The 123,823-nt window shown below is 56.5% G+C and overlaps 7 protein-coding genes across 9 annotated transcripts; 3 read left to right on the top strand and 4 right to left on the bottom strand.

The window, feature by feature from the left end:
• Positions 1–59,434: 59,434 nt before the first annotated feature.
• On the bottom strand, positions 59,435–75,853 carry C2CD2L (C2CD2 like). 2 transcript variants are annotated; one of them, XM_065652142.1, is made up of 14 exons: positions 75,450–75,853; positions 73,494–73,589; positions 72,886–73,005; positions 70,897–71,007; positions 69,908–70,021; positions 69,216–69,333; positions 68,937–69,060; positions 68,511–68,575; positions 67,787–67,914; positions 67,325–67,496; positions 66,465–66,557; positions 66,196–66,329; positions 65,482–65,764; positions 59,435–61,864 (listed from the first exon to the last, which is right to left on the bottom strand). In XM_065652142.1, the coding sequence occupies exons 1-14, from the start codon at positions 75,693–75,695 to the stop codon at positions 61,701–61,703; spliced, it is 1,968 nt and encodes a 655-aa protein (XP_065508214.1). In that variant the 5' UTR covers positions 75,696–75,853; the 3' UTR covers positions 59,435–61,700. The 2 variants fall into 2 exon arrangements, with proteins under 2 accessions (XP_065508214.1, XP_065508212.1); XM_065652140.1 differs by having other exon boundaries at positions 61,772–64,957.
• Positions 75,854–76,033: 180 nt separating this feature from the next.
• On the top strand, positions 76,034–80,732 carry DPAGT1 (dolichyl-phosphate N-acetylglucosaminephosphotransferase 1). The gene is made up of 9 exons (XM_065652143.1): positions 76,034–76,396; positions 76,480–76,600; positions 76,678–76,891; positions 77,074–77,220; positions 77,359–77,443; positions 77,885–78,073; positions 78,704–78,791; positions 79,111–79,266; positions 80,182–80,732. Exons 1-9 carry the CDS (start codon positions 76,242–76,244, stop codon positions 80,245–80,247), a joined length of 1,221 nt encoding a protein of 406 aa, XP_065508215.1. The 5' UTR covers positions 76,034–76,241; the 3' UTR covers positions 80,248–80,732.
• Positions 80,733–81,312: 580 nt separating this feature from the next.
• LOC135998860 (histone H2A) lies at positions 81,313–82,366 on the top strand. The gene has a single exon (XM_065652145.1). The coding sequence runs from the start codon at positions 81,353–81,355 to the stop codon at positions 81,782–81,784; it is 432 nt and encodes a 143-aa protein (XP_065508217.1). The 5' UTR covers positions 81,313–81,352; the 3' UTR covers positions 81,785–82,366.
• On the bottom strand, positions 82,025–90,609 carry HMBS (hydroxymethylbilane synthase). The gene is made up of 13 exons (XM_065652144.1): positions 90,470–90,609; positions 88,830–88,902; positions 88,107–88,156; positions 87,952–88,007; positions 87,189–87,266; positions 86,802–86,879; positions 86,164–86,239; positions 85,350–85,463; positions 84,785–84,823; positions 84,221–84,340; positions 83,927–83,980; positions 83,300–83,386; positions 82,025–83,080 (listed from the first exon to the last, which is right to left on the bottom strand). Exons 1-13 carry the CDS (start codon positions 90,590–90,592, stop codon positions 82,907–82,909), a joined length of 1,122 nt encoding a protein of 373 aa, XP_065508216.1. The 5' UTR covers positions 90,593–90,609; the 3' UTR covers positions 82,025–82,906.
• Positions 90,610–90,828: 219 nt separating this feature from the next.
• VPS11 (VPS11 core subunit of CORVET and HOPS complexes) lies at positions 90,829–99,074 on the bottom strand. Of its 2 annotated transcripts, none has more exons than XM_065651971.1 (16): positions 98,909–99,074; positions 98,485–98,629; positions 98,228–98,300; positions 97,620–97,783; positions 97,271–97,518; positions 96,666–96,867; positions 96,233–96,384; positions 95,074–95,260; positions 94,521–94,664; positions 93,848–94,030; positions 93,384–93,545; positions 92,740–92,879; positions 92,238–92,440; positions 91,584–91,755; positions 91,257–91,479; positions 90,829–91,098 (listed from the first exon to the last, which is right to left on the bottom strand). In XM_065651971.1, the coding sequence occupies exons 1-16, from the start codon at positions 99,064–99,066 to the stop codon at positions 90,934–90,936; spliced, it is 2,721 nt and encodes a 906-aa protein (XP_065508043.1). In that variant the 5' UTR covers positions 99,067–99,074; the 3' UTR covers positions 90,829–90,933. The 2 variants fall into 2 exon arrangements, with proteins under 2 accessions (XP_065508043.1, XP_065508042.1); XM_065651970.1 differs by having other exon boundaries at positions 98,165–98,300.
• A 559-nt stretch (positions 99,075–99,633) lies between these two features.
• DDX6 (DEAD-box helicase 6) lies at positions 99,634–116,337 on the bottom strand. Its single transcript, XM_065652051.1, has 14 exons — positions 116,212–116,337; positions 113,691–114,151; positions 112,050–112,113; positions 111,485–111,589; positions 110,559–110,688; positions 109,945–110,091; positions 109,614–109,712; positions 109,246–109,364; positions 108,635–108,763; positions 108,178–108,294; positions 106,584–106,647; positions 106,168–106,269; positions 105,216–105,395; positions 99,634–103,947 (listed from the first exon to the last, which is right to left on the bottom strand). Exons 2-13 carry the CDS (start codon positions 113,888–113,890, stop codon positions 105,220–105,222), a joined length of 1,452 nt encoding a protein of 483 aa, XP_065508123.1. The 5' UTR covers positions 113,891–114,151; positions 116,212–116,337; the 3' UTR covers positions 99,634–103,947; positions 105,216–105,219.
• Positions 116,338–118,269: 1,932 nt separating this feature from the next.
• Positions 118,270–122,919, top strand: CXCR5 (C-X-C motif chemokine receptor 5). Its single transcript, XM_065652187.1, has 2 exons — positions 118,270–118,446; positions 121,843–122,919. The coding sequence occupies exons 1-2, from the start codon at positions 118,408–118,410 to the stop codon at positions 122,917–122,919; spliced, it is 1,116 nt and encodes a 371-aa protein (XP_065508259.1). The 5' UTR covers positions 118,270–118,407.
• Positions 122,920–123,823: the final 904 nt, after the last annotated feature.

The following is a 123,823-nucleotide window of genomic DNA, read 5'->3' on the forward strand; positions in this document are numbered from 1 at the left end:
TGGGGCCCGACAGGGAACAATGGAGCCCGACAGAGCCCGACAGAGCCCGAAAGAGCCCGACAGAGCCCAGTAGAGCCCGACAGAGCCCGACAGAGCCCGACAGAGCCCGACAGTGCCCGACAGTGCCCGACAGTGCCCGACAGAGCCCGACAGAGCCCGACAGGGCCCGACAGGGCCCGACAGGGCCCGACAGGGCCCGACAGAGCCCAGTAGAGCCCGACAGAGCCCGACAGAGCCCGACAGAGCCCGACAGAGCCCGACAGAGCCCAGTAGAGCTCGACAGAGCCCGACAGAGCCCGACAGAGCCCGACAGGGCCCAGTAGAGCCCGACAGGGCCCAGTAGAGCCCGACAGGGCCCAGTAGAGCCCGACAGGGCCCGACAGGGCCCAGTAGAGCCCGACAGGGCCCGACAGAGCCCGACAGAACCCGACAGAGCCCGACAGAGCCCGACAGAACCCGACAGAGCCCGACAGGGCCCGACAGGGCCCGACAGGGCCCGACAGGGCCCGACAGGGCCCGACAGGGAACAGTAGAGCCCAGTAGAGCCCGACAGAGCCCGACAGAGCCCGACAGAGCCCGACAGAGACCGACAGGGCCCAGTAGAGCCCGACAGAGCCCGACAGAGCCCGACAGAGCCCGACAGGGCCCGACAGGGCCCAGTAGAGCCCGACAGAGCCCGACAGGGCCCAGTAGAGCCCGACAGGGCCCGACAGAGCCCGACAGAGCCCGACAGGGCCCGACAGGGCCCGACAGAGCCCGACAGGGCCCGACAGGGCCCGACAGGGCCCGACAGGGCCCGACAGGGCCCGACAGGGCCCAGTAGAGCCCGACAGAGCCCGACAGAGCCCGACAGAGCCCGACAGGGCCCAGTAGAGCCCGACAGAGCCCGACAGAGCCCGACAGAGCCCAGTAGAGCCCGACAGAGCCCGACAGAGCCCGACAGAGCCCGACAGAGCCCGACAGGGCCCGACAGGGCCCAGTAGAGCCCGACAGGGCCCGACAGAGCCCGACAGGGAACAGTAGAGCCCAGTAGAGCCCGACAGAGCCCAGTAGAGCCCGACAGAGCCCGACAGAGCCCGACAGAGCCCGACAGAGCCCGACAGAGCCCGACAGAGCCCGACAGGGCCCGACAGGGCCCGACAGGGCCCGACAGAGCCCGACAGGGCCCGACAGAGCCCGACAGAGCCCGACAGAGCCCGACAGGGCCCGACAGGGCCCGACAGGGCCCGACAGGGCCCAGTAGAGCCCGACAGAGCCCAGTAGAGCCTGACAGGGCCCGACAGAGCCCGACAGGGCCCGACATAGCCCAGTAGAGCCCGACAGAGCCCGACAGGGCCCGACAGGGCCCGACAGGGCTTGAGAGGGCCCGACAGGGCCCGACAGAGCCCGACAGAGCCCGACAGAGCCCGACAGAGCCCGACAGGGCCCGACAGGGCCCGACAGGGAACAATGGAGCCCAGTAGAGCCCGACAGAGCCCGACAGAGCCCGACAGAGTCCGACAGGGCCCAGTAGAGCCCGACAGGGCCCGACAGAGCCCAGTAGAGCCCGACAGAGCCCGACAGAGCCCGACAGAGCCCGACAGGACCCGACAGGACCCGACAGGGCCCGACAGGGCCCGACAGGGCCCAGTAGAGCCCGACAGAGCCCGACAGAGCCCGACAGGGCCCGACGGGGTCCAGTAGAGCCCGACAGAGCCCGACAGAGCCCGACAGAGCCCGACAGGGCCCGACAGAGCCCGACAGAGCCCGACAGAGCCCGACAGGGCCCGACAGGGCCCGACAGGGCCCGACAGGGCCCAGTAGAGCCCGACAGAGCCCGACAGGGCCCGACAGGGCCCGACAGAGCCCGACAGAGCCCGACAGAGCCCGACAGAGCCCGACAGAGCCCGACAGAGCCCGACAGGGCCCGACAGGGCCCGACAGGGCCCAGTAGAGCCCGACAGAGCCCGACAGATCCCGACAGAGACCGACAGAGCCCGACAGAGCCCGACAGGGCCCAGTAGAGCCCGACAGAGCCCGACAGAGCCCGACAGAGCCCGACAGAGCCCGACAGGGCCCGACAGGGCCCGACAGGGCCCGACAGAGCCCGACAGAGCCCGACAAGGCCCAGTAGAGCCCGACAGAGCCCGACAGGGCCCAGTAGAGCCCGACAGGGCCCGACAGAGCCCGACAGAGCCCGACAGGGCCCGACAGGGCCCGACAGAGCCCAGTAGAGCCCGACAGAGCCCGACAGAACCCGACAGAGCCCAGTAGAGCCCGACAGAGCCCGACAGAGCCCGACAGAGCCCGACAGAGCCCGACAGAGCCCGACAGGGCCCGACAGGGCCCGACAGGGCCCGACAGGGCCCGACAGAGCCCAGTAGAGCCCGACAGAGCCCGACAGAGCCCGACAGGGCCCGACAGGGCCCGACAGGGCCCAGTAGAGCTCGACAGAGCCCGACAGAGCCCGACAGAGCCCGACAGAGCCCAGTAGAGCCCAGTAGAGCCCGACAGAGCCCGACAGAGCCCGACAGAGCCCGACAGAGCCCGACAGAGCCCGACAGAGCCCGACAGGGCCCGACAGGGCCCGACAGGGCCCGACAGAGCCCGACAGAGCCCGACAGGGCCCGACAGGGCCCGACAGGGAACAGTAGAGCCCAGTAGAGCCCGACAGAGCCCAGTAGAGCCCGACAGAGCCCGACAGAGCCCGACAGAGCCCGACAGAGCCCGACAGAGCCCGACAGGGCCCGACAGGGCCCGACAGAGCCCGACAGAGCCCGACAGAGCCCGACAGGGCCCGACAGGGCCCGACAGGGCCCGACAGGGCCCAGTAGAGCCCGACAGAGCCCGACAGGGCCCAGTAGAGCCCGACAGGGCCCGACAGGGCCCGACAGGGCCCAGTAGAGCCCGACAGAGCCCGACAGGGCCCGACAGAGCCCGACAGAGCCCGACAGAGCCCGACAGAGCCCGACAGAGCCCGACAGAGCCCGACAGGGCCCAGTAGAGCCCGACAGAGCCCGACAGAGCCCGACAGAGCCCGACAGAGCCCGACAGGGCCCGACAGGGCCCAGTAGAGCCCGACAGAGCCCGACAGGGCCCAGTAGAGCCCGACAGGGCCCGACAGAGCCCGACAGAGCCCGACAGGGCCCGACAGAGCCCGACAGGGCCCGACAGGGCCCGACAGAGCCCGACAGAGCCCGACAGGGCCCGACAGGGCCCAGTAGAGCCCGACAGAGCCCGACAGAGCCCGACAGAGCCCGACAGAGCCCGACAGAGCCCGACAGGGCCCGACAGGGCCCAGTAGAGCCCGACAGGGAACAGTAGAGCCCAGTAGAGCCCGACAGAGCCCAGTAGAGCCCGACAGAGCCCGACAGAGCCCGACAGAGCCCGACAGGGCCCGACAGGGCCCGACAGGGCCCGACAGGGCCCGACAGAGCCCGACAGAGCCCGACAGAGCCCGACAGAGCCCGACAGGGCCCGACAGGGCCCGACAGGGCCCGACAGGGCCCGACAGGGCCCGACAGGGCCCGACAGGGCCCGACAGGGCCCGACAGAGCACGACAGGGCCCAGTAGAGCCCGACAGGGCCCAGTAGAGCCTGACAGGGCCCGACAGAGCCCAACAGGGCCCGACATAGCCCAGTAGAGCCCGACAGAGCCCGACAGGGCCCGACAGGGCCCGACAGGGCCCGACAGGGCCCGACAGGGCTTGAGAGGGCCCGACAGGGCCCGACAGAGCCCGACAGAGCCCGACAGAGCCCGACAGGGCCCGACAGGGCCCGACAGGGCCCGACAGGGCACAATGGAGCCCAGTAGAGCCCGACAGAGCCCGACAGAGCCCGACAGAGTCCGACAGGGCCCAGTAGAGCCCGACAGGGCCCGACAGAGCCCAGTAGAGCCCGACAGAGCCCGACAGAGCCCGACAGAGCCCGACAGAGCCCGACAGAGCCCGACAGAGCCCGACAGGGCCCGACAGGGCCCAACAGAGCCCGACAGGGCCCAGTAGAGCCCGACAGAGCCCGACAGAGCCCGACAGGGCCCGACGGGGTCCAGTAGAGCCCGACAGAGCCCGACAGAGCCCGACAGGGCCCGACAGGGCCCAGTAGAGCCCGACAGAGCCCGACAGGGCCCGACAGAGCCCGACAGAGCCCAGTAGAGCCCGACAGAGCCCGACAGAGCCCGACAGAGCCCGACAGAGCCTGACAGGGCCCGACAGGGCCCGACAGGGCCCGACAGGGCCCAGTAGAGCCCGACAGAGCCCGACAGATCCCGACAGAGACCGACAGAGCCCGACAGAGCCCGACAGGGCCCAGTAGAGCCCGACAGAGCCCGACAGAGCCCGACAGGGCCCGACAGGGCCCGACAGAGCCCGACAAGGCCCAGTAGAGCCCGACAGAGCCCGACAGGGCCCAGTAGAGCCCGACAGGGCCCGACAGAGCCCGACAGAGCCCGACAGGGCCCGACAGGGCCCGACAGGGCCCAGTAGAGCCCGACAGAGCCCGACAGAGCCCGACAGAGCCCAGTAGAGCCCGACAGAGCCCGACAGGGCCCGACAGGGCCCGACAGGGCCCGACAGAGCCCGACAGGGCCCGACAGAGCCCGACAGAGCCCGACAGAGCCCGACAGAGCCCGACAGAGCCCGACAGAGCCCAGTAGAGCTCGACAGAGCCCGACAGAGCCCGACAGAGCCCAGTAGAGCCCGACAGAGCCCAGTAGAGCCCGACAGAGCCCGACAGAGCCCGACAGAGCCCGACAGAGCCCGACAGAGCCCGACAGAGCCCGACAGGGCCCAGTAGAGCCCGACAGGGCCCGACAGGGCCCGACAGGGCCCAGTAGAGCCCGACAGAGCCCGACAGAGCCCGACAGACCCCGACAGGGCCCGACAGGGCCCGACAGGGCCCGACAGGGAACAGTAGAGCCCAGTAGAGCCCGACAGAGCCCAGTAGAGCCCGACAGAGCCCAGTAGAGCCCGACAGAGCCCAGTAGAGCCCGACAGAGCCCGACAGAGCCCGACAGGGCCCGACAGGGCCCGACAGGGCCCAGTAGAGCCCGACAGGGCCCGACAGGGCCCGACAGAGCCCGACAGAGCCCGACAGAGCCCGACAGAGCCCGACAGGGCCCGACAGGGCCCGACAGGGCCCGACAGGGCCCGACAGGGCCCAGTAGAGCCCGACAGAGACCGACAGGGCCCGACAGAGACCGACAGGGCCCGACAGAGACCGACAGGGCCCGACAGAGACCGACAGAGACCGACAGAGACCGACAGAGACCGACAGAGACCGACAGAGACCGACAGAGACCGACAGAGACCGACAGGGCCCGAGAGGGCCCGACAGGGCCCGACAGGGCCCGACAGGGCTCGACAGGGCCCGACAGGGAACAGTGGAGCCCAGTAGAGCCCGACAGAGCCCGACAGAGCCCGACAGAGCCCGACAGAGCCCGACAGAGCCCGACAGAGCCCGACAGAGCCCAGTAGAGCCCGACACAGCCCGACAGAGCCCGACAGAGCCCGACAGAGCCCGACAGAGCCCGACAGGGCCCGACAGGGCCCGACAGGGCCCAGTAGAGCCCGACAGAGCCCAGTAGAGCCCGACAGGGCCCGACAGAGCCCGATAGGGCCCAGTAGAGCCCAACAGAGCCCGACAGAGCCCGACAGAGCCCGACAGAGCCCGACAGAGCCCGACAGGGCCCCACAGGGCCCCACAGGGCCCGACAGGGCCCGACAGGGCCCGACAGGGCGCAGTAGAGCCCGACAGAGCCCGACAGAACCCGACAGAGCCCGACAGGGCCCGACACGGCCCAACAGAGCCCGACAGGGCGCAGTAGAGCCCGACAGAGCCCGACAGAACCCGACAGAGCCCGACAGGGCCCGACACGGCCCAACAGAGCCCGACAGGGCCCAGTAGAGCCCGACAGGGCCCGACAGAGCCCGACAGAACCCGACAGAGCCCGACAGAGCCCGACAGAGCCCGACAGAGCCCGACAGAGCCCGACAGGGCCCGACAGGGCCCGACAGGGAACAGTAGAGCCCAGTAGAGCCCGACAGAGCCCGACAGAGCCCGACAGAGCCCGACAGAGCCCGACAGAGCCCGACAGGGCCCAGTAGAGCCCGACAGAGCCCGACAGAGCCCGACAGAGCCCGACAGAGCCCGACAGAGCCCGACAGGGCCCGACAGGGCCCGACAGGGCCCAGTAGAGCCCGACAGAGCCCGACAGGGCCCAGTAGAGCCCGACAGAGCCCGACAGGGCCCGACAGGGCCCGACAGGGCCCGACAGAGCCCAGTAGAGCCCGACAGAGCCCGACAGAGCCCGACAGAGCCCGACAGAGCCCGACAGAGCCCGACAGAGCCCGACAGGGCCCGACAGGGCCCAGTAGAGCCCGACAGAGCCCGACAGAGCCCGACAGAGCCCGACAGAGCCCGACAGAGCCCGACAGAGCCCGACAGAGCCCGACAGAGCCCGACAGGGCCCAGTAGAGCCCGACAGGGCCCGACAGGGCCCAGTAGAGCCCGACAGGGCCCGACAGGGCCCGACAGGGCCCGACAGAGCCCGACAGGGAACAGTAGAGCCCAGTAGAGCCCGACAGAGCCCGACAGAGCCCGACAGGGCCCGACAGGGCCCGACAGGGCCCAGTAGAGCCCGACAGAGCCCGACAGAGCCCGACAGAGCCCGACAGAGCCCGACAGAGCCCGACAGGGCCCAGTAGAGCCCGACAGAGCCCGACAGACCCCGACAGAGCCCGACAGAGCCCGACAGAGCCCGACAGGGCCCGACAGGGCCCAGTAGAGCCCGACAGAGCCCGACAGGGCCCAGTAGAGCCCGACAGGGCCCGACAGAGCCCGACAGGGCCCGACAGGGCCCGACAGATCCCGACAGAGCCCGACAGAGCCCGACAGAGCCCGACAGAGCCCGACAGAGCCTAGTAGAGCCCGACAGGGCCCGACAGGGCCCGACAGGGCTTGAGAGGGCCCGACAGGGAACAGTGGAGCCCAGTAGAGCCCGACAGAGCCCGACAGAGCCCGACAGAGCCCGACAGGGCCCGACAGGGCCCAGTAGAGCCCGACAGAGCCCGACAGAGCCCGACAGGGCCCGACAGGGCCCGACAGGGCCCAGTAGAGCCCGACAGAGCCCGACAGAGCCCGACAGGGCCCGACAGGGCCCGACAGGGCCCGACAGGGCCCAGTAGAGCCCGACAGAGCCCGACAGGGCCCGACAGGGCCCGACAGGGCCCGACAGAGCCCGACAGGGCCCGACAGGGCCCGACAGGGCCCGACAGAGCCCGACAGAGCCCGACAGAGCCCGACAGAGCCCGACAGAGCCCGACAGGGTCCGACAGGGTCCGACAGGGCCCGACAGGGCCCGACAGGGCCCAGTAGAGACCGACAGAGCCCGACAGAGCCCGACAGGGCCCGACAGGGCCCAGTAGAGCCCGACAGAGCCCGACAGAGCCCGACAGGGCCCGACAGGGCCCGACAGGGCCCGACAGGGCCCGGCAGGGCCCGGCAGGGCCCGACAGAGCCCGACAGAGCCCGACAGGGCCCGACAGGGCCCAGTAGAGCCCGACAGAGCCCGACAGAGCCCGACAGGTCCCGACAGGGCCCGACAGGGCCCAGTAGAGCCCGACAGAGCTCAGTAGAGCCCGACAGAGCCCGACAGAGCCCGACAGAGCCCGACAGAGCCCGACAGAGCCCGACAGAGCCCGACAGAGCCCGACAGAGCCCGACAGAGCCCGACAGAGCCCGACAGGGCCCGACAGGGCCCGACAGAGCCCGACAGAGCCCGACAGGGCCCGACAGGGCCCGACAGGGCCCAGTAGAGCCCGACAGAGCCCAGTAGAGCCCGACAGAGCCCGACAGAGCCCGACAGAGCCCGACAGAGCCCGACAGAGCCCGACAGAGCCCGACAGAGCCCGACAGAGCCCGACAGAGCCCAGTAGAGCCCGACAGAGCCCGACAGGGCCCGACAGGGCCCAGTAGAGCTCGACAGAGCCCGACAGAGCCCGACAGAGCCCAGTAGAGCCCGACAGAGCCCGACAGAGCCCGACAGAGCCCGACAGAGCCCGACAGAGCCCGACAGGGCCCGACAGGGCCCAGTAGAGCCCGACAGGGCCCGACAGAGCCCGACAGAGCCCGACAGAGCCCGACAGAGCCCGACAGAGCCCGACAGAGCCCGACAGAGCCCAGTAGAGCCCGACAGGGCCCGACAGAGCCCGACAGGGCCCGACAGAGCCCGACAGGGCCCGACAGAGCCCAGTAGAGCCCGACAGAGCCCGACAGAGCCCGACAGAGCCCGACAGGGCCCGACAGGGCCCGACAGGGCCCGACAGGGCCCGACAGGGAACAGTAGAGCCCAGTAGAGCCCGACAGAGCCCAGTAGAGCCCGACAGAGCCCGACAGAGCCCGACAGAGCCCGACAGAGCCCGACAGAGCCCGACAGAGCCCGACAGGGCCCGACAGGGCCCGATCAGAGCCCGATCAGAGCCCGACAGGGCCCGACAGGGCCCAGTAGAGCCCCACAGAGCCCGACAGAGCCCGACAGAGCCCGACAGGGCCCGACAGGGCCCAGTAGAGCCCGACAGGGCCCAGTAGAGCCCGACAGAGCCCGACAGAGCCCGACAGAGCCCAGTAGAGCCCGACAGAGCCCGACAGGGCCCGACAGGGCCCAGTAGAGCCCGACAGAGCCCGACAGAGCCCGACAGAACCTGACAGAGCCCGACAGAGCCCGACAGGGCCCGACAGGGCCCGACAGGGCCCAATAGAGCCCGACAGAGCCCGACAGGGCCCGACCGGGCCCGACAGAGCCCAGTACAACCCGACAGAGCCCGACAGAGCCCGACAGAGCCCGACAGAGCCCGACAGGGCCCGACAGGGAACAGTAGAGCCCAGTAGAGCCCGACAGAGCCCAGTAGAGCCCGACAGAGCCCGACAGAGCCCGACAGAGCCCGACAGAGCCCGACAGAGCCCGACAGGGCCCGACAGAGCCCGACAGGGCCCGACAGAGCCCGACAGAGCCCGACAGGGCCCGACAGGGCCCGACAGGGCCCAGTAGAGCCCGACAGAGCCCGACAGGGCCCAGTAGAGCCCGACAGGGCCCGACAGAGCCCGACAGAGCCCGACAGAGCCCGACAGGGCCCGACAGAGCCCGACAGAGCCCGACAGAGCCCGACAGGGCCCGACAGGGCCCGACAGGGCCCAGTAGAGCCCGACAGAGCCCGACAGGGCCCAGTAGAGCCCGACAGAGCCCGACAGAGCCCGACAGAGCCCAACAGGGCCCGACAGGGCCCGACAGGGCCCGACAGGGCCCGACAGGGCCCGACAGTGCCCGACAGAGCCCGACAGAGCCCGACAGGGCCCGACAGGGCCCGACAGAGCCCGACAGGGCCCGACAGGGCCCGACAGAGCCCGACAGGGCCCGACAGGGCCCAGTAGAGCCCGACAGAGCCCGACAGAGCCCGACGGAGCCCGACGGAGCCCGACGGAGCCCGACGGAGCCCGACGGAGCCCGACGGAGCCCGACGGAGCCCGACGGAGCCCGACAGAGCCCTACAGAGCCCAGTAGAGCCCGACAGAGCCCGACAGAGCCCGACAGAGCCCGACAGAGCCCGACAGAGCCCGACAGAGCCCGACAGAGCCCGACAGGGCCCAGTAGAGCCCGACAGGGCCCGACAGAGCCCGACAGAACCCGACAGAGCCCGACAGAGCCCGACAGAGCCCGACAGAGCCCGACAGGGCCCGACAGGGCCCGACAGGGAACAGTAGAGCCCAGTAGAGCCCGACAGAGCCCAGTAGAGCCCGACAGAGCCCGACAGAGCCCGACAGGGCCCGACAGGGCCCAGTAGAGCCCGACAGAGCCCGACAGAGCCCGACAGAGCCCGACAGGGCCCAGTAGAGCCCGACAGAGCCCGACAGAGCCCGACAGAGCCCGACAGAGCCCGACAGAGCCCGACAGAGCCCGACAGGGCCCGACAGGGCCCGACAGGGCCCGACAGGGCCCGACAGGGCCCAGTAGAGCCCGACAGAGCCCGACAGGGCCCAGTAGAGCCCGACAGGGCCCGACAGAGCCCGACAGGGCCCAACAGGGCCCGACAGATCCCGACAGAGCCCGACAGAGACTAGTAGAGCCCGACAGGGCCCGACAGGGCCCGACAGGGCTTGAGAGGGCCCGACAGGGCCCGACAGGGCCCGACAGGGAACAGTGGAGCCCAGTAGAGCCCGACAGAGCCCGACAGAGCCCGACAGAGCCCGACAGAGCCCGACAGGGCCCGACAGGGCCCGACAGGGCCCAGTAGAGCCCGACAGAGCCCGACAGGGCCCGACAGGGCCCGACAGAGCCCGACAGAGCCCGACAGGGCCCAGTAGAGCCCGACAGAGCCCGACAGGGCCCGACAGGGCCCAGTAGAGCCCGACAGAGCCCGACAGGGCCCGACAGGGCCGGACAGGGCCCAGTAGAGCCCGACAGAGCCCGACAGAGCCCGACAGAGCCCGACAGAGCCCGACAGAGCCCGACAGAGCCCGACAGGGCCCGACAGGGCCCGACAGGGCCCGACAGAGCCCGACAGGGCCCAGTAGAGACCGACAGAGCCCGACAGGGCCCGACAGGGCCCGACAGAGCCCGACAGAGCCCGACAGAGCCCGACAGGGCCCAGTAGAGCCCGACAGAGCCCGACAGAGCCCGACAGAGCCCGACAGAGCCCGACAGGGCCCGACAGGGCCCAGTAGAGCCCGACAGAGCCCGACAGAGCCCGACAGAGCCCGACAGGGCCCGACAGGGCCCAGTAGAGCCCGACAGAGCCCGACAGAGCCCGACAGAGCCCGACAGAGCCCGACAGAGCCCGACAGAGCCCGACAGAGCCCGACAGAGCCCGACAGAGCCCAGTAGAGCCCGACAGAGCCCAGTAGAGCCCGACAGAGCCCGACAGAGCCCGACAGAGCCCGACAGGGCCCGACAGGGCCCGACAGGGCCCGACAGGGCCCGACAGGGCCCGACAGAGCCCGACAGAGCCCGACAGGGCCCGACAGGGCCCGACAGGGCCCAGTAGAGCTCGACAGAGCCCGACAGAGCCCGACAGAGCCCAGTAGAGCCCGACAGAGCCCAGTAGAGCCCGACAGAGCCCAGTAGAGCCCGACAGGGCCCGACAGGGCCCGACAGGGCCCGACAGGGCCCGACAGAGCCCGACAGAGCCCGACAGAGCCCGACAGAGCCCAGTAGAGCCCGACAGAGCCCGACAGAGCCCGACAGAGCCCGACAGAGCCCGACAGAGCCCGACAGAGCCCGACAGGGCCCAGTAGAGCCCGACAGGGCCCGACAGAGCCCGACAGGGCCCGACAGAGCCCAGTAGAGCCCGACAGAGCCCGACAGAGCCCGACAGGGCCCGACAGGGCCCGACAGGGAACAGTAGAGCCCAGTAGAGCCCGACAGAGGCCAGTGGAGCCCGACAGAGCCCGACAGAGCCCGACAGAGCCCGACAGAGCCCGACAGAGCCCGACAGAGCCCGACAGAGCCCGACAGAGCCCGACAGAGCCCGACAGAGCCCGACAGGGCCCGACAGGGCCCGACAGGGCCCGACAGGGCCCAGTAGAGCCCGACAGGGCCCGACAGAGCCCGACAGAGCCCGACAGGGCCCGACAGGGCCCGACAGGGCCCGACAGGGCCCGACAGAGCCCGACAGAGCCCGACAGGGCCCGACAGAGCCCAGTAGAGCCAAGTAGAGCCCGAAAGGGCCCGACAGGGCCCGACAGGGAACAGTGGAGCCCAGTAGAGCCCGACAGAGCCCGACAGAGCCGGACAGAGCCCGACAGAGCCCGACAGAGCCCGACAGAGCCCGACAGAGCCCGACAGAGCCCGACAGGGCCCGACAGGGCCCGACAGAGCCCAGTAGAGCCCGACAGAGCCCGACAGAGCCCGACAGAGCCCGACAGAGCCCGACAGAGCCCGACAGAGCCCGACAGGGCCCGACAGAGCCCGACAGGGCCCGACAGGGCCCAGTAGAGCCCGACAGAGCCCAGTAGAGCCCGACAGAGCCCGACAGAGCCCGACAGAGCCCGACAGAGCCCAGTAGAGCCCGAAAGGGCCCGACAGGGCCCGACAGGGCCCAGTAGAGCCCGACAGAGCCCGACAGAGCCCGACAGGGCCCGACAGAGCCCGACAGGGCCCGACAGGGCCCGACAGGGCCCTACAGGGCCCAGTAGAGCCCGACAGAGCCCGACAGAGCCCGACAGAGCCCGACAGGGCCCGACAGGGCCCGACAGGGCCCGACAGAGCCCAGTACAGCCCGACAGAGCCCGACAGAGCCCGACAGGGCCCGACAGGACCCAGTAGAGCCCGACAGAGCCCGACAGAGCCCGACAGAGCCCGACAGGGCCCGACAGGGCCCGACAGAGCCCGACAGGGCCCGACAGGGCCCGACAGGGCCCAGTACAGCCCGACAGAGCCCGACAGAGCCCGACAGGGCCCGACAGGGCCCAGTAGAGCCCAGTAGAGCCCGACAGAGCCCGACAGAGCCCGACAGAGCCCGACAGAGCCCGACAGGGCCCAGTAGAGCCCGACAGAGCCCGACAGAGCCCGACAGAGCCCGACAGGGCCCGACAGGGCCCGACAGGGCCCGACAGGGCCCAGTAGAGCTCGACAGAGCCCAACAGAGCCCGACAGGGCCCGACAGAGCCCGACAGGGCCCGGCAGGGCCCGACAGAGCCCAACAGGGCCCGACAGGGCCCGACAGGGCCCAGTAGAGCCCGACAGAGCCCGACAGGGCCCGACAGGGCCCGACAGGGCCCGACAGGGCCCGACTGGGCCCAGTAGAGCCCGACAGAGCCCGACAGGGCCCGACAGGGCCCGACAGGGCCCGGCAGGGCCCGGCAGGGCCCGGCAGGGCCCAGTAGAGCCCGACAGAGCCCGACAGAGCCCGACAGAGCCCGACGGGGCCCAGTAGAGCCCGACAAAGCCCGACAGAGCCCGACAGGGCCCGACAGGGCCCAGTAGAGCCCGACAGAGCCCGACAGGGCCCAGTAGAGCCCGACAGGGCCCGACAGGGCCCGACAGAGCCCGACAGGGCCCGACAGGGCCCGACAGGGCCCGACAGGGCCCAGTAGAGCCCGACAGGGCCCGACAGGGCCCGACAGGGCTTGAGAGGGCCCGACAGGGCCCGACAGAGCCCGACAGAGCCCGACAGGGAACAGTGGAGCCCAGTAGAGCCCGACAGAGCCCGACAGGGCCCGACAGGGCCCGACAGGGCCCAGTAGAGCCCGACAGAGCCCGACAGAGCCCGACAGAGCCCGACAGAGCCCGACAGAGCCCGACAGAGCCCGACAGGGCCCGACAGGGCCCAGTAGAGCCCGACAGGGCCCAGTAGAGTCCGACAGAGCCCGACAGAGCCCGACAGGGCCCAGTAGAGCCCGACAGAGCCCGACAGAGCCCGACAGGGCCCAGTAGAGCCCGACAGAGCCCGACAGAGCCCGACAGGGCCCGACAGGGCCCAGTAGAGCCCGACAGGGCCCGACAGAGCCCGACAGAGCCCGACAGAGCCCGACAGGGCCCGGCAGGGCCCGGCAGGGCCCGACAGAGCCCGACAGAGCCCGACAGAGCCCGACAGAGCCCGACGGGGCCCGACGGGGCCCGACGGGGCCCAGTAGAGCCCGACAGAGCCCGACAGGGCCCGACAGGGCCCAGTAGAGCCCGACAGGGCCCAGTAGAGCCCGACAGAGCCCGACAGAGCCCGACAGAGCCCGACAGAGCCCGACAGAGCCCGACAGAGCCCAGTAGAGCTCGACAGAGCCCGACAGAGCCCGACAGAGCCCGACAGAGCCCGACAGAGCCCGACAGAGCCCGACAGGGCCCGACAGGGCCCGACAGGGCCCGACAGGGCCCGACAGGGCCCGACAGAGCCCGACAGGGCCCGACAGGGCCCGACAGGGAACAGTAGAGCCCAGTAGAGCCCGACAGAGCCCAGTAGAGCCCGACAGAGCCCAGTAGAGCCCGACAGAGCCCAGTAGAGCCCGACAGAGCCCGACAGAGCCCGACAGAGCCCGACAGAGCCCGACAGAGCCCGACAGAGCCCGACAGAGCCCGACAGAGCCCGACAGGGCCCGACAGGGCCCGACAGGGCCCGACAGGGCCCAGTAGAGCCCGACAGAGCCCGACAGGACCCAGTAGAGCCCGACAGGGCCCGACAGGGCCCGACAGGGCCCGACAGGGCCCGACAGGGCCCGACAGGGCCCGACAGAGACCGACAGGGCCCGACAGGGCCCGACAGGGCCCGACAGGGCCCGACAGAGCCCGACAGGGCCCGACAGGGCCCGACAGGGAACAGTGGAGCCCAGTAGAGCCCGACAGAGCCCGACAGAGCCCGACAGAGCCCGACAGAGCCCGACAGGGCCCAGTAGAGCCCGACAGAGCCCGACAGGGCCCGACAGAGCCCGACAGAGCCCGACAGAGCCCGACAGGGCCCGACAGGGCCCGACAGGGCCCGACAGGGCCCGACAGGGCCCGACAGAGCCCGACAGAGCCCGACAGGGCCCGACAGGGCCCAGTAGAGCCCGACAGAGCCCGACAGAGCCCGACAGGGCCCGACAGGGCCCGACAGGGCCCGACAGGGCCCAGTAGAGCCCGACAGAACCCGACAGAACCCGACAGGGCCCGACAGGGCCCAACAGGGCCCGACAGGGCCCAGTACATCCCGACAGAGCCCGACAGAGCCCGACAGGGCCCGACAGGGCCCAGTAGAGCCCAGTAGAGCCCGACAGAGCCCGACAGAGCCCGACAGAGCCCGACAGAGCCCGACAGAGCCCGACAGGGCCCGACAGGGCCCGACAGGGCCCGACAGGGCCCGACAGGGCCCAGTAGAGCCCGACAGAGCCCGACAGAGCCCGACAGGGCCCGACAGGGCCCGACAGGGCCCAGTAGAGCTCGACAGAGCCCAACAGAGCCCGACAGAGCCCGACAGAGCCCGACAGGGCCCGACAGGGCCCAGTTGAGCCCGAAAGGGCCCGACAGAGCCCGACAGGGCCCGACAGGGCCCAGTAGAGCCCGACAGAGCCCGACAGAGCCCGACAGGGCCCAACAGGGCCCAGTAGAGCCCGACAGGGCCCTACAGAGCCCGACAGAGCCCGACAGGGCCCGACAGAGCCCGACAGAGCCCGACAGGGCCCAACAGGGCCCAGTAGAGCCCGACAGGGCCCAGTAGAGCCCGACAGGGCCCGATCAGAGCCCGACAGGGCCCGACAGGGCCCAGTAGAGCCCCACAGAGCCCGACAGAGCCCGACAGGGCCCGACAGGGCCCGACAGGGCCCAGTAGAGCCCGACAGAGCCCGACAGAGCCCGACAGGGCCCGACAGGGCCCGACAGGGCCCGACAGGACCCGACAGGACCCGACAGGACCCGACAGGGCCCGACAGGGCCCGACAGGGCCCGACAGGGCCCAGTAGAGCCCGACAGGGCCCGACAGGGCCCGACAGGGCCCAGTAGAGCCCGACAGGGCCCGACAGAGCCCGACAGGGCCCGACAGAGCCCGACAGGGCCCGACAGGGAACAGTGGAGCCCAGTAGAGCCCGACAGAGCCCGACAGAGCCCGACAGGGCCCGACAGGGCCCGACAGGGCCCGACAGGGCCCAGTAGAGCCCGACAGGGCCCGACAGAGCCCGACAGGGCCCAGTAGAGCCCGACAGAGCCCGACAGAGCCCGACAGAGCCCGACAGAGCCCAGTAGAGCCCGACAGGGCCCGACAGGGCCCGACAGGGCCCAGTAGAGCCCGACAGAGCCCGACAGAGCCCGACAGGGCCCGACAGGGCCCGACAGGGCCCAGTTGAGCCCGACAGAGCCCGACAGAGCCCGACAGAGCCCGACAGAGCCCGACAGAGCCCGACAGAGCCCAGAAGAGCCCGACAGGGCCCGACAGGGCCCGACAGAGCCCAGAAGAGCCCGACAGGGCCCGACAGAGCCCGACAGAGCCCGACAGAGCCCGACAGAGCCCGACAGAGCCCGACAGAGCCCGACAGGGCCCGACAGGGCCCGACAGAGCCCGACAGGGCCCAGTAGAGCCCGACGGAGCCCGACAGAGCCCGACAGGGCCCGACAGGGCCCGACAGGGCCCAGTAGAGCCCGACAGAGCCCGATCAGAGCCCGATCAGACCCCAAAAGGGCCCGACAGAGCCCGACAGGGCCCGACAGGGCCCGACAGGGCGCGACAGGGCCCAGTAGAGCCCGACAGAGCCCGACAGAGCCCGACAGAGCCCGACAGGGCCCGACAGGGCCCGACAGGGCCCAGTAGAGCCCGACAGAGCCCGACAGAGCCCGACAGAGCCCAACAGGGCCCGACAGGGCCCAGTAGAGCCCGACAGAGCCCGACAGAGCCCGACAGAGCCCGACAGAGCCCGACAGAGCCCGACAGAGCCCGACAGAGCCCGACAGAGCCCGACCGGGCCCAGTACAGCCCGACAGAGCCCGACAGAGCCCGACAGAGCCCGACAGGGCCCGACAGGGCCCAGTAGAGCCCGACAGAGCCCGACAGAGCCCGACAGGGCCCGACAGGGCCCGACAGGGCCCGACAGGGCCCAGTAGAGCTCGACAGAGCCCGACAGAGCCCGACAGAGCCCGACAGGGCCCGACAGAGCCCGACAGGGCCCGACAGGGCCCGACAGGGCCCGACAGGGCCCGACAGGGCCCAGTAGAGCCCGACAGAGCCCGACAGAGCCCGACAGAGCCCGACAGAGCCCGACAGAGCCCGACAGGGCCCAACAGGGCCCAGTAGAGCCCGACAGGGCCCTACAGAGCCCGACAGAGCCCGACAGGGCCCGACAGAGCCCGACAGGGCCCGACAGAGCCCGACAGAGCCCGACAGAGCCCGACAGAGCCCGACAGAGCCCGACAGAGCCCGACAGGGCCCGACAGGGCCCGACAGAGCCCGACAGAGCCCGACAGGGCCCGACAGGGCCCGACAGGGCCCGACAGGGCCCAGTAGAGCCCGACAGAGCCCAGTAGAGCCCGACAGAGCCCGACAGAGCCCGACAGAGCCCGACAGAGCCCGACAGAGCCCGACAGAGCCCGACAGAGCCCAGTAGAGCCCGACAGAGCCCGACAGGGCCCGACAGGGCCCGACAGGGCCCAGTAGAGCTCGACAGAGCCCGACAGAGCCCGACAGAGCCCAGTAGAGCCCGACAGAGCCCGACAGAGCCCGACAGAGCCCGACAGAGCCCGACAGAGCCCGACAGGGCCCGACAGGGCCCAGTAGAGCCCGACAGGGCCCGACAGAGCCCGACAGAGCCCGACAGAGCCCGACAGAGCCCGACAGAGCCCGACAGAGCCCGACAGAGCCCAGTAGAGCCCGACAGGGCCCGACAGAGCCCGACAGGGCCCGACAGAGCCCGACAGGGCCCGACAGAGCCCAGTAGAGCCCGACAGAGCCCGACAGAGCCCGACAGAGCCCGACAGGGCCCGACAGGGCCCGACAGGGCCCGACAGGGCCCGACAGGGAACAGTAGAGCCCAGTAGAGCCCGACAGAGCCCAGTAGAGCCCGACAGAGCCCGACAGAGCCCGACAGAGCCCGACAGAGCCCGACAGAGCCCGACAGAGCCCGACAGAGCCCGACAGAGCCCGACAGGGCCCGACAGGGCCCGATCAGAGCCCGATCAGAGCCCGACAGGGCCCGACAGGGCCCAGTAGAGCCCCACAGAGCCCGACAGAGCCCGACAGAGCCCGACAGGGCCCGACAGGGCCCAGTAGAGCCCGACAGGGCCCAGTAGAGCCCGACAGAGCCCGACAGAGCCCGACAGAGCCCAGTAGAGCCCGACAGAGCCCGACAGGGCCCGACAGGGCCCAGTAGAGCCCGACAGAGCCCGACAGAGCCCGACAGAACCTGACAGAGCCCGACAGAGCCCGACAGGGCCCGACAGGGCCCGACAGGGCCCAATAGAGCCCGACAGAGCCCGACAGGGCCCGACCGGGCCCGACAGAGCCCAGTACAGCCCGACAGAGCCCGACAGAGCCCGACAGAGCCCGACAGAGCCCGACAGGGCCCGACAGGGAACAGTAGAGCCCAGTAGAGCCCGACAGAGCCCAGTAGAGCCCGACAGAGCCCGACAGAGCCCGACAGAGCCCGACAGAGCCCGACAGAGCCCGACAGGGCCCGACAGGGCCCGACAGAGCCCGACAGGGCCCGACAGAGCCCGACAGAGCCCGACAGGGCCCGACAGGGCCCGACAGGGCCCGACAGGGCCCGACAGGGCCCGACAGGGCCCAGTAGAGCCCGACAGGGCCCGACAGAGCCCGACAGAGCCCGACAGAGCCCGACAGGGCCCGACAGAGCCCGACAGAGCCCGACAGAGCCCGACAGGGCCCGACAGGGCCCGACAGGGCCCAGTAGAGCCCGACAGAGCCCGACAGGGCCCAGTAGAGCCCGACAGAGCCCGACAGAGCCCGACAGAGCCCAACAGGGCCCGACAGGGCCCGACAGGGCCCGACAGGGCCCGACAGGGCCCGACAGTGCCCGACAGAGCCCGACAGAGCCCGACAGGGCCCGACAGGGCCCGACAGAGCCCGACAGGGCCCGACAGGGCCCGACAGAGCCCGACAGGGCCCGACAGGGCCCGACAGAGCCCGACAGGGCCCGACAGGGCCCAGTAGAGCCCGACAGAGCCCGACAGAGCCCGACGGAGCCCGACGGAGCCCGACGGAGCCCGACGGAGCCCGACGGAGCCCGACGGAGCCCGACGGAGCCCGACAGAGCCCTACAGAGCCCAGTAGAGCCCGACAGAGCCCGACAGAGCCCGACAGAGCCCGACAGAGCCCGACAGAGCCCGACAGAGCCCGACAGGGCCCAGTAGAGCCCGACAGGGCCCGACAGAGCCCGACAGAACCCGACAGAGCCCGACAGAGCCCGACAGAGCCCGACAGAGCCCGACAGGGCCCGACAGGGCCCGACAGGGAACAGTAGAGCCCAGTAGAGCCCGACAGAGCCCAGTAGAGCCCGACAGAGCCCGACAGAGCCCGACAGGGCCCGACAGGGCCCAGTAGAGCCCGACAGAGCCCGACAGAGCCCGACAGAGCCCGACAGGGCCCAGTAGAGCCCGACAGAGCCCGACAGAGCCCGACAGAGCCCGACAGAGCCCGACAGAGCCCGACAGAGCCCGACAGGGCCCGACAGGGCCCAGTAGAGCCCGACAGAGCCCGACAGGGCCCAGTAGAGCCCGACAGGGCCCGACAGAGCCCGACAGGGCCCAACAGGGCCCGACAGATCCCGACAGAGCCCGACAGAGACTAGTAGAGCCCGACAGGGCCCGACAGGGCCCGACAGGGCTTGAGAGGGCCCGACAGGGCCCGACAGGGCCCGACAGGGAACAGTGGAGCCCAGTAGAGCCCGACAGAGCCCGACAGAGCCCGACAGAGCCCGACAGAGCCCGACAGGGCCCGACAGGGCCCGAAAGGGCCCAGTAGAGCCCGACAGAGCCCGACAGGGCCCGACAGGGCCCGACAGAGCCCGACAGAGCCCGACAGGGCCCAGTAGAGCCCGACAGAGCCCGACAGGGCCCGACAGGGCCCAGTAGAGCCCGACAGAGCCCGACAGGGCCCGACAGGGCCGGACAGGGCCCAGTAGAGCCCGACAGAGCCCGACAGAGCCCGACAGAGCCCGACAGAGCCCGACAGAGCCCGACAGAGCCCGACAGGGCCCGACAGGGCCCGACAGGGCCCGACAGAGCCCGACAGGGCCCAGTAGAGACCGACAGAGCCCGACAGGGCCCGACAGGGCCCGACAGAGCCCGACAGAGCCCGACAGAGCCCGACAGGGCCCAGTAGAGCCCGACAGAGCCCGACAGAGCCCGACAGAGCCCGACAGAGCCCGACAGGGCCCGACAGGGCCCAGTAGAGCCCGACAGAGCCCGACAGAGCCCGACAGAGCCCGACAGGGCCCGACAGGGCCCAGTAGAGCCCGACAGAGCCCGACAGAGCCCGACAGAGCCCGACAGAGCCCGACAGAGCCCGACAGAGCCCGACAGAGCCCGACAGAGCCCGACAGAGCCCGACAGAGCCCGACAGAGCCCGACAGAGCCCAGTAGAGCCCGACAGAGCCCAGTAGAGCCCGACAGAGCCCGACAGAGCCCGACAGAGCCCGACAGAGCCCGACAGGGCCCGACAGGGCCCGACAGGGCCCGACAGGGCCCGACAGGGCCCGACAGGGCCCGACAGAGCCCGACAGAGCCCGACAGGGCCCGACAGGGCCCGACAGGGCCCAGTAGAGCTCGACAGAGCCCGACAGAGCCCGACAGAGCCCAGTAGAGCCCGACAGAGCCCAGTAGAGCCCGACAGAGCCCAGTAGAGCCCGACAGGGCCCGACAGGGCCCGACAGGGCCCGACAGGGCCCGACAGAGCCCGACAGAGCCCGACAGAGCCCGACAGAGCCCAGTAGAGCCCGACAGAGCCCGACAGAGCCCGACAGAGCCCGACAGAGCCCGACAGAGCCCGACAGAGCCCGACAGGGCCCAGTAGAGCCCGACAGGGCCCGACAGAGCCCGACAGGGCCCGACAGAGCCCAGTAGAGCCCGACAGAGCCCGACAGAGCCCGACAGGGCCCGACAGGGCCCGACAGGGAACAGTAGAGCCCAGTAGAGCCCGACAGAGGCCAGTGGAGCCCGACAGAGCCCGACAGAGCCCGACAGAGCCCGACAGAGCCCGACAGAGCCCGACAGAGCCCGACAGAGCCCGACAGAGCCCGACAGAGCCCGACAGAGCCCGACAGAGCCCGACAGAGCCCGACAGAGCCCGACAGAGCCCGACAGGGCCCGACAGGGCCCGACAGGGCCCAGTAGAGCCCGACAGGGCCCGACAGAGCCCGACAGAGCCCGACAGGGCCCGACAGGGCCCGACAGAGCCCGACAGAGCCCGACAGAGCCCGACAGGGCCCGACAGGGCCCGACAGAGCCCAGTAGAGCCCGAAAGGGCCCGACAGGGCCCGACAGGGAACAGTGGAGCCCAGTAGAGCCCGACAGAGCCCGACAGAGCCGGACAGAGCCCGACAGAGCCCGACAGAGCCCGACAGAGCCCGACAGAGCCCGACAGAGCCCGACAGGGCCCGACAGAGCCCAGTAGAGCCCGACAGAGCCCGACAGAGCCCGACAGAGCCCGACAGAGCCCGACAGAGCCCGACAGAGCCCGACAGAGCCCGACAGGGCCCGACAGAGCCCGACAGGGCCCGACAGGGCCCAGTAGAGCCCGACAGAGCCCAGTAGAGCCCGACAGAGCCCGACAGAGCCCGACAGAGCCCAGTAGAGCCCGAAAGGGCCCGACAGGGCCCGACAGGGCCCAGTAGAGCCCGACAGAGCCCGACAGAGCCCGACAGGGCCCGACAGAGCCCGACAGGGCCCGACAGGGCCCGACAGGGCCCTACAGGGCCCAGTAGAGCCCGACAGAGCCCGACAGAGCCCGACAGGGCCCGACAGGGCCCGACAGGGCCCGACAGAGCCCAGTACAGCCCGACAGAGCCCGACAGAGCCCGACAGGGCCCGACAGGACCCAGTAGAGCCCGACAGAGCCCGACAGAGCCCGACAGAGCCCGACAGGGCCCGACAGGGCCCGACAGAGCCCGACAGGGCCCGACAGGGCCCGACAGGGCCCGACAGGGCCCGACAGGGCCCAGTACAGCCCGACAGAGCCCGACAGAGCCCGACAGGGCCCGACAGGGCCCAGTAGAGCCCAGTAGAGCCCGACAGAGCCCGACAGAGCCCGACAGAGCCCGACAGAGCCCGACAGGGCCCAGTAGAGCCCGACAGAGCCCGACAGAGCCCGACAGAGCCCGACAGGGCCCGACAGGGCCCGACAGGGCCCGACAGGGCCCAGTAGAGCTCGACAGAGCCCAACAGAGCCCGACAGGGCCCGACAGAGCCCGACAGGGCCCGGCAGGGCCCGACAGAGCCCAACAGGGCCCGACAGGGCCCGACAGGGCCCAGTAGAGCCCGACAGAGCCCGACAGGGCCCGACAGGGCCCGACAGGGCCCGACAGGGCCCGACTGGGCCCAGTAGAGCCCGACAGAGCCCGACAGGGCCCGACGGGGCCCAGTAGAGCCCGACAAAGCCCGACAGAGCCCGACAGGGCCCGACAGGGCCCAGTAGAGCCCGACAGAGCCCGACAGGGCCCAGTAGAGCCCGACAGGGCCCGACAGGGCCCGACAGAGCCCGACAGGGCCCGACAGGGCCCGACAGGGCCCGACAGGGCCCGACAGGGCCCGACAGGGCCCAGTAGAGCCCGACAGGGCCCGACAGGGCCCGACAGGGCTTGAGAGGGCCCGACAGGGCCCGACAGAGCCCGACAGAGCCCGACAGGGAACAGTGGAGCCCAGTAGAGCCCGACAGAGCCCGACAGGGCCCGACAGGGCCCGACAGGGCCCAGTAGAGCCCGACAGAGCCCGACAGAGCCCGACAGAGCCCGACAGAGCCCGACAGAGCCCGACAGGGCCCGACAGGGCCCAGTAGAGCCCGACAGGGCCCAGTAGAGTCCGACAGAGCCCGACAGAGCCCGACAGGGCCCAGTAGAGCCCGACAGAGCCCGACAGAGCCCGACAGGGCCCAGTAGAGCCCGACAGAGCCCGACAGAGCCCGACAGGGCCCGACAGGGCCCAGTAGAGCCCGACAGGGCCCGACAGAGCCCGACAGAGCCCGACAGAGCCCGACAGGGCCCGGCAGGGCCCGGCAGGGCCCGACAGAGCCCGACAGAGCCCGACAGAGCCCGACAGAGCCCGACGGGGCCCGACGGGGCCCGACGGGGCCCAGTAGAGCCCGACAGAGCCCGACAGGGCCCGACAGGGCCCAGTAGAGCCCGACAGGGCCCAGTAGAGCCCGACAGAGCCCGACAGAGCCCGACAGAGCCCGACAGAGCCCGACAGAGCCCGACAGAGCCCGACAGAGCCCAGTAGAGCCCGACAGAGCCCGACAGAGCCCGACAGAGCCCGACAGAGCCCGACAGAGCCCGACAGAGCCCGACAGGGCCCGACAGGGCCCGACAGGGCCCGACAGGGCCCGACAGAGCCCGACAGGGCCCGACAGGGCCCGACAGGGAACAGTAGAGCCCAGTAGAGCCCGACAGAGCCCAGTAGAGCCCGACAGAGCCCAGTAGAGCCCGACAGAGCCCAGTAGAGCCCGACAGAGCCCGACAGAGCCCGACAGAGCCCGACAGAGCCCGACAGAGCCCGACAGAGCCCGACAGAGCCCGACAGGGCCCGACAGGGCCCGACAGGGCCCGACAGGGCCCAGTAGAGCCCGACAGAGCCCGACAGGACCCAGTAGAGCCCGACAGGGCCCGACAGGGCCCGACAGGGCCCGACAGGGCCCGACAGAGACCGACAGGGCCCGACAGGGCCCGACAGGGCCCGACAGGGCCCGACAGGGCCCGACAGGGCCCGACAGGGCCCGACAGGGAACAGTGGAGCCCAGTAGAGCCCGACAGAGCCCGACAGAGCCCGACAGAGCCCGACAGAGCCCGACAGGGCCCAGTAGAGCCCGACAGAGCCCGACAGGGCCCGACAGAGCCCGACAGAGCCCGACAGGGCCCGACAGGGCCCGACAGGGCCCGACAGGGCCCGACAGAGCCCGACAGAGCCCGACAGGGCCCGACAGGGCCCAGTAGAGCCCGACAGAGCCCGACAGAGCCCGACAGGGCCCGACAGGGCCCGACAGGGCCCGACAGGGCCCAGTAGAGCCCGACAGAACCCGACAGAACCCGACAGGGCCCGACAGGGCCCAACAGGGCCCGACAGGGCCCAGTACATCCCGACAGAGCCCGACAGAGCCCGACAGGGCCCGACAGGGCCCAGTAGAGCCCAGTAGAGCCCGACAGAGCCCGACAGAGCCCGACAGAGCCCGACAGAGCCCGACAGAGCCCGACAGGGCCCGACAGGGCCCGACAGGGCCCGACAGGGCCCGACAGGGCCCAGTAGAGCCCGACAGAGCCCGACAGAGCCCGACAGGGCCCGACAGGGCCCGACAGGGCCCAGTAGAGCTCGACAGAGCCCAACAGAGCCCGACAGAGCCCGACAGAGCCCGACAGGGCCCGACAGGGCCCAGTTGAGCCCGAAAGGGCCCGACAGAGCCCGACAGGGCCCGACAGGGCCCAGTAGAGCCCGACAGAGCCCGACAGAGCCCGACAGGGCCCAACAGGGCCCAGTAGAGCCCGACAGGGCCCTACAGAGCCCGACAGAGCCCGACAGGGCCCGACAGAGCCCGACAGAGCCCGACAGAGCCCGACAGAGCCCGACAGAGCCCGACAGAGCCCGACAGAGCCCGACAGGGCCCAGTAGAGCCCGACAGGGCCCGATCAGAGCCCGACAGGGCCCGACAGGGCCCAGTAGAGCCCCACAGAGCCCGACAGAGCCCGACAGGGCCCGACAGGGCCCGACAGGGCCCAGTAGAGCCCGACAGAGCCCGACAGAGCCCGACAGGGCCCGACAGGGCCCGACAGGGCCCGACAGGACCCGACAGGACCCGACAGGACCCGACAGGGCCCGACAGGGCCCGACAGGGCCCGACAGGGCCCAGTAGAGCCCGACAGGGCCCGACAGGGCCCGACAGGGCCCGACAGGGCCCGACAGGGCCCAGTAGAGCCCGACAGGGCCCGACAGAGCCCGACAGGGCCCGACAGAGCCCGACAGGGCCCGACAGGGAACAGTGGAGCCCAGTAGAGCCCGACAGAGCCCGACAGAGCCCGACAGGGCCCGACAGGGCCCGACAGGGCCCGACAGGGCCCAGTAGAGCCCGACAGGGCCCGACAGAGCCCGACAGGGCCCAGTAGAGCCCGACAGAGCCCGACAGAGCCCGACAGAGCCCGACAGAGCCCAGTAGAGCCCGACAGGGCCCGACAGGGCCCGACAGGGCCCAGTAGAGCCCGACAGAGCCCGACAGAGCCCGACAGGGCCCGACAGGGCCCGACAGGGCCCAGTTGAGCCCGACAGAGCCCGACAGAGCCCGACAGAGCCCGACAGAGCCCGACAGAGCCCAGAAGAGCCCGACAGGGCCCGACAGGGCCCGACAGAGCCCAGAAGAGCCCGACAGGGCCCGACAGAGCCCGACAGAGCCCGACAGAGCCCGACAGAGCCCGACAGAGCCCGACAGAGCCCGACAGGGCCCGACAGGGCCCGACAGAGCCCGACAGGGCCCAGTAGAGCCCGACAGGGCCCGACAGAGCCCGACAGGGCCCGACAGGGCCCGACAGGGCCCAGTAGAGCCCGACAGAGCCCGATCAGAGCCCGATCAGACCCCAAAAGGGCCCGACAGAGCCCGACAGGGCCCGACAGGGCCCGACAGGGCGCGACAGGGCCCAGTAGAGCCCGACAGAGCCCGACAGAGCCCGACAGAGCCCGACAGGGCCCGACAGGGCCCGACAGGGCCCAGTAGAGCCCGACAGAGCCCGACAGAGCCCGACAGAGCCCAACAGGGCCCGACAGGGCCCAGTAGAGCCCGACAGAGCCCGACAGAGCCCGACAGAGCCCGACAGAGCCCGACAGAGCCCGACAGAGCCCGACAGAGCCCGACCGGGCCCAGTACAGCCCGACAGAGCCCGACAGAGCCCGACAGAGCCCGACAGGGCCCGACAGGGCCCAGTAGAGCCCGACAGAGCCCGACAGAGCCCGACAGGGCCCGACAGGGCCCGACAGGGCCCGACAGGGCCCAGTAGAGCTCGACAGAGCCCGACAGAGCCCGACAGAGCCCGACAGGGCCCGACAGAGCCCGACAGGGCCCGACAGGGCCCGACAGGGCCCGACAGGGCCCGACAGGGCCCAGTAGAGCCCGACAGAGCCCGACAGAGCCCGACAGAGCCCGACAGAGCCCGACAGGGCCCAACAGGGCCCAGTAGAGCCCGACAGGGCCCTACAGAGCCCGACAGAGCCCGACAGGGCCCGACAGAGCCCGACAGGGCCCGACAGGGCCCGACAGGGCCCGACAGGGCCCGACAGGGCCCAGTAGAGCCCGACAGAGCCCGATCAGAGCCCGATCAGAGCCCGACCAGAGCCCGACAGGGCCCGACAGGGCCCAGTAGAGCCCCACAGAGCCCGACAGAGCCCGACAGGGCCCGACAGGGCCCAGTAGAGCCCGACAGAGCCCGACAGAGCCCGACAGAGCCCGACAGAGCCCGACAGAGCCCGACAGAGCCCGACAGAGCCCGACAGAGCCCGACAGAGCCCGACAGAGCCCGACAGGGCCCAGTAGAGCCCGACAGAGCCCGACAGAGCCCGACAGAGCCCGACAGAGCCCGACAGAGCCCGACAGAGCCCGACAGCGCCCGACAGGGCCCGACAGCGCCCGACAGGGCCCAGTAGAGCCCGACAGGGCCCGACAGAGCCCGACAGGGCCCGACAGAGCCCGACAGGGCCCGACAGGGCCCAGTAGAGCCCGACAGGGCCCGACAGAGCCCGACAGGGCCCGACAGAGCCCGACAGGGCCCGACAGGGCCCGACAGGGCCCGACAGGGCCCGACAGGGAACAGTGGAGCCCAGTAGAGCCCGACAGAGCCCGACAGAGCCCGACAGAGCCCGACAGGGCCCGACAGGGCCCGACAGGGCCCAGTAGAGCCCGACAGGGCCCGACAGAGCCCGACAGGGCCCAGTAGAGCCCGACAGAGCCCGACAGAGCCCGACAGAGCCCGACAGAGCGCGACAGAGCCCAGTAGAGCCCGACAGGGCCCGACAGGGCCCAGTAGAGCCCGACAGAGCCCGACAGAGCCCGACAGAGCCCGACAGAGCCCGACAGAGCCCGACAGAGCCCGACAGAGCCCGACAGAGCCCGACAGAGCCCGACAGAGCCCGACAGGGCCCAGTTGAGCCCGACAGAGCCCGACAGAGCCCGACAGAGCCCGACAGAGCCCGACAGAGCCCGACAGAGCCCGACAGAGCCCAGAAGAGCCCGACAGGGCCCGACAGGGCCCGACAGAGCCCGACAGGGCCCGACAGGGCCCGACAGGGCCCGACAGGGCCCGACAGAGCCCGACAAGGCCCGACAGGGCCCGACAGGGCCCGACAGGGCCCGACAGGGCCCAGTAGAGCCCGACAGAGCCCGATCAGAGCCCGATCAGACCCCAAAAGGGCCCGACAGAGCCCGACAGGGCCCGACAGGGCCCGACAGGGCGCGACAGGGCCCAGAAGAGCCCGACAGAGCCCGACAGAGCCCGACAGGGCCCGACAGGGCCCAGTAGAGCCCGACAGAGCCCGACAGAGCCCGACAGGGCCCGACAGGGCCCGACAGGGCCCAGTAGAGCCCGACAGAGCCCGACAGAGCCCGACAGAGCCCGACAGAGCCCGACAGGGCCCGACAGGGCCCGACAGGGCCCGACAGGGCCCGACCGGACCCAGTACAGCCCGACAGAGCCCGACAGAGCCCGACAGAGCCCGACAGGGCCCGACAGGGCCCAGTAGAGCCGAGTAGAGCCCGACAGAGCCCGACAGAGCCCGACAGAGCCCGACAGAGCCCGACAGAGCCCGACAGAGCCCGACAGAGCCCGACAGAGCCCGACAGAGCCCGACAGAGCCCAGTAGAGCCCGACAGAGCCCGACAGAGCCCGACAGGGCCCAGTAGAGCCCGACAGAGCCCGACAGGGCCCAGTAGAGCCCGACAGGGCCCGACAGGGCCCAGTAGAGCCCGACAGGGCCCGACAGGGCCCGACAGGGCCCAGTAGAGCCCGACAGGGCCCGACAGGGCCCGACAGGGCCCAGTAGAGCCCGACAGAGCCCGACAGAGCCCGACAGAGCCCGACAGGGCCCGACAGGGCCCGACAGGGCCCAGTAGAGCCCGACAGAGCCCGACAGAGCCCGACAGGGCCCGACAGGGCCCGACAGGGCCCAGTAGAGCCCGACAGGGCCCGACAGGGCCCGACAGGGCCCAGTAGAGCCCGACAGAGCCCGACAGAGCCCGACAGAGCCCGACAGGGCCCGACAGGGCCCGACAGGGCCCGACAGGGCCCGACAGGGCCCGACAGGGCCCGACAGGGCCCGACAGGGCCCAGTAGGGCCCGACAGGGCCCGACAGGGAACAGTAGAGCCCAGTAGAGCCCGACAGAGCCCAGTAGAGCCCGACAGAGCCCAGTAGAGCCCGACAGAGCCCAGTAGAGCCCGACAGAGCCCAGTAGAGCCCGACAGAGCCCAGTAGAGCCCGACAGAGCCCAGTAGAGCCCGACAGAGCCCAGTAGAGCCCGACAGAGCCCGACAGAGCCCGACAGAGCCCGACAGAGCCCGACAGAGCCCGACAGAGCCCGACAGAGCCCGACAGAGCCCGACAGGGCCCGACAGGGCCCGACAGGGCCCGACAGGGCCCAGTAGAGCTCGACAGAGCCCGACAGAGCCCGACAGAGCCCGACAGAGCCCGACAGAGCCCAGTAGAGCCCGACAGGGCCCGACAGAGCCCGACAGAGCCCGACAGGGCCCGACAGGGCCCGACAGGGCCCAGTAGAGCCCGACAGGGCCCGACAGAGCCCGACAGAGCCCGACAGGGCCCGACAGGGCCCGACAGGGAACAGTAGAGCCCAGTAGAGCCCGACAGAGCCCAGTAGAGCCCGACAGAGCCGAGTAGAGCCCGACAGAGCCGAGTAGAGCCCGACAGAGCCCGACAGAGCCCGACAGAGCCCGACAGAGCCCGACAGAGCCCGACAGAGCCCGACAGAGCCCGACAGAGCCCGACAGAGCCCGACAGAGCCCGACAGAGCCCGACAGAGCCCGACAGAGCCCGACAGAGCCCGACAGAGCCCGACAGAGCCCGACAGAGCCCGACAGGGAACAGTAGAGCCCGACAGAGCCCGACAGAGCCCGACAGAGCCCGACAGAGCCCGACAGAGCCCGACAGAGCCCGACAGAGCCCGACAGAGCCCGACAGGGAACAGTAGAGCCCGACAGAGCCCGACAGAGCCCGACAGAGCCCGACAGAGCCCGACAGAGCCCGACAGGGCCCGACAGGGCCCGACAGGGCCCGACAGGGCCCGACAGAGCCCGACAGGGCCCAGTAGAGCCCGACAGGGCCCGACAGGGCCCAGTAGAGCCCGACAGGGCCCGACAGGGCCCAGTAGAGCCCGACAGGGCCCGACAGGGCCCAGTAGAGCCCGACAGGGCCCGACAGGGCCCAGTAGAGCCCGACAGGGCCCGACAGGGCCCAGTAGAGCCCGACAGGGCCCGACAGGGCCCAGTAGAGCCCGACAGGGCCCGACAGGGCCCAGTAGAGCCCGACAGGGCCCCGTAGAGCCCGACAGGGCCCCGTAGAGCCCGACAGGGCCCGACAGGGCCCAGTAGACCCCGACAGGGCCCGACAGGGCCCAGTAGAGCCCGACCGGGCCCGACCGTGCCCGACCGAGCCCGACAGGGCCCAGTAGGGCCCGACAGGGCCCGACAGGGCCCACTAGAGCCCGACAGAGCCCGACAGAGCCCGACAGAGCCCGACAGAGCCCGACAGAGCCCGACAGAGCCCGACAGAGCCCGACAGAGCCCGACAGAGCCCGACAGAGCCCGACAGAGCCCAGTAGAGACGAATAGGGCCCGACAGGGTCCGACAGGGCCCAGTAGAGCCCGACAGAGCCCGACAGGGCCCGACAGGGCCCAGTAGAGCCTGACAGGGCCCAGTAGAGCCCGACAGGGCCCAGTAGAGCCCAGTAGAGCCCGACAGAGCCCGACAGGGCCCGACAGGGCCCGACAGGGCCCAGTAGAGCCCGACAGGGCCCGACAGGGCCCGACAGGGCCCAGTAGAGCCCGACAGGGCCCGACAGGGCCCGACAGGGCCCAGTAGAGCCCGACAGGGCCCGACAGGGCCCGACAGGGCCCGACAGGGCCCAGTAGAGCCCGACAGAGCCCGACAGAGCCCAGTAGAGCCCGACAGAGCCCGACAGAGCCCGACAGAGCCCGACAGAGCCCGACAGAGCCCGACAGAGCCCGACAGGGCCCGACAGGGCCCGACAGGGCCCGACAGGGCCCGACAGGGCCCGACAGGGAACAGTGGAGCCCAGTAGAGCCCGACAGAGCCCGACAGAGCCCGACAGGACCCGACAGGGCCCGACTGGGCCCAGTAGAGCCCGACAGAGCCCGACAGAACCCGACAGAGCCCGACAGAGCCCGACAGGGCCCAGTACAGCCCGACAGAGCCCAGTAGAGCCCGACAGAGCCCGACAGGGCCCGACAGGGCCCGACAGGGCCCAGTAGAGCCCGACAGAGCCCGACAGGGCCCGACAGGGCCCGACAGGGCCCGACAGGGCCCAGTAGAGCCCGACAGAGCCCGACAGAGCCCGACAGAGCCCGACAGAGCCCGACAGGGCCCGACAGGGCCCGACAGGGCCCGACAGGGCCCAGTAGAGCCCGACAGAGCCCAGTAGAGCCCGACAGGGCTCGACAGGGCCCAGTAGAGCCCGACAGGGCCCAGTAGAGCCCGACAGAGCCCAGTAGAGCCCGACAGAGCCCAGTAGAGCCCGACAGAGCCCGACAGAGCCCGACAGAGCCCGACAGAGCCCGACAGAGCCCGACAGAGCCCGACAGAGCCCGACAGAGCCCGACAGAGCCCGACAGAGCCCGACAGGGCCCGACAGGGCCCGACAGGGCCCGACAGGGCCCAGTAGAGCCCGACCGGGCCCGACCGGGCCCGACAGAGCCCAGCAGGGCCCAGCAGGGCCCAGCAGGGCCCGACCGGGCCCGACCGAGCCCGACCGAGCCCGACCGAGCCCGACCGGGCCCGACCGAGCCCGACCGGGCCCGACAGGGCCCGACAGGGCCCGACAGGGCCCGACAGGGCCCAGTAGAGCCCGACAGGGCCCGACAGGGCCCGACAGGGCCCGACAGGGCCCAGTAGAGCCCGACAGAGACCGACAGGGCCCGACAGGGCCCACTAGAGCCCGACAGGGCCCGACAGGGCCCAGTAGAGCCCGACAGGGCCCGACAGGGCCCAGTAGGGCCCAGTAGGGCCCGACAGGGCCCAGTAGAGCCCGACAGGGCCCGACAGGGCCCAGTAGAGCCCGACAGGGCCCGACAGGGCCCAGTAGAGCCCGACAGGGCCCGACAGGGCCCAGTAGAGCCCGACAGGGCCCGACAGGGCCCAGTAGAGCCCGACAGGGCCCGACAGGGCCCAGTAGAGCCCGACAGGGCCCGACAGGGCCCAGTAGAGCCCGACAGGGCCCGACAGGGCCCAGTAGAGCCCGACAGGGCCCGACAGGGCCCAGTAGAGCCCGACAGGGCCCGACAGGGCCCAGTAGAGCCCGACAGGGCCCGACAGGGCCCCGACAGGGCCCCGACAGGGCCCCGACAGGGCCCCGACAGGGCCCAGTAGAGCCCGACCGAGCCCGACCGGGCCCAGTAGAGCCCAGTAGAGCCCGACCGGGCCCAGTAGAGCCCGACAGGGCCCGACCGGGCCCAGTAGAGCCCGACAGGGCCCGACAGGGCCCAGTAGAGCCCGACAGGGCCCAGTAGAGCCCGACAGGGCCCGACAGGGCCCAGTAGAGCCCGACAGGGCCCGACAGGGCCCAGTAGAGCCCGACAGGGCCCGACAGGGCCCAGTAGAGCCCGACAGGGCCCGACAGGGCCCAGTAGAGCCCGACAGGGCCCGACAGGGCCCAGTAGAGCCCGACAGGGCCCGACAGGGCCCAGTAGAGCCCGACAGGGCCCGACAGGGCCCAGTAGAGCCCGACAGGGCCCGACAGGGCCCCGACAGGGCCCCGACAGGGCCCCGACAGGGCCCAGTAGAGCCCGACCGAGCCCGACCGGGCCCAGTAGAGCCCAGTAGAGCCCGACCGGGCCCAGTAGAGCCCGACAGGGCCCGACCGGGCCCAGTAGAGCCCGACAGGGCCCGACAGGGCCCAGTAGAGCCCGACAGGGCCCAGTAGAGCCCGACAGGGCCCAGTAGAGCCCGACAGGGCCCAGTAGAGCCCGACAGGGCCCAGTAGAGCCCGACAGGGCCCAGTAGAGCCCGACAGGGCCCAGTAGAGCCCGACAGGGCCCAGTAGAGCCCGACAGGGCCCAGTAGAGCCCGACAGGGCCCAGCACGGCCCAGCACGGCCCAGCACGGCCCAGCACGGCCCAGCACGGCCCAGCACGGCCCAGCACGGCCCAGCACGGCCCAGCACGGCCCAGCACGGCCCAGCACGGCCCAGCACGGCCCGACAGAGCCCAGTAGAGCCCGACAGAGCCCAGTAGAGCCCGACAGGGCCCAGTAGAGCCCGACAGGGCCCGGCACGGCCCAGCACAGCGCCCAGCACAGCGCCCAAGAGAGCCCGCCAGAGCCCGAGTGTAGAAATTCCTGGGTATTTATACCCTTACACACTATTTACCCACCCCTCACACCATGATAGCAACAATAGCAACAGTTGTGTCTGGAGTCTTCTTGCTTCTTAGTGGATCCTTTGCACTGACCTCAGACAGGCCTTTGCTTTGTGCAGCTCTAGATACGGTTTACGGTCCATAGGCACTTCATGCCAGCCTTGAATGTAGTGTTTTCTGTGAATGAATCCTATTTGTTCAAAGAAGTGCAATGCGGGCCTGATCTCACAGGTGGCGATCGTAGTCTGTAGCTGCTTTTGTTGCCGTGAAGCAAAGGTCATAATGACAAGTGATATACTCTTAAGAGGCATTTTTCTTTAGCTAAAAAGACTCATATTGACAATGCGGTCACCTACAAAGAAAAAAAATTAGTTAAGACACTGTCTGTGAAATAACAGCACGCTAGTCAACAATGATCTTTGGTATCAACTGTAAAACACAAGTGAAGGGACTGCCCACTCCCCCTGCCCATGGATACTCTAGCCTGGATGATGGTACAAATTTTGCCTACAGACTTGAATGTGTCAATAGATTAACCATGGACGCCTGGGGCTCGGTCCACCCACACCTGACTCCATGCCTCCGGGCAGAGCAGCTCCAAGACAAACACGCACATGTGCAGACTGATGCTGCACAGAACGCTACAAACACCACCACTCCAACAGGACCAAAGTCATTCAACCATGAGAACAACAGAGACGGCACCAAAACAAACTACAGGGAGGCAGTGGTGAGGCGAGGAGCCTCTACTGCTACCCCAAAACAAAAAGGAGCCGAACATCACGGCTCCTTACGAGACGGCGCCACTGGCACAACAAACAAACGGAGACGGCGCCACTGGCACAACAAACAAACGGAGACGGCGCCACTGGCACAACAAACAAACGGAGACGGCGCCACTGGCACAACAAACAAACGGAGACGGCGCCACTGGCACAACAAACAAACGGAGACGGCGCCACTGGCACAACAAACAAACGGAGACGGCGCAAGTGCAAGTAACTCCTGCAAAACCTAAAGACTGGGAAGAACCTACTGCTGGGAAGAAGTGCCAGTCCCTTAGACTGGATGGGTAGGGAGCAGAGCTGCCCACGCAGCCCAGAACTACACTATAAAACACGACTGACCAGAAATGTCCGAGATGCAGGAACCATCCACGCTTTCAGCTGCTGATACAAGAAAACCGGCACCCAACTGGCAACAGGCCAATTGGCACCGGCATTCCAGACCCCGGGATGGCACCTGAGATGCCGGTCGTGCCCCTCGGGCACGACGAGACCCCAGGATCGTCTGAACGGCGCAAGGCAGGCTTCCCGAAGTGCACAACAATGCAGACACAGGCTGGAGCTGCCCTGCCCAAGCTGGCATCGCACTGTGAGGTTCCCTGCGCCCTTTACCCACCCAAAGGGGACTGTTCCTGGACAGTCCTTTCCCCTCTGAGACCTTTAGCCCCCCGCCCCTGCAGTTCCCAGCCCCTCCCCAGCCCCCGTGCCTCCACTTAGCTTTCAGAGGGCCGAGGGACCGAATCCATCCACGGAGGAAAACACCACATGGGCTCACGGGGATCTTCCTGCATTGCCGGGTTCCTCATCAACATCTGCAACAACACAAGTTAACACACACTCACTAAGCAGTGCCAGCACTAAATATCATGTGCATCAACACCGACGACATCCACAGCACCCACCTCCCCCGAAGTTCCCAGGCGTTCCATTCAGCCTCTCGTGCCATGGGCGCAGGCAGAAACCCTCACCACTCGTGGCACCTAAGACAGCAGAAAAAGAGCTCTAGTGCTTGGGACAAGTCCCCAGCCCCACACTCCTCCTCACCCCTACCCCTGCTCACTGCAAACGGTCCTCTGAGTCCAAAGGGGTCCACAAAGCCCCTGCAAAACAAGAAGGAAACGCTGAACCGAGTCACCAGGCAATGCTGTGCTCCTGAACACCAGCCACCTCCTCACCTTCTTGGCTGCTGGTCGGCGTGCGGCTTCGCCCCTCCGAGCTTGCCTGTAGCGCCTGCTAAAACAAAGGCGCATGCTCAGATACTGCCCAAAAGCACAGCCTGCCCGCAGACGGTCCCATGTCCCGCCCCTTTACCTTGGCTGCTCACCCACCTGGCCTCCGTCACCTTCACCTGCCACGCTGTTGACCGCGTTGAGGCCCAGCTACCACCTGTAAAACACAAGCAAAGGATGCTGAGACCTGCACCAGAAACACAACACCTGAAATGAGACGCTGCTTCGGCCCAGCGCTCCTTGCTCACCTCGACCGAGGAGCTGCGGTGCCAATACCCGGCTTTCCTCCTCGCTTCGCACCTATAAAATAGAGAAACAACCAAACTTACATAGAGGCACATGGCACACCTTCCCTCTGCGACCTCACACCGGCCCACCTGCTCACGGCGCTCGGCTTGCCTCTTCCGTCGCTCTTTTAGGCCAAGTTTTCCCTCTGCATCTGAAATCAAGGTATTCAACAGGTCACCCAGATGCTGATCAACAGCTTGACCATTCCACAGGTCTGCTTTCTATTCACAAATAACACCAGAAGCTCTAATCGAGCCCCTAAATTACTGGTGAAGGGACTGCCCACTGCCCCTGCCCACAGCTGCTCCGTCCTAGATGACTGAACAACCTTTGCCCACACTATTACATATATCAAGAGATTAACCATGGACTCCTAGGGCTCAGTCCACCCACCCATGACTCTACATCTCCAGGCAGAGCAGCTCCGAGCCAAACGCGCACATGCGAAGACTGACGCTCCACAGAACGCTACAAACAGCACGACTGCAACAGCACCAAAAACGCTCGACAATGAGAATGACTCCAAGACCAGAGACTGCATCAATCAAAAGAACCTGTGGGGAAGCAGAAGAGAGGCGAGAAGCCTCTACTGCAACCCCAAAACAAAAAGGAGCCGAACGTCACGGCCCCTTACGAGACGGCGGCACTGGCACAAACCAACCAACCGACCGAGACGGCGGCACTGGCACAAACCAACCAACCGACCGAGACGGCGGCACTGGCACAAACCAACCAACCGACCGAGACGGCGGCACTGGCACAAACCAACCAACCGACCGAGACGGCGGCACTGGCACAAACCAACCAACCGACCGAGACGGCGGCACTGGCACAAACCAACCAACCGACCGAGACGGCGGCACTGGCACAAACCAACCAACCGACCGAGACAGCGGCACTGGCAAAACGCTCCCGCAAGACCTAAGAACTTCTTCCCAGCATCCTGAAGTGCCAGTCCCTTAGACTGGATGGGTAGAGAGGAGAGCTGCCCACGCAGCCCTGAACACCACCATAAAACAACTGACCAGAAATGTCCGAGGCGCAAGAACCATCCACGCTTTCGGCTGCTGATACAAGAAAACTGGCACCCAATTGGCGATAGGCCAATCGGCACCCGCATTCCAGACCCCGGGATGGCGCCTGAGATGTCTGTCATGCCCCTCGGGCACGACGAGACCCCAGGATCGTCTGAACGGCGCAAGGCAGGCTTCCCGAAGTGCACAACAACGCAGACACAGGCTGGAGCTGCCCTGCCCAAGCTGGCATCGCACTGTAAGGTTCCCTGCGCCCTTTACCCACCCAAAGGGAACTGGTCCTGGACGGCCCTTTCCCCTCTGAGACCTTTAGCCCCTCGCCCCTGCAGTTCCCAGCCCCTCCCCAGCCCCCGTGCCTCCACTTAGCTTTCAGAGGGCCGAGGGACCGAATCCATCCACGGAGGAAAACACCACATGGGCTCATGGGGATCTTCCTGCAGTTGCCAGTTTCCCCTTCATCCCCTGCAATAAGAAAAGAAAACAGACACACACTATTGAGCACCAGGGTAATATTTACCAGTACTAGTCTAATAGCCACTGCTCACCTTGGCTGAGTTCTGGGAAGGACATTTGAATGATCCATCCACCAGGGGCCACCGCCCGCTGCAAGGGTTCTGGGGACAACACCGTGTTCTGTGGGTGATCAGGGAGGCGATGAGCCACCCCAGAGCCAGAAAGACACTCTGCCTTATGGCCCCGCTGCTTCCTGCAGAAGTGCTAGAACTCCATCTACATATGCAAGACGCTCACTCTAACCCCTGCTAGATAACCTGAGCGTCAGTCCTAGGAGAAAAGATTATACCAGCAGCTTGGTATACAGCAGTAAAAACCAAAGAAACAATGCTCCATTTTCATTGCAGTCAGGGGTTCTGGGAAAATGTGAAGCACCTGAAATTGATTTAGTAAATTACACATAGTTACAAACACACTTTCTGCTACAGCTGCTGTTGAACCTTTGCTGCTCCTGAAGCTCTTACCTCTAGCAGACACCTCCACTTCTCCAAACGCGTCTGTCCATGTAGGTTAAACAGCTCAAAAGCTGCCCACTGCTGAAGGAGCAGCAGAGAACCAGCACCAAAGCAGCCCTGGAGCAGAATGAGCTCCTGCCCAGGGGCTGGGGCTCAAATACCCCGGGCCCCGCCCACCCCCCTCCCACAATCCCCTGGGGAAGGGGCGGGGTCAATCGGCCCAGGCCCCGCCCACCACCCTGACCAAACCACCTGGGGAAGGGGCAGGGTCAATAATTAATATGGTAATAAATAGATTCTACGAGAATCTCTTCTAAAAAGTAACCCAGGGCTTGCTTTGCCTCCCCAGGACTCCAAAGGCCTCCCCCAGGACCCCCCTCATCTTCCAGGGCTCCCCGGACCCTCCCCAGCTATCGCCTCGTCTCCCTGGGGCTCCCCTGAGATCCACCGTCCTCCCCAGGGTTCGCATCGATTCCCCAAGGCTGCCAAGTTCTCCCCAGGGCTCGTCTTGGTTCCTCAGGGCTCCCCAAAACGTGTCTTGGTTCCCCGGGGCTCCACATTCCTCCCCAGAGCTCCCCAAAACATGTCTCGACTCCCCAGAGCTCCCCATTCCTCCCCAGGGCCCCCCTACAGGCCTCCGTCAGACTCTCTCAGACTCGGTCGGGCGCTGTCAGGCCCTGCCGAACCCTGCCAGGCCCTGTCAAGCCCTTTAAGGCTCCGTCGCACTGTGTGAGGCCTTGGCAGGCTCCGTCACTCCTTGTCGGGCTTTGTCAGGCCCTGTGGTGCTTTCTTGGGCTCTGTCGGGCTCTCTCAGGTTTCTTGGGCTGTGTCAAGATCGGTCGGGCTTTGTCAGGCCCTGTCACGCCTTGTTGGGATCTGTCGGGCCCTGCCGGGCTCTGTCGACCTCTGTCGGTCTTTATCGGGCTTTGACGGGCTCTGTCAGGCTCTGTTGGACGTTCCCGGGCTCTGTCAGATTTTGTCGGGATGTGACAGACTCTGTCAAGCTCTATCGGACTTTGTTGGGCTCTGTTGGGCTTTATCGGGCGCTGTCAGGGTCTGTTGACTTTGGTCAGGTTCTGTGGGGCTCTATCGTGCTCTTTCAAGTTTTGTCGGGCCCTGTCAGGCTCCGTTGGCCCTTATCGGGCTCTGTCGTGCTCTGCCGGTTTCTGTCGGGCCCGGGGCCGTGGCCGCCAAGCCGGGGCTCGGTCCGGGTTCCCCCCTGGGTCCTGGCGCCCCCCCAGCTCCAGGGACCAGGACAACCCCCGGGGGATGGGAGGGGGGAACCCACTTACTCCCATTTGGGGGGGCACAAAAAGGGGGGGCGGGTGATGGTCTGACACCAGCCCGGGGGCGTTGGGGCTCCTTGCAGGGGGCAGGGCAGCTCCTGGGTACTGGGGAAGGGGCCACAGGGGTGCCCACGGCATTTGGGGGGCGCTGGAGGTGACACCCCCACTGGGACCCAGGCGCCTTCGTGATTCCCAGGGGGGTCCCCTCAGTGTCCCCGTGGGGTCCCCGCTGTGTCCTTGGCTCCCATGGAGGGGGGTCCCCACAGCATCCTCGGGGTGTCCCGCTGCCCCTATAGACTCTTCCCATAGCCCCCCCGATCCCCCGCGTTCAGCACTGGGGGTGGAGCTGTGCCCCAAACGGCGCCCCGCCCCGCCCCCCCCCCCAGAGAGCAACGACAGCAGCAAAATCCATCACTTTAATGGAATGGGGGGCCCAAGGGTGACCGCCCCCAGATAAAACCGCGGGCCCCACGGTCCCCCCAGTCCCACACACCCTGGGGGACCAACAGGACATAAATAACAGAGGAGGGGCCCAAGGGCGAAGGGGCGCGGGGGGCTGGAGGTCACCAAGCACAGGGTGCCGGGGGGTCAGGGGTCCCCAAGGTGCCACAGGGGCGGTTCGGGGGAGCTCATGGAGGCTCTTGATTGCCTGGAACTTGAGGCGCTGGGGGGTCCAGAGGCAGCGGGGGCAGGGCAGGGATGGCCCTGCCCCCCCATGGCGCAGCACGTGCCACGTCAGGGACGCGCGTTGGTGGCAGAACCTGCAGAGCTGACACCCGGGGGGGAACGGGGGTCGGGGTCCCACATGCCCCACCCCCCTCACTGCAGGGGGGTGTCCAGTGTCCCCACTCCCTCCACAGGGGTCTCACTGTCCCCATGTCCACACTCACCCCATGGGTGTCTCTGTGTCCCCACGTTCCCTAACCCTCACGACCCTGCCCCCTAACCCAGCAACAGCCCCATTGACTCCGCAGACCCCGGGACCCCCCACAACCGCCCCATAGACCCTTGTGACCGCCCCATAGTGGGCAGTGGAGGCGTGGTCAGGAGGGAAGCGTGGTGATGTGGACAGAGGTGTGGGGTGCTGTGGGGCAGAAACCTGGATCTATGGGGCAGAATGCAGAAGCTATGGGGTGGTACGCATCTCTAGGGTAGAGTGCAGCAGCTAAAGGGTGTTGTAGGGCAGCACTGTGGCTATAAGGGGCAGAGTAGAGGAGCCATGTGGTGCTGTGGGGCAGCACTGTGGGACTATGGGGCAGAGCCCGGCAGCCATGGGGTGCAGTAGGCCACTGCTGTAGATGTACGGGGCAGTGGAGGATGTATGGGGTGCTGTGGGGCAGCGCTGTGCATCTATTGGGCAGAGTAGAAGAGCTCTGGGGTGCTGTGGGGCAGCACTGTGGGACTATGGGGCAGAGTGGAGGAGCTCTGGGGTGCTGTGGGGCAGCACTGTGGGTCTTGAGGGCAGAGTGGAGGAGCTCTAGGGTGTTATGGGGCAGCACTGTGCATCTATGGCGCAGAGTGGAAGATGTATGAGGTACTGGGGGCACTGGTGTGAATGTATGGGGCAGAGCGGAGGAGCTATGAGGGTATGGGGGTATGGGGCAGTGCTATGCATGCATGGGGCAGAGTGGAGGAAGCACGGGTGCTGCGGGGCACTGCAGTGGATCTGTGGGGCTGAGTGGATGAGCTATGGGATTCTGTGCAGCAGTGCTGTGGGTCTGTGAGGCAGAGGGAACAAGATATGGGGTGCTGTGGGGCAACAGTGTGGGTCTATGGGTCAGAGTGCAGGAGCAAGGGGGTGCTGTGGGGCAGTGCTGTGCCATCTATGGGGCAGAGTGAAGATTCTATGGGGTGCTGCACAGCTGTGCTGTCCATCTATGAGGCAGAGTGAGAGCAGCTACAGAGTGCTGTTAACCTATGGGGCAGAGTAGAGGGGCTATGGGGTGCTTTGGATCTAGGGGGCAGAGTGGAGGAACAATGACATGCTGTGGGTCTATGGGGCAGAGTGAACAAGATACGGGGTGCTGTGGAGCAGCACTGTGGGTCTATGGGTCAGAGTGCAGGAGCCATGGGGTGCTGTGGGGCAGTGCTGTGGATCTATGGGGCGGAGGGGGGGAAATACAGGGTGCTGTGGGTCTATGGGGCAGAGTGGAGGAGCTCTAGGGTGCTGTGGGTCAACACTGTGGGGCTATGGGCCAGAGTGGAAGAGGTATGAGCTACTGTGGGGCACTGGTGTGGATGTATGGGGCAGAGAGGAAGAGCTATGGGGTGCTGTGGGGCTATGGGGTGCTGTGGGACTATGGGGCAGAGTAGAGGAGCTATGGGCTGCTGTGGGGCAGCGTGCAGGAGCCATGGGGTGCTGTAGGGCAGTGCTGTGGATCTATGGGGCAGATTGGAGGAGGTATGGGGTGCTGTGGGGCAGCACTGTGGGTCTTGAGGCCAGAGTAGAGCTGCTCTAGGGTGTTATGGGGCAGCACTGTGCATCTATGGGGCAGAGTGGAAGACGTATGAGCTACTGAGGGCACTGGTGTGAATGTTTGAGGCAGAGTGGAGGAGCCATGACATTGTGGGGCAGTGCTATGCATGCATGGGGCAGAGTGGAGGAAGCAGGGTGCTGCGGGGCACTGCAGTGGATCTATGGGGCAGAGTGGATGAGCTATGGGGTGCTGTGCAGCAGTGCTGTGGGTCTATGGGTCAGAGTGCAGGAGCCATGGGGTGCTGTGGGGCAGTGCTTTGCCATCTATGGGGCAGAGTGAAGATTCTATGGGGTGCTGTGGCAGTGCTGTCCATCTATGGGGCAGAGGGAACAAGATATGAGGTGCTGTGAGGCAGTGCTGTCCATCTATGGGGCAGAGTGAAGATTCTATGGGGTGCTGTGTGGCAGTGCTGTCCATCTATGGGGCAGAGAGAGAGCAGCTACAGGGTGCTGTTGATCTATGGGGCAGAGTACAGGGGCTATGGGGTGCTATGGGTCACTGTGGGTCAGTGTGTAGGTCACTCACCTGCTGGGGGTTCAGCTTCTTCTGGGGTGTTTCACCCCACAACAGCCCCATTGACCCCACAGCCCCCATGACTCCCCACACCCACCCCATAGACCCTTGTGCCCCCCCCCATAGTGGGCAGTGGAGGCGTGGTCAGAGGGTGGTGATGTGGACAGAGGTGTGGGGTGCTGTGGGGCAGAAACGTGGATCTGTGGGGGAAAATGTAGAAGCCATGAGGTGCTATGTATAGGGCAGGGTGCAGCAGCTAAAGGGTGCTGCGGGGCAGCACTGTGGGCCTAAGGGGCAGAGTGGGAGAGGTGTGAGTTACTGTGGGGCACTGGTGTGGATCTATGGGGGAGAGTGGAAGAGCTATGGGGTGCTGTGGGTCTATGGGGCAGAGCAGAGGAGCTATGAGGTGCTGTGAATCTATGGGGCAGAGTGGAAGAACTACAGGGTGTGGGTCAGTGTGTGGGTCACTCACCTGCAGGGGGTTCAGCCTCTTGTGGGGTGTTTCACCCCACAACAGCCCCATTGACCCCACACCCCTGTGACCCCCCACAACCGCCCCATCGACCCCTGTGACTCCCCCCATAGTGGGCAGTGGGGGCGTGGCCGGCTGGAGAGGGGGGCGTGGCCAGGGTGGAGCAGATGGGGGGCGTGGCCAGGGTGGAGCAGATGGGGGGCGTGGCCAGGGTGGAGCAGATGGGGGGCGTGGCCAGGGTGGAGCAGATGGGGGGCGTGGCCAGGGTGGAGCAGATGGGGGGCGTGGCCAGGGTGGAGCAGATGGGGGGCGTGGCCAGGGCGGAGCAGATGGGGGGCGTGGCCAGGGCGGAGCAGATGGGGGGCGTGGCCAGGGCGGAGCAGATGGGGGGCGTGGCCAGGGCGGAGCAGATGGGGGGCGTGGCCAGGGCGGAGCAGATGGGGGGCGTGGCCAGGGCGGAGCAGATGGGGGGCGTGGCCAGGGCGGAGCAGATGGGGGCGTGGCCAGGGCGGAGCAGATGGGGGCGTGGCCAGGGCGGAGCAGATGGGGGGCGTGGCCAGGCTGCCTTCACTGTTCTCTGAGCAGGAGCTGCAGTTGTAAAAAAAAAAAAACCAAACAAACAAACAAACAACAAAAAAAAGGCGTTATTTGCTTCAAAATCCTGGGAAATAGCCCCAACCCCCCCTGCTTAAATATTAACTTAGTGAGCAAATTGATTGCAAAAAAAAAAAGATCTTAAAAGCTTCTTTGAGCACAAATTATCCTAAAAACAGCCCAAAAATATCAAAAACCCACCCAAATATGGTCCCTCCCAGCTTTATATAATAGAATAAGATATATATTAATGTATTAGATATATTATATAGTAATTATATATTACTATATCTATATATATTAATATTAATGAATATTAACATATCATAAATATTGTTATAATACATTATACATCACATTATTATATTATGTTATTATATATTAAATAATTAATAATAGGAATTGATGGTTAGTATATAATATACATTTTTATTATTCATCATATTACTATATAATTTATATTATATTGTTAATACACTAATATGTTAATTTTATAGATCTGTATTATTTATATTCATATATTACCATATTAAATAATATAGTAATATTGAAATAACACAATTTAAAGAATTAAGTGGGTTTAGGGACGCGGCGACCAATCAGCGCCTTCCTCCCCTGGGAGACAGCCGCGCGGGGCTGAGCCAATGGGAGGCTTTCCCGCCAGACAGCACCGGCCAATCAGCGGGCGTCTCCTCACCCCGCTCAGGGTGAGGGGGGAGACAAAATGGCGGCGGGTTAAAAAAGCCGAGTTTGTTCCCGCTTAAATATTAATTTAGTAAATTATCGATAAATAGATTTTAAAAGCACCAGATCTGGGACCCCGAACTTTAGATATGTTCGGTAAAGTGAATTCAGCCCCCAAATCGCCTCAAAAAGCAAAAAAATGCCCCTCCCGACTTTAAATACAATAATTTACACAATTATTTAAACATTTAAATTATTTCAACAATTAAGCGGCTTTAGGAGCCTCACAACCGCCCAAAAAGCTAAAAAGAAACCCCAAAAACCTCAATTAAAAAAAAACAACTCATAAAGCCCCGTTTAAATATAATAATTTAACCTAATAAGCAGTTAAAATAAAAAGCCGAATTTGGACTCGTAATGCTGGGAAACAGCCCCAAATCTCCCCCTGCGCTTTAAATATTAATCTATTGAATAAATTCGTTATCAGTAAATAGATTCTAAAAGCTTTAAAGCCCCAAATCTGCCCCTCGAGCTTTAAAAGCGTTAAATAAACCTTTAAAAAGCCGATTTAGACCCAAACAGCCCCAAAACGGCTCCTCCCAGTTTTAAAAGCTTTAAAGTCACGAATCAGCCCCAAAATGGGATCCGCAACTTTAAATACGTTTAAAATGCGAATTCGACCCAAATGGCCCCTCCCGACTTTAAATACAATAATTTCGACATTAACTTTAATAAATCGAACAATTAAATTTTAGGAGCCTCAAACCCGCCCAAAATGTTCCAAATAAAACCTCAAATAAACCTTTTAAACATATTAAAAAAAATAACATTAAAAAAAAAAAACCCTAATCTGGACTCAAACTCCTGGGAAAAAGCCCCAAACCTCCCCCCGAGCTTTAAACATTAATTCTCCTGATAAAATTACAATACAGAGATTTTAAAGGTGCCTTTTAGCACAAATCGGCACCCAAAACGCCCCTAAAATATGTAAAAAAAACTTCTAGAAGCCGAACTGGACCCAAACCTCCCCGGACTCCCGAGAAAAGCCCCAAACCGGCTCCTCCCGCTTTGAACACAACGACTCGAACAGTTAATGCGGCTGCGGGAGCCTCAACCCCCCCCCAACAGCCACAAACCCGCGGCTTTTAAACCCCCAGTTTCGATCAAAGCCCCAAACACACCCAAGCCCGCCGGGCACTCGTCACCCCGCCGAGCCCCAATTAACTCCCGCACGATAATTAACGCCCTGACCCGCCCGTTAATCGGTTCCAGCCGCCGCTCCCGCTGCTCTCGGTCCCTCGGGTCCCGCGGGGGGGGGCGGATCAGCCGGTTCGGCAGCGCCGAGCAGCGCGCGCAGCCGCCGCCACGTCCTGCACCCCCGCGCGCTCCGCGCCACGTCCTTTATCACCTCGCTGTCCCGCCCGGTCCCGCCCTCCGCCCGCCCTCCGGCCAATGGACGAGACGCCCGCCTCAGCCGCGCTGGCCAATCAGCGCCTCGTTACTGTGGGAGAACGTCGGCGGGAAGATGGCGACCAATCAGCGCCTTTTTTACCTCAGAGGCACTAGCGAATCAGCGCCTGGCACGGGCTGGGTGAACGTCGGCGGGAAGGCAGTGACCAATCAGCGCCTTTCTCCCCTCAGCGATACGATCACCAATCAGGACCTTTCTCCCACCCCCTCGGAGAAGCCCGCGCGGGGATGAGCCAATGGGCGACTTTCGCGCCGGTCGCCGGCAGCCAATCAGCGGGCGTCCCCTCCTACCTCACTATAAACTAGCGACGGCGAAAAGGAGGGGGGAGACAAGATGGCGGAAGAGGCAGGAAGCGGTGGCTCGTCCGGCGGCGGCGATTGAGGCGGGGGGGGGAGTCGGGGCTGGGCGGAAAAGCGGCAGCTCCTGAGACAGCAGCGGCAGCAGCAGCAGCAACGGCGATCGGGGGGATGTGGGGGGGCGAAAAGCGGCGGCTCCTCCGGCCGCAGCAGCAACGGCGATCGGGGGATGTGGGGGGGCGAAAAGCGGCGGCTCCTCCGGCCGCAGCAGCAACGGCGATCGGGGGGATGTGGGGGGCGAAAAGCGGCGGCTCCTCCGGCCGCAGCAGCAACGGCGATCGGGGGATGTGGGGGGGCGAAAAGCGGCGGCTCCTCCGGCCGCAGCCAGGACGTGGCTTCACCGGCACCGCGCGCTGTGGGGCTGCGGGGCGGGTGTGGGGCCGGGGGCTCCGGCGGTCCCGCGGCGGGATGGGGCGGCTGTGGCGGTACCTGTGGGGCTGCTATAGGGGCTCTTCAGAGGCGTGTCTGGAGCACTTATGGGCAGGTACAGGGCTGCTATAGCGGTACCTGTGGGGCTGCTATAGGGGCTCTTCAGAGGCGTGTCTGGAGCACTTATGGGCAGGTACAGGGCTGCTATAGCGGTACCTGTGGGGCTGCTATAGGGGCTCTTCAGAGGCGTGTCTGGAGCACTTAGGGGCAGGTACAGGGCTGCTATAGCGGTACCTGTGGGGCTGCTATGGGGTTACTTATGGGGCACAGATGGGGGGGGCACCGCACGCAGGGGGTGGGGTCAGTGCGGAGGGGCGGGGACTATGAGAGGACGCGCCCACGGGGAGCCCCGCCTGGGGAAGGGGGTGGGGCCTCCGTGTGTTACGCCCTGTGGGAGGAGCCCGGGGGTGGAGCCTGTGCAGGCGGCACCCCTTGGACAGCCCACTCGGGGGTGGGGTCAGCAAGGGATGTGCCCCAAGGGGGCGTGGCTTAGCAAGGGAGGGGCTTTGGAGGGGGTGGAGCCTTTACATGACATGCTCTGAGGGGGCGTGGCTTAGGGGAGGAGTTGGGGGCGGGGCCTCACTGCGTCATGCTCCTCAGGTGATGCGGTGAAAGGGGAGGGGCCTGCATGGGACACGCCCCTTGGGGAGGGCACACACTGGCAGGGGCGGAGCTTTGAGGGGGCTGAGTTGGGGGCGTGGCCTCTCGAGGACACGCCCCTGCAGGAGGAGCCCAGACTGGATATCACAGTGAAAAATTAAAATTAACTGTTGTTAATCAGATGTAGTTTGCTGTCTTTTTATTTTGACTCTACTTAGAGGTAATTCATACCTGTGATGTTTTCACACACCTCCCAAAAAAGCTGTGTTTAAATATAGACAGTCATGACTCACTGTTTTCTAATTTTATTTTGCATCTAAATCTTTTAATGTTATGTTGGGAATCATTACTACCTGGGAGGTTTTTTAATACCTCCATTTATAAACAGCTGGGGGCCATGTTGGGGTATTTTTAATTAAGGAAACTGCTGTTTCAGCCCGCAAGTGCAAACAAACCCCACGTTCGAGGCTGGACACGGTCAGACCAACCCCGGCTGGTCCAGCGGCCGCTGCAGCGCGTCCGTTCACCGCCCGCCCAGCCCGGCAGACCTGCTGGGCACACGTGTCCTGGTGAACTTGTACCAGCGCTGCATTCCGGGGAGAAATACATCCTGTAAGAATCCTGCTCTAAAACACTGCAGATCAACAATAGTTGTAAGTCACAGAGACTCCTCCTTTTCTCTCTGACTCTCACAACAGTAATAAATAAATCCCAAAGGACAGAAAACACCAGGATAGGCTGGAAACAACAAACACCACATGGCAGAAACAGTACCAAGCACCTTAAGTAACACTTAAGCATCTCAAACGAAAATAAATGACAAAACCCCTCGGGAGAGGTCTAAAGAAAGACGAATGAGTCCACAGAGCGATACTGACGCCCTCCTCCCGAGAGGACCAAGTGGGGGACGGAGGCACCTGGAAGGGACGTGGTTTGACGAGGCCACTTGTCGCACACATTGATTCTGGTGCCTGGAAGGACAATGGAGGGGACACGAGGGGACAGGGGCACACGAAGGGTACGGAGGGATGTGGGGAGCTGATGGGGGTGCCTGCGATGGCTCCAGGGCACGCTGCCCAAGGGAGAGGTCCTGCAGCAACTGGGGGCACGTGAAGGGCTCTGGCTCAGAAGAAAGGCAAACAGAGGCCTCTGGGCTGCAAAATACACAAACAGGTCCCCAGGCAACAAGAACACGGGGGCGGCTACAAGGAAGGTAAATGGGGGCTCTCAGGTAACCAAAAGACAAGCTCAGCTGTCCTGAGAGGAGCAGGTGGAAATCAGAGTTCTAAAGGGAGCGGAGGGGCAAACAGAGCGGTCTTGAGAGCGTACAAGAGGGAAAAATGAGGCCTCTGGGATGTGCCAAAAGCAAATGGGGAAGTTTTGAGGGGAAGAGAGAAAAAGAGGGGAATTTAATGAAGCAAAAGGTCAAACGGGCACCTTGATGCCACCAAAGAGCCTGCGGGCACCCAAAGGCAGGCGGGGCAATCACAGAGGAACTGGAAGGAAACGGGTTTCTGAGGGAACAAGGTGGCGAGTAAGCCTGTGAGAGGCCCAGAGGCAAATGGATGTGTCCTGAGGAGCGCAAATCGAAAGGTTCTTACCTCTGAGAAGTTCTCCTTGACTTTTGTTCCATCAGCAGCCGTCCTGTGGTCTCGGCACAGCCTGGGGATCCCTGACCTGCACCACCACAACCTTTAACAGGACATCCGGCAGTTCTAGAACATGAATGACAAACAGCAAGTATTTCTCCAGGACAGCTTTGACATAGGATTGTTTTATTTTGTTTTCCCTGCAGAGGACAGGGAGAAATTTCTCCTCCCCACAGTACCACTAAACACCCCACCCATGATCCTTCAGGCATTTTGGGGCTGTAACCCCCCCATCTCTCACTGGCCTGCTCCTCCAGTACCATCAGCACACCCCCCAGTAACATCATCATCACCCCCCCAAATCCCCCCTTCTTTTCTCTCCAAAAAAAGGTAGAAAAGGGAAATGGCCCCACGGGCAGCTCCTTGCTCTCATAATGCCATTTACATATGTACATACCACAACTCCTCAAAACAGGGGGCAGCACCCCAAACAGTCACAGCCCCCATCCCACAGGCCGGCAGCTGCCCCATGGCACGGTGGGGAGGGAAGATGTTGCCACATCTCCCGCTTGGGCTCTGCTCTCCCACGTTCTGTTCCCTGCCTGGGCTGGGGGATCTGCTGAGCATCAGGTGTTCATAGCTCCGCTTTGAAAAACAAAAATTCGAAATTAGAGTTCAGCATCTTAAGAAAATAGGGCAGAAAAAAGCAGAGGAATTAGTCAGAATAAGGGATCGCCCAGCGGCAGCGCTTGCTGGCCGTGCGCTGCAGTACCCGAGTTTCGCCACACGACGGCAGCACTGAGGCGCGCCGCGGCACCGCACTGGGGCGGCCGCCTGCAGTACCGCGCTTTGCCCACAGGAGGGCAGCACTGAGACCCGGCGCGGCAGCCCCGGGCGAGCAGGCGGGCCGCGTTCCGCGGGAATCCCGCAAAAAAACCCAAACCAAAACAAAACAAAAAAACCAGAGAGCCGCGGCAGGAAAGCGCCCCTGTCGCAGGGACGGCCGCAAGTCCCGAAACGAACACCGCCGCCCGCCAGCCCGGTGCCGGAAGGCTAACGTGCCCGGCTTGCTCTGCTGGCTGACGGCACCTGGAGGCAGCGCCTCGGAGTCCCGACCCGAAGCGCGAAGCCACGTGCCTATTGGGCGCAGGGTCTTGCGCTGTCTTTTTGTGCGTGCATTTTCCTTTTCTTTCTCTTGTGCCACGTTGTCCAGAAAGGGGAAGCTGAGCGCGTGGGTGCCACGGCTCCACGGGGCTCCTCTCCACGGGGAGGGCGCTCGGCCCGGGAAGGACCCTGAGCCTGGCGTGGGTGGACACACCCAATCGCACGTACGGACACAGAACCCGCCGGGCCTCGCCCTGAGCTTCCGCACTTCCGCCAAAGCGGCACCCCACTCGCCACGCCGCCGAGCCTGCAACCGCACCTTAGCTCTGTTTTTAAACATCCCCCTGACAAAAGGGGGCTGCGCCGCTCCCGGAGAGACTGCAATACCGGGAACGCGCGCTGCGCCGGAGACACGGCTCCAGGCCACAGACCTTTAGCCCACCTGCCCTAAGAGTCACACGCCTCTCACCAGCTTCGCGAGCTCGGCCATGAGGGCAGGAGGGAGAAACCTAACTAAACACCTCCCCACCGCACTGGCCCATCCCGTTCCTCCTGTTCCAACGTCACGGTCACCCCCGCCACGCCCGCACTCACCTGCCGCCTATTTCGCCGCTCCGTTCCCCTCGCTCCCTCCCACCGTCCCGCCGCGCTCAGCGGGCACCGACACCCGGCGGGAGGTTCCCGCCTGTCACCTCATGCCCCTCTGCCGGCTCCGGGGACCTCACCAAGGACTGCCCTGCCCTGAACCGCCTGCCTCCAGATCCCCGGGAGCCGGCCGCAGCGAGAGCTCCGCAGCCTCCCGTCCCTCGCCCCGACGCCCGTCCCGTTCATTCCCGGTACCCCCCCGAGTCACCACGGACACGCTTGCCAGGGAGCTAGCTATTCCAACTGGATTGAGTCGGCGCGCTCTCATTGGCTGCTTTTCACCCCACCGCGCTGTCCTCCTATTGGATGCTCCTTCCCGCGCTCCGCCCCCACAGGCCCGCGCCTGCGCCGGACCTGACTGAGGACTGCGCCCATTTGGGGCATGCGCAGTAGAGCCTTCACAAGCACCGCCCCCCACCAACCTCATTGGCTGCCTACGCACGTCAATCGCCATTCTCTCCGCCTATCAGCGCTCCGCCCCTCAACCTCGCTCGCGCCGTCTGATTGGCCCGCTCTGCATCCTCACTCGCCTTCTCGCCGCCCTGCGGGGACCCCGAGCCCATTTGGCCGTGCAGCTTCGAAGACGGAAACTAAAAAGTAAAGAACAAACCGCGGTCATTCGCTTATACTAAAAAGGTGTGCGGATGCCTACCCACGCCACAAAAAACCCTTAGCTTTCATTTTCCTCCGGCACTAAAATTGCATAGGTGTGCACTCGTAAAATTAAACCATCCATCTCCCAGACACACGCTTCGAACTTGACTACGGTGGGTTTCTGTTTGTCTTACACCAACGGACTTGCACATTTGTGAGCAAACACATTCATTTTGAAGCACAGCCCCTCCTGGGGGAAAAACACGCCTTAGTCATTGAAAAAAATAAAATCCGACTTGGAGCTCCCAAACATTAGGGAGCGGCGGGGAAACAAACGAAAGTGAAGACCAACAGCAGCATCGTAAAGTAGTGTTCAGCTTCAATTCCGATCACGTACTTAAAAGCCTCTCTCAGCCCTACGAACGATTAGTCCTTTTCTGGAAGGACACATTTTTTTTTACCCGAATGTCCTCAATTGAAGACTCCACTAAACAGAACGGGGATCGAGCCACAGGACAACATGCCATCGACATATTAACAAGGAAAAAAGCCCACAAGTAAACCCCAGGTATTTCAACTGGCACCCAGGTGCTCCAAAATTTACTATACCCATGCCACTTCTCACTAAAAATTCAGTTCTACGTTTAAACATTCAAGGCTATTTCCAGTGTGCCCATAAATTCACTGTGAACAAAGACAAGAGAAATGCTCGACCCTAAGGAGCGCCGGCCGGCAGGTTTCTCCCCCCTCTGCCCGGGACCGAGAAGACGCCGCCACCGCTGCCGCCTCCTGCCGCCGCCTCGCCCGTGCCCCCTCGCAGCGGGGCTGCCCCACGACAGCCGGGGGCCTCTCTTTTTTTCCCGGCGGCCGGTCCGACCGCTGCCCCCCCGCTTTCTGACGGCCACGGCCACGACCCCGCCCGCAGCGGCAGCGCCCCCCTCGGCCCCGCCCCGGCACGGGCACAGGGCGCCGCTGCCCAGCTGCAGTACCGGCCTGTGGCCACCAGACGGCAGCACCGAGCGCGGGCGCGCACCGCCCCCCGCGCCGCCGCAGCGCGCCCGCTTCTTTTCAGACCCCCGGCCCTTCTTCTTGACCCGCGGGCAGCTTCAGCTGCCCTGGAACGCGCTTTCCCAGAGCCGCGCGGATGACAGACACGCACACCCACGTACACTTCCCCAAGCCTAAGCGTAGCCAGGATTCCCTTCCTCGCCCTCAACGTTTTTGTTCAAGAGTCCAGCAGCTCACCTGTCCTCGCGAGCTGCCTCGCTGCAAACAAACGAGCAGAAAAGAAAAAAAAAAAGAAAAGAAAACAAGAAAAGGAATGATCTCTTCCAGGCAGCTTCTCTAAACAGTCGAGAGATTATAAAATGGCACGTGTCTTTTCCAAGCAGAATGAGCCTGTGATTCCACGAAAAAGGAGGGCAAGGAGCAGGTCAGCTTGTCAGAGAAAGACAGGGACAGGGAGCAAGACAAGGCGACACAGAGAGAGAGGCAAAAGGGACAGGGAGGCAGGGCAAAGGGAAGGAGAGGCCAAGATCAGAGACAAGCAGCAGGACAGAGATGGTGGGGAAAACTCCTAGAACGGGCAGCGGGAGAGACAGACCAAGGAGAAACGGGCGCCGGGCCGCGGGACAGGGAGCGGGGCAGAGCGTCACGGAAACAAAACCAAAGAGGGAACGGGACAGAGAAACGAGGGGAAAGACGAGGAGAAGGGCAGAGAAACAGGAACGGGGGCGGGCAGGGAGCAGGACCGAGAGATGGAGCGAGGAAGGGAAAAAAGGACGGGGGCAGAATGCAGGGAGAGAAACGACGACAGGGAGCAGGACAACAGCATGGGCTGCAGGACAGAGACGGAGGAATTGCAAAAACACAGACACGAGGAGCACCACAGAACGACAGCCAGGGGAAAGAGGCACAGAGAGCGGGACGGCGCCGGAGCGGAAAAAAACAAACCAAACCAAACCAACGGTGCTGGGCCGCTGGAGAGAGATACGGAGAAAGAAAAAAACACCCAGGAAGAGAGAAAAGAAAGAGGGGATGGCTGGCTGGGGCGGGGAGGGGAAAGCAGTTAGAAAGGGCGGGAGAAGGACCGCGACAGAACAACAGAAAAGCCAGCGGGGCCAGGCAGGGCAGGGGGGCCGTGACACTGCTTGTCTAGCAGTACAATCTGCGATCTGCCAATTTATTTCCAATTTCCTGATCGCTGCTCCCTTTCGATGCCCTTTGCAACGCACGATGGCAACTTTTCTAGCAACGGCACAGCTTCCAACACTTGGAGTATCTTATTTAATCTGTCTTCCTTCTGCTGTTAATAAACTTTGCTCTTTTCAAATGGCTCCATGGGCACGCACCATTCTAAAAACATACTTTGAAACAGTGCAAATATTAACTTTCTTCTCTTTGGATAATTCTAAAGCTCGTGTGAGCGCAGCTTTCTGGGCAGAAGTCTCTGCAGGTAAAGGTTTAGTTTCCATTACCTTGTGGGTAGTTGTCACCGCACACCCGGCTTGACGTACTCCTTGCTTTACGCAGAGCTGCTTCCGACGGTGAACCAGGAGCCTTCAGCATCCTCCAGTGGCCGGCTGGTCCTTTAGATCCGGTCCGCTGGAGTAAACAGCTTCTGTTGTTTCCGAGCAATCGTACAGCACAGGCTCCGAAACAGATCCACTGAGGAGAGAAGCTGGATTGACAATCTTAGTAGTAGCAATATTTCCATCATCTTGTTCCACCCACACGGCCTGGCATTTCAGGGGACGCTAATACAGTCATTTGCTGTCCCACAGTGAGCTTACGAGCTTCCCGCACGTCGAGCGCGACAGCTGCCACGGCTCAAAGACAGCCAGGCCGGCCTTTGCTCGCTTCGTCTGGCTGCTTAGGGAAGCAGACCACGGCTCGCTTAGGAGATCTTAACTGCTGTGCCGGAACACCCAAAGCAATACTTTGCCTTTCGTGTGAGTACAACCAAAATGGTTTGGTGACACCTGGGAGGCCCAGGGCCGGAGCCCTCGCCAGTTCCTTTTCCAGTTGCGAAAAAGCCCTCCCGGCTTCTCCCGTCCAATTCAACTCGGAGCTGTTTTCTTTTAACAGTTCGTACAAAGGCTTTACTGAGAGTCCATCATTATAAATCCAAAGCCCGCACCAACCTGTCCTTTCGAGAAACGTCCGGAGCCCTTTCACCGTCGCCGGTTCCGGCGTCCGGCAAACAGGTTCTTTCCGCTCTGTCCCCAGCTCTCGCCGTCCTCCGGAGATCTCCAATCCCAGATAAGTCACTCGGTGCCGCATCGGCCGGGCCTTCTGTTGGGAAACCCCATGCTCACTTAATCGCAGAAAATCAGTCAGCTTACAGTCCATTGCACACAACCCTCTTCGGGTTTTGTGCCTATAAGGAGACAACAAAGTCCCATTGCCCGGAAGAGCTTCCCAGGCGTCACGTTCTCGTGCTAACTGGTTTCCGAAAAATCACAGGGCTGCTCCTGCATCCCCGGGGTGACACGACCCCGGTTAATTGGGTCTTTCTCCCAGTAAAGGGATTTTCCCACTCAAAAGCAAAAAGCTTCTGACTCTCTTTGGCTAATGCAAGACAGAAAACGGCATCTTTGAAATCCAACACAGCAGACCATTTGTGATTATCTCGCCATTTATCTAACAATGTCTAAGGGTTAGCTACTACCGGGTGTCAATCTGCGGTAATTTTGTTTATTGCTCTCCAATCTTGCACTAACCTATAGCTTTTACTGTCTGGTTTCTTCACAGGCCGGATTGAAGTGTTCGCTTCTGACTCACATTCTATCAGCAGCCTAAACTGCAAAAAGTTGCTGGTCATTTCTTTTACCCCTTCTCTATCCTCTAATTTCAGAGGATATTGTCTAGTTCTGACTGGTCCAGCTCCAGGTTTCAAATTAATTTTCACTGGTTCTGCATTCTTTGATTTACCAGGAACTCCCGAAGCCCATACCCCTGCAAATACTTGATCCAATATTTCCCGAGCTATTTGGCTTTGCTTGTCAGTTTGAATCATTGCCAATTAAAATCTCAGCTCTTTTATCTGGAATCTCACTTTCCCCCGTTTGAATGTTATGGTTGCTTTCAATTGTTTTCATAGGTCTCCGTTCTTAGTAAGAGTTTTGGAGACCTAGGCATATATAAGAACTTATACATTCTGATTGGTTTTCCTAACTTATATTTGATTGGCCGTAAAAATAAAGCTTTCTCTTGTTGGCCAGTAGCTCCCACTACAGTTACAAAATCTTTATCTAAGGGTATCGTTTCCTGGTTCAAAATAGAACAAGATACTCCAGTATCAATTAAAAACTCCATTTCTTTTCTGTGTTTCCCTGGCTTTACTAGGACCGGTGGATCTGCTCGGCTGGATTCCTCAGGTTCCCGTCAATCAACTTCTGCCACTGGCCATTACATGCCATCGAGGTTTCTCTATTCACGTTATCCCCAGGGGGCTCCCCAATCCTCCCGGTGAGCTAAAATACACCCTAGCGGGCTCTTTTTCGGCATTTTCTCTGATTGGCTGCTTTCCACGCCACCGCGCCGTCCCATTGGCTGCTCCTCCCCGTGTTCCGCCCCCACGAACCCTCCTCGGGGCGCAGCCGCGCGAGGACCGCGCCATTGGGGCCCGTTTTCCCCACAAGCACGGCTCCCAGAGCCGACTCTCCGGGGCGGCGGAGCCGCAGCGGAGCCGGCCGGGCCGGGCACTCACCGGGGCCGCGCAGAAACGGCGACGAACGGCGGCGCGGCGGGACCGCTCCGGGCTCCAGCGGGGCGCGCACACGGCCGCCGAGAGCGCCGCCCGCGCTTGCCAGCGGCCATCTTTGCGCATGCGCACCGGGAAGGCCTCGGGACACGCCCCCTCCTGCCCGCCCCTTCGCTTCCCTTTCCGCAACCCGATTGGCTGCCTATGCACGTCAATTTCCATTCTCCCCGCCTATCATCACCCCTCCCCGTTTGCCCCGCGCTGCGCTCCGCTCCGCCCCTCCGGCTTTCTCGCGCGTCCTGATTGGCCCGCTCTGCACCGCCCTTCGCGTTCTCTCCGCCCACTCGCTGGAACCTCCAGGCGATTTGCACAGCCGGCGCGGCTTTCCCTTCTATTTAACTTCTGTTTCCATTTCTAGTTCTTTCTCGGTCCGTTAGAGCCCTCGGATGCTCCACCTGCATATATATATATATATACACACACATATACACATATATAAAATATACATATATGTATCTCTCTATATATCATCTATAGAAACTTAAAAATAATTTCGTGTGTGTGTGTGTATATATATATATATATATATATATATGCATAAATATATAGGACTAGAAATAGAAATATATCTTCCCAGGGAAAACAACTGCCATGGGGCTGGGCTGCAGAGCGGCGAGTGGGCGGGGAGGACAGAGCTACGGGGGGAGGCAACGGGCGCTTTGGGGCAGCGCAGGTGCCCCGGGGGTCCGCGAGCAAAGGGGCGACGGGGGGGCAGTGTGGAACGGGGGGGCCGGAGAGGAGAGAGGCGGGAGCGGGGACACGTCTCACGGGGGAAAAAATGCCCGCGGGGCACGTTTGGAGAGAAATCGTTTGGGGAGGGGCAGAGACACGCGGGAGGCAGTGCGAGTAGAAAGGTGCGCGGGGCGGGGGGGGCACGGGACGTGTGTGGGGGTGACCTGCACCTGGGGGGTCCACCCAGGACCACCCACAGCAGATGACTCACCTGGGACAACCCGCAAAGGAGAATTCGCTCTGAAGAGCCGACCCACGACAGAGACTCCACACCGGATCATCCCCAGCAATGCCCCTGCAACCGCTGGCGTTTCACTCCGTATTTGCCCCAAAAGGGGGGCAGTGTGCCTGTCCGTAAGAGAGGTTATTTTTTTTTTTTTTCTTAAACTTTTCAAAAATGCCTAATTTTGAGAGGTTTTGGCACTTTTTCACAACATGCTTTTGGTTTAATGCACGAAAATATGGTTCATTTTGCTTTCCAGCTGCGCACATCCAGGGAGAGTTCGCTTTCCCCAGGGCCTAAAATTGTTCTTTTTTTAATTATTTTCCCCATTGCACATGCAGACTCAGGGTGTTCAGCGTGTTTCTCAGCTGCTGTGGTGGTTCACGCTCTGTGCGCGCAGCCCCAGAACGGAGCATCAGGCGTTCACAGCTCCCACTCTGAAAAACAAAAATTCCAAATTAGAGTTCGGCGTCTGAAAAAAAATAGCGCAGAAGAAAGCAAAGGAATTCAGTCGGAATAAGGGATAGGAGAGCAGCTGAGCTAACGGAGGATTTGGGGGAAATGGGCCACCTTGAAACACAAGGCATCTTTTAAAAGCCAGAGCGATTTGAGCAATTCAAGACAACATTAAGACAAACTGACACCATTTGGGACACACGCAGCGGACAAGGAAACGCTCTCGCTGACGCTAGAAAGCGTCTCGCCCCTTCCCTCCGGCACCGCCGCAGGAGACAACCCCAGCGAGCCGCGGGACGGGCTCGCGCCGCCAGCGGGATCTGCGCTCACGGATCCGCCGCCACAGCTCCGGCCCTCGCCACGCTGCTGCTGCAGCGCCTCTGCAGTCACCCTCACCACACCCGCACTCACCTGTTGGCTGAGTTCTGGGAAGTACATTTGAATGATCCACCAGGGGCCACCCCACACTGCAAGGGTTCTGGGGACAACACCGTGTTCTGTGGGTGATCAGGAAGGCGATGAGCCACCCCAGAGCCAGAAAGACACTCTGCCTTATGGCCCCGCTGCTTCCTTCAGAAGTGCTAGAACTCCATCTACAGATACAAGACGCTCACTCTAACCCCTGCTAGATCACCTGAGCGTCAGTCCCAGGAGAAGAGATTGTATCAGCAGCTTGGTATACAGCAGTAAAAACCAAAAAACAATGCTCCATTTTCATTGCAGTCAGGAGTTCTGGGAAAACACAAAGCACCTAGAATTGAATCAATAAATTAGGCATAGCTACAAACATACTTTCTAGTACAGCTGCTGTTGAACCTTCGCTGCTCCTGAAGCTCTTACCTCAAGCAGACACCTCCACTTCTCCAAACACGTCTGTCCATGTCGATTAAACAGCTCAAAAGCTGCCAACTGCTGAAGGAGCTGCAGAAAAAGAGCACCAAAACAACCCCGGAGCAGAGTGAGCTCCCTGCCCTGGGGCTGGGCCCCACCCACCCCCTTCCCACAATCCCCTGGGGAAGGGGAGGGGAGAATCATCCTGGACCCCGCCCACCACCCTGACCAATCACCTGGGGAAGGGGAGGGGTCAATCACCCCAGGCCCCGCCCACCACCCTGACCAAACCACCTGGGGGAGGGGAGGGGTCGATCGCCCCAGGCCCCGCCCACCACCCTGACCAAACCACCTGGGGAAGGGGAGGGGTCGATCGCCCCAGGCCCCGCCCACCACCCTGACCAAACCACCTGGGGAAGGGGAGGGGTCAATCACCCCAGGCCCCGCCCACCACCCTGACCAAACCACCTGGGGAAGGGGAGGGGTCAATCACCCCAGGCCCCGCCCACCACCCTGACCAAACCACCTGGGGGAGGGGAGGGGTCGATCGCCCCAGGCCCCGCCCACCACCCTGACCAAACCACCTGGACCATCACTGGAAATGACAGCACCTGCACTTTTCTACGTCTACTGCATCTGCAATGGGACTGAGTACAGATTTCAACTTAGTTTTTGTAAGACGTAGATAGAAAATTAAATACAATAACTATATTATTATTAAAATGGTATACTGAAATTTCCTATTAACAAATTAAGATGCTATTGCATTACACCAAATTTCTAGCAAGACCACAGATACTACCTGACTTCTGCCAGGAGTACGTTCTGGGTAGGACTGAATGACGAAGCAGAATTAGATTCCGTAAGAATCTCTTCTAAAAAATAACCCAGGGCTTGCTTTGCCTCCCCAGGACTCCAAAGGCCTCCCCCAGGACCCCCCTCATCTTCCAGGGCTCCCCGGACCCTCCCCAGCTATCGCCTCGTCTCCCTGGGGCTCCCCTGAGATCCACCGTCCTCCCCAGGGTTCGCATCGATTCCCCGAGGCTGCCAAGTTCTCCCCAGGGCTCGCCTTGGTTCCTCGGGGCTCCCAATGCCTCCCCAGGGCTCCCCAAAACGTTTCTTGGTTCCTCAGGGCTCCCAATGCCTCCCCAGGGCTCCCCAAAACGTTTCTTGGTTCCTCAGGGCTCCCAATGCCTCCCCAGGGCTCCCCAAAACGTTTCTTGGTTCCTCAGGGCTCCCAATGCCTCCCCAGGGCTCCCTAAAATGTCTAGGCTCCCTAGAGCTCCCCATACCTCCCCACGGCCCCCCAAAACGTGTCTTGGGTCCCCAGAGCTCCCCATTCCTCCCCAGGGCCCCCCAAAAACGTGTCTTGGGTCCCCAGAGCTCCCCATTCCTCCACAGGGCTCCCCTACAGGACTCTGTCAGACTCTGTCAGATTCAGTCAGGTGCTGTCAGGCCCTGTCAAGCCCTTTAAGGCTCTGTTGGTCACTGATGGGCTCCAGCGGGCTGTCAGGCCTCGTCAGGCTCTGTCACTCTTTGTCGGGTTTTGTTGGCATCTGTCGGGCTTTGTCAGGCCCTGTCAGGCCTTGTGGGGCTTTCTCGGGCTCTGTCAGCCTCTGTCGGGATCAGTTGGGCTCTGTTGGACTCTGTCAGGCTATGTTGGGCTCTGTCGGCCTCTGTCAGGCTCTAACCTGTCTGCCCTAACCCTAACCCCTAACCCTAACGACCCTAACCCTAAACTCTAACCCTATCCCTAACCCTAATGACCCTAACCCCAACCCCTAACTCTATACCCTAACCCTAAACCCCGTGTGAGTGTGTGACCCCTCGAGGCTCGTCATCGAGCAGTGTGTTTGACGGCGACCACTCCATCCAATGGGTGAGTAAATTTTATTTGTGGCCACATTAATCCCTAGGGTATAAATAGGGACAAGCAGTCCTCGTTGACCGAGAGAGCTGCGGCATTGCCTTAGTGTGGGGCAAGCCGCTTCTCAGGAACATAAATTGTATTTGCAGGTTTTACTGCAGATATTACGTTCTTCTGGGTATTGTCTTTCTGAGAAGCAGGCCGCCTCGTTCCTGGTACGGCTGAGAGAGAATTGTGCTTGGTTTCCGAGCGAGGGGACGTTTGACAGTAAAATTCGGAAACGGGTCGGGGAACATCTAAGCGCACAGGAGATTTCAGGTTTTACAGTCTCCAATGGTTCGCGCGTAACTTGATTTGTGTACTCCGCGCTACGGCAGTTGCAGTCGGCAGAGCAAATAACGCAAGGGCGGGGGAGGATGGACAGAAAACCACAAACGAGCAGGTTGTTTGACAGCACCGACAGCACTAATCCTTTTGAGTCGGGCTCTGTAGATCTTGAAAAAGGGTCAGTTTTATATCCGCCGTTAATGCCATCACAGCTGTGTAAAGATAAGGCGGAAATTTGTGAGGATCTGGGTCGGGAGTCTAAAACTCTGCCCTCGGCACCTCCTTTGCCCGATTTTAACGATGCTTATACAGCACACGGTAACCCCTTCATGACTAAGACAGCGGAACACAAAGGGGTGATGCAAACATGCCGTAAAAAGGCAAGGTGATTTTTCTTTAGCCTTTCCGGTTATTTACAAACCACGACAACCACCAGAACGTGACAGAATACCTGTTTCTGTGCATAGCCTTTCTGAAAATCAAGCAGCTTGTCAGGAACATGAGTTAATTGTTGTTGTTACGGTTTCTTTGTGGTATCGTTCGTGTAAGCGCACTGTAAGCCTTCTCCCTCTTTCTCCCACTCGCGCTGCAAGCCGCTCCGTGCCTCACCCTCCTCCCTCTTCTCATGGTTTTTACTTACGAGATGAGGTCGAGAACGACTGTTTTCAGTCACGTTCCTAAGAAATCAGTATTGGGAGGTGTTTCAGAACATGGAAAGCACTTGGAAATACGAGGAAGGAAGATCTTGTGAAATATTATAATTAATGGTGGCTGCTGTGTAAGTTACATGAATGGGAAAAGTGGCTGGAGAATAGAACATTGAAGTATAACACTTAGTTGCAAATAATGTTGTTTTTAAAGCCAGAAGAGCAGGACAAAAATAAAACTCTACAAGAGATCGTTAAATCATTTCAGACAGTTTTACAGGTGGAATGGTTTGAATAAGCTGGGAGAGAATTAACCGATAACACATAAGTCATAGAAAACTTGCTGAAGTCTGCAAGATGCTTTCCTTTTTAACCTGTTTTCTTTGTAGGCATCTGTTTCAGCATATTACAGTTTAATAAGTCTGCCCGTTATATGGTACAGTAAGTTCACAGACTGTTAAATTGTGAGAATCCGTCGACTCAAAATGTACATTTTGTGATTATACAGAAGACCGTGAGTAATTCGGTTCTTTACTGCGTGAACGTGATGAAAAGATTGTCGTTCCTCTTATCGACGGTAACCACGTGGGAGACGAATCCCCGAGCTCCCAGCAGCAAGGCCAGCGTGCCGGCCTGACGCCACGTCCTTCCCCCCAAGAGCCCGTCCAGACGTGGAAACACGTGGCCGCCACCTCTCCGACCCACCTCGGCTTCACAGTTGCAACCGCAGGCCCTGCGGCAAAGCCAGGACAGGACAAGAAAGGAGGGAGAGCAGGGCAAGCTACAGCAGAAGAAAATGACGAAGCGGGCGCTCGGGAGGCAGAAGGCACGGCTCCCCCGGCTCCTGTCGGCGACCCCGAGCTGTAACCCACCCTCCTGGGGTACTGCCGCGTGTCCAGGGCCAGCCGAAGGCTTTGGCGCCGCTTCCGGGGCGGACGTCACCGTCTCGCGAGCCCCTTGCCTCCTAGCAGCACCGCAAAGGCCGCGGCCCTTGCCCTGGACTTACAGAGTGTAAACCCGGCTACCTGCATTCAACGACGAGGGCTGTTCGGAGATGACGGTCTTACAAAAGAGGGCTACTGATCACTGACCTCCCTGAACTTCTAGAAAGCCCAAGCCCAGCTCACCGCTCTACAGCAGCTATAAAGTCAGACTCGGAGTGAGGTTTTGAATTCCGTTTGGTTTAATAAGTTACCAGGTTCAGCCATTACACTGCAATGGAATTCTTCTGCAACATTTACAAAGGCGCAAGAACTTCATTCATTTAGTCCAAATTAAGTCATTTGACTCTCAACCCTTAAATAGCTACACAGGTCCTATTTTTTTCCTCTAAACAATCTGGGATTACAATAATCCACCCAGAGAGAAGGCATCAAAGTACAAAAGAGCACGCACAAGGATCTGGGGCACTAATTCAAATTTAGCATGGGTGTTCGGTCCAGTACCCGCACGAGCAAGGAAAGGCGGCGTGGAGCAGTCGTGCCTGTAGAAGGAGCTGCGATATGGCCAGTACACAAAGACTTTCCGCTGGGATTCTGACTCTACCGTGACACTTACCGTGACCTGGGGGAGAAGGAGAACGAGGCGAAAGACCCCAAAACACGCAAATGCCAGCCAGCCAACATTCAAGCATCTCTCCAGCTACCCAGAAATGACTTTTTGTAGATTTAGCAAACAATGCCACCACAGGAAGAAAGCGGCACTACTAAAGACAAGAAAGTGGAACAAAAACATTTGTAAGCGTACGCTTTGCTGTGCGCGCCGTCGTGGTCTAGAAACAGCGTGTGCCCGTGGCCCTCTTACGTTTGCTTAAAGAAGTTTTCGTTACACTCTCCTCTGCCGAACTGGTTTGCAACTACCTCTCCACCTGAGTAGTCTCTGCCCAGTTCAGCCAATCTGCCTAATAAAAATTTGCCCTCAGCTACATAAGCAGCGTGGCGGTGCTTACAGACACCCATCATTCTAAAGCCTACAGCACCCCCAAAACAGGGGTTCCCATGCCTGTTTTCTCTCGCCTCCAGAGGATACCCCCTCGCGGGTCGAAGCCAAGGGCTTTTCCAACGTGGAGACTCTTAAAAACCCTTACCAAAACAAGGGGAGAGGATGTATGCAGATATAAATATATTTACAAGCATACTTACAGCTACAGAAGTCTATTTTCTTCAGAGAAGTACAAATACACAGCATAGGTAAATTTTAGTAACTCCATTCAGCCAAAATAGAGGGAAAAAAAAAAAGACAAAAAGCCCACACCAAAAAACGACCAACACAAAATGTATACTTTGGCTTCATTTACCAGTCACCATTTCTACCTGTGTGTAGCTGGCAGTGAAACGCAGCACCAGAAATGCAGGCCGTCGTGAGCAGACTGAACTCCTTCAGAAGCCCCCACGCGTTCGAGCCTGCCGCTCTGCCGCTCCTCTTCCCTCACATACTTGGTCGAGGACCGATTTCACAAGGTGCAAATATTGAGCCAACCCTGAGAGAGCAACCACACAACTGCAGACCACACAAGTCTAAACAGTTGGATGGCGGCGTGCGCCGTGCACCGGGGTTACTTCACGGTTGAGGGCGTCACAAAATGCCGCAGACCCCGCGATGGCACCGAGGCGAGGACGTGGGTATCCGGAAGAAGTTAAACAGGGAAAAAAAGCAGATTTCAAGTAGCGTTTCTTCTGTCCTAGAGCCAGAAGCACAATCAGGGATTAAACACAAAAGGGATTTTTTCAAGCAGCAGTTCTATGGAGGAAACTCCCCGGGACTCTGTCTTTACGGTTTCTGGAGGCCAAAGACTAGGCGGGCTTCCCTCCTGAGAAGGTTAGGATAGAAGAATTGTTTCTGACACCAATAATCACGCCTGCCCCACGGGGCAGTTAACATTCTTGGTTTTGGGAAGCCGGGAAAGTCACCCATGCTCACGTGGCCAGGACAAACAAAACTGGCCACCTCCTGCTTGGGGAATGAAAACAACTGTGCACGCGAGCAGTACAGATACGAAGAAAAAGGATCGACGTGTTAATTGGGAGCATATCAGAACTAAAAAAAACCTCCCAGTGCACACGGTTGAGCCATTCCCCCTCAGCCCTCTGCCCCTCAATCAGCGGTTTGCCCCCAACACCCTGAAAAACACTCCGGGCTTACCAAGGACAAGAAGATAAAAGGTTACAACATCAGTCCTGCACTTTACGACTTTGAGAAGCAACGAAATGGCAGTAAGTACACCTCCGCTAGGAAACACAAGCGGGTACGGGAACGAACGTTTGGGGATGCGCTCCGTCAGCACGTGACGATATCCCCTTTTCCCTTACACGCTGACCAGAAACAAACTTTCCTAGCAAAGTACTGCCTGCGATAAAAAGCACTGCCAAAAAAATCAAGGGAAGACACACACGAACTGTTGTGCGTCCCACGTGCCATTCATCACGACGACAATGCTCGCTGTCCTCGCACACTCGAGCCCCACATTCGCACTTCGGAAGTGTGGGTGCGAGCCTTGGGCATTTGCCTCCGGCTGCTCTGCACCGAGACAGTTCGAGCTGCTCTCGTGGTTTAAAGAATACAGGACTATTACGTGAGACTCGCAGAAGGTTATGCGATAAACCTCCAGCCGCTGGCTCATCCGAAAGTTCCTTTCCGTTCAAAGCAGCATGTCTAATGCAAGGTTTCACAAGGAAAGAAACAAAGGATAAAAGACACAAAAGAGCTCAGGGATGACAGAAAGCCTCCTGGACCAAAGAGATGGAGAAGAGGCTCCTGGTCAGCCAGCTGGACCAGTCGAATTTCTCACACGTACCCAACCTCACGGGGAATCGGCAGGAAAAACGGGAAAGAGATTCCGTTCTGCTGGCACGCGCCAGCACTTTCAGTCCAAGCCCCGCACGACTCCAGCCTTCCCGACCTCCAGACGCAAGAGACACCCCGAAACTCCTGCCCGTAAAGCCTTCCGCAGCGGCATACCGAACACATTCTGCTCTTCTGAAATGGCACGTGATGGCCACATCAGTAAACCAGGATTTATCCTTCTGAAGAAAGTGACATGTTTCACGTGCATCATCAAGAGAAAAACTGCTTCTTCAGTTGATCGCATCCTGTGTAAGGCAAGGCGACAGTCCCCAGCTCGGGAGGTATTGTGACGGGAGGCAGCACCAGGCGATTTGCTCTTCAGTGAGGTTTTGCCTCCCCTGTGGCCCGTCTCCCTAACTCTGTAGCCCACAGGAGAGCAGGAGCTTCCGTTCAAACCGGGTGCGGACAGGGCGCGAGCATTCCTCCAAAGAGCATTGCTACGCTGTGCGAAGGGGGCCTCTGGGGATACCCGCGATGTGCATCGGGAGACCAGAAAGCCGTTTGTCTAGAAGGGCAGTCTCCTCCCGCGCAAGGGGTCGGTTTTCCCCTGCGGGCCTTCCCCTCCGTAAATACCCGCTGCAGAAATGCCCGCTGTCTGAACGTGGTGGATCGGGTTTGCTAGAAGAAAGGAAATACCAGATGCGACCGAGAAGGCTCCTGCTACTACAGGAAACCCTTTCGTCATTGAAAACGTGAACTCCTGCCTCTTTCTGCCACACGGCTTCAGGCGCCACGTCAGCCTGCCCTTTCGCTAGCATCACCACCTTCCTCGCCATCCATCCCCAGCGCGGTGCTGGTCCTTGGCGCGAGAGGCCAGGAAGGTGGCCTGGCGCCCCAACGGCGCAGCCCCCGACTGCCCTCGAGGGAACAGGCCCCGCTCGTACAACAGCTGCTGCAACACGGCCCCTTCCCCGCTCAAGGACACGGCTGCAGAAGGATGGCTGCGTCACAGGGCGGCGGCACCCTCTGGACATTCTTGCAAGGGCCGGGGCTTCTACAAAAACTTGCCCCACTGTTAAAATGGTTAAAACTTCCTTCTTCTTAGCGACTCCTTCCTTCGTCAGCACAGCACAGAAAGCTGACATCCCTCAGCACTGTCCAAACCAGAGACTGTTCCAATGGCAGAGCTGGGTGGAGACCCACAGCTTATTCTGACAGGTCACGGCCCAGGAACGCATCGCTCCGCACCCCAGTCACATTACAGCCTCTGCACCAAGCAGAAGCAATGAGAGCAACGAGATGGCCAGCGACCATGCCATTCTCTCTCGCTAAAAGAGCTGAGCAAGGCTACATCCCACACTTCTCAGCAACATAGCTAACCCAGTAGTTTCTTGATCGTCATCTCTGAGCGTTGCCACTCGAGAGGCCCCCCACCCCTTCCCAGGACGCACCAGGCAACGCCAGCCAGCTGCACGGGCAGAGTTGCTTCCACAGCTCCTGGCACCCCCTACGGGGATCAGCACGCCGCCTGAATTTTCTGGGAGAGCACGGTGAGGTACGACAGTTGAAGAAGGCTCAGCCGAGGCAGACGAGCAGCCTAAGCCCCAGGTTCGCCACCTCCAGTCCCCGAATGGCATAAAGCACTGGGGTGTCTTCCCTCAGCCGAGGTTGGAAGGAACCGCGCTGCAGGTCACAAATACCGTGGAGTGGGAAGACAAGAGACTAGAAAAGGACCTCCGCGCCATCTTTCCGACAGGCTTCTCCATCCTTCAGTTCTCACCCGCTGTTGTGCCGTCGCTAGCTCTGGGTTTAGATTTAGACTTGAAGGAGAAGCGCTTGATGAGGCGGTGGGAGAAGCTGCCAGCTTTCTTCCTGACAGTGGAGTTGGTGGTGACGTTGGACAAGTCATCGTGTGACTGGCTCAGGCCCGCTTCTTTCTGCTTGCTCCTCCTCCGGAAGATGAGCTTGGTACCGCTCCGAAGAAAGCTAACTGCAGAGACAGAAAGGTAGGAGACAGAAACCACGATAGTATCCTGCCCTGGTGAGTCTCAGGGGCAAAAATGCACCCAGCCGTTCTCAGATGAGCGGCAAAGACTTCTTCCATCCTGAGTGACGGGACAGACTGCGATACCAACAATCTCCGTGGCTAAGCACACCATCACATGTCCCCAGTGCGTAACCTTCCTTTTATGCAACAATGCTCAAATGCTAAAATAACGGCAATGGCTCCAGATGACGTACTCGGGCAGGACAGGATGGAGACCCTGACTGCCATCGGCCCCAAACGCGTGCAAAAAGGCACATCCGAAACCTGCACACCATACAAAGGTACAACAGCGTTTCCTACTGAGGGGGCTCACTTTCTGCTTTCTTCCTTCTCTTCCATGCCTGCCAGGTCTCTCAAGAATCTGGGCCACACAACGCCGCCCCCACGCTCGGGCGGGAACTCGGATGTCGCTTTGTCCTCGCGTACGACAGGCTAACGTTAGCTACTGTCTAACGGTTCGTTCTTACCTTTGTGATCTTTCAAGCTCCTGGTCTCAAGGGCTCCCGTGGAGCCAGTTTCAGACTCGACATCTTCCACCGACGGTCTCTCAGAGATGTCCGATCGTGTCGTCTCATCCAGCTCCTGACTGGCCCTTTGTCCCGATGGCGATGCTTCCAGCAGCTGTGACGATTCGGTAGAATCGTGTACCCGGTCAGCTGTGCCCTCTGAGGCAGAATCCCCGTACGCCGTGGCCTCCAGGGATGCAGCATAACCCAGAGAAAGGGCCGTTTCATCTTGAGCAACAGGTACCTGGAGAGGGGTTAGAAGGTCAGACGAGAAGATAGGATCTCCCTTCTTCCGCCCACAACGACCTACGGATGCTCCGGATCCGATCATCAGCGCTAGCCAGCGCCATCGTCAGCCTTTTGCTGGAACATACTGGAACGTGGCTGATTCCGAAGCATTCCACAGCACCTCCCTCGCTCCCACAGCATTCTCCCTTTCTGCAGCTGCTCTCTGTGAGCTCCTGCCAGCAGCTGCCCTGCAGACTGGCGAGGTACCTGTGACGCTCACCGGGAAGCAGCGACAAGCTGCGAGGAAGCAGCAAAAGCGTCCTGCCGAGCAAGTCATCCGTGCTGGAACCTTCCCACACTGCTCCCTATGGGACGGGGCGGTTTCACACATGCATCCCTAGAAACGGCCTCCCGGATCAGAAATGGAGCCCCATAACTACCAGAGACCTTGGAAACTCCCGAGATGATCAGCGTGCTACGTTTTGTTGGTGTCTTCTTGGCAGGTTTGTTGTTCGTCTCGGTTAGCTGCCTGATCGCCGTCTCGGCCACCGGATCCAAGCCATTGGGCATATGGCTGTCTCCTGAGTACAGGAAAGATACCAGCGCTTGAAGTAGCAACCTTCGGCATGGGCAAGAGGTCGCTTGCTGACCGCGATGCTTGCAACGGGCAACTACGCGTGCACGAAGGTGGAGAATGGAATATATTATGAACTTACGGCTACCGCTGGGCAAGGGGCAGCCGCTCTCCAAGAGCACTGTCGTCTTCTTTTCTGTCACTTCCACCTTGGAAGGCGACCTTGATGGTGAATCTTTACAGTGAAAGAGAGGCAGAAACACAGAGACACCAGTAAGTCGAGATGAAGCTTAGGCAATTTCGCTGCTGTATTGCGCCTCCCTACGGGCACTCCCCAAAAGCCTCGAGTGTGCACGGGGAGCCTGCAGAGGCTGCCTCTGTGAGGTTTTGCAGCAATGAAGTCGTAAGAAGCCTACTGGAAAAAGACACGTGAAGTAGCCCGGTCGCGAGCCCCAGTTCACGCTGTTTCCCAGCCCCACCTCATGGAACTCCCAGCACCACATTCACGACCACCTCAGACCGCAAGCAGCGATAACCGCCAGTAAGCAAGGTCACCACGCTTTCGGCCCCGCATTCGGTACATATGGCATAACTTTTTTAGCAGCGGAGAACAGAGAGGAAGAATGGCAAAATGCTTGGCCCGACATCAGGTCTATGTTACATGGCAGCATACATGTTAGAGTTGGGACCCCCCTCCACCAAAGGGTGTCAGAGAGGCTCCTCCCTCTCTTGCCTCCCCCAAAACATAGGGCTGCACCAATTCCATCCCCCAAGGCCACATGAATCTCCAGCCAACAAGAAGACACTAAGGGAAAGGCAACGACGCCCACGTTCCGACCCAGAAGCCAAACGTGCCACGCAAGGTGCGAGTCTGCAACCGCAACACGCAATGACTAAACAATTTTGCTACTGCCTCTGTGAGCGGCCTCGGGAATATCACGGCCAAGTCTGCGCCCCCATAGCAGCCACCCGCACAAGACGCCTGTTGTGGGGCAGCCTCACCCAGTTTGCAGTCTGCCTTAGGCCGGGACTGAATCGTCGTGACGGTAGTCACGATGGTGCCATCGGGCATGATGGTCCGGTCCATCTCCACCTTCTTAGTGGGGGTGATGCTGGTTCGCAGAGATGTGGCCTGCTGAGCATTCAAAGATGCAGGAGACTCCTGGAACAGCAGCTGCAAAGAGTGAGGCACAGCTCAGACCGGCTCTCCCCCTCCCAGACAGAAAGACAGACATGAGGGTGACAAAAGCTTCTGCGCTGGGCACTGAGGAGCCGTGCCCACTACAGTGTCAGTTGAATGGAGGGAGGCTCAGGAACCGAGGGCCAGGCAACACCCCTCCTCGGCATAAGGGCCTCAGTCCCCTGTGACGAGCCCAGGCCTAATCGTGCTTGTCTCCAGAGGCTCACGTCGCGAATGCTTTCGCAGCGTGCGTTTGTGCCGAACTTACGGAGTCGTGAGCTTACCTCCAATACAATGGTAGCTTCACCAGACAGTGACCGCCCGGCTCCCGGGACCAGCGAGCAGACCTGTCTCCCAGATGGTTGTTTGCCCAAAGAATCCAGCAAAAGTGTGGCATGTGCCAGCAGCACATCTGCGAGAAGGAACAAGAAAATAAAACATACCGCTCCATCTCAGCACCTCGGATGTCTCCCAGGCAACCCCTGCTTTCGGGAAGCAGCTCTGTGGGCCAACAAAGCAGATCCCCGCAACCCCGGTAGCTCCCAGGTTTGAGGTGGGAGGGGGCAGGCAGTGCTCCTCCACCCCTCTTTACCAATCCAGAAACTGACTCCCTTAAAGAGGTGGCCGTTGTGCAGCCTACATCAAAAATAGATGCTGCGGTTACTCCCTGACCGAGTACAAACAAACAGAGCTAAGAGCCTCCTGCAACATTCTTCCAACACACGGGGGCAAATCCCCTCATTCCTCTCCCCATTTCAGAGTGGAAACAGGCGGGCCGCAGTAAACTCCCGGGTACCAAAAAGGTCTGAGAAAGTGTGTTTCACTAAGAAGAACAGATTCTAGACTTACTTCACGCAGTTAGAGGCTCACAAAAATCGGATACGAAAAATCCTTTGCGCGGTTCATCACACATCGTACCGACACAGAACTACCAGAGGCTCAAAGCAAGTCCCCTAGGCGTTTTTGTCTCCCTGTCTTACAAACCATTTTACGGCTGCCCGTACTCACTTGCCCCTCTGTCACTGCTCCCCAGCACCTGTAGCTTCAGCTCTTTACTTGTCGGTCCCAGCTCCCTGTTGAAACAGAAAAAGACAGGCTGGTATTAGGCAATCTTTGCAAAACAGCCACAGAGCAAACAACCCCATTCTGTATCTTCCCACCCTCAAATCTCACACGCCTCGTCACTTTTTCCAAAGCTCCAGTACACATGCACTGCTTTGGGGGACACAAAAAGGCGCAGCAAACTACACAGAAGAGGAAAGCTCGGGTTCATGTCCCCTGCAGGGCCATGATAGGCTGCCAGGGGAAGCTGAGAGGGCGATCCGTCTGAGAGGCTGAGATTCAGCCTTCAACCAGTTACCACGGCACGTTAATGACACCCTGAGACCACGCCGGTCTGCCTCCACCATGCCAGCCAGGAGAGCAGACGCTTACAGAAAGATCTCCTCATTCCACTCCATCTCTGCTGCAGCATCAGCACTGCCGGCTGTCACCAGTCTCGTCTGCTTCTGCTGGGGGGGACTGTCTAGCTCTGCCATGCAGCGTATCTCCCCAACTCCTGCAACAGAGGGACAGAGCATGCGTACACGATCGTCAGCACCACGCAGACGCACAACCCTCTTTTCCATTCAAACCCAGCCAAAACATCCACTCGCTCCAATCCCACCACCTGCATCCTTTGCCCCTGCAGATCAGCAATGCTTTCACGCTTACCTGCCTTCCCCTGGCTGCCCAAGTTCAGCACTCGAAGATTCCGGAGCAACAGCTTAGAACCCAGTGGGGCCGCTGCTACTCTTGATGGGGACTCTCGAGTCAACTTATTGCTGGGTACCTGAGGAACAACAAAATTGAGACCGATGCCTTTATCGTTCGGTCACCAGCAGAGAGCGGCAAGACGTATTATGTCCATCCTTGCATCTACTAAGTAGCTCCTCATAGCAACAGCGGGGAATACCCACAGAGCCACCAAAGGACGCTGCAGGTTCCCCGAGCTATCGATCTTGGGTGGGCCCCTGTGTTATTTCAGATGAGGAATTTAAGGCAGACAGGAAACGAGACAGATAAGAACAAGCTTGCTGGCTGCCAGACGGACAAGAGAAGATGACAAACCGTGGGCCATTCCTGTAAGGGCTGCCCCGGATGGAGCCTTGGTGCTCAGAGTGACAGAGTGACTGCCAAAACAGAGATGCACCTTGGGCACTTCGGCTCCACCTCAGCACAAACGGCACTCAGCGTTCAGGAAACAAACTACAGAGCAGTTTCTAATTCTCCTGTGCCACGGTACCCCAGCTCCGATGACGGTGCAGGCCAGGAAGTGGCTGTCACCCAGAAGCGAGCCCCAACCCTCAGAAGCACCCGGGACACGGTGTTGGAGGCGCAGGAATGACGGGAGGAGGGAGCCTTACCGCAGCAGCTCCAGCAGTGCAGGCCTTCAGATTCACCATCATGGCTGGCTGCGTGCTGACAATGGTGTCCTCGATCAGATCCTTGATGGTGGACAGATCCACCCTGCCTTCATTCTTCTCTCCACAAATCAAGAGGAAACGCAGGGAAGTCATAAGGAGGCAGATGCATTTTCTCCTTATACAGCCCGAACTGTCCCTCGAGCCTCTAAGACGCTACAGTCCTTCTCCCGGTAATAACCGCCCAGGTATCTTCCCATATCCTGTCCTCGCTCTCCCCAGCGCCTAAAGTTGCTGCGAAACAGCTGCAGGTAAACATAAGCTGTCTAAACGAGACAAACTAAGCCTCTACATCTCTAGTCTACCTGTTGCAAATTTTGACAATACACCTCTTTTACAGTTTGCCACATTCCCATCACCTCGTGAGATGGCAGTATCGCACTTTTGGGTGAACAGCCAAATTCCAACATCTACTCAGGACAAAGCAACAAGGGCATCAATAAAACAAACAAATCAACAACCCATTTGGATCACAGAATGGCGAGCACTCCCGCGTTTGGCCTCACGCGTTTAACCTCTAATACCTACAGGTTCCACACACTAACCTCTCAAAAAAAACCTCCAAAAAAACAAACCCCCCAAAAAACCCCAAACCGACCCAGCTCCTTTTACAACTCTACATCTGACAGGAGCAGAAGGACCTACACAGACAGAAAGCCTTTTTTGCTACGCAGACTCCCATTCGGCTGCTACACCAAACTCGGACAACAGACACCGGTACCGCTTCGGCTCTCTTGACGCTGCACTGTTTCAACAGAGCCGAGCTAGCATGAATTCCAGGGGGAGAGAACCGCCTGCCTTGCCCTAAAGGAGCACGACAGCGAGTTGCCAACCTTTCCCCTCCGCAGCAGCCTTCCTCCTGGCTCGGTGCCGTTTCTGCCACTCCCACCCTTCCTGGGCTCGAGTCCAGCCACCTGCTGTTGATAGCTCACCTCGCGAAGCTGAAGTCTCGGAAGAACAGAAAGGTTCAGGTCTGGTCTGTCCTTGAACATCCACGACACCAGGAGACCTTCGTTCTGTATCTCCTCCAAGTGGATCTCCACCTGGCCCAGAACAAATATCCATAGTCAAGAACGGTTTCTGTTTCATTGGGTTCTTTTTGTCTCACTTCAAATGCAGCAACTGAAGGGCCCTCACACCAGCGCAGCAACAAGAGAGAGCGTGTAAGAACACAAGTGGTGCCGGGCCTACAGGAACAAGCAGTTGCAGAAGCCTCATTGATCCATAGCGAGATCTGGCTTCCTTGTGGCCTTTGGATGCCCAGGCACCATCAGAGGGAATAATGATAGGTTATTTCTTTGGCTGAAGAAAAAGTCTGTGGGACAATCTGAAAGAGCGAACTGGGCACTGACACAGACTATTTACTGAGCTACATCAATTAACCATTGCCAAACCTAAGCATGGCCATTTGTAAGTTAGCAATGCATCTCCGGATCATCCTCAGATTGAAAGCTCAACCATGTCACAATAGTCTGCAACGACAAACCGGACCCTACACCATCCTGTAGTTCTGCTGAAAAGCTGCATACCCATACACCTGAAAAGCGCCATTAATGCAACAGACAGAAACAGAACCACATGGGAAGAACTCCCGACCCAATATTTCTAGTAAAAACTGGGGAACGAAATTTAAGATAGTTCTACAGTAATTGACAGACTGACATTCATTTACCACGAGCACAGAAGGTCCTCAGTCAAAAGTGACAGATCTGGGACACGGTAGCCAGGTAAGTAACAACAAGAGGTGCATAAAAGAGGCAAGACACATTTGGGAATACAGTCCTTGAAGTACTCCAACCAACAGGCATATGGTAATCTTACCGGCATTTCACAACGCAGCAGCAAGACCTCAACTGGAATAGCACATGCAGTTCTCTACAAGAATGATTAACCCAAAATTTCAACAGGCCCAGACAAGGAGACCTGGAAAATGCTAGCAAGTACAGGAGGAATTTGATGAGACGTGACAAAGGCTACCCGGCTCTCAGAGACTAGACAAAGATGAAAACCGATCGCAGCTGTCGCCCACAACTAGATCGGCAGCAGGCACGCTAAACGCCGAGAAGAGAGAGAACAGCTATTTAAATGACCGCAGAACGGAGGCACAAAACCAAACCGGGATGATCTGATAAATGTAGGTTGAAAATTTTAATAAAGCTTCTGAAAGCAAAGGCGTTCTAGAACAATCTTCCCACTGTAACATCTGCAATAGTATGGGATTGGCTTCTGCCACCACAGTTACTTCTAATTTTACCGTGTCTCCCTATAGCGCAAAGGAGCGTGCAGTCTTCAGGCAAGATACTGATAGTCCAGCATCAAGCCCTTCTTCGTGATGGGAACAAAATCACATTCCAGAGAAGTCAATCTGGCCAGAAAGTGACTATGGAGTTACCACCCACTGCAATTCCACAGATTTTCTAGTCTGGAAGAAGCATCTGCAATATTCAACCCCTAGAAAAAAAAAAAATCTGTATTGCGCTCTTGCGAATGGACTAAGGGGAGCGCTGACAAGCAAACCACTCCCCAGTGTGGATTTCTTTTTCACAACAACAACCAGGACAACACGAGAATTGTACATGCGCACAGGATGCATCTTTCCCTATCCATCACACCACGAGGGGAACTGAACTCTGGGGACCTTTCGCTTCTTAAACACTCGCTTAAAAACACAGTATAGCACGCCGTGAAGCCTCACATCTCTCTGGATTTTGTTACGGATATGTTACATAGTCAAGACCTGCAGAACAAGACTCAGAAAACGGGACTCAGCGCATAGATTGGGAATCTTTGCCACTCCACCAAATATCAGTGACAGCATGCTGCTTCTTCCTGCACAATGTGGACTTTATTTGCACTAAATTGAGTCCTCTTTCCTCAATCGGTGTGAGGCCAGGTGAAAGAACAAGTTAGTCAACCGTTACCTGAGCCTGCAGCACAGCCAAAGTGACGTGATAGGTGTCCACAGAAACAGCAACTGGGGACTGCTGAGTAACAGAGACAGGGAATTTCACAGCTTCAGCTGACAGACAGCAGTATAGCACCTAGAGAGAAAAGGAAGGAGGTAAGTTTATATCCTTGGCAAGAGGCAGACATGCGATGGCAAAACTTCGAAAAGCGATGGCCAAGGTTCACCTACCACGGCAGGAAAGGCTTGCTCCCGGATGCAGTTCTGCACTGCAAACCTGCCATTTCAGACTACGTGGGGCAGTAAAGACGTACTGGTTACAGGCACTCTCTTTTCCTCCCCACTGTAGGACCTGATATTTGGGCTCAGCATCCATACGCCCCAGGTCCACCAAGACATCTCCCCCCAGCACTGTCCCAGAGCTCGCTGATGTGCAGCCCCAGGGCCGCAATCTCATGAGTCTGTCGACAGGCGCCCGAACTCAATCACGGATGTTGCTCGAACCTTCCCTGGTCCCACCATCCCCATCACGCAGGGGTGTGTGATCTCCTCCTCCTCCATGGAACATGACACCAGCTGACAGAGACGCCCTGTGCTGTACAATTCAGAAGAGCAAAGCCTCACCATGCTGTGGTCCGACTGTCCCTTGCACATCACGTCACTTATAGTTGCGGCTGGTGGTAACTGAGGACCCTCTTCAAATGTGATCTGCACTGAACTCTACAAAGAGAGAATTCCGTTAGGTCCCAGTGGTCAAGACAGAAAAGAAATAAGGTCTCTGGTCAAGGCTTAGAGTCACAAACACTACGTTAATTTCAGATGGGTAAGCCCAAAAGAGAATGGAAAATTGTTCTGGATAGCAGTCGACTATAAGTACATTAACCCCTCTTCATTGCAAAACCTTTCCTGTATCTTCTCTTTCTCTCTCTCCCCTCTGTGCTAATCCTGCCCCAAGTAAAAACAAACAAACAAAAACAAAACAAAACAAAAACACCACCCACAATATCAGATCACTCCCTACTGCTCCATACTAGTCATGCCTGCTGTTTCTTCTCGCAAGCCTCCTCCACCGGAGCCATGAGTTCACCCACCCAGGTCAGTCCAGGAAAGGATTGCAAAGGTGGCTCATTACACACAAATATTTGCACTTCCTAATACCAGGAGGCAACCGTCATCTGAAAATAATCGCGGCCCTTGCTCTGCACTTTGAAGGAGATTACTTGATTAAATCAAACAATAATTACTCTCAAAATGGGTTCTGCTCCGCTACAATTAAGGATGACAGAACTCCAAGAACACCGTGCTTGACCTATGCAATTAAGATTTGTTCCATCTCTTGCAGCTACTTGCAAGGATAACTGCTTAACAAGCCTTAATTAACCCTTCTGCTCTCAAGATGCCAGACGACACTACGTACTTTAAGCAGGAAAACAAAAGGACAAAACCGAACTGGCCCGTACTTGCTGGTGAAGTTAAGTCCTCAGAGGACACTCGTTCAGGTTCTGCAGCCTTTATTCAAAGGGCTGTATCACAGGGATGTGACTTACGTGCCTCATCGCTGAAAATTACTTCCCCGAAAACACGGGTACCGCAAAGTGACATATAACAAAAACGAGCATTTTTTCCTAAGTCGCCTTCCTCAAAGATCCAATTTCTTCATCTCATCTCAGCAAGTTATTGTCAGGGGATCACACCGAGGCAAACGCAAAGACAGAGAAGCGAAGAGCTACAGAAGGTCTGCTGGGAAAACTGCTGCACAAACATTCCCAAAGAAGCCAGAGTCGTGACCTTATCTATGGGTTTAGATGTTACAAAGCCTGTTATGTTGATACACCTAACAACAGTTGGGGGCAGCGGGAGTAATAATTTCCGATTCCTCCCCACCGTCATCAATCGCCTGATTTTTTTCACGTGGTCACGCTGCACCGAGATCCACTTTTCTGTCCTGCTTCTAGTCCAGAATTTAACCAACTTTGTCAGAAGGGGAGAGACATTTTCAAACTCGTTGGAAAACTCAAACACCAGATCGCATCGCACTCTTCGAGACTTTAACTTTCTATTCTTGAAAGCCATTAGCATCACGCTGACCTTTTCTAACTCTTGATTTCCCCATGCAACTTAAATGGCTCCCTCTTCCTGTTCATACGACAGAAAAGAAGTTTATGACAGACTTTGGACCACAGCTTTTGCGGACAAAAACCCCTGCCTTGCAGGCAACTCGAGCCGCTGTGTGATTATTTGCATCTGGAATCGGCAGTGCGTATCCTTCGTGAACTCCAAAACTACAGATCAACGCAACCGTCATGCCAGAGGATTAAAGGGAAAAGAGGTTGCTGTGGAAACCTCCAAGCGGCAACATCAGCCGGCGCCATCGCCCCTGCCTCGGGCTCAGAACCGCATTCACCAAAGCCCGACGCCCGCCTCCGCACGCCCTCACGGCGCAAAGCGGTTCGCAAAGAGCCGCCGGCTCCCTGTGCGCCTGCCGGCTCCCTCCGGCCGAGCGCCGCCGCGGAAAGCTCCCCCGGCGCCCGAACCAAGGGCCGGCGCCCCCGCCCCGCCCCCGCCCGGGCCCCGCCGTACCCCGTGCCGGCGCGCCTGGCTGTTGAGGGCTCGCACCCAGGCCCGCTGCCACTGCTCCCGCAGCGACCGCAGGGCGAGCAGCGCGGCGAGCAGCGCCCGCGCCCCGGCCTCCTCCGCCGCCGCCCCGCGCCGCCGCGGCGCCCGCAGGGCCGCGCACCGGCAGTACTGGACGAGCCAGGCCGCCACGGTGAGCAGCGAGGCGGCGAAGAGCAGCACCAGCGCGGCCCAGCCCGGGTCCGGCCCCATGGCGCCGAGCGCAGCGACTCACGGCGGCCCGGCGGGCATGGCGGGCTCCGGCGCCGGCCCAGCCGCTGCCCAGGGCTCGCCGGCAGCCGCCCGCAAGCGCCGGTTCCCGGGCGCGGGTGAAACGCGCTTCCGCCGGCCCAGAGAGAGGCTGCCCCGCGCACCCCCGCACCGCGGGGGGGAGGAAGTGACGTATTGGGGCTGACCGGGGCGGTGCGCGCGGAGTCCGTCCCGGGCGAGCGCCGGTTCTTGCGCAGGGAGCTTCGCTTTGCAGGGCGCAGCGGACTCCAGCGCCGGGCACAGGTGCTTGCGCACCGCCCTCGGTACACCTGAACGCGCTCCTGGTCCCCGCTGGCGTCCGAGCAGCGTCCCGCGCTGACAGGCCGTTGCTGCCAGGACAAAAGATGGCGCTCCCAGCGCCCATAGCCCGAAGGGGGCCCGCGTATCCGGTGCTTGCCCTGTAGCATCCGGCTGGAAACCCGCGGCGGGAGGCGTTGGCAAGACCGGCCCCGCTCCGTGCCCTTGGCGGGGGAAGACCCCGCTGCGGCCATGGCGGCCTGGCCCGCCCTGCCCCTGCTCATCAACCTCGGCGGGTCGCTGCTGGGCTTCGTGGCCACGCTGACGCTGATCCCGGCCTTCAAGGACCACTTCCTTGCCGCGCGGCTCTTCGGGGTGGATCTCAACAAGGCCTCCCGGCAGCCCGTGTGAGTAGCGCTGCCCTCCAAACCGGCAGCGGCCCCGGGAGCGGGGTCGGCCGCGCTGAGTCCCCGCTTTGCCTTCCTTTCAGCCCCGAGGCACAGGGTGTGATCGGCGGGGCTGTGTTCCTGATCATCCTCTTCTGCTTCATCCCCGTGCCCTTCCTGCGGTGCTTTGTGGAAGAGCAGTGCGCGGCCTTCCCTCACGACGAGGTGCGGCTTGGGGCGAGCGCGGTGGGCGTGGGCAGAGGTGGCCGCTGGTAACTGGGGTCCCGTTCTCTGTCCTGCAGTTCGTGGAGTTCATCGGTTCGCTCCTCGCCATCTGCTGCATGATTTTCCTGGGCTTTGCGGACGATGTTCTGAACCTGCGCTGGCGCCACAAGCTCCTTCTTCCCACGATGGCTTCCCTCCCACTGCTCATGGTTTACTTCACCAACTTTGGGAACACAACCATCGTGGTGCCCAAGCCCTTCCGGGTGCTGCTGGGCGTGCACTTGGACCTGGGTAAGTTTGGAGTCACCAGAAGCCACCATTGAAGCGGCGGGCAGTCGGTGGAAGGGCTCACCCGGCAGTACTCTGTGCTGCAGAGGAAACACCTGAAGGATTTGCTTAAGTAACCGGCGACCGGGCACAACTGTACCCACTAAACTTGAATACTAAAGCACTTGGCTTGCTCTGGTCTGCAGGTATCCTCTACTACGTGTACATGGGCATGCTAGCAGTGTTCTGCACTAACGCCATCAACATTCTCGCTGGAATTAATGGAATTGAAGCAGGGCAGTCACTGGTGATAGCTGCTTCCATTATCATATTCAACATTGTAGAGTTAAATGGTAAGAAAGATAATGTGTATGTTAACGGGTACAAAAAGCAAAGGGAAAGAGAATCCTAGATTTCAATATCTGATAGTACTAAAAATCAACCAGTCCCGTCTAATCACAAACGCTTTTCTTTTTTCTTTTTTTCTGTAGGGGATTGTCGAGATGATCACATTTTTTCTCTCTACTTCATGATTCCCTTTTTTTTTACCACGCTGGGGCTGCTTTACCACAACTGGTAAGAGGATGGACAGAGAGCGTCCTTTCCCTTTACTTCCTCCCTTCTCAAACAAACAAAACAATTTACCGGTGTGCAGGTGGGCGTAAACAGGCTTCTTGCCAGAACCAGGAGCACAAAGCATCGATGCACTGGAAGCTTTTCCTTTCATTAGAACAATTCAGTCACACCGGCTCACCAAAATGCGCAGAATACACTCCCTCGTGTGTCTCACTAGCCATTTTTTTTCCACGTCGTATACTCTGAAAGTCAGGCTGTGGGTCCCAGTCCCGCAATTCTTAGAATAAGTACCTGCAATCGTCGTTTTCACCGTGTAGATCTGTGGCAGTTCCTTCTCGATCCCTAACCTGCCACGTGGGAATACATTTGGTGGCTATAAAGTAATTTTCATGGCAACAGCGATCATGACAGACCTTTGCTTTTCCACCCTGTGGATTGCAGGTACCCGTCTCGCGTGTTTGTTGGGGACACCTTCTGCTACTTTGCCGGCATGACCTTCGCTGTGGTGGGGATCTTGGGGCACTTCAGCAAAACAATGCTGCTTTTTTTCATCCCGCAAGTGCTCAACTTCCTCTACTCCTTGCCTCAACTCTTCCACATCATTCCTTGTCCCCGTCACCGGCTGCCAAGGTAGCGTACCTGAGCGACCTAGAATAGTACCGCAGATTGTGCCTTTTATTTCCAACATCAGCTGAGAAAGGTGGTGGAGTGTGCTCTTTTTAAAAGCCATCAAAGTAAGTTTTAAAGGTAAGAAGTCAGCTGGCTCGCTCTGCCGCCCGCAGTCAAACCATACAGTAGAGGTTTGTGAACAAAGTTAACTTTTCTGACCACCCCGCTCCCCCAGATACAGAAGAGTGATTTTTAACAAAGTGAGAATACAATTATTGTCAGCTACAAGACTGAGAGAAATCGATACAGGCCGCTTTTAATGCTGTTGCGGTAGGATCTGCTGAGCATTCATGGTAGTAATCGATCTGCAGCCATAGCAGCAATTATCTCTGCAGACGTTACATTCCTCAGTTTTCTTTTGAAAACTATATGGCTTTATGGATATATTGCGAGTGCGGTGGGGAGGAGTCTCTTCCTGACTGTCCGGTCTGAGGAACTAGGTATTGGCAGGTGTTGTGAAGTGTGGTGGATTATTCCCGCTTTTTCCATCACTGGATTTCTTGCTCAACTATTCAGCTAGGGGTCTAAGTCTGCTTACGTGGGGATCTCTCTGCCTCTTTGCTCTGACTAAAATTTTCGTGTTTCTTTTAGGCTCAACGCTAGTACAGGGAAGTTGGAGATGAGTTACTCCAAATTCAAATCGAAGAGCCTCTCTGCCCTGGGCACAAACATTCTGAAGGTAAATCTGGAAAACATTCAAAATCCAGATGTGTTCTGAGGCGGTGATCGAGTGTGAGAGGAACAGGATAGGAGGGAAGGCAGAACTTCTGGGTTCACTAGTTATTTCCTGGCTCAAATCCAGGAGTAAATATTCTGCTTATTCTGTCACCATCCCTCACAGTCATGCGATCGTGTTGATAGTCTTTCAGAATAACCACACACAGCAGCGTCCCAGGACCATCATAGGCCTGGCCTGTCTTTTAGTAAGAGCACGAGCCAGGCTCCAGGTGAGCACCCAACATACCTGGTGAAACAGCGTGCAATATTTCTTTCCCCAGGCAGTCAAGATCTTGCGCATAGTAGATGTGAGGAGTGGAGCAGATGAAGACGGCGAATACACCGAGTGCAATAATATGACACTCATTAACTTTGTGATAAAGCTGATTGGACCCACCCACGAGCAAAATCTCACTCTCCTGTTGCTACTTCTTCAGGTCAGTCAAATGGTTCCTGCAATAGAAAGACATACTCTACAATACAAACAGATGTAAATGGGTTTCAAGGGCTGTTAGAGAAGTTTGTTAGGGGAAAGGGGAAGTACGCTGTCATGCTTCTCACACATGATGCACTTGAGCAGTGGAACTTGAGGAGAATTGGAGGTTTATGCAGCTCGAGGAGGAAACAGATTCCTCCTCCCTGTTCACTGAGAGTTAATCAATACAAAGTCCCTAGGTTCACTTGAGAAGTTTCCCAAGGCATGAATCGCTGGATGCTAGAAAAACATTAGGAAGGCAGAATGCCTCGACACTCTGACCCAATACAGCCTTTTTCCGTGTTCCTATTTCTCAGTCATATCAAATAAGACAGTCCTGGACTTACCTCTGGCTAGTGGACTTGAGTTTGTGTGGCATGCAGCTCAGCTGTATCTGGAAATCTGAGCAGGGTGCAGGAGCATTCTGAAGCAACTTAGAGCGCAAGGATAACGTGCCTCACAGGTACTGCCGCTACCTCTATTCAGCACATGAACTCTCACGCATAATATACTAGAAACACCGCTTTTGGAAAGGCCTGCGTTGCTTAGTTGCCTGCAATAAAATTCTTTTTTCTTCCTTGGATCAAAGATAGAGGACTCTTATTAGCAAAAAGAAGAGACACTTAGCCAAATTCCCATTCAGGAGGAAGGCACACGCAGAAATCCCCTGCAGCTAGCTGCGGTTCTCAGTGAAAGAACCACAGACTCTGGCTAGACTTCTGCCTTTCATTTTTCTACACCTAAAAAATTGAGCCTAAATGACAGTGAAATGAGGCATGCTGGAAAGCATAGCAAATCCATCTGAAAAGGATGGATCTGCCAGCCTGTAAACTATTTAACACTAATGTTTCTGTCGTCTGTCTGATTTTTTACCTAGGTCCTGGGCAGCACAATTGCATTTTCAATCCGGTACCAACTAGTGCGCTTGTTTTATGATGTCTGACCGGATTGTCAGGGAGCAGGGGAAAGAGTTGTACCTATCACTCAGTTTTTCCAGTTGCCGACCAAACGATTCAACGGATCTTACTCCGGCCCTCCAAGAACTTCAGGACACCTGTCAAAATGCAAGCACCTACTCTGCGTGGGCCAGGCTTGAACTGTAATTATCTTCTCCTTTTGCACACAAAAGGCTTTTGTTCAATTCTCCTGACAGAAGAGATTTGCTGCTACTTGGACATGATGGGTACTGGGACTACCCTTCAGAGAGGAAGGAAACAAATGTTTACTTACAGCACTTAGGGCAAGCAGGAATGATGAGATCTATACATCTAACAAGCACATTACTGTTCCCAAGACAGCAAATAGAGACTGCAATTTTTGTGAGACTCTATGGCAGAACAAGTAAACCGGAATCCTCTCCTGGCTTCTCCAATCCTGTCTTTGGTCCACGGACATAGAGTAATGTCTTATAAACCAAAGCTCAGAGCACCCTGAGAATAAAATAACTCATGGTAGCCTTTCCCCTTCCGTGCTTTGCTTCCAGAATATTGACGCACGATGACACCAGGTTGCACGATACATCCCTGCGGCCTTCTGCCCTGCCAGGGGCTGATCATTTCTGGAGCAGAGCCTCTCCCTCCTTACATAACTGAGGGGTGACACAGTCCAAGCTCCTGACGCAGACAGCTCTGTCAGGCGCACCAGCGCTCGTGCAGGAGGTGCTTTGGCTCCTCCCGAGCGCAGTTACTGTGACAGGCTCACTGCGGCGGAATGCAGCCCCTCCGCAGCCACCACGCGACCGCCCGCCCCCCACGCTCGCCTCTGCACCGACACGCTCAGCGCGGTATGAATTTCGCGCCTTACCTTCTCATTGGTCGGTCTCCGTCGCCAATAGACTCGGGGCAAGCGCCACGGTGTCGCAGAGGTGACCAATCAGCAGGAAGTTTCTTCTGTCAGGCGCACCAATAGCGAGGCGTAGCGGCGCTCTCCAATGAGCGGAGCCCTACTTTAAGGAAGGTTATAAAAGGGCTGGGTGCGGACGCTCCCACCTCATTTCGCCGCAGAGCTCGGTACGGGGGGGAGTGCTGCCGGCAGCGAACCGAGACGCCATGTCTGGCCGTGGCAAGAGCGGCGGTAAGGCCCGAGCGAAGGCCAAGTCTCGCTCGTCCCGAGCTGGGCTGCAGTTCCCGGTCGGGCGCGTCCACCGGCTGCTGCGGCGCGGGCACTACGCGGAGCGGGTGGGGGCCGGCGCGCCCGTCTACCTGGCCGCCGTGCTGGAGTACCTGACGGCCGAGATCCTGGAGCTGGCGGGCAACGCGGCGCGCGACAACAAGAAGACGCGCATCATCCCCCGTCACCTGCAGCTGGCGGTGCGCAACGACGAGGAGCTCAACAAGCTGCTGGGCGGTGTCACCATCGCGCAGGGCGGCGTCCTGCCCAACATCCAGGCCGTGCTGCTGCCCAAGAAGACCAGCGGCGGCGGCGCGGGCCCCACCAAGGCCGGCAAGAAGGGCAGCGGGCAGCAGTCGCAGGAGTACTAGGCCGGCCGGCCCCGCAGCACCATACAAAGGCCCTTTTCAGGGCCACCCTCATTGCTCACCGAGAGAGCTGCGATCCGCGGGGGGGAGGGAGCGTGTCTCTGTCCCGGAGGCGGTGCCGGGCCCCGCCCGCGGGGTGGTGGCCAACTCACGTACCAGTGAGGAACAGGTCTGCTCGAGTCCCGTCAGAAAAAAAGTCCAGAGAAGAGCTGCTCCGTAAAGACTGACACACTGGGGTGCTTATAATTTAACTGTATTTATCATCTGTTACATTCAGCGGACATTGCATAGAGAATAAATCGTGCTTCTTTTCCAAAACGGGACCCCAGTAAGGCACCGTTTCAGTGTTTCTACAAGGCACTGTTAGGCGTGAACCCCACTCAAAGGATGGCACCCAGGTAGCGAGCATAAGGAGCCACAGTAAAAACGGGGATAAGTTACAGAGAAAGGCACAATAACCCAAATTTGCACTTCTTTATCTCCCCAGTGATTGGTTAATGTAGATTAAAGTCTGAGATTACTCTTCTAGACAAGCACATGAGGGCAATTAGACTGGCTGTCCCCTTACTTCCTAATTTATTACTGGCCAACTGACAAATTTGCATCTGATAAATATAAACTTAATTTCTTACTTGGTGTCTGTGCTATTGTACTGTAAGGAACCTGGCACTGGGTACCTAATAGCAGTCTTCCTCTTCAGCATTCCAATGAGTGAACAGGCCCAAATACTATTTATGACTACTGAAAGTACCTTAGTACCATCAGCACAGTACAGCACTTCAGTACCACTGCAGTCGAGTCTCTGATTATCATCTCTAATGAGTGCCTTGCTCCTACACGGAATAGAAAACTTACTTTTTAAAATTTTTTTTTAGCTTCCTAGCCACAAAAATTGTTTAAAAAACTTCACAGACACTGCAGTTTAGAGAAATGCAGAGAGCGATGACAAACCTGAACAGCATCAACCACTCAAGTTAGTCAGCTTAGTATCTCAAGTTTTTGTGCCCAAACTTCCAATAAGACCGGTGTGAATGTTTAAATAAATCCCTTCCTCCAGAGGAGGATGTTGGGGTAGCCGCAAAGAGCTGTGAGAGTTGTAGCGATCGTGCTGACTACACCACAGGTTTAGCGGGCATCATTGAGCTGCCTTGCCACGCTGAGGATGTGCTTCGCTCCCTTGCTCAGAAGCAAACTAGCTAGTTCCACACCAAGGTTCTCTGCAGCTTGCAGGGCCTGACCAGGGACATTCTTGGCCGTGATGCCAACGTGCTGCACATCATCGTTTGGTCCATCTTCATTCTGCAAATATAAACACCTCGATGTAAGGCAGCGGGAAGGTGCGGGCAACGAATAGTTCAAGCCACATGCAAGATGGGGTAAAATCTGTGGTCTGAGGAGCCTTGAGAACAAGAACAGTGTGCTGCTACAGCTTCCAAGGAATCAGACCAAAAGTAACATTTTGAGGGGTCTGGTTTTGTCCTTTGGGTTCAGGTTTTGAACCCACGGTGGTTCACGTACCTGTTGGGGATAATTAACACCGGTTTGCATAGTGTCCTTCAGGCTGTCGGATCCGTCCAAACTGTAGACTGCTCCTGTCAAATACAACTTGGAAAGACATACAGAAGGGATTAATACCATGTCAACAAACAGACAAAATAATACATGACATAACGAAGTTAAGTCTAGGGGGGAAGGCTTTTGTAGCACAGTAGGATCAGCGGTAGCAGTACAATACAACTGTAAGAAAAGTAATCTCTGTTAGGAAAGGTGCAACTTCCTAAGAGAAAAGCTGAACTTTGTTCTAGCTTCCCGCCCCCTTAATCACAGTCCGTGGTGTACAAATACCCATTGCGTGGGGTCAGAAGCGAGACTTTTGGATCTCGGGGCAACACTGTCTTTAAAGAAGGGGAGGCAGAAATCTGGTACTCACTATCAGGGCATTTTCTAGACAATGGAGCTTCAGTAGCCAGACCCATTCTCACACTTGTGGACATAAACCCAGAAGGCTCGAGTCAGGAGCCCATCCACCCTAATTAGCTAGTGAAAATATCTGCCGGAGTTACCTTCAGGGAAGGATCAGGGAACATGCACACACTGGAACAGGTTTCCAGAGATAATCCCACACAAATACAAAGCACTCCTCACCTGGCCATCGCTCAGCGTGCTGTTGACAGCAACGGGGACGCTACATCCGCCTTCCTAAAAGAGAAAGGTAACACTGAGGCTCCACCCCAACACATTCAAAGCAAAGGCCTCTGAAAGGTTGAGGCTGCATTATTACAACACCGCCTACTGCTCTTCAGGCCCTTCTCAGTTCAGAAGTAATATCTACTTCACAGTTCTAGGAAAGCGTAACAGATTTCGCACACTACGGCGTCGGGTCCAGTAGCGGAGCAGTATTTGCTGTTGCAGGCAGAAGAGGGAGAATGCCACACCTACCAAACGCTTCATAAAGGCTCTCTCAGCGATGCAGCATAACACAGTGTCTGCGTCGTGCAGGGCAGAGACCATATTCAGTATTTCTTGGTCTTTGGCACGAACTTCCACTGCTAAGGCACCCTAGCAGAAGAAAGAGAAACACGCAACATAATAATCATAACAATTCCTCAGCCTCATGCATCTCTGTGTGCACTCAGCATTGGTCATGAAACAGAACTCAGAGGCTGGATGCATTTCACTAAGGGAGTGAAGTTTACAGAAATGAATTACAAAACAATCCACTAATTGCAGAGACATCCTATAGAGGCTGCTGTAAAGATAAGATGAGAACTCGCTTCAGCCAAGAGTTCACGATCATGCTGTCATCTCAAAGCACTCTAGAATCTGTCTGAGTGCATGTATAGAAAAACGCACTCCAAACTGGCAATGAAAGAGATCGATGTAGTAGTTCTTTGGCCATCAACACACGAGCAGTATTTGGCACAATTAACTCACCCTGACACATTATGCTACTCCTGGCTTTCAATACACAGTATGGCTTAAGACACGAAAGTTGTAACGTACCTGCCCAACAGCATACAGACAATCCTCTGGGCTTAGGAGCTGCAAGAAGTAAAATCAGAGTTAACTCAGGTTGCAGTGTTCAGAATAAGAGGAAGCGAGAGCCAAATTCTATGATCACCTCTAATATCAATTCATTTTGTGCCTGATCAAAGAAATATCACCTCCCACTTCCTGTACCTCAGTGTTTCCACCCTAGAGGGAGAGAATGCACTGTCCTTCACCTGGACTGGAACACTTTATGAATTAGCTACTCAGAAAAATCTTAGTCATGCACAACGCTGCGTTGCTAGACACAGCATTGTGAAATGCTGGGAGACGATCAGATTACAAACTGTTACTGCACCATGGAAAGCGGAACAGTATACATTTCTGTATGAAGAAAACAAAACCAACCAAAACAACAACAAAACAGGAGTCCTCCCTGAAGCGCAGCATATAACGAGGTAACATGGCAATGAATTCAGCAGACTGCATGCTCATCTTTGACAGAAAAACCACAAGGTCTGAAAGGCGAGCAGTTGATGGTTTGGCAAAGAATGGTATTTTCTGCTTTGCTGCTCCTCACCTGGCCAATGCGATTCTCCCAGCCCATCCTCTTCAGCCCTGCAGCAGCCAAGATGATGGCACCGAAGTCTTCCTTCTCATCTAGCTTCTTTAAGCGGGTGTTTAAATTCCCTCTCTGTCGAAGTGATTAAGCAAGCAAAGAAACAGCAGCCAAACAGTCCTATAACCACTTAACGTTTGCCTGAGCGTTTTTACCGGACGTACGGAATCCAACAGATTCCAACTGAGAACCAGTCAGAGTACCATCCTGGAAGACGTGTTAAATGTGGACAATTGTTTCCTTAAATAGAATTTTGCCAGGTATTATGGAATATTAACTCAAGCGCTGACTCTCATAAGATAGGTGTGTCATTTAAGTACATTATTAACACCTGACACCAACTCCTTTTGCGTAGCAGAGAACTAGGTTACCAAGACCGAAGTCGTGGTGCCTTTTAGCACTAGTTCCGCAGCCCGCTCAGGAACTAGTGGCCCAAATTGCATCCAGGGTATTGGGAACCAATCGGCATTTGGCCACATCGCTGCGACAAACACATGGCGGGCACTCGTCAAGCAGTTTTTTGAACATTACCGTAAAATTCATCTGCATCCTGAATCTCAGCTAGATTAAGGCTATGGCACGTTTACACGCCCCTCTCAGAGCAGGTTAGCGGAGGGCAGCCTTCGAGGAAGCAGTTTTTTCCTGTAGGTCAGGTGGTTTAAATCAGCCTCGACCCTAGATTTCACATTAACTTTTTTTTTTTTTAAACTTATTTAAACTGTATTTTCCTGTTTGCAGCTTTATGCGGCTCCCATGCTTCGTGAGGAAAGGATACAATATCCCTGAATTCTAACTGAGGGAACTTCTTTTTGAGCTGGGCTGCTCGCCGAAGTGAACTGGTTCCGATCACACTGTGGGGAAAATAAAATCAATGAAATCCAGAATACTCCTACACCTACCTCCAGCCAGAGATGTCAGAACTTTCAGGAAAACAAATTAGGACTGTTGTTTGTTTCGTTTTGTTTCTTTTTTTTTTTTAAATTGAGTTTGAAGATCCAACAAGCTGCCAATGATTTATACCTCCTTAGAAGAAAGAAAACCACTCTGAGGTTTAGCATAAAGCCTGGCTGAAGGCAGTTGCAGGCTTTTGTGTGCATTCTTCTGCAGTAAGCACAATACAAAGGAGAACAACTTCACTCTGGAGACTGTAAGAAAGGATCTAATTTGAGAAAACATTGCAACTCAAGTGTGGCTCGGGGGATCCAGCCTCTCTCAGTGTGGGGCACTCCCGTGAGACAACGTTGCTCTTTTCAGCAGGTAAGTTCAATGTAGTGTCTATGGAGAACTAACGGATGGCAGTGTAAAACCACAACAGGATAAAGCAATGAGCTCACTGATTCGCTGCCGGGAAGTACCAACAAACTCCTCCCTTCCATTTTCACACCTGTCTGCCCCTTCCTCTTCCCCACTCACCTTTTTTCAGGAAGGAGGCTCAGTGTTTTCCCACAGTTTTTGGGATGAAACACAACGGCATCAAGTGGGTTTTCCCTTCTGCAAAATAACACAAGTGCAGAATGGCTGACACGTCATTTAACAGAAGGCTGTTAGGCGCAACAGTTCTGCTATCGGTCCCCAGAGGAGCAGTCTCTGGCTCCGAAATACCCCCTTCATCATTGTAAAAGCAAGAATTTCCAGCAAACTCACTGGCACTGGAACACTAGGACAGCTCTGATGTTTCCACTTTTTCAGAAATTAATCAGAGGGTGGTCAAGCTCTGAACGCGGAAAAAGACCTAAGCTGTCTCTGCTTTCCTACCATTACCAACACTGTACAAGAACCAAGCCTCGCGTCCACACTTACTTGCAGACAGCACCGATGGTAAAGCCAGGAGGAAGAGAAGTAGGCAGGTCCTTCAAAGAGTGAACCACAAGGTCAACTCTAAAAATCAGAAGACAGTAATCACTGAACAGATGGTTGAGCTCCCATGGTACCTACCAGAGGTCTGCAGAAGAATGTGTTTGTTTTTAAACCTGCTTTAACTAAGGCATAAGCACCAGTGAAACCCTCCTCATGATACTGAAAAATATAAAATAATATGCAAAAAAGGCACTAATCTCTCTGCTCCAGAAAGAGCCTGAACAGAGTTTCTCTGCAGAAGGAAGTTACCCAGAAAGCAGCACAACCTGCCCAATTCTCCTGCGTGTTTAGCATGCAAATACATTAACAAATAAATGGTTACACTAAATAAGTTATGCAATATGTTAACGCCACCAAGCAAAGCAGTTTTAAAAGAATGTAGTTCTAAACAGGAATTAGATTCCATTGTGTCCTCTCTGACGCACATGTGACACATAAATCACGGCGGGGAGGGGGGGAAACCAAATACACAAACAAAACCAAACTGGGTCAGACCATGCTACACAACAACTCCACAATACGTGGTCTAAACCCAGGGTAAAGAGTGAAAAGAAAAAAGAAAAGGATAATGACTTATCAAAGGATTTCTTTCTTAGTCAGAGAGGTACCAGATCAGAAGGAAACCAGACCACATATACGGCAAGCCAAAGATGTCCAAAGAGCACCAGGAATGCCAGAAGAGGAAGAGAAAACCATGAGCTCTTACTCATTTCTTTCAAGTGCATTTTCCAGCTCTTTGGTGAAGAGGCTCTTCTCCCCAATCTACACATAAATGGAGGAATATGAATCACAAAAGAAACATCTGCAAATACATCATCAAACAGGATTACTTCCTGCGCAGAGGAAAAAGAGATCCTTTACCTTGGAAAGGGCTGTATCCAAAATCTTGTCTCCGGTCGTTGACATGGCAACTGCTCAGAGAGAGAGCGCACAGGTAAAACGTGAGGCTGGGTCAGAGCACCTGGGCCTAGACTGGAAATATCTACATAACGTGACGAGCAGCACAGGGTGACACGCTACTGCATGAACGCAGACTCCAGATAAATGTAAGAGCAGCTCATTTCTAGAAATACCCTGCGTTCAAGACAAGGGAAACTGCGACTTCCTTCACTGTCCTCAAAAACAGAGCGAGGGGAAACAGGGCAGGTGTTGGGAAGAGCTGACCCAACGGATATTGCCACAGTCTTTCTCTGGAGTGCCAGTAAACAGCTACTCAGCAGTACCCTTCAGTGCAAGGCCGAGATCCCCTTATTCCCACTGAATGCCTCAAGCCCAGACAGAAAAATGTCCCTAATGCACAGTGGGGCATGGCCAGAGTGACACCAGGTTCTCAAATGGAGCAACATAACACCATTTGCGTGACACGCTCAGAGCTTCAATCGCCGGCTCACAAAATCCATCTTTCTCCCCTTAAAGAAAGCAGCAGCAGTTGCTCAGCCACACGACCTAACCGAATTCAGATGGCGCTCTTAGATAAGCAGGGGTTGAATCCTCCTCCTTGCGACAGTGCTCTACACGCAACTCTTGCACACAGAGATAAGCTCCTGCTGCCGTCTACCCTGCGGCAGCATCCGAAAAACTCACCGATCTCAAAATGGACATCAGGGTACAGCTCACGGAGCATCTTGACCACGCTGTCAGTCTGAATCCGGGCCAGCTGCAACAAAGCAGAAAGCAACGCTTTAAACAAAAAGCACATCATCCATACGGTAGCGAGAGAGGACTTTGCTGTTCTTCGACAGTCAGGCATGTGTGACCGCTATGTTCTCTAAATCAAAAGCATTAGAAATACGTAGCCCCAAGTAAAATCACTCATGCGTACAAACTCCTCCAACCATGTTAACTCGCATCATGACTAGAGCTTTTCACTGGGGAACTTATTGTACCGACTAAGTGGCAGAATGACATCGCCCTGTGTCCAGCACTGACAAGGTAAAGCAAATAATTTATCAGTTAGGAAGAGTGACCAGAACAGCAGCCTGTGTGTGAGGATTCACAGATTCTGTGGCCAGCTGTGTTATTATGGTCATTAGCTGACCCCCCGTCAGAAATTCCATTTCTCTACATCATCTCGGCACCCTTATTCACAGACTGCGTCTACCCGCCTAACTTTGGGCTGCTCGGTTTCACCTCTGTGGAACGCGACTGTTGAAAGATGCCTGCTCATCGGGAAGCAGGTGGAAAGCAAACAAAACCATCCTCCTGTTCCTCAGTGATGAAAGAACAAGTCACATCACATGCTGGATACTCTCTTTTTCTAAGAGTGAATTTTACCAATACTGCACGTTTTGGGAGAAAGCAGTAGGATCTCACTGCGTCACTGAGAAATCTATAGTTGCTGGCAAATGAGTTAGTTATCTGCTGTAAGATCAGAGCTCTATTTAGAGGTTCTATGGATTAAAAAAAAGCAACAGCTTAGGTCTGCACACACAACAAGCAACGGATCTTAAAGCAGTAAAGCGCAGGAAGAACATTCCCTTGCATAAGAACAGCAGAAGCAAGCAAAATAAAAACAAAATTACACTAGCAGAGGATCATTCCATGCATGCAAGCAGCAGCAGACTCGAGCAACAGCAGGTGAGTTTCAGCTTTATCCCACTGCTGAGCTGTGTGGCCTGGGGCAATTAACTTTGTTCGCACGACTGTTGTTTCCCTACAGCTAAAAGTAGCGGTCTCCCTTTGCACAGTGCCACGAGAGCCTCAGGTTAGGAAACGAGGGAGCAGGCACGCACGGCTACGTCCCTTGCCCTGATATCTACACGAATCGCCTTCTTGAAAGTACAGAACCCTCCCCAGAACGAATAAGATTATCTCAGAACAAAGGCCTGACGAACGTTTATCTCCCTTCGCCAGCCTGCTCCTCCCTGCTGCAGCCCGCTGGCAGGAGATACCCGCTGTATCTCTGGACACATCCGTTACCTGTCCTTCGTGCGGGTTGAGGCCATTAGTCCTTGGGGGGTTTTTTTGTGGGTTTTTTTTCCCGCCTCCCTGGAAGAGCCGCAGAAGTCCCGCAAGTCCACAAGTCCCCAGCAAGATCCCTGTTGTCCCGGAAAGGCACCTGCACCCTCCGTTCACCACACAAAGGTGACCCTACTTTTTAACAGAACTGGCTGTCACCCGGGCTCCACAGGACGCGGTCTCCGAACTTATCCTGGGAGTCCTCAGACAAGGACCGGGACTCTGCGGGCCGCGGGTGCCAAGGAAGGGACCCCCCTGCCGCCTACCTGGCTCCGCCGGGTGCCCACGCGGACCGCTCCGCCGCCCACGCCATTCTCGCCCTGCGGCAACACCCGGGCCAGCGGCCGCCCCGGCGCCGGCGGCCCTTCGCCCCCCCCCGGCTGCGCCATGACCCCCCAACGCTGCCCGCTGTGCCCCCCGGCGCCGCCTCCACACGTCACGTCCGGCTGCCCACGTGACCACCGCCAGCCGGTGGCGCCGTCGGCGCTGCAAGAGGTCCGCGCGCTGCCCGAGGCCCCGCCCCTGCCCGCCCGAGGCCCCGCCCCTGCCCGCGGCCCCGCCCCTGCCCGCCCGCGGCCCCGCCCCTGCCCGCCCGAGGCCCCGCCCCTGCCCGCACTCAACGCGCTCCCAGCCAGCCTGCTTTATTGGGGACACGGGACAGGGACAAGGGACAGGGACAAGGCCGCGCACAGGTCTCCCGAGGACACGCAGGGTGGTGCCACGGCCCGGGTTAAGTGCTCCGCTTGGTGTGGGTGAGCAGCTCCCGCTGCAGCCCAGCCTCAATAGTGGCGGCCGCCTTCCCCGCAGGCAGGTCTGTGATGAGCGTGAGCTTGTTGAAGACGCCACGGCCAAAGTAGTCGGCGACGACAGAGAAGCCATCGTTGGAACATTTGAGCTGTCGGACACAAAGCAGCAGCATCAGCAAGAGCCTCCAGCCCCACTCCTTTCACCCCTCGCGCTTCCAGCCTCTTTGCCAGAGACACAGCGGCAGTTCAAAAAAGAATCTAAACCTTGTATGTTTAAACTTGGTATGACAGGCAACGTTACCCCTACCTGATGCTGAAACTGGTCATGCAGATCTCTCTTCTGCTCCTGGGCTCGAATCATGTCCATCACTTTGCGATTTTCCGGCATGCAAGTGGGACATTCTGAGTCGCTCTCAGAGTAGCTTTCAAAGCAATGCTGGTGGAAGGAATGACCGCACAGAAAGTGGACCGATGGCAGCTCCAGGGCACTGGTGCAAATGCTACACTTGGTCTTCTGAAAGATCTTGGGACTGAGAGAGTGAGAGGAGGCAAGAAAGACAAAGTATATTTTTCCTTAACAAAATAAACCAGTAGTTCTGTCCTACATAAGACGAGAGAGCACACAGCACCGCACCTTGCCTTTAGCTCTTCAATCTCCTTGCGGATCCTTGTCGTTTCTTCTCGGTATTTTTGAATTCTCTGCTCATCCTGCTTTATCTGGCGGCTCTGCTTCTGCAGTTTGTTGACAAGATAATCCTTAATCACAGACAGTGTGGCTGTGGAGTTATGAGCCAGTGTCTGCACAACTGAGAGGAAGCAAGATGTTAGTTTAAACATAAGCAAAAAACCAGCAGCTACATCAGCTATACCCTGGCCAGACTGATTTGCCAGCTCCAGGCAAAGGCAGTCAGCATTCTTACTGAATTGAGGGTTCATTTAAAGACTCAATTTCAGCCTGACCTCTTCCTGAAAAGGGTGACTGGGAGCATGTTCGGCCAGCTCAGACCCAAAAGGGCAAAGCAAGGATCTAGCAGATTGGATTCCATTTCAACTTTTCCAGCAAGGCAAAGCCCTTCACCTCCCCACAGTAACAGAACAGAAATCAGCTACACACATCTCTACGGCTGATGCCACAGATCTTTGTGACTGGCATCGCTTTTCCCTAGAGCGTGGGTTATCACTTCAAATGGTGGGCTCCAACTTGGTTGATACTTCTCTCAAATTTCTAATCTACAGACCATGCTATAAACCAGTTTTGGGGGAGGGTTGGGGTGCCACACATTATTACCAAGCAACGGAGGCATGAGATTCTTGTTCTCGATGTGTTTCAGCACCGCAGCAATATACTCTTTGCAGTCCTCCTCCTTCCGTGCAAAGTAGCCGAGCGCCTGTTCCCAGAGACAAGCCTCTTGGTCTCCATACAACTCACACACCTCGATCACCTTCTTGTACTGCTCATTCTGCATGTGGTAGTGCATGATCTGTTGGAAACTGTGGGCAAGAGACACACATTAGCTGCGACATCCATTTCTTGAGTTGTACAGGGACCTCAGGTTTTCACCCAGCCATGCAATCCCCAGACGTTCACACAGAAGCCAAAACAGGTCTGTCATTCGCTGTCTACATAACTGCTCTGTTGCTCTAACAAAGTATTTTCATCTGAGCAATGATCTACAGCTCCTGTCTCGAGATACTAAAGAGGTTATTACCGCAGTAAGGGAGGGACATTTACGGCTCAGAAATTCCTGCAGTGGAGTGGGGACAGGACTCTACAGACACGCAACACTCACAGTTTGCCCTGCTCATAGAGGTAGAGGACGCCATCCTTGAAATTGTGCATCTGACATAAGACCAAGGCCTTATCAAAGACTGTTTTGAACCTTCCACTCTTCAGGAGGGTGAGGGCTTCATTGTGCAGCTTCTCCTTGACCTACAGAGAAGGGGGAGAGGTGGGGGAGAGGTTGGGGAGAGCAACACACACACAGAGAACATTTTGAACCAAGACTCAACAACAATTTGCAGCTCTCTCAAAGAGGACAGTTTTGCCGTATGCCCTCTATCCCTTTTAGGCAAACAGAAAAACAAACAAACACAAAAATTGTGACTTCTTTCGCCCAAACAGCCAGCATCCTCAGAGATCCAGGCAAGCAAATAAAGCTACTTTTGTGGGAGAGGCATCTGCCCACAGAGGTTGTATTGTCTGGAATCTGTACTTAAATGAGATTTATACACAACAAGCTCAGCCTCACTCAAAGGATTATTTTCCCAGCTAGCAGACTGCTTTCCCATTTCTGTGCCATTTGTCCAGCACAGCATATGTATTGCCTCATGTTATCAATGCCCATCTGGAAAGGCAACGGGCTGGCAGGAATGCAAACAGGATTCAAAGACACCAAATCTCCCACTCAAAATACAAAGCTGGTGGAGCTCAAACCTGCTCATCTTGTTCATGTGCCCAGTTCTGGAGTCGAAGTTCCAGTAAAGTGTCATAGACACCCTGTGGAGAGTCAGCCTGCACCTCGGTCATGTGCTCCAGAAAAGCCTTCAGTTCTCGGGAGTTGTTTGCAAAGACTGGAATGAACTCCTCCGAATTAGCCTGTAACACAGCCATAAAAAGTCAAGCCTCAGCCAGACTGGTGCTTCTTCCCTGCTGCACAGATGCTCACTCCCAGAGTCTGTGACGTGACAGACACAGCACGGTACAGGATGGCAATTACAGCAGGAATTGGGTCCCAGCAATAGCTTTAAGCAGTCTCTCTCTGGGGCTACCAGTGCACCAGGACAGGGCTTCTCGTTACACCCAAGACATCAGGCCTGCACCACAAGGTGCACAGGAGCACTCGCTTGCTGCAAAGTTACTACTCAACAGCAACAACACTCAGTCAGCACACACTGTACCTTTTTTCCTTCCAGCATCCCTTCACTGTCCCCCAATGGCTGGTAATCAGTGCAAAGGATCTTCAGCAACTCCGTGGTCTCCTTAGGGACGTGGTGCATCAGGATTTTACCATACCGCTTCATATTGCTCTCTGCCTGATCAAAAGGCAGTTTTCCAATGTAGCGCAAAGCTTCTTGGTAGTTCTGTGGAGGCAGCCAGCAAAATAATCACATGACATCGGCCTCTGCTCTCTGCTTTGAGGTTAGGACAGAAAGCATTGAAGACACACTGCAAGTATGCCGTGAACACCGTTCACCCTGAAGTATCGCCCGGTTCGCTATTTCTGCTTGCTTTCCTCCTCAGGGAAGAAGAGCGGCTGTGGCCCAGGGCTAAGAATGCGATTTAGATCAATCTCTCACTAACAACCCTCCCTCCTCCAAAAGGGCACTGTAAAAAGCCACATCTGAAACAGAACAAATAAGACCCTCTGATTTCCACCCCAGTCTACCGCACAAGCCAGAAGCGGAAAGCTGACACATGAGTGGCAGCAGGTGGTGTTACTGCTGCCTCAGCAGTCCTGTCAGCACACCAGCTGCAGGGAAGAGGTCTGTGAAATGGCATTCTCACTGAAGAGGAGGCTAGAGAAGTGGTCTCCTCCCCAAAAAGAACATGTGAGCAATAACGTCTCCTCACCTTGATGTCCTCTAGCTGGATTTTGAGGTACCATTCATGATGCGCGTGCTTCTCTGCCAGGTACACAGCGTGGGAGTAATAACCTGCCTGACGAAGCACCTTGATCGCTGTTTCCACGTCGAAGCGGACCTCGCTCTCGCTCGTCTGCAAGAACCAATGCAGAAAGACGGTCCCTCTGCAACATTCCCACAGTCCACAAGCAGCAGTCATGTATGTATTATAAAAGGAGGAAAGCCAGAGCAGGGATCGCTTAGTTCCTCTCGTGCCAGGGGAAGATCACGCGTGCAGAAAGAAAAGAGTCTAACCGCCTCCCGTGAGCTCACCAGCCACGCTGGCAAATGCCAGCACGCTCCGGACTCAGATGGCAAACTGGCCAAACTGAGAACGTAACCGAGAGCTTGGAAATAACGGAGCCAACACAGGGGTACTGAGGGACAAATCCTTCTCTCTCTCAACAGCCCCCCCACAGGAGCCTATTTACAATGTCACCGCTACCCCTTTTAATCCTTATGATGACATAACAGCTTTGCATGATTTCACCTTCCCCCAATACCTTAATGAACTCCTCCAGCTTGGAGCTGTCTTTGAGCTTGGTGTAGCAGTTCAGCAGAAGTGTGGTGTGGTCCGCATTGGCCAGGGACTGCAGGTGGAGCGTCTGCAGATAAGCGGTAAGGTTGTGGATACGCTGAGCATCCAGGAACTTCCGAATAACGTAAGATGGTTCCAGCTTCCCTATAGTCCTGGGAGGAGAAGAGTCATGTTACAAGAGACCCTATAGCCCAGAAGTCAAAATAAGCGGAGATATTAAGAACGGAGCACACAGAAGCCTTAACTTCAGCAGGCACTAACTGCCTTGGGACCACTCGGCTACCATCAGCAGTAAGGAGTAGTTACGGTGTAAGACCACTCGTCCGCACGCATGGTGAAACAAACAACCCTCTACAAAGCCTGCGATCGGGTTGATGGGTGACAGCACACGAGGAGTCAACCTGCCTTTAAAGGAAGTGGTGAGAAGATGGACGACGCTCTGACCACGGCTAACTAGGAAGCCCAAAAAGGGGAAAAAAACGCTGTGTTTTCCTTTATTTCAGCCACATAACTCAAAGTCAGCTTTAAACTCATGCCCACAAGTAGCAGTTCAGCCAGTCATCCCGACACTTAGTGCAAGTTGGCAACAAAATAAATGCCGAGTTTCACTAGACAATTGGGGCTCCAAAGTTTCAGTTCTACAAGAACATAATACTTTGTGGCATTTTAAAGAGAACTACCCCGAAGTTTTCCACAAGCCGCAAAACAGGTAGCCACAAGTTTTAAAAAAAACCCGAGATGTTTTAAAATTGACATGAAGCTGTTTGAGCATTTTCCAAGACGAATGCCATACACAGTCAAATCACATCATCCATTTTACCTAGAGCGATCCCTTGTTTATAACACCATCAGGCCCCACTCCATCCCAACACGCAATCATTATTCATGTTAAAATATGATCAAAGAGGAGAACTTCATCCTAAGGTGTACAGAGCAATTTTTAACAAACTTTTCCTGAGAATTTTGATCTCACTGACATGGTTCTCCCCACTGGTAGAATTTTCACCTCAAGTCCTGCTTTTTTTGTTTGGGTTTGTTTCTATTCCTGGGCTGAAACAGAAATCAAGGCCTCTGCAGCTCCTACCCCTATGACACCATCACAGCCCCGCAGGAATCCCACTTACCGGATATACTGCTGGATGGCTCCATCGTGGTTCCCCTTGTTATACAGATGATCGCCGTACTGCCGGAAAATCTCTGACAAACCATCGCTGTCCAAGTGGTGGCTCTTGGCCAGGTTAATGGCCATTTCAAATAAGTTCTTCCTGAACAGCATCTGTTAAATACACAGACAGAGAAGCATGATGGAAACACCACCCTGCAAAACCAGTTCAAACACACCTGGAAAACAAGTTATTTCTTCTTTTTGGTGCTGTACACATACATGTGCTCGGGCTTTTAAATACCAAATGCGTTATAACACTGGTTATGCTGAAACACCATCAGGTCACTGGTTAGGTAACTCACTGACCTAAACAGTTCAGCTTTCCAGTCTGCAGAGCCAGTGCAATCCTGCAGACATAAGGCAGAGACTAATAACAAAACTGATTTACATGCCTCAAGTTTGGTTTGTGTATCCTTCTCCTGCAGGACGTGAATCTTCCCATCTCTGGTCAGCACATACAGAGAACCCCACTCTGCCAAGACATCCACTATGTCGTCGAAGATCGAGCTGTATGCGATGAACTTGTTGCACAAGTCATAGACGTTCAAGACTTGTTTGTCTGAATTCTGTGCCTCGTTCCCAGCAAACTCTGACCTGGAGGGCAGAAGAAAGTTTTAGAAAGCAAGGAGAGGATAACTGGAATTCTGGACACCTATGTAAACGAGGGGTGTCCAGAGAGCAAGACAGATGGATTCATTTGGACGATTAAGCTCAGCAGACTCAGAAGCAAAGCACCACGTATTTATACACCAATCCCATCTATGTGTTACACTGAGAAATTCATAGGACCGGGAAAAAATCCCACTCTTTCCACATGCTTAACTGTGCTACTCTCACAACAGAACTTAAACAATACGTGGGTCCAGACGAATCTTAACAACATCTGACAAAGCTGCAACCGGCTCCCAAGAGCAAAGCTTCACAGGGAAGAAGGAAAAAGAGGGAAAGCAGGAAGCTACAAGAGCCAAAAGAATTCCTTTGTTCCGAGGAGCCCTACTTTGGAGAAGTCTTTCGGTCCTTGGAGACGATGATGAGGTACCCCCGATACCAGTGAACAATCAACTTTTGTCCCTCGAAGGCAAAGCAGGGCCCACGTTCGTCTGGCTGATAAAGGTACACGCACTCGTTTCCTGCCACGATGAACTGGAGATCCTGGGAGGGGTCGCTGAGGGACGAACAACGCAATCCACAGCCGTGAGTGTCCAGCTCCAGGTGAGGATAGTCCTTCACTGAAAGCATGTAAGACTACACAAAAACACAAGGTTTTGGGGATCGCTCTGAACTGGACTCTGAAGCCAAATGCAATTTATGAGTCAGAGTCTCATTTTTTCCAATTAACTTCCCACCTGGATGTTCTCTGTGGTCACCACGAATAGATGTGTTGTTTTGCCAGACTGTCGGAAAGCAAGGCCAGTAACCGGATAACTGCCCTCATGTAGGATCTGGGTCTTGCTGTGCCTGTCTCGAGTGATGTCTCCTTTTGTAAGCACAACGCTCCCATCTGCAAAACCTGGTGAAGGGGACAGACTAAACTGTTACTCATACGGCACACCTGAAATACTATACAGCGTGTTAGGGCAGTTCCAGTCACTTAGGGACTGCTCCCGTACTACAACGCAAGCTACATTTAGTTCTAAGTTCAATAAACATGCAACCTTACTGACAGACGGGGAAAGATGACATCAACTAAAAATATGTGCTTCCCTCTTAAGTATCAAAGTTCTTACTGTAATTTATACAGACTCGAGCTAAATTTATGTATAAAAGCTGCGTGAGAATAAAAATCGTCAAGATGTTCTATGCTGGTTTTTGTGCTATCTGTTCATTTTCCCTACATCTGAGTAAGGACCATAATATTTTTCTTAAGCTATTGCAGTTCAGTTTTACTTACCAATAGCCATGAAATTCAGATTCTCGTGGACAGTTAGGCAGGATACGACTGTGGGCTTGTTACCTGGTATTGCTGGAAAAATTCGCGTGCAGAGAGGATTGCCACCGTCTCGTTTCTCCAGGTTCCAGACTTTAACCTACAAACAGCAATGATCCAGCGGGAGCGAAACATGGGGTATCAGGAGGCCAAGACCTGGCACCAAATGTAACAGCACCCAGAACGAGCAAGCTACTTTAGATGAGAAAGATCAACCACGATAATTGCAGTAGACTTAAGAAAGACCCATAATACAAATGCATTTTCCTCTCTTTATGACTTACCAGGGGGTTAATACCCTCTTCATCCTCACCAACAGACACCAAGATGCTGTGCTGCTTCAGCTGATAGAGGTGAGTCACCCGCAGCTTGTACGCCTGGAAACTACTGAGCTGCAGGGAGCGAGGCAGAAACCAAATCTGACCTTCCATATGTGGGGATCACAGTTAAGGCACACAAAGGGGAAAAAGAAAAAAACAAACCAACCCCAAAACTCTCCAACCACACCAGACTCAACCACCTTAATGCCTGCTTCTCGCTAAGGCCCCAGTAAACGCACTTCTGCTCAGCAACCCAAGAGCACCAAAGCATTTAAGCGGCACTTCGATATTTAACGGGGAGGCACGGCCAAGCGCACGAAGCCGCCGGATCCCCCGGCAGGAGGAGCCCCGCGCCGGCCACAGGGACCCGCTCCCGGCCCCGCGCAGGATATCCCCGAACACGAGGCTTCCCCGGCCCGAGTCGCAGACCGCGATGCCCGGAGGCAGAGCGAAGGGTTTTCCCCCGGCCCCATCCGGCCCCGGCGGCTCCTTCACCGTCTCCCGGTCGAAGAAGACGAAGCGGCGCCACTGCAGGTAGGCCGCCATGTTGGGGCGGGGCCTGGCGCCTCACGTGACCAGCCCCCCTCGCCCCACGTGATCCTCCCCCAGGTCCCAGGAATCTGTAAAAGTAAAATCACCGTCTTTCATAATCATTAATGCTTTCCTTCCAGTCTTTCTCGGTCACAGCTTACAACTATTTTCAGTTTAAGGTTCAAGATTCACTTCGGACAACCCTTTCCTCCTGCCCTAGAGAGCTCTCCCGTGAAAAGCTGCACTCTTGCTTTGACATTTGCCACGAAATTTTCACATGTACCAGGTATGTTTACAAGGCCTCTTCCACAAGGCTGCCCAAGTAGTTTCTACCTCACTCCTGGTTTTACATGCTGATTGCAGGCTCAGCTACTCCAGCTGCAAGAGAACTGGCTGTGTTAATGTCCGCCCTGAAGCACGGCAGCAGTTTTCCCTCCCTTTCCAGTGCGCTTCACCTCAGATGTAAGCAAGAAAAAGCAGCGCAGCTTTCACAGACACTTCAGCTGGGACCACAACTCACTCTGCCCGGCTGTTGTTCCCTATGAAGAGGTCAGCGCAGTTAAAAGAGAAACGAGACCAAACTGGAGTTCCAGGGAGCTTTTATTGAGTTTAATCAACAAAATCAGGATTTTACCATTCATCTTTTTTGCACTGGGAACTCATGAAGCTTTTCATAAGCCAGTGCTGCGACAGACACACCGCCAGAGAACATACACTCTCAACAAAACCTGCACTCCGCTGGAGTTTGCCAATTACCGATTTAACAGAAAGCCAATTTTCCCCTCCCTCCCCTGAATGTTTTCAAGGACTAGTCCATGTTGTTTGCTGGTTAACAGTAAAAATATCAACCTCTTGACTAGGGACCAGTGGATTATGACATTCCACCTGAATTGCAAATAATTTGTCTTGAAATAAAAGTTCCAGTTTCTTTCAATAAAGGGAACAGTGACTCTTTTCTCCTCCTGACACCCCTTCCCCATAATTATTGGTTAAAATACAGCAAGGCTGTATCTTAATATACCCATCCCTCCCCCCACCCCTCCTTACCCTTCCTTGTCTACCGCAGAATTTAACAATGCTTCCACACAGGGACATGTTAGCAACACGATCGTGAACTGAGCAAAACCCACACGACAATCTGCCAAAGCCTCGTTTTGCAGACTAGACGCTCTTTGGTCCAGAGACCCGGTTTATCACAGAGAAACTGTGATTCACAAGAGATGGACCACAAGTTCACAGCTACCGCAGAACTCCCTGCGCAGACTATTGTTGCCCAAACTAAAGCCAGACCGCCAGAGCTCCTGGGAACAAAACTCTGCCCTCAGAAAGCAACAGTTGCTCGACCCCAGAGGCATGACAAGTCCGGCACCAGCACAAGAACCAGCGCAGCAGCAGCTCAGGAGATGTGGCACAGCATCTCCGTAAGCTCTACAACAGGAATTGAGGCAAGACGGCCGTCTGCTGAGGTTTGCGTCCTATTAATCATTTGAAAATTTAAAAAAAAGTGTGTGAAGCATTATTAAATCCTTGGAGCAGACACCCACCCCCATCCCAAATAAAAAATAAAGAACAAAAGATCAGAATGAGATGATTTGATACCAACATGTACACAACATGAATTCATGTTGAGCTTCCCTGTTCTTACCCACAAAAAAAAGTCAGAGGGCAAAGGAAAGATGCTCCCATCTCATTCTGGAAATCGAAACATGTATTTGAGACCAACCCACCCCCCTCCCTTTGGGAAAACCCTCCAGCAACTGCAGAGCCCTCCTGACACAGACCAGCCTGCAGTTTCCCTCTAGTAAGCTGGCTTACTTTTGTACTTTACACTTTTGTACTTTTGTACTTTACACGTCACCCTCTTCACAGCCACCTCACCCAGCTGTGAAGCTCCATTTCATCACAGTGACACTTTGAGGCTTCCAAGGGGCAGAGTGCAGAATACACCAGATTCTCACTCATGTCATCTGTGTCAGAGGAAGTATCTAACCCAGGGCTCACCACTGGGGGCTCCAAGTAATGCGTAAATGTAAAGGCTGGTGTGTGACCAGCAAAAACAGGAGCTCGCAAGGCATCTCAGGAAGCCAAGATTTATACGCAGTCCTTACTCCTGGGTAGAGGGAAAAACAAACAAACAAAAAACTAACAACCACCCCAAAAAAAAAAACCAAAACAAAAAACCCAACAAAACAAACAAATTAAAAAAAAAGCCACTAGGATTATCCTAGTCCTTTGGAGCATCTTTCCATTTGCAAGATCGCATCTGTTATGAGATAGCCTATTAGCACCAAAAATAGGCTGCTTCCTCCTCGACAAGAAGCCACCTAAAATGGTGCCCCCGATAGCTCGGGTAAGTGCCAAACCTCAATTCGAGGCCAAGTTTAAAGTAATACTTTCAGAAGTTCTGTGCTTCAAGAGGGACCACGGATGCATGGCACCAGGCTAACCTACCACAAATCCACGCAGAGCACACACGTCTGACCCGACACCGCTATCCTGTTCTTGTTACGTGTGTGTGCCCTGGGACGATACAAAACTTATTTACATTTTTCCTGTCTTTGTTGCACTGAAATGATCCCTCTTCTGTCTCTCTGGAAAATCATAAGCTGGCTGCAATACAAGAGCAAGATTTTACTTTTGGTCAAAGTTACCACCCACAAACTCCCACCCCCGCCCCCAAAAAGCACCCCAAAATTGTTTACATGTAGTACCTGCCAGTCAGACGTAAGCTGTGTGGCTCACAGAGTGTCTGTGACCAAGCTCTTGAGTTTGTATTCTAGTGCAGCTTTTGCTACAATTATGGAGTCACTGCTGACAAAAGAAAAAAAAAAAAATCCCAAACACAAAAACCTTTCCATCTTGTAAAGTTGTTGTCAGGAGGCACCTGGCTTCTATTTATGATCCTCAAGGAAACAGATGGGTAAGTCCACCTTGTAGTTCCACAGAATTTCACTCAAAATTAAAAAAAAAGAAACAGGGTCAAAATGGGAAGAAATTAAGACAACTCCTGCCTCAAAGGTAAGCAAGCGTGGTGTGAGTGCAGCATCCGTATACACAATAAACAACTGAGCAAAAGGACTGCATTCATCCAGGTGCCTCCTGACAGCGTTGGTGAACAGGCTAAAAGGGAATTTAAAAAAGAGTACGGTTTTGATTTGTCTCACTCCTTTTGCCTGTAGATCAGGCCAAACATCAAGCATGGTGGGAGGGGCACAATTTAAAGCAACACTACTTGACCAGAAAGCACTTTTCAGCAATATACAATGCAAAATGACAGACAGCAGTTCATGCCAAAACGGAGGAGATGGCAAGCAGCCTTCTGCAGCTTCTGACATTACGAGGGGTTTGCCCTCACCTGCTCCAACGTCTATGTAGAGGCCGCTCTGGGCAGAAAATGCACAACGCAGCAGGAAGTGAATCAATCCCATAAAGCTCCAGAACTGTCAGTTTATGCATGTAAATTGGTTTTCTATGGTTCCTCTTAAATCCAAAATCCGCACCTTATGCATATACCGTGCAGCAACACCAAGACCCGCTGGATTTCCCTCACGCCATGGTGGAACACAAGCCACAGCCCCCTTCAGAGCTTGTACGGTTCCTCAAGTTTCTAAGGGGGAACACCGAAGGGCATCTCCCAACAGGCTGAGCTACAGATTTTGGGGCCTGGCAGCCCCACGAGCGATCTCTTCCATACGAGCGGCACAGGACAATGTTGCTAGCACCAGAGCAAACCCACCCTGACAAGGGATGCCTGTAGAGGCCTGCTCTCTGCAGAGGTCAGAGCACTTCTCATCGTTTAGTGTTGCAGAAAACTGAGCCCCTCTCATCTTTAGCTGCTCCCATAATCAGTCTAATCCCTTTAACCCCAGCAACCTTCATCACAAAAGAAAAAGTTATATATGAACCCAAACAGAAAAACAACAAAAAAAATAATCATATTTACAAAGTTTGTACAATATACACATCTGATTTTCTATGGGACACACTGCACCAGAGGAAAGAGGGCCATGGCTCTGAAACAAGTCTACATATCAAGTGCTGTAACTACTGATGGAGACTTATGGAAGCCAGTCTTTAGTGTTCTGCTAGAGCATAGGGCTTTTCTTATTGCTCCTGCAAAGGATGACAGGCTACTCTTTCCTTCTGGAGCTATGATGCTGCACCTAATCAGCCCAGATTTTAAGTCGGTTTTGTTTTAAATACAGGTATTTACAGTGTGGGTGAACTGCAGATGCATATCAACTCCTCCAATTAAAAAAAAAAAAAAAAAGTTGAAGAAATAAGTAGTATTACCAATACGGTTCACCTCCCAGCCCTGGGCTTGAGTACTTGGGGAGGAGGAGAGGGGGAAGAGGGGAACTTTGACCTGAAACCAAAAACGGCTGTTGATTCCTTGGGCTGTCAGAAAGGTGATATTCTGAATGGTCTCATAGCATAAGGCACTTTGCACGAATAAGTAACAAGCTCTTTAGCTTAAAAACAGATGAGTAATCAGGGAGAAGTTGAAATGCACTCAGTCGACGGTTGAAGAATTTGAAATAGCAGACAAGCCTGTGTTCACCAAGATTCTTCTCTTTTCAGGGTTTCTCTTCTTCCCTTGCTGCCCCTCCCACCCAAAGAGAAAAAAAAAAAAATTTAAAACCAGCAGTTAGTGCAACTAATGTTCAATCAGCACACAGTGCAAACAAGTGGAAAAACAAAAAGAAATTCCTCCTTTTATCTTCTTTCTTCCTTGCTGCCAAATTTAAAAAGAAAAAAAGGCCGAGCTCTTTAGTCTTCATAGTTCCGAAATGAAAAGACGAAGAAAAACCCAGAAAGAGAAGGGTATCCCCAAAGAAACGATGTGTCACAGATCCGGATCAAAGGGCTTCACCTTCTGGCATGTGTAATCAAAGCCTAAGAAAGAAAAACAAAAACACAACCGCAACACCCACAGTTAAACCAATTTTATGCAAAACCAGAATGTAAGTAGTGAATCACACTGACTACGTAGCAGCTCTGGAAAAGCAAAGGGCATTTGGAACAGCTCCACCTCAACCACAGCTTCGCAGAAGGAGGTGCTGCTACCACCCTACTATACCTATGAGACAGGACTACCTCCTGGTTCCTTGTCCTTTGGAAAGCGGCAGACAGCTCTCAGGCAAGGTCAGACCATCCCCCTTACAGAAGCCACCCACGAGCCCTTTCCAAGTTTATCACCTGTTGTGTTTTTTGGGGTTTTTTGTTTGTTTGGGGGGTTTGTTGTTTGTTTGTTTGTTTTAATTTATCTATAAAACATGGAGAAAGCTCAGCCAACCAAGCAGAGCCTGCAAGTCAGCCTGGCGTGACCAAATAGGGCTATCCTTGAACGATTTCAAAGAAGGAACAAAGGTTTGTTTTAACACCATCTAGCAGTATGCTTCTAAGGCAACTTTTTGTTACCCGAGCAGAATTTCAGCAGCTCCATTGGAAGTCCCTTTCTAATTCATGATCTCCAAGACGAGTACACGCAATAATGATTTCCAACCCAAACTGAAAAGTGTCTGATCTTGCACCATACAGCATCTTAACTAAAACCAGATCAAACACCACCCTGGGTCAGAAAAGACCCACTCAGTAGCCTCCAACAACAAAAACCTCATTTTGTCTGAAAGGTACACAGACGACCTCAAGTGGCAGCAAAAACGAACTACAGCTTTGTTACCTACTTTGTTTACTTGCAAGAGTTCTGTGAACCAAAGGATGCCACAGACGCAGCACCTTTAGCCTGGACCTGTTCCGTTTAACTGGTGAGGGGCTTAGGCTGTTCTGTGGGTACTCCATCTTCAGAGTGACCCATTTTCTGTCCTTGCCTTTTTGAGAACAGCCTTCCTCTCTGCCCTTCACCCTAGTAGCAATCCTGGCCTCTCCAAACACCATGCCCCACTCCCTCTTTTACCCCATTTTTGGTTTCCTTCGCATATGGTCAGCATTTCAATTAAAACAACTAAAAATAACTTATCCTCTCCTCCCAGCTTCAGGACGTGTGCAGAATTCCTTGCCCTGACAGTATTTCAAACCCTTGTTTTCACATTCAGAGCCTTTCAGCACACCAGCTTCCCCCTTCCCCTGCAGTAACACGCTCACGTCAGCTCTCCTTTCATCCAATGCAACTTCTCTATTCAGAAAGGCATTTGTGTACGCACATGTTTACTGTTTCTCATCTTCTACAGGTTCACTGTGGTATTCTGCCACGTACAGGCTCTTGTCAATGTTGCTTGGTATGGGTTTAATTTCAGTTCCCAGCTGCTCCTCAATACTTTTCAGGTTGAATCGATCATCATAGGTGATCAAGTTGATGGCCAAGCCAAGATGACCAAAGCGACCTAGGAAAAAAAACATCACAACACAAACAACACTGAACTAGAGTAATAGAAGGCTGACTGAAAAAGTCTGCAGGCTGCAGAGTGTATTAACATTGTTGTCTGATGATAAAAGCAAACTCAGACCCTGCAACAGGTCTCCACAACTTCCACGTCAGTTTTGGTAAGGAATTCTGTACTGCTATAGGAATAAGAAACCCTAGAGGTTCAAAATGCTCTGACCAAACCTCCTCATTAATTACCAACAAAAATCTTTCACTGCTGCATTATGCACATCCAACCCTTCTTCAATAACATAGTTCTTGAACAAGCCTGAACTACAAAGTTCAAGCACACCAAGTTCCTTTGTTTACTGCCTTTCTAAAGGGTTTAGATTGCTGATGTCCAGACATTAGAAACACACCTCGGAGTACATGCAGAAGAAAACTACACTTAAGACACCACGGAAGCTAAGTTTTCAGTATAGACTTTCTCCAAACTGCAAACAGGTACATCAATAAGTCTCCTGAGGTTAAAGCAAAATATGCATTTATCTTTTTTTTTTTTTTTTCCCCTCTCCTTTATTCAGCTGTTCAAGCCAGTTTCAAGACAACAGCCCTTTATTCAGATATTTGTCAGGATAGCCATCAAGATGATCGCCAAAAATAAATTTGTCAGAAAAATCAAAACTACCTAAAATTATTCTCAGATACAGTAATAAAAGCCATACGCCAATTCAATCCTAAGAAAAGGAGTCCTCACCAAAACTGCCCCTAAAAGGTGTTTTTCCTCTCACCTGATCTGCCAATACGATGGAGATAAGTCTCTGCCAGCTTTGGGAAATCAAAGTTTATCACCACATTCACAGCTTGGATATCAATACCTCGGGTAAACAGATCTGAAAGAGAATCCAGAATTTCAATGAGATCAAATGCTGGCAGTATTTAGGGTGGAAATATTTATGATTAACACTGGCTTGCACTAGTTTCCAGATACTAGCCTCCCTTGCATTAAAAGACAGTTTACGGTTTGTCACAGAAGACAAGACCTGCTTGCCTAAAGGAGTCCTCCATTCTGCTACATGCAGGCTTGACAAAGACATCTTAACAAACATATAGTTTTGCTTTAGTGATCTATCACACCTGGGCTAATGGCTAATCCTCTTTCTATCGCAGCCTTTAGAAAAACAGGAAAACACACAGGAACTCTTACCAGTGCAAACAAGATTGCGGCATAAGCCATTTCGGAAATCGTGGAATACACGGTTGCGGTGCTCCTGGAAATAGATAGATACATATAAACAAAGTGGTGGGTTTGTTTGTTTGGTTTTTTTTAAAAAAAAAACAAACAAAAAAAAAAAACCCAAACAAAAAAAGCACACAACAAAACACACACACAAAAATCCAAAACCACAAAACACAAAAAACAAATCCAAAAAACAAAACTAGCTACGAGTTTCAGCTATATTCAAGTTACAAAACAGCTGAGTCAAACTAAGATGCTACAACACATTTTTTAGCACTTCTTACCCATATTCTCTAAAGAACTTAACAGAGGGGCCTCGGTATCACTTTTAGACACTTAACTGACTGTGTTTTAAAGAATCCCACACTTGCAAAGCCACCTCAGGAGTATCTTAAGTTAAAATTACACGAAATGCGCACCAAGGAAGTTAAACTGACGGCAGACTGCTACTAAAAGGAACGGCACCAAGCTAATGAAGCCGCCACTAGCCCTCCCCTTTCCCAACTAGATGCACCGCATACCAATTTCTGCAAGCAGTTAACACAGGCACCAGCATATGTGCAACTATAAGAAATCAGGTAGGGCTGTGTTTAGTGACACACAGTTCCTGATATTTTGACTATCGTCTTCTGTCAGCCCCCTGCCAAATCCAATGCACGTTTTATTCATTCCCTTAAAAATCGAGGCTGGCAGGAACTTCTTTTTCCAGTATGGGGTATTTTTCACTATCAATTCAGAATTAGGGGTGGGATGAGTCAATTGTCTTTGAAGACTCTCACAAACAAGTAACTTTGGGGTACATAAAGTAACATCACTGTTAAGGAGTGAAATTAACAGTGGGAATGAACAAGTTGAAGGTTTCCACACAAACGTACGTGCATTTTGCCACAAAGATCATCTACGGACCGATCAAAAGCATACAAAAATCATACTTCAAGGAAACCCTTTGCATATCTCTCCATTCTCAATACTGACACCACTTCTATTTCTGCTTAATTAGTTACTGGTCTGCATATGGCCCGGCAAACATTGGCATTACCTGTGAGTTCCACAAAGAGCAAGCTAGGTTTCCTCTAAAGCTTTCATTTGATTTTTTTCTAGCTTACATATAAAATGAAAAAAACATTTCCAAGTACTACTGTTTTACATGCCTCACTTCAACCTTCTGATAACACCTTTTAGCGCTCTTGCTGAAAACAAGGAAGTTATGCTAAGAAGCTCAAGGACATGTGAGCTAACGTAGAATTAACCAAAACTTCTGCGCTGGCAAAGCCACGCTGGCATTTTTCATCATCTACACCAAGGCCATAGGTGCTCAGTTGCACTGCACCAGTTGCGGCTTTCACTAAGGGGTTGGATCAAAGCCACTTCTCACATACCAACTGACCACCTGCAATGAATAGCCTGGGAAGAGGTTAAAGGGTGCACGGCTGAAATCTAAAAGCAATACATGTTTCAGTTTTCAAAGATATGCAAATTTAAAGCAAGCACAAGACTTAATTCAACTAGACAGGAAAGCCGGGGGTGGTGTGGAATAAAGCGCTGTTAACTTCATACTCACCTGTCTCATTTTAGCGTGGATATAGAAACAGGAGTAGCCCAGCTGGGAGATCTTTTTGGCTAGCAATTCAACCCGTTGAGAGGAGTTGCAGAAAATGATCGACTGGTTAATCTGGAGCTGAATATATAAGTAGTATGCTCAGTAAACGCAGCATTTGACTAACAAACGAACCAAGACATAAATCTAAATCCCTTCCAGAAAGAAAGCAAAGCAGGTGTGCTGCTGGTAACTTACACAGTGTCATGTTTTGGTACAAGGGGGCTAAAAATTAAGATTCTATACCACAAAGGTGCAGTACAAGCAGCACACATTTCTAGCTTCAGCTTATATCACAAGATTAGCACATTTTGACAAGAAAAAAAGTTTCCTTAAGCTCTTTTAGCCACCCTCAGTCTTATTCTTGGTTTCAAAAGGAAAAAAAGCTTCCGTGTGTTCTTGAACCAGCCCTGCTATTTACCCTGGAAAACAGCGTATTGAGGCAGTGTACTTTCTGACGCTCGGTTACATAAGCATAGTACTGGGTAACTCCCTTCAAGGTCAGCTCCTCCATCAGATTAATCTCATAAGGTTTCTGCAAATGGGAATTCTGAAAAATAAAAGTAAGGATAAAGTGGGCATATCTACACACAAAATGACATAAATACTTCCCACCCATGGCACGTTGAACTTCCTCCATGGCAAGGATGCATCACCCAGCCACTCACTCTTCATGCTACACACAAAACAGACAGGGTGGATAAAATTTCAAAGAATTCCTTATAAATCCAAGGTGACCATGCAGGCCAAACACAAATACTCTCTGGAAGCAAAACAGTGCAGACAGCACGCAATTAATGTAAAAGTGGAAAACAGTACCTTATAGGCAAGAACTGTGCATATCTAGCTTTGTCAAAATGCTATGTTGGGTCAAAAATTATTTTCAAACTTCTGCCTCAGGCTCAGGCTGGTATAGGTTAAACCAGTGAAGTCTGATTGCATTAAGAAAAGCACTAACAGCTATGTGCCACTCATTCACACACTGCATATGCAACTTCACCGCCGTATGTATATGAACACATCTGCACTCACCATGAACTTCTGTACACTCAAAGGGAAAGTGGCAGAGTAGAGCAAAATCTGTCTGTTTTTAGGCAGCGTCAGAATAATGTCCTCCATTATTTGAACAAAATCTTGAGACAGTAACTTATCTGCCTGTAACAACAGAAGTAATAAACAGTAAGTTTAAGGGGGCAAGCTTTCAGAAGATGTGTGGTTTAGCTGCTGGAGACTGGATTCATCAGCAAAAGGAACTTTATCCTCTCCAGGTTTCCAGCACTTTGATTTAAATGGAATCAAAGGAATGTTTGATTTGTGGCTGTGCCTAATGAGGAGACTCGCTGAGACACATCATTGCTCTAACTTAGTGTTAGAATCCCAAAACGTTTAACATGAGCAACTTGCCTCATCCAATACTATCATCTGGACGTGCTCAACTTTTGCTACTCCTTTCTTGATGAGATCGAGAATTCTCCCGGGGGTAGCTATCACAACATGCACTGTAAGGTTAAAAGAGGAAAAAAAAAAAATGGTTAAAGCAACTACAACGTTTCCAGCAGTCCTGACCATGTTTCATACGAACAGTTTGAGAGAATGACAGCATATAAACAGCAAACAAGACATATTGCAGTTTGCTCTGCAACACGGAAACAATAACGAGCAGAAATGCCACTGCCACTCCGTTAAAGCCACGAACAAACAGCAACTACAGTGTAGCAAAAGGGCTCCAACCTGTATCATCAAGCCTCATTATGTCATCTCGCAAATTGGTTCCTCCTGTTGTTGCCATCACTTTGGCACCTCCCATATGTTTGCTGACTTGGATACAGATTTGACTGACCTGCAGGGCTAGTTCACGGGTGGGAACAATCACCATTGCTGAAAGGTAAAAGCATCGCTGTGAGTTACTACTAACACGCTGTCTCTTAAATACTAAGAGACTTCACGAAAGATATACTTTTATGGTTTTGGAGTTCCACTCCGAGTATCCTGAACCAGACCTAGAAACTGCTTACGACAAGGTAAATTCCATGCGAGGGCTCTCCAGCCCTTGATGTTCCCTCTGCACGAGTCCCCAAGACAGCACGCTTGCTTATTACTCCAAATCCACTTGTCAGGGCAAGACAGTAAGGTCCATAAGACATCTTCCATTTCAAGCTTTGGAAAGCGACTGAGGGCCTTTTGAAATTCCACCTCCCCTCACCACCTCCCATTACCTTTCTTTGAAAGTACGAGCAGATACCCTACACTGCTCAACATCATTAACCTGCTTCAGATTCAAGTCTGCTATGTAGCGACTGATACCATTACCTGGATGCAGGTAAGTGACCTGCATCTCAACTGACCTTGTATATTGTCCTTCTTTAAGTCTAGCCGTTCAAGTAAAGGAATGAGGTAGGCTCCACTCTTGCCTGTTCCATTTTTCGCTCTAGCCAAGATATCCCTACCAGATAAAGCAATGGGGATGCTCTCCTCCTGAAACGCAACGACAGACAGCGCATGAGCAATCACAAGTCATGCTCGCTAAAGCAGCTGGCCAAATTTAACTCTCCACACCAACAGTAGCACATCAAATCTACTTGTTTCATGTACAGAATATCCTGCAAGCAGGGAAATTACCTAAAAGCCATAGCTTTCTCATGCCTTAATGGGGTAAAGTGGCAGAACTGTGTCAATTATAATCCAAAGAGCAATTAAAAGAGAGTTCAACCCCCACCCCGCCCCAAAGTTTACACATCAACAGTTCTTAATGGAGCAAGCCATAAAAGCAAATGGGGAGACAGAAAAGTAAACTTGCCAACACATTAATCTCTCTCCCATAACCTCTGTTATGCTCCTTCCAGATGCTTATGATAAAAAAAAAAAAAATCAAGACTCTGTGATAAAGTCAAAATTATCTTTGCAACAACTAAAGGTATGCAGCCTATGGTAAGTCAGTTTTCCAGGAAATTTACACAACCATCCTGTTCTCACTGGGACCGCTTATGTGAGGGCTGCCAGAAACAGGGAGCACGCTAATGCCTCTGCAGTGAAAAGGAAAATCCAAGTTGCCTTCTCCAAAGTGACAGTCCCACCTCCAAAGTCACCCATAGTATGACTCAGTGATTTAGCTGGGTGTTAGAAATTTGCACCTTCCCCAAAGGGCCACTGAGTTCTACCGTGCACAACCCCAGCCTTCCTAAATTATGATGCATCTGACACTTAAGCATTAATAAGAATTTCAGTAAAGTTATAAAAATTAAACATTGCTTGTGAGCAGTCTGTAAACAACCTGAATAGGAGATGGTTTTTCCCAGCCCATTTCAAAAATTCCCATCAGCAACTCCCGTTTCAAACAGTAGTCTTCAAACTCGTTTCCTTTTGTGGAGGTCACGTCCTGAACAATCAGAAAAAAGCACATATGTAAGATAGGGTCACACAACCTACAGCTGTAGATTGGTCTGACTTCATGAGAGATTCCCTATGCAGGAAGACCACAAAGTGCATTCCATCACTGTACAGGAGTTCCCACTAAATTGTGTAATGCCAAACATCAGCTTTCTCACAACCAAATACAGTTCTGTGAACATACGCTGACGTCTTTCCATCTGCTTTGCAAGAGACACTGACAATCAGTCCCATGCTATAACACTAATGAAATAAGAAACCCACAGTAAAGTCCGTTCTTGAGCTTGCCAAGAGAAGCATCTCTCCCAAGCAGTTGTAGAACACATCAGTTCTTCATTTGAAACAGCAAGAGCTGAACTGCTTTTGAATCTTTGCTTAGGACAAATATTTTGTCGCTGAAGCTTCTCGCACATCTTTTATTTAATATTTGACAATTCGACCATCCTTACCGAAGTTTTGATTCTCAAATCCTTTGGAGGGAGTTTTAAAGTCTTCTTCCAGTCATCACCAGGTCTATAGCAAAAACAAAATTTTTTTTTTTTTTAAAAAGGCTTAATAATTTCATTTTGCATGTTATTTTCTTCAGTACAGCGACAAACACACAAAATATTAACCTCCAGAAAGCTTAAAGCACCTACACGTATGAGCTCAAGTCTTCTCTGAGCTATGCAGGATGCAACAGGCAGGACACAGTAAACAGAGAAAATCAGTAGTCTGCCAAGCGCGCAATTTGTAAAGTCTTCATCCAGTCATTATTCAAGTCTCATTTTTAGGGCACTGAATCAATCCAGCAGAACACAGATTTAAAACTGAACACTGACTTAGTCATATGACAGAAACTGGCCACAATAAATCCACAGGAGAATATTTCATCATTTGAAAGAAAAAAAAAAAAAAATTTCTTGCCCAAGGAACATCCATTCTTGATCCATGAGTAATGTGAGAAGACAAAAAACAGTTTTGGGGAGAAAAATAAGTCAGCGCACATTCCAGTTGTTGATCAAATGTTCTCTTTTGCTCTCAGTGAGATTTAGACACCCATCCTCTCTCAAAAGCCACTGTACAGAGAAGAGTAAGTCCTTCTCTTCTCCCATCTCAGGAAGTCCAGAGTGAATTTTGATAAGTTTAACTCACCAGTTTAATTCAGAGTAACCCATTTTCAAAAGAGAAAAAGATCATTTTAAAAAAAGGGAAACAAGTTAGGAAAACTTTAAGAACTAGGGTATTCCATTATGCACCCTCTGACAACAGCTAACATTTCTTTCACAAATTACCAAGTAACAAAATACAAAAATACAAGTGAATGTTTTTCAGGGGAAGAAGGAACCACAGGTAGGGGAAAAAAAAAAAAAAAAACACACAAAAACAAACAAACAAAACCACACACCCCAACACAAAAAACTACACACAAACCACACTACAACAACAACACATTACCGTTTCATCCAAGTCTTTTACATCTTTCAGAATTTCCAACCACCACATTCAGGTATTATTAGCACACTTCTAAAACCTGTTTGATGGTCAGGAGGGTATCAGAGTGGTATCGTATTATCTCGACTCATGTTTTGAAGAGTTAAAGCCGAGGCATTACACCGAGGAGAGTAAGCGCTACTATTTCAGATCAATGACAAAATATATCCAACTTTATAATATTTCTCACCGTGAAAAAGGACTGCAACAAACAACTGAAAAGAGCACACAACTAGACTGAGCCTAGGTGGCGTTTCCTCCTCTGTCTTAAATTTCAGTTCAGTTCCTTCCCACTCCCCAACTTCCCTCTCATACCGCTCACAACGAGCAAAGAAAACAGGATGCTGCTCTGCTCAGCAGGCTACCTCTGACCAGTGGCTACATATTCTGAAAAGCAAAGCGTCACATTTGATTTTCACAACAAACACATTACAAAGAGCACTGCTGGAGAGGAGCTCACACATGGAAATACAGCTTTGTCTAATGCCCATCACAGGACAATTCTAACCACCATCATCATAAAATGACAGAAGAAAAACTTTTTCAACATAGGAACAACACTTCCCCATATATCACTTCTAAACACGACTTTTGCGGCAGCCAGAACCAGCACTTACTTGAGAGTGGTGGTCATACTCTGTGCTTGCTGTTGAGTGCCGTTATTGATTGTGTTGGCATTTTTCAGCTGGTTCATCTGTTGCTGAGTCTGTGTGCCTCCACCTCCTGGGCCCCCGCTGGGTTTTACAGGGCCTCTCAACTGCCCATTCTGACTGGATAGACCCATTATAACAGGGTTCTCTGTTCTGGCCGTGCTCATGTTTTTAAAGATGTCTTTTTAGACTTCAAAACTTTGAAAGTCAGTACAGAAACTGTAATAACAGTTTATTAGACTCTCCAAAACGAAGAGATAAATAAGTCTTGCTCAATATATGAGTCCTTTATTGCAATGCAGGCAAGCACCTGTAAGTCACTCAAAAGTAAAGTAGTAACTTGCTCTGATGCACTGTGGATCAACTTTTTTTTTTTAAAAAAAGCCCTCTAACAAAGTTGAGTTATATCAGAATTCACTTGCTTCAATCTGAAAGAGAAGCAGATGATAACAATTAGAATGTGGAGTTTTGTTTACATAAAATCACGTCAGTTTACCTTTGTCTTTTAAGAATCACTTCTTCTCAGGCAGCATTCAACAACCGTATTTGCTTTTCTGTATTCTTGGTGATAATTATCAAGATAAGCATCAAACCTTTTTCCCCTTTCTATACATCTGTGCCCACCACCCTCAGTAACCCAAGATAATTTTCTAAAGAGCTGTATGCTTGAGAAATATTACCTGTCCCCCCATCAAAGTAAGCAAGAATTGTATCAATTGCTTTGCTGGTGCTTGACATTCCTCTAGTTTTGCGACACAGGAAAGCAGCCCTCAAATGTTGAGCAACAACATTACGCACAAGTTTGTGACAGGAAGGAAGATCACAATATGAAGTGGACATTCCAGTTAGAGCTAACAAAACCCTTAAGTTACTCTGCCCTTTTCACTTTGAAAGGGAAATAGAAATTACATTATCTTTTTACATTTAAAAACAACAACAAAAAAAACCCCCACAACCAAAAAAAGCAGCTTACCCTCCTCCAACCCAAAAAGTTAGTTCAACCAGCCTACTCAAACTTTTAAACTGGGGATTGATTTAACACCATTTGGAACAGTGAAACTAACAACATCATCAAGCTGAACTGACAGTAGCTTCCTGTTTTGTTAAGCTTAAGTAACTGAACCAACGCATAATATCCATTTACACTAGATATCTGGCTTCCTGCTTATGTGTTCCGTGTGACGTTACCTTCCAGCTGTCAGTAACAACTTACCTTGTGCTCAAAAGATAACACTTGGTACACATGACTTAATATTAACACCGTATTTAACAGAAAGGTTGGCAAAACTGTAAAGCAATAAAAGTCTGCACCTTACATACAGAAAGTAAGCGTGACCCAGAGCTTAAAAACTCCTTGCAATGGTATTACAGAGTCAAGACATTCCTAGTCCAAAACTTTTCAGCAGCAACAGAAAGTAGGCTCACCTCTACAACTTCTCACCACAAAATGTCTGTACCTTGGGAAAACGCAAAGGAAAAACCAGCAGACTACTGCTTCCTAACTTCAGCATCCACAAAAAAAATGTGTGTTTCCCCAGTGAATAAAAGGCACATTCAAGACCACTTCGAGAGGATGGAAAAGGAATTGAGATTCTTCTCAGCTGTTTCTAAGTGTGCCGATTCTAGCCTCACAGCAAAACTTGAAACTTTGCAGAACTAGGATTTTTCTTCCTGACTGGAAGAGCTGTTCCAAGAGAGATTTCTCCTGCTCGGTAACTTTGTAAAAACCGGACGAGTCACAAAAGGAACCAGGGCCACCCAAAAGACGCGGACACCAACACCGAGGTCTTCTCCGAAACCGCAGGAGATGGAACCTCTCAGTCCCGGGCTCGTAACCGCCCTTTAAAAGGGCAGAGATCAAAGCGGGACGCAGAGCCTCGCCGAAACCAGCAACTCTCCCGGTTCCGAGACGAGAGGCACCAGCACTTCGCCACCCGGAGTTCGGACGGGAAAACGGCCTCCGCATCGCGATTCCACCTCCAGGTGCTGCCCACGCAGGCGGGCTGGAGGTCCGGTCCCGTCCTCCGCCAGAGCGACCCTCGCACCCCGGCAGGGCCGGCCCCGGCACACAGCCGCCCCCGTGGGGCTCATTGTTCCCGGCGAGCCCAGGACGCGCTGCGACGCCGCCCCCGCCGCGGCAGAAGGCGGCGCGGCCCCCGGGCCCCGCGGCGGGGCCGGCGCCGCCCGCGGAGCGCAGCTGCGCCACACCAGCACCTCTCGCCCGCGAACAATGGAGCGGCCCCCGCCCGCCGCCCCGGCCGGCAGCCAGCGCCGCCGCGGCCCCGCCCCGCGCGCCGGCCCCGCGGCCCAGCGGCTCCCGGCCGGCCCGGCCGCCCCCGCCCCGCTCGCGGCTCCTCAGCGCCGCCAGGCCCCGCTCAGGCCTCGCCGCTCCCGCCGCAGGCCGCGAAGCCCAGCCGGGCGGCAGCGGCCCCCCCCCCGCCACGCCCCGCGGGCCCCCACCCGCCCCGGCACCCCGGCCCGTCCTCACCGCCACCAGCCGCGCTCGCCCCTCGCCCAGGTATAAAATCCTCTCGCTCCCCCTTGGTGCCTTGTTATGGCGACTCGACGCTCCAAGATGGCGGCTTCCTCCTTCCTCCCGTGCGCCCTCCCCCTCCCGGCAGGGCAGGCCGGCCCCACCCCGCCCCTCACGCACGTACGCGCTCGCGCACGGCGCGCGCCGCGTTCCCTAGGCCACGTGACTGTGCGCGCGCCGCTCGCCGGGGGCGGGGCGGCGGGGCGGGCGCGCGCGCGCAGCGGCGGGAGCGGTTCCGGCCGGTCTCGTGCCTGCGGAGCGGGGGGGCCGCGCGGGGGCAGAGGCGGAAACCGCCGGCGCTGGTCACTCGGTCGCTCGGACCTCATAATAACGACAACGAAAACAGCGCTGTTGCCCAGGAAAAAGCCTGGGGAGTGAGCGCGACTGCTTACACAGCTGTTAGCACACAGCAAACACAGACGTAACAATAAAACACTGACCCATGGCCTGCAGGAGCCATAACCACCTGCGGAACAGACTGGAAGTCGTCATTTTCTTTTTAGATAGCTGCTATTTAGCCGGGGATTTTGACAAATCAAGGCACAACAGGAATACCATCTCAAACACCAGCCTAAAAGTAGTTCCAAAACTGTTCTGCAGACAAATTTCTGTTCAGATGTTTTTCCAAGATAGGCAGAAAAGGACAGGGAAGCCCATTTGTTTCCGCTTACAGCGTGTTTTTCCCCTAGTTCCTCATTTCTACAGATGTTTAGGTCATTTACTGCTGCCCTCAACAGCGCAAGGAACGCTCGGGGCCGGCGTCACGGTCCCCACGGATCTCAGTGTCCGCTGCTGCTCCAGCCCTGCTGAGTGGGGACCCGTGTTCCACCTCCACTCTGCACAGGGCTGAGCATCGCGCTTCGCAAGGACATGTACAGGAAACAGTGTGCTCTGACCGAAAAGAACAAATTACAACAGAAATCGAGAGATTAGTAAATATAGCTGACATCCATAAGCAGCGCAGGCAAAGCTTTAGTTATGGTAATAGCAAATAAGACAGCAAGTAAGGTAAGAGGATTCAGGAGCCAGCAGCAATCTGGCTTTTCTCAAACAAAGCTCAGACAGTGCAAAGTGGTCACTAGGTGTGCGTGTCAGTCACGTAGTTACACAGAATATAGCAATTTTATTCGCAAGCAGTGCATTTTATCATCCTTATGTAAAGCTGTTACTATCAGAATACCTTATACAAGTTAAGAAAGTGGCATGTTCCTGACAAGAACAGTTCTCCAGTGGGAGTGTGTACCTGCAGCAGAAAATCAGAGTTTGGCCAGGAATTTACATGTATGAACACCAAAACATCCCTCAAATATTTATCATTGAATTTTGTGATTATTTTCTTCCGTAGTCAGTTCCTTAGCTGCCTGTCAAGTGACATATTTTTTCATTTAAACTTTCTTTCTCTCCGTTTGCTCTTCTCCCATGCTCTTCTCTCTCACTGTCATCTTTCCCACAGTTCACGTTACAGCAACACGCGCATCCCGCAGGTCATGCCTGTACGGCAGCAGTCGTTTTCTCAGTGTAGCGTGTGTTTGCAAGTGAAATCATTGGTGTCTGTTGCTTTGGAGTGGCCCCCCTGAAGCTCTGTCATTCCCATGCCAAAAATGCCCATTTCCACAAGCAGAAGAAATCGTGTTGTCACATCTTTATTGTGAGCAAGATGAGCACTGCGGGAAGGTAGTTAATCGTGGGGCTTTGCCCAGATCCGAGGTGATTTCTAGTACGGGTGTTCCTCGGCATGGAGCTTCCCAATGCCTTTTGGACTCCCTCGGACCAGGAGGGACATGGGTCGGAGCCCTGAAGGTTTCCAGAGAAGACCTATAGACATTCTGAGCCTTCCCTGGTACAGACCAGAGGAACATGGATTCTTCAGACTGTACTTTAAAAATCAATTTACAGCACTAAAAAACAAAACAAATATACAAAGAAAAAAAAAAAAAAAGAAACAAAAACACCCACCCCACCAAACTATTATAAATCTAGACACTAATCTTTACATCAATCAGGTCACTGCCTGGAGCTCATTTGCCTTGCAAATACTCTATTGTTACATGCTGCGTCCCTCCCTACTCACTTAAATGACTAACTCCACCCCAAAAAAGAACAACTTTTGCTGAAATTGCTGGACGGGAGACAGATCCTGCCCCTGAAACCATGGGTCCCGTCAGCTACTCATCGGAGACCTACGACTTGGTGAGTCGCGCCTGGCTTTGCTTGTTTGAGAGGACAACGGGGAGGGGGGGTAGAGCTGGGCTGGGCCAGGCCGAAAAACCTAGTTTCCATCACTTGAGTTGGGCGCCTTGTGCAGCAACCTTCGGCGGTATAAATGACAGCGCATACAGTGTGCAAAGCCCTGGAATCTTGTCTATGACCTTTATGTAGCAGGAATACCCAAGGTAAACCCAATACTATAATCTCTCTGCGCATGAAAACCCTTGGTCCGACTGCACATGCTCCTACCCTTGCTTGCTTTCTTGGCGAACAGGCTGCCGTAGGCTCCACTGAAAGAAAAATACACAGTATATTTACCAGAGCAGAACTGTAAAGAAGGGAAGATGAATTGCGAGTACTTCTTCTAATAGGGAGTGACGACACCGTGTGTTCTGCCCCGTAGCTCTGCGCGTTTGCAAGTGAGAGACAGCAGCTGCACCTTTTAGAATATGTTGTGCTGTCCAAGGGGAAGTCCACAGCAGCACTATGATTAGGCTGGCTTTCAAAGGTTACAGCTCAAAATTTATTTTTTAATACAGTGGCTCTCTGCAGCAGATCTCAGGTTTTGGTTAGTTTCTCTGAAGAGAAAAATGCTGAATTTAATTTTTAGCAATTTTTCTGTCCCTCCTTTGTCCTATACACTAGGGAAGAGAGAGGAGATGTGGGGGGCAAGTCCAAGGCTCTGTATTTTTTCTGACTCATCCAGTATAAAAATCCTTTGTGAATTGTGGTGGTTTCATTTAGAACTTTCTTGCAAAAGACACTTCTCTCCCTGACCTCCACAGAAATTCAGTGTCAGTGCTAACGCTTGCTGAGATGATAAAACCAAACTCAACCCTTTTTCATCTCCATGCTGGTTTGTTCCCCCAGCTGAACTCTCCATTGGAAATCTGTCCCACAAGCAGAAAACCAGGGAAGTTGCAGTGTGTCGCACGCTATAGGCAAGCGGCTGCGTGCGGCAAAGCTGCGTCGCTTTTAACGCAGGGGGATCAAGCAGCACTGGGGTTCATTCTTTGTATACCATACTTTCCAGAACCTTAGTTTAGCAATTTTCTCCAGTGTAATGGGACCGACGTGACCTGAGAGCCATAAAGGCACCTGCACCACAGTAACGTGGCATTTCCACAAGCTTTGCTCTTATCTGTGGGTTTCCCTAGTTCTGCACCCAAAGACAGGATGAGCGAAAGCTCCAATAGTAACTTGCACTGATGTGGGCAATTTCAGCTTTAAGGCTTTGGGAATGAAACGTGCTTCTCCCGGCCCTGGCACAGGCTGTGAGGGAATGACTCACGTGGAAAATCCCTAATCGCGCACGAGCTGTCTCTCTTCTGCAGCCAAATGTTTTGATTGCTGGCAGTTGCAGGGAACTGAGAAAAGCAGCTGACACACGGAGACTGGAATAACTCCGAGATGTGGGTTAGAGGGGAAAAGGGATCCCCAAACAAAGCACACACAGGAACGGGCTTTCCCAGGCACAGACTTGGCTGCTTGGTTACAGAAAAAGGCGCCACTTTATCGCCTACCCCCGAATCTGGCTGCAGTTGTGTTGTACAAAGGTCCCACTGGTGACTTCTCCCACCTTGGACCAGGCAGCCACCTGCTTCCAGACCTCAAAACGGGAATCACAGCAGTGTCCCCAAAAGCCTTGGCTTGTCATGCTTGGCATCTCCTGCAGCTCTGGCCCCTGCCCTTCCTATCCCAGCCCAGGCTCTGACTCCTCATCCTCTGCTAATTGTCTCCAACTCATCTCTGTCCGCTCCCACCCACGCTCTCAGCTCCGCTCGGAGATGCACATGAGCGGAGGCCCCGGGCACGGCTCCGCGCTTCCCCGGCCCACGGCGAGCGGCTTTTACCGTAAGAGCCCTACCTGCTATCTTATCAGCCATCAGATGGTGTCTGATAGCAGCGCAGGCTCCGCACCTCTGGCTCCGAATGCAATGCTGAAAACCGATGCTGGTCACCCATGCATCCTGAACAGCCAAGTTTGGTCACTGAGCCAAATTGCAAAGGTTTTTGGTTTGGTTGTGGGTTCTTTTGTTTTCTCTTTGAGGAGACTCAAGGATGTGGATGTGGCCCTGGCTGACACACCACAGGTTTCTGTGCATGTTGGTAACTCCTGACAGAGTCCAGGGACTGACTAGGCAGGAAATATTTTCAAGCCAGGGAGAAATCAAACTGGAAGGGATTTCTAAAGGCTTTTATCTTTGGCAGCAACCTCTGGTCTCCAGAATCCTACAGTAAGCCGGAAAAATAATTGTTCTCTGGGAATACAAATGCTTACAGCCCCACCATTACATTAGGGGAAGACAGTCTCATGCATTTGAGGTTTTGGGAGAAGAAACATAAATCACCCTTCGCTAGCTAGGCACAACACAGGACCCGAGGCTGGTCATGGTCGTTTGGCTCAGCAGCACACGGAGGGAGCAAAAAAAACCCCCAAAGTGCTCTAAAGCTGTTTAAAGCAGGGCTGGTATTTTTAGATGGGAACTTGGGCTGGGGAGGGAAGGAGCAGCAGGTGCAAACGGCTGCAGCCGGCAGTGAAAGGTACGAAAGCCGCAGCAGAAACTTCCGCTGTGGTTGACGCCAAAGTCTCGGCGCTGCTCTCCGGAGCAGGTGTGGGTGGGGGAGTTCGGGGTGGCTGCTGACGAGCTCTTCTCGGTCGTCACTCATTTCTCAGCTCACCACAAGCCTCCTGCGCCGCCCTCTTTTGCTGCCTGTCTGCATCCCAGCCCTTTGCTTTTGTGAATGCCCAGCTCCGGCCAGGTACCCAAGGCAGCCAGAACATCAACCCGAGAGTGACTGCAGCTTCCCAGGACTTGTGCACGACCTCAGCCCGAACACAGGCTGCTCACCTGCAAGGAGCTACAGCAGGTGAAGCATGAAGTACATCTGCGGTGGCTCTGTTGCACTTTCCTTGTCGACTATCAGCCCAGGGTCCGAGTGGTTATTTTCAGATTCCCTTTCCTGCTCCAACTGCAATTAATTCAAAACCGCAGGGTTTACTGACAGAACAGGTTTCTCTTTCCAGCATCCATCACCATGGCTCTGGAACAGCTGCTGCTGTCCCCACCTCGCCTTGCTCTGCCCTGGGCAGCTCCGAGGTCTCTGAGGAGGAGAGGCAGAAGGGGACAGCATCAGTTCACATAAACCGAGGTACAGATGCGCTCTGCAGTGAATCGCACCGCCTGACAGCAGGCAGCATGGGGATGGTTGGTGTCAGAAACGGGTGGAAAGATTGGGAAAGCTGGTAGAGGAGGTTTCTGTACTATGTGAGAAAGCAAAAGCGACCAGCAGGTAACTCAGCAAGAACCAGAAGATTAAACGGGTTCTCCTGTTCAGAAACTCGCCTTTGGTAACTGCAATCTCTCTCTCCCTCAGAGCCAGGTGGAGCTGAGTGGTTACTACGAAGCTGAAAACACCACCCCTTCTTTGGAGGGCTACTTTTGCTTCAACCCAGCCTCGTCTGTGGTCGGCAACCAGAGAGACCCCTTCAGAAAGGTCTTCATGCCCCTCATCTACCTGCTGATGTTCGTGTTGGGGACGGTGGGCAACGCTCTGGTCCTGGTCATTTTAGAGAGGTTCAAGCGGTCTCGCACCACCACAGAAAACTTCCTCTTCCACCTTACCCTGGCCAACCTGGCACTGTTGCTCACCTTCCCCTTCAGCGTGGTGGAGAGCTTGGCCGGGTGGGTATTCGGGAAGTTCCTCTGCAAGATCCTCAGCGCTGTCCACAAGATCAATTTCTACTGCAGCAGCATGCTGCTGGGGTGCATCGCGGTGGACCGCTACCTGGCCATTGTCTACGCGATCCACACCTACCGCAAACGCCGAGCTCGCTCCATCCACCTCACCTGCATGGCTGTCTGGCTCTGCTCGCTGCTTTTGACCTTACCCGACCTCATCTTCATGGAAGTCTGGACAGACGACAGCAACCGCAGCATTTGCTATTTTCCAGAGGTTGGGATTGATGGCAACAATGTCTGGCTGGCGACACGCTTCCTCTACCACACTGTGGGCTTCTTCGTGCCGCTGCTGGTCATGTGCTACTGCTACATGGCCATCGTGCGGGCTCTGTGTCAGTCCCAGCGCCTGCAGCGGCAAAAAGCTGTCCGCGTGGCCATCCTGGTCACAGGCGTCTTCCTGCTCTGCTGGAGCCCGTACCACATCGTCATCTTCCTGAACACGCTTACCAAGCTAGAAGCCTTCACCAAGAACTGCCTCCTGGAAGACCAGCTGGACACGGCCATCATGGTGACGGAGGCCATCGGCTTCACCCACTGCTGCCTCAACCCCGTCCTCTACGCTTTTGTTGGAGTCAAGTTCCGCAATGACTTCTTCAGGATCCTGCAGGAGCTCGGCTGCATAAGCCAGGAGACCCTGCAGGAGATCCTGGAGGTGACGAGAAAGGGCAGCGGGATTGAGTCTGACAACACCACGTCCATCTCCACTTTCTAGCAGGTGAAGGTTGCCTGTGGGGCAACGCCAGCCTGGGACTTACCTTCCCGGCGGCACACGCGCTGTGGCCTCAGTCCCAGGCTTCACACGTCCCCACCACTTTCTTCACACTTCAGGAAACTGAGGTCTGATAGACACCCAACACCCAAATCCCACCTTCGCTGGCTCCTCCTGGTTCTCATACCTGTAGAAATCCATCTGGCAGCTGTTGGCAAATGCTGGCTGTCCCATGGTCACTCTGGCAGGGCTGGACAAACCCGAGTGGGTTGAACCTGATGTTTCCAGCTCTTTCTCACAAACCTGACCCGCAGGCACCCTGTGCATGGAGCCAAGCACGAGAGTGGGGTGCCAGGGCAAGGAAAAAAGTGCAGGCTGGTAAACGTGGAGTTGTGTCGGTGAGCAAGGACTAAGGACAAAAGCCAAGCAGGTCTCCGTTTCACTGGCTCAGGTTGGTAGGGGTGCGCCTGAAGCTCAAAAGCTCATTCTCAAGTTGTGACTTGAGGAGAAAACTCCTTGAGCCATGAGGCTTTTCTACAAAGCGCAGTCCACCATTTCCTGCAGTGCTGCATCTTCAGAGCTGAAACCTGCAGGTAATGGCAACCGTGGCTGTCCAAGCACGTACGTGCAGCAGAGGAAGAGCAGCTCTCTGAAGCCTGCCCTTGCTACCTCCACGGTTGTACCAGTGAGCAAACTCATTGCAGATGTAAACAACTCCCCAGCCCCGGTTCTGATGGGAACTGTGTTCCTACACAAGAACATTACTGAAAAAATGAGCAGTGAGAGTGTAAAAATCTTACAGCATTCACAAGGTAAAAAGAAAACCTGCACACAAACTGAGGGCGAACAGATTACACACCTATTATTACTATAGGTTTTAGCACTGCTATGTTGGTAAACTTCTAGA

Source organism: Caloenas nicobarica, chromosome 26 (assembly GCF_036013445.1).
Source record: "Caloenas nicobarica isolate bCalNic1 chromosome 26, bCalNic1.hap1, whole genome shotgun sequence".
Lineage (NCBI taxonomy): Eukaryota > Metazoa > Chordata > Aves > Columbiformes > Columbidae > Caloenas > Caloenas nicobarica.

What these genes read in the sequence shown, in the direction of transcription:
- C2CD2L (XM_065652140.1), bottom strand. Translation starts at nt 75,695, where the DNA reads ATGGGGCCGGACCCGGGCTGGGCCGCGCTGGTGCTGCTCTTCGCCGCC. An exon ending in AAGCTACCATTGTATTGGAG is followed by an intron (nt 67,497 to 67,786) that starts GTAAGCTCACGA and finishes CACTCTTTGCAG; the next exon opens with CTGCTGTTCCAGGAGTCTCC. An exon ending in CCCCTTGCCCAGCGGTAGCC is followed by an intron (nt 66,330 to 66,464) that starts GTAAGTTCATAA and finishes TCCTGTACTCAG; the next exon opens with GAGACAGCCATATGCCCAAT.
- DPAGT1 (XM_065652143.1), top strand. Translation starts at nt 76,242, where the DNA reads ATGGCGGCCTGGCCCGCCCTGCCCCTGCTCATCAACCTCGGCGGGTCG. An exon ending in AAGGCCTCCCGGCAGCCCGT is followed by an intron (nt 76,397 to 76,479) that starts GTGAGTAGCGCT and finishes CCTTCCTTTCAG; the next exon opens with CCCCGAGGCACAGGGTGTGA. An exon ending in TGGGCACAAACATTCTGAAG is followed by an intron (nt 78,792 to 79,110) that starts GTAAATCTGGAA and finishes TTCTTTCCCCAG; the next exon opens with GCAGTCAAGATCTTGCGCAT.
- LOC135998860 (XM_065652145.1), top strand. Translation starts at nt 81,353, where the DNA reads ATGTCTGGCCGTGGCAAGAGCGGCGGTAAGGCCCGAGCGAAGGCCAAG.
- HMBS (XM_065652144.1), bottom strand. Translation starts at nt 90,592, where the DNA reads ATGGCGCAGCCGGGGGGGGGCGAAGGGCCGCCGGCGCCGGGGCGGCCG. An exon ending in GTCTGTATGCTGTTGGGCAG is followed by an intron (nt 84,341 to 84,784) that starts GTACGTTACAAC and finishes TTCTTCTGCTAG; the next exon opens with GGTGCCTTAGCAGTGGAAGT. An exon ending in GAGCCTTTATGAAGCGTTTG is followed by an intron (nt 83,981 to 84,220) that starts GTAGGTGTGGCA and finishes TTTCTCTTTTAG; the next exon opens with GAAGGCGGATGTAGCGTCCC.
- VPS11 (XM_065651970.1), bottom strand. Translation starts at nt 99,066, where the DNA reads ATGGCGGCCTACCTGCAGTGGCGCCGCTTCGTCTTCTTCGACCGGGAG. An exon ending in GGATGCTGGAAGGAAAAAAG is followed by an intron (nt 93,546 to 93,847) that starts GTACAGTGTGTG and finishes GCTGTGTTACAG; the next exon opens with GCTAATTCGGAGGAGTTCAT. An exon ending in TCTCATGCCTCCGTTGCTTG is followed by an intron (nt 91,756 to 92,237) that starts GTAATAATGTGT and finishes GCTTCCTCTCAG; the next exon opens with TTGTGCAGACACTGGCTCAT.
- DDX6 (XM_065652051.1), bottom strand. Translation starts at nt 113,890, where the DNA reads ATGAGCACGGCCAGAACAGAGAACCCTGTTATAATGGGTCTATCCAGT. An exon ending in AGTATGACCACCACTCTCAA is followed by an intron (nt 112,114 to 113,690) that starts GTAAGTGCTGGT and finishes TTTTTGCTATAG; the next exon opens with ACCTGGTGATGACTGGAAGA. An exon ending in CCGCAATCTTGTTTGCACTG is followed by an intron (nt 106,270 to 106,583) that starts GTAAGAGTTCCT and finishes ATTCTCTTTCAG; the next exon opens with ATCTGTTTACCCGAGGTATT.
- CXCR5 (XM_065652187.1), top strand. Translation starts at nt 118,408, where the DNA reads ATGGGTCCCGTCAGCTACTCATCGGAGACCTACGACTTG. An exon ending in CATCGGAGACCTACGACTTG is followed by an intron (nt 118,447 to 121,842) that starts GTGAGTCGCGCC and finishes TCTCTCCCTCAG; the next exon opens with AGCCAGGTGGAGCTGAGTGG.